Here is a 101,689-nt window from a genome sequence, read left to right as displayed (position 1 = left end):
TGAATTCCTTTATCGTAACAGTACTTCCCGCCACCGCACGATGTCGCTGCTTGCGTGTAATTTACTGAAGCTTGGCGGGTCTTCTATCGTTAAATTTCACAACGTATGCTACAGAAGTACTTCAGTAATAGGGTTAAGGCTGAGATGAAACCTGTTGTATTGGCACTTTTGTGAGATTCAATGTAAACGTTTTTTTGTATTATTATTTATCAGTTATACCTGCATCTGCTATCCTGTTGTGGCACAGGTGGTAACTTGAGAAGAACACTGAAGTTATCTAAAACTTGTCATTTTACCTTTATTTAATTAGGCAAGTCAGTAAAGAACAAATTTGTATTTTCAGTGACGGACTAGGAACAGTGGGTTAACTGGCTTGTTCAAGGGGCAGAATAACAGAATTTTACCTTTACTATTCCAACGATTTTTACCAGGCGACCTTTACTAGGCTACCTGCCGCCGCTGCAATTGGACCTGCCAGCTGTGTGATCTTTGAATAATTGAAATAATAAGAAAAAAAATCCTAATATCATTGTTGTTTTAATAATATGATGTAATAAGCTGAATACAAACATATTTCAAATAAATTTGAGTTGAGGTATATTTGATAATTTATTGTTACACACCAGTGGATGTCGTTGTTCTTTCTTATAGCTCTGCGAGCATCTCCGTATGACCTCAAGCTCTGCTGGATAACAGGGTCTCACTTTTCTGTTCAAACAGTGAGAGCGTCAGAAAGGGAATGGGACAGACAAGAGACAGAGGTAGACAGAGGTGTGACTGAGTGGAAGACAGAGTCAGGGAAGCTAAAGGCGAGCTGGTCCTTCCAATTTATGTCTAGAAACCCAGAAAAAGGCAAACTAGCGGTAGATTTTCGTGCGTAAAAAAGAGAGTAGGCTTCCCTCTAAATTCTTAAGTTTTACAACACTTCTCCTCCAGGCTGAACAGCTATTCCGAGGTAGTGTCCTCTGTGGAGTTTTCTTTGTCTCGTAAGATGATTTCATTCACATACATGTGCATGACTGTTTGTGTTTCATCTGTTTATGTGTGGAGAACAAAACACAGAAATGTATATAGGTTATTGATTTAATATTAACATGTGTGAATAGTATTCTGCTTGTTTGTCTTCACCATGGATCATTTCAGATGTAGGCTAAATAACATTTATATATAGATGGTCACATATATATAGATATATTATAGGCTATTCATTTTGCAATGCATAATATGATAATGTTCCTCTAAATCTATGTAACAAACATCTTAAATATGTCTCTCTTTTTCTACGACTACATTTCAGCGCAAGTGACACTAAAGAGCACGGATTACAATGATAAGGATTTTAGAGGTTTGGATCACCTCGGTGGCCATTTCTCTGCTGGTTAAGGGGGCTCTTGGAGGTTATGGGATGAGTATGTTTGCTGCCCAGTCGTCCCCTCCAGACCCATGCTATGATGAGAACGGCAACCCCCGGAGGTGCATCCCCGATTTCGTGAACTCTGCTTTCGGGAAGGACGTGCGCGTCTCCAGCACCTGTGGAACCCCGGCCTCAAGGTACTGCGTCGTGACCGAGAAGGGTGAGGAGAGGACTAGGGATTGCCACACCTGCGATGCAGGGGACCCAAAGAAGACTCATCCACCCGCGTATTTAACTGATCTCAACAACCCTCATAACCTCACCTGCTGGCAGTCAGAAAACTATGTCCAGTATCCTCAGAACGTCTCGCTCACTTTGTCCTTGGGTAAAAAATTTGAAGTAACCTATGTGAGCTTGCAGTTCTGTTCACCCCGACCCGAATCTATGGCTATCTTCAAGTCAATGGACTATGGCAAATCCTGGGTTCCTTTCCAATTCTACTCTACCCAGTGTAAGAAGATGTATAACAAGCAGAATAAGGCGGCAATTACCAAGCAGAACGAACAAGAGGCGATTTGCACAGACTCTCACACGGACATGCACCCGCTGACAGGTGGGCTCATTGCGTTCAGCACCTTGGATGGCAGACCCTCGGCGCACGACTTCGACAACTCTCCCGTGCTACAGGACTGGGTGACAGCCACCGACATCAAGGTGGCGTTCAGCCGACTGCACACGTTTGGGGATGAGAACGAGGACGACTCGGAGCTGGCTAGAGATTCCTACTTTTACGCGGTATCAGACCTGCAGGTTGGCGGGCGGTGCAAGTGCAACGGCCACGCTTCAAAGTGCGTAAAAGATAGGGAAGGAAACCTGGTATGCGAGTGCAAGCACAACACCGCGGGACCGGAGTGTGACAGGTGCAAACCTTTCCACTATGATCGTCCTTGGCAGCGCGCAACCGCAAGAGAGGCAAACGAATGTGTTGGTAAGTCAACTATTGTTGGTAAGTCAACTATTTACCTTTGTAACTAAATTGCAAGACTCATAATGATCGAAAGTATTTTGTGTGATTGCGCTGGTTTCTTAATAGGCCTCGAAAAACGCATTTTACGCATTGTCTAACGCAGACCTGATTTGTTTATTATTCAGTTCTTAAATTCAAATTCAATTTAAGCATCTCACATTGATCCAATATGAATTAGGCTTTGTAAACCACGGATTGTTTTTGGCGAATTAGTTCTTTTTAAATCGTTTAATTGTGTCAAATAAAACGAATGCACCATGCATTCGTAAATTACACCAGTAAATTCATTACCCTGTTCAAATATGCCCTATTTGATAACGATTCAAAATGGGAAAACCACAGTAATTGTGAGGAGGGTGAAATAATTAAGGTATATCAACCAATTTGAAAAAGTCAGCATAATTTATATCAAATGTTGTAGCCTATAACCAACTTATTGTGTTAATGTAAAAAAAAATAGATTTTGTTGAAAATTATTTAATTGAATGATTTGAATTGAATAAAGTGATGCATGGTCCGTGTTCCAAACGTAGTTTTTATAACTCAAACCACCATACAAAAATGGAATGGCATAGTCAGTTAAATTTACTAACAATTACCCACATAAAATCAAACGCTGATTAGCTACACATTGCAATGATTTATGCACAACGTAAATCAAAACCAAAATACAGATTTTTGGGAAAAATATAACCACAATGTGTTGGCCTAATTACATTAAAAAAAACTTTGTTTTATGATACAATATTTTACACTCATATCAAAATGCATTGTAATTCTCATCAACGTTGGATTAATTAACATTTCAATCACTGATTTAATGAACTTCATCCTCCTTTAAAAATAATGGACAATTTTCAATTCATGAATTGAATAGTATTTCACTCATGAATTGAATGAGTTGACACCAACCATGACAATGACATATTTGTACTGTTTAGAACAACACATCATAGATATTTGTTTGAAGTATGTAACCACATAAGTCATTGGAGAGTAGAATTGTTAGATAATAATATCAACAAATGGAAATACCCCCCCCCCCCCAAAAAAAAACGAACATGTAAAATATAAATACATTTATTAACATGTCATCTTGGCATACTATCCATTTTGGAGGACATGAAATGACTAAACAGATGATTACTGTTTAGTCTAAATGCTTTAACTAGGTTTATATTTTACTCTCAGAAATAATCCCAGAAAGAAAAGGCAGGAAGTTATTTCTCCAAAGGAAGTGCGGGTGCCCAAGTGCCTAATTGCATTTTGAGCAGCGTTTCTGACTGTAGTGGCAGTTCAATAGGAAGGAAACATTGCCGCTGCAGAGATAGACCGCAGAGGCATGTTGTGTTTCTGTAAGCAGGTGCTTTTACCAGATTGCATGGGTGACTAAGGTGGTTTTATTGACATTTTTGGCACATAGAGAATAAATTTCCACTTTGGGCCAAGTCAACTATTCAGAGAGGGACAAGACAAGAGGTACTTTGAAACCAGAACTAAGTTTAATTCCATCAGTAGAGTATATTTTTCAACAGATCTGGGTGCTTGTATCAACAGTACCACAGAGCATATAAACAGTACCACACAGAACAAACCTCATCTACAGTGAACCAAAACCTGGAAAATAAACAAGTTCTGACACTGCCATGGTTTGTTCAATGACACAGAACAAGTGAACAAGTTGTTCCCCTTGCCCTCTGCATTTTGTGGCCTGTGCAAGGCCAGCATGTCAGTGTGTTTTACTGAGAACAAAAGGTTGTCATTTGTGGCATCCATCATGCTGTCAGTATGAGGCCCCTTTCACCACCTCACTTTCTATGTCAGCAGTGTCATTAGATAAAGCGTCAGAACAGGCAGAATAAGCATGCATTCCAAGGGAAGGGAAGGGAATAACAAGGGTGGCTTGACACCTCGTTGTGTGGAATGGGCGAGGGAGGCTGTTATTCACTGGGCTACAGCCCAGCTCAGTGGTCTGGCTAAAGAGGCTCAGAATGGCTGCTGCTAATGATCTTTCTGGGATTCCGGTTGGCCCCTGACTTTGAGTACTATCAGAAAGAGAGAGAGAGCGGTGGAGAGGCAGAGTGAGAGGAGGAGAAACAGAGAGAAGTGGAGAGACAGAGAAGTTGAGAGAGAGAAGTGGAGAGACAGAGAGAGGTGGAGAGAGAAAGAGAGAGAGAGAGAAGTTGAGAGAGCGAGAAGTGGAGAGACAGAGAGAGAGGTGGAGAGAGAGAAGTAGAGAGACAGAGAGAGGTGGAGAGACAGAGAGATGGAAAGACAGAGTGAGAGAAGGAGAAACAGAGAGAAGTGGAGAGACAGAGAAGTTGAGAGAGAGAAGTGGAGAGACAGAGAGAGAGAGAGAGAGAGAGAGAGAGAGAGAGAGAGAGAGAGAGAGAGAGAGAGAGAGAGAGAGAGAGAGAGAGAGAGAGAGAGAGAGAGAGAGAGAGAGAGAGAGAGAGAGAAGTGGAGACAGAGAGAAGTGGAGAGAGCGAGAAGTGGCGAGACAGAGAGAGAGGTGGAGAGAGAGAGGTGGAGAGACAGAGAAGTGTAGAGACAAAGTGAAGTGGAGAGAGAGAAGTGAAGAAACAGAGAGAGGTAGAGAGAGAGAGAGAGAAGTGGAGAGACGGAGAGAGGTGGATAGACAGAGAGAGGTGGAGAGACAGAGAGAGATGGATAGACCCAGAGAGAGGTGGAGAGAGAGAGAGAAGTTGAGAGAGAAAGAAGTGGAAAGACAGAGGTGGAGAGAGAGAGAGGGAGAGAGAGAGAAGAGACAGAGAGAAGTGGAAAGACAGAGAGAAGTTGAGAGAGAGAAGTGGAGAGACATAGAGAGAGAGGTGGGGAGACAGAGGGAAGTGGAGAGAGAGAGAAGTGGAGAGACAGAGAGATAGGTGGAGAGCGAGAGAGAAGTGGAGAGACAGAGAGAAGTGGAGAAACAGAGAGGTGGAGAGAGAAAGAAATGGAGAGAGAGAGAAGTGGAGAGACAGAAAGAGAGGTGGAGAGACAGAGAGAGATGGGGAGACAGAGAGAGGTGGATAGTGAGAGAGAAGTTGAGAGAGAGAGAAGTGGAAAGACAGAGAAAGAGATAGAGAGAGAGAGAGATAGAAAGAAAGACAGATAGTGATGGAGAGACAGAGAGATGGAGAGAGAGAGGTGGAAAGAGAGAAGTGGAAAGAAAGAGAGAGAGATGTGGATATGGGAGAGTAGTGGGCTACATTGCAGGTGCTGCACTGGGGAAGTAAAACAATATCCATTTCCCATCATATTTAGTGGAAATGCATTCTTATTGACAGCCGTTACCCTCTCATTGCATTCCCATCCAATGATGTGGCATGCAAAGCAAGTTAGTTAATTTAAACCAAATTCAAATCTTCCTGATTGGATTTGCCTTTAATTTTGCATCTTAGATGCTATGAGAAAATACATCTCAATGATCAGCTTCATCTGTTGCCACCACACCCCCAAAGGCCAGTGATTGGTCTATCATTGAAAAGATAAATGAAGGAGATAAATACACACAGAGAATTGGCTCCTCCCCTGACCATCAGGTTTTCTCTTCCAGAAGAGGCACATCTCTTAAATTCATCCCAGCTGCTTTGTATTCCAACCATGCACAGCGTAGCATTGACCTTCTCGCGTCAGACCTACTCTCCTCACTTCGTTGACTGATGGGGTGGGAAGGAAATCGTGGGAAAGACTTTTGAGGCAAGTTGAAAATGGTAGCCTTAGTCACTCATACGTGTAATTTTGCACTTTTTCAATTTGAACTTTGTTATGAACAGAGGTTAAATGCAATGCTATTATTTCATTGAGATGGGGCTTTGACCTTACCAGGCTTTTACAGTTGTGGAGCATTTGTGCATCCAAGCCTAGTTATTGATTTCATGTTCTCCTCTTTAATGTACTGTATGTTATAGGCTTTTGGCCCACTGATGTAGAGGGAGAGTTGGAAAGTTCCTGCCAAGGCCTGGTAATTCAGCATGGCCTTCTTTTCTCTCTGAGCTGGGGTTCTCTGGCAGGGGGGTAGTATCAGTCACTGCCACTGGCTCCTCCGCCATGTTTGACCTGATGCCTTACACAGATCTCTGCATGTGTCTAACCCCCCTAAACTATCAACATAACAAAGAGCCTGTCACAAAGAACCAGAGAGAGAAAGCAATTGAAAAGAAACTGTCCAACCCCCTGGTTTATAGTACATATTACAGGAAAGGACAAAAGTGAATTTACATGTAGATTGAAATAGGATACAAACGACGCATGTCATGCACCTGTATTCCCTTTTTGACAAACCTATGAAACAGCTACACTCTCTCACAAGATGCTTTTTCCCCTATAATTGTTATCAGCATGTTTTGTACACTGTTAAAAGTATTTGGCAGCTATCGAACATAAACAGAAGTCATTCTTGGTTTGGACTGACACATCTACCACCTGCAGGGATGTTGAATTGGATGTGATTATATCAATATCCCACAGGCTCTCCTCCCAGGCGGTCCAGCACATACTTGTGTTGGACCAACACTAAAAATAGCGTCAAAGTGTGCTGAATCTCTATGTGAGCTCTTAAATCACCCCGAAAGCCCACTGGATTGCGTTCACTATGTCTCAAAGGGAACAGTTTGGAGAGAGCATTTTTAAAGTAGATGTTCATGTTCTACTGCAGAGGTTGTTCAGTCACAAGACTCTGTTATAGAACACAGAGCTTTGTTTAAACTGTGATATCTTTGGTTGAGCTATCCCACCTGTCTGGTAAAAAGTGAAGACGAGACAGGCTCTAACAAATCCCAGACCTTTGCTTTGACCCCATGTTGACGAGGCCTTCTCTATGTGTGCAGCAGCTCAGTGAGTCTCTCTGCAGGCCTGTTCTTTCTCCATGTGGCTGACTGGGACCATTGACATTGACAGCTCAGTGAGTCTCTCTGCAGGCCTGTTCTTTCTCCATGTGGCTGACTGGGACCATTGACATTGACAGCTCAGTGAGTCTCTCTGCAGGCCTGTTCTTTCTCCATGTGGCTGACTGGGACCATTGACATTGACAGCTCAGTGAGTCTCTCTGCAGGCCTGTTCTTTCTCCATGTGGCTGACTGGGACCATTGACATTGACAGCTCAGTGAGTCTCTCTGCAGGCCTGTTCTTTCTCCATGTGGCTGACTGGGACCATTGACATTGACAGCTCAGTGAGTCTCTCTGCAGGCCTGTTCTTTCTCCATGTGGCTGACTGGGACCATTGACATTGACAGCTCAGTGAGTCTCTCTGCAGGCCTGTTCTTTCTCCATGTGGCTGACTGGGACCATTGACATTGACAGCTCAGTGAGTCTCTCTGCAGGCCTGTTCTTTCTCCATGTGGCTGACTGGGACCATTGACATTGACAGCTCAGTGAGTCTCTCTGCAGGCCTGTTCTTTCTCCATGTGGCTGACTGGGACCAGTGACATTGACAGCTCAGTGAGTCTCTCTGCAGGCCTGTTCTTTCTCCATGTGGCTGACTGGGACCATTGACATTGACAGCTCAGTGAGTCTCTCTGCAGGCCTGTTCTTTCTCCATGTGGCTGACTGGGACCAGTGACATTGACAGCTCAGTGAGTCTCTCTGCAGGCCTGTTCTTTCTCCATGTGGCTGACTGGGACCAGTGACATTGACAGCTCAGTTCTTTCTCCATGTGGCTGACTGGGACCAGTGACATTGACAGCTCAGTTCTTTCTCCATGTGGCTGACTGGGACCATTGACATTGTTTCTGCTGACTCCAGTCCGGCTGCCTTCCCCTGGGCTGCCAGTCTGGGTCGAGGCCGGGGCTGCCCACCATCTGGGTCTCATTCCGCTTCCTTTGTAGCCCATGTGACAGGAAAACTAACTTCTTGAAAAGATGATGTCATAGATGTTCTTGTAGAGGAACTCTTCGGCCCCAAGCAGCCATCATCTACTGCCAGGGGTTAGGTCCATCTGGATTTGGTGACCTGTTTGTAGGTTTTGATTTTTCAAGTTATTAATCCTTATTTTGAATAGTTTTATATGATTGTTATTTCTATTATATTAATAACCTTTATTTTGTCCGTTCAATTATGGGTACCAAGCAACAGGAAATTTGTCATGCAGACCTAAAAATTAATCTCTGTAAAATAAATGTTTTTTGAATGAAAGACAAAAATAACCAACAAAATAAAACACAAAAATGAAAACAAGTACATGCAGCAGGAGAGCTTTTTGAGCAGTTAATCGGAAGCAGGTGGGTTGCAGCCAGGTCAGTATTGGGAGTCTCTCAACAGACAGATGAAAACTCAGACACCTTTAAACAACCCACTGGGAATAGAAGGTCAGTTAGACTGCACTTAGACTAAAATCATATCATTAGGTCCATGTGAAACCATGCGTATAGAGCACAGTGCCAGTAGGGAAATATGTACATTGTTTGGCCTCTTCAAGGAAAAAGTATGGTCTGCGCGTTTGTAGAGACACTTACTGTATATAAAAAACTACGTCAAATTTGCAGTCTTAAGAAAATAAAAGAAGCTGCGGTCAATATCAGGAGTAACAAGGTAATGAATAGCAGTACATTTGGGCTGTTACTCATTCCAAAACATCCCCAGACTAATTCTGTTCCGTAACTGAAGTGGAAACTACAGTGTATCTCCATATGGTGGGTCTGCAGGACAGTCCTTCTGGCACATCAGCCTGTGTGGCTGTGGTGAGCTGGGAGGTTTCACTGTATACAGGGAGACTAAAAAACAAAGACATATATTTTTGACATCTCAAAATCCAAGCTCTGGTGGAATCCAGTGTCCTTTGGGCAAATGCTTCATGTTTTTGTGGATTTTGTTTTGTTGAGCTTATAATTCAAGACAGACATCAACGTAAAGCCAAAAAGGCTTTACTCTGCCTTTTAAGACAATAGAGAAAATATTTTATGGCTATGTTGTGGACGGCGGTTTGGAGAGGTGGCCCTCAACATTTGGAAGGAAATGGTAGCTTTGGTTTAGGATTCATTTTCTCTTGACTCTGACGTCAGAGGAGTATGAGGGGTCATTTCACACTGCTTCAGTGTGTCAGAGGACATACAGGTCCAGTTGCTGTTTATCTGGGTGGGCACTCTCCTCTCTTCAGGACCTGAAACAGTCAATGCATTGTCTAGTGTTACTAATACGTGATAACTGCTGACAAGTGTTGCATTATACATATCACAGGTCATATTATGAATGCTTGAGGTGCTGTATCACAAGCCAAGAGGAAATTGTAGAGACTGTATAATTCAGAGATCTCACAGTGAAAACGGAGACAGGTGGGTCTGGCAACTAAATGGAACAGCCGCACACGTTGCTAATCTGTGACCTCATTGTCTCTATGGGGTAACTATGCTGAGGTACATTAGTGATGCTGGGGGGTGGCTTAAATAAATACAGGCTTAAATATACAAGTGTTCTCAATGGTCAAGAGAGGAGAGGGGGCACACAGGTAGAGCTGGGAGTCTGTCTACTATATATCCATCCTGTGTTGGCATATAAACTGTCCCCCAGAATAAAATCTGCAGTCTGTAATTCCAAAGTAGAGAACAGGGGGATGTGGAGGATGGAGAGGGATTAAATAGTGTGTTACACTGGTTGCTAGATGGTATTATCTTCTAGTGTCTGAAGAGAAGCCAAGGAAGAAGAAATCGCCACTTCTGTCAAAACAAGCAAATATGCAATATTTATATCTGTTGATAACCGTGTGTGATGGAATGAATGTGTATTAGTTTGTTTATCTGTGTGTGTTGTTTGGATGTATCTGTTGACATAGGCATGGGAAGCTGATGTGTGTGTGTGTTTGCGTGTTTAACCTACATGGGTTTAACCTCCGCCACCCTCTGCCCGCCTGGGCTGCCACGGCAGCGGCGACAGGACCACCTAGCTTGAGTGTGAGCGCATGGAGCCCCTACGCGGCGCTGGAGCTGGGGAGTCTGGGAATGATTAATGGCCCAGTGAAATGACACGCTCCGCGCTCCACCGCTCAGCTACAGACCCCCCACCAGCTCCCCCACTGTGCTGCCACCCAACACAGCCAGTACTGGGACGTTATCACCCCCTGCCCACACACGCACGCACGCACGCACGCACGCACGCACGCACGCACGCACGCACGCACGCACGCACGCACACACACACACACACACACACACACACACACACACACACACACACACACACACACACACACACACACACACACACACACACACACACACACACACACACTTCCCTGTGCAATGGCATGGCTGGTTATCGCAATTACCCTATTACATCATGATTGTGAAACTCTCAGTGGAAGCCGAGCTAACGGCCCTTGGCTGATGCCATCCTCCCTGCTGTTATGTGGATACAGGACCTATTAAACAAAAAGACAAAAACAACAAATGGCAACTAGCTCTATTATGGCTGAACGAAGGCTTGACTCATTAGAATCTGAGACAGTCAGCAGGAGGCTTGTCGTTTGCGTCAAAGCTAAGGAGTTTTCCAGCAACTGTTTGCTTTTACACCAACAAACTGGACCAACAAGTCGAAGTAAAAATGTTTGACTGATTGAAGATTTTGACTGATCCATACTGTTTCATGGTAGTGCTGTATCAACACTCAATTCATTTCAGCTGGAAAACGTGTCTTCAGATACAGCAAAGCTCGTGTAGCTTCTAATTGTAAAACTTATCTATGTTCAGTTCACATGTGCAGACTTCAGCAACTCTTCTCGTCCTCCTCATTAAAAACCACTTCTCTCCAGATCGACTTCAGCGACTCTTCTCGTCCTCCTCATTAATAACCACTTCTCTCCAGATCGACTTCAGCAACTCTTCTCGTCCTCCTCATTAAAAATCACTTCTCTCCAGATCGACTTCAGCGACTCTTCTCGTCCTCCTCATTAAAAACCACTTCTCTCCAGATCGACTTCAGCGACTCTTCTCGTCCTCCTCATTAAAAACCACTTCTCTCCAGATCGACTTCAGCGACTCTTCTCGTCCTCCTCATTAAAAACCACTTCTCTCCAGATCGACTTCAGCGACTCTTCTCGTCCTCCTCATTAAAAACCACTTCTCTCCAGATCGACTTCAGCGACTCTTCTCGTCCTCCTCATTAAAAACCACTTCTCTCCAGATCGACTTCAGCGACTCTTCTCGTCCTCCTCATTAAAAACCACTTCTCTCCAGATCGACTTCAGCGACTCTTCTCGTCCTCCTCATTAAAAACCACTTCTCTCCAGATCAACTTCAGCGACTCTTCTCGTCCTCCTCATTAAAAACCACTTCTCTCCAGATCGACTTCAGCGACTCTTTTCGTCCTCCTCATTAAAAACCACTTCTCTCCAGATCGACTTCATCGACTCTTCTCGTCCTCCTCATTAAAAACCACTTCTCTCCAGATCGACTTCAGCAACTCTTCTCGTCCTCCTCATTAAAAACCACTTCTCTCCAGACGACTTCAGCGACCTCTTCTCGTCCTCCTCATTAAAAACCACTTCTCTCCAGATCGACTTCATCGACTCTTCTCGTCCTCCTCATTAAAAACCACTTCTCTCCAGACGACTTCAGCAACTCTTCTCGTCCTCCTCATTAAAAACCACTTCTCTCCAGATCGACTTCATCGACTCTTCTCGTCCTCCTCATTAAAAACCACTTCTCTCCAGACGACTTCAGCGACCTCTTCTCGTCCTCTTCATTAAAAAACACTTCTCTCCAGAACGACTTCAGCGACCTCTTCTAGTCCTCCTCATTAAAAAACACTTCTCAGAACGACTTCAGTGACTCTTCTCGTCCTCCTCATTAAAAAACACTTCTCAGAATGACTTCTCTCCAGAACATTGTAAAACAAACAAACAGCAGACCCAATCACTGCCGTGATAAGGAAATGGAGTTGTTCCCACTTATATTTATTTGTCCAAATAACCTCTGCTTGGGCCTCTCCAAGGGTCTTCAGTACTTTTAAATTGATTTCAGTCACCCCCGACACAACATGTCTTTTTCCCATACCCCAGTGACCAATTCCTTTCTCCGAATAAGGAACCACTTAGTGGATTTAGGGGAAAATCCAGGGGGATAAATAACAGTAGGATATAATCAGTAGGGCTTGAGGACAATGGCTACCAGACCCCCCTCCTTCCCCACAGAACTGTAAATATCCCAGGGTTCCATCTGCTGCAAGAAGTAAAAACCTGGGGATTGATCAATCGCACTCCTCCTCCTCCTCCTGCTGCTGTGCTTTGTGGAGCAGATCTCTGTTCTGTTGGCTCCTGGAGCATGGAACCCTGCACAGGCAGAGGATTACGTAGCCTTTCATAAGTCTTCCAGTCCTGGAGAAGATGGACGAAAACCAGGGAGGCTGTCATATACTCTGGGCAGAGAACAAGCACTTGCCTGGGGTCATGGTCACTCCACACACCCCAAACCCCAAACCCTCAGGCGTTACTTCCTCCCACTCCTGCTGGTCCACACCCACAGGCAGAGATAACATCCTCCCTGCCATGCTGATGTCTTGGGCGATGAACACTGAGTGTACACGTGTGCGTGTTTGTGTGTGCATATAATGTGTGTGCATGGGGTTGGTGAGGTGATGGGGATCATTGGCCCTCTTATCACAAACCTTTTCTTTATGCAAGATGGTTTATTTTCCAAGATACTGAGCTTCGTTTCTTCAGGATAGTGAGTTTGAGATATGGTATCTGGTTTCCTCACAGACGGGTGGGAAATGGAATGAGCTAAGAGGCCCAATAACAAACAGAGACCAAAGCCCAAGTTAGATTACGCTGTGATGTAACAATGGCAGAGTCTGGGCTCTGTAACACAATGTTTTGAACTTTAAGAGTGACATTTCCTCAACACGTATCAAACCCAAAATGGTGGACTTGACCCATCCCATCAACAGATGGAGATGATTGAAAGGAGACACGGCCATTTCAATGATCTTATAGGTCACAGCAACTTCCAGGCCACAACCTCAGTGTCCATGTTCAAATCACAATGAAAACAGTAAATAAAACAGTGGCCAGTAGCTTCAGAAGGGTTTCCACTCCGTGGATCTCAAGGAATTGCATAAATTACAGTAAACCCTTAAAGTTAACATGTCGTATACACACTGCATTCCAGTTTAAATTACCCCCCAAAAGATCATTAACAAGCCCTGGTTGACTTTTAAGCTTATTTTACTGTTTCATTCTAGGTTTGGCTTCTCACCGAAGAGCAGTTTCTTTAATGACTCTAAGTTTGTCTTGGTCTCACAACTGACAGAGAAATCAACATAACAAGCCTGTAGCACATAGTGTTACAATGAAACACATATTGGAACTGTCTGATCTGAATGTCATTGTGAAAAGCCAGATTGTTCTGTGATATCTTATCTGAAGACAAGTTGATAATTCTGACCTAAGTGAAAGTGACAGAAATGAAAGACATCAATGTGATGTAAGTCTATGTAAAATGTATTGGATTAAACTGTATCTGACAGTGATTGGAACCAGACGGTTCAAACGTACAGGTTAGATTGGTGTATTTTCTATCTGGCTCAAGAAGTAGTTACTGTAGGTTCATTGGGTTCCCTAAGATCACAAAACGTTGGCGTGCAGAAGGAGGAACCCTGCCTTTTCCTCTCCAGCCCAATTCCATCTCCTGAAAGCCACCTAGCAACCAGAACAAACTTTGGGACTTTGGTGAAATTAGTATGAAATAACACAACTCACAATGACTTCTCAGTGTTTCCACGAAAACAATCATTAACAATTATTCCATAACATTTTATTTTCTCTCGCCAGAATGGAACTGCTCAGTCCCTTTTCCCAAGGCAAGCTGGGAAAAGGGCTCAAACATTTCCTCATTTATCTCACATTGTGAGCTTTCCACCTGTTTTGATTAATAGAGAAAGCTTAACAAGCCACTATAAGGAAAGCCTCCAACAACACTGGGATATGGACCTTTAATGATCCTCTGATTATTGAGAAATAAAATGGCTGGCCTGACACATTCGAAAACATAAAACATATTTGAGAGAGATTATAACATCGGGAGTTTGCGTGGTTATAAATGAGCCCATGGAGAGAAGGGGAGAAAAGCCCAATAAACATGTCAGGGTTACGATGGATTATCGTTTATGTTTTACAGCACAGCGGATTTCTGCTCGCTCTCTCTCCGCCACGGGGGATAGACAAATAAATCAGAAATGAAGAAGTTGTTGATAAGATGATTGCACCACCTATAATTTATCTAACCTTTATTTAACTAGGCAAGCCAGTTAAGAACAAATTCTAATTTACAATGACGGCCTACCCTGGCCAAACCCTAACCCAGACGACGCTGGGCCAATTGTGCACTGCCCTATGGGACTCCCAATCACAGCCAGTTGCGATACAGCCTGGAATCGAACCAGGGTTTGTAGTGACACCTCTAGCACTGAGATGCCGTGTCTTAGACCACTGTGCCATCACTGAGATATATTTCATGCTGGCGTATTTCCTCACCGGTGCTGTACAGTACATAGGCTAAAGCGGAAATGCTCCCCAGATGACCCGTCCAACCGACACCCCCCCCCCATATACTCTTGTTTATTTTCTCCCACCGCCCGGGAACTCATGACACCACAGGATGCTGTGCCACTAGCACGTCAGCCTGATACTTTAATTGGAAATTTTATAGTCCAATGTTTTCCCACATTGACCGCCCAGGCAGCAGCGGAGTTCACATAAGTCACAATTACCCTTAGTGCCCTTAGTGCGGCCGCTAACATCTAATCCACACGCCAAGTCTTAGCGACCTTTATCATTCATAAGTAGCTCCCCGGAGGTGATGATGACTCCTGACTGTGGGGACCTGGAGTGTTTAAATAGAGCGTGACTCATTCAGACCAGAGGCCATGAGAACAGGTCTGTGGATTGGGAGAGTAGCAGTTTGATTGGGCTCTGTTTGATAGCGAGATCATTTCCACTGAGGTATTCTCCTGCCTGCTCTCGTCCTGTTCCCATCCCTGTGCAGGCAGGATAAATGGACTGAGATATGTTGCTCATTATATATTATTATTCACAAGACATGGTGTATTATCATTTGCACCACAACTAGTTGTTGAGGGGAGGGAGCAGAGCTCTCTGGCTATTACTGATTGCACAATTATATCATTTTGCTGTTCCATAGTGTCAGGTCTTTTTTCTTGTGGTTAAGGGTTGTGATACAGAGCAGTCTCTGTGGGTTCATGTGTAGGTCATGTGTGGTTCCACTTGAGCTATTCTAAAAGGACAAGGCAGCATACCATACAGTAGCTATGCCTTTTTAACTGATAACACAAGCAAAGGAATACTTGGGAAAGATGGCTAACACAAACATTGTCATTGAGATCAACAATGGTTTTTGAGAGGCTTCCAATGAACTCTCAGACAACATGGATCCAACCCCAACTTCTCCATGGTTATGACATCTTGTATGCAGTAGACTGGCATCGTTTAGGCCAATTAACAACTGGTTTTGACAGTGGCACCAGTCAACACCCATCAAACTGGATACATTAGCATTCGCTAATGTTACAATATAATAGCTAATGTTATGCTCAGAACAGGAGAACCACGGTTTAATTCTGCCTTCGTTCTTAGAGCATGGCTTGGCCTGACATTGGGTGGCTGTTTTTGTTGAGACGCCACGTGCCTGTTCGCCAGGCAACCGCTCTGTTTTACGAGGAGTTACTCACACAAAAGCAGGGGAGGCCTGATTGCTCAGCTAATTGATCGCCGCCAGAGATCACAGAGCTGCGCTCGTAAAAAGAGAGCGCTCCCCATGACATCACTGCGTAGCGAGGCGGAGGGGAGATGCCTTCCCAAACTGCCTCTGTGTGAGAGAGAGCCCACAGGGAGAGAGGGGTAGGGTGTCCCACTGAGATGGGGAGCAGGGAGAGAACACACACACTGCTATTAAACCTGCTTTAGTAGTTGGAAATGGGAGCCCATTAGGGAGGCTTTGTTGTTGCTTAACATGGCCACGGGGGTTGGTGGCGTGCAGGAGATCCTATTAGTCCTCAGGCACACAGTGCTGCTCAACATACTTCACTTCTGACATTTTGCTGCCAGGTCAAAGGGCCTTTATAAAGGAGTTTTCTGGAACATAGAAATTACCTGGTCAAAGGGCCTTTATAAAGGAGTTTTCTGGAACATATAAATGACCAGGTCAAAGGGCCTTTATACAGGAGTTTTCTGGAACATAGAAATTGGGGCCACTTGAGCTAGGACACATAGGACAAGTGTTTTTCAGACTTTCAGTAAAACACAATGTACAGTCATTTTAAAAGAAGTACAGTTCCCGCTCAGCCCAGTCAAAACTGTTCGCTGCTCTGGCACCCCAATGGTGGAACAAACTCCCTCACGACGCCAGGTCAGCGGAGTCAATCACCACCTTCCGGAGACACCTGAAACCCCACCTCTTTAAGGAATACCTAGGATAGGATAAAGTAATCCTTCTAACCCCCCCCCCCCCTTAAAAGAGTTAGATGCACTATTGTAAAGTGGTTGTTCCACTGGATATCATAAGGTGAATGCACCAATTTGTAAGTCGCTCTGGATAAGAGCGTCTGCTAAATGACTTAAATGTAATGTAATGTAAATGTAAATTTAGAGTGCACGTTCTTATTATGGTACACTGTCATAGTCAGGGTCTGTCATGGTGTTAGAAAACATTTGTGTTGTGCTATACCTCAGAGTTTAGGCAGTCTTATTCTTTTCATGACCATGTAGCGGCTCCTGAAGTTTACGTTTACCTTCAGTAGCAGGTCTGTAACATTCTTCCTGTTGTATTATCTTGGCAAGAGTGATAGCTTAAAGCTGGAAGGTTATCCTTGGGAGTTTTCCCTATAAGCTTACACTCTGACTTGGTATAAGGCAAGCAGTTACTGATAAAATCAGCATTTACCTTTCTGAAGACTAAAATGGGCTAAGCGTATTGACCCATGCATTGTCCTTTGACATAAGAGGATGGTTGGGTCCTTGGGTTGAATGGAAAAGCATCAGAATCAAACACCATTTCATAACTGTCACGTCCTGACCATAGTTCTAATGTGTGTTGCTTGTTTTAGTGTTGGTCAGAACGTGAGCTGGGTGGGCATTCTATGTTGTGTGTCTAGTTTGTCTGTTTCTGTGTTCGGCCTAATATGGTTCTCAATCAGAGGCAGCTGTCAATCGTTGTCCCTGATTGAGAATCATATATAGGTGGCTTGTTTTGTCTTGGGATTTTGTGGGTGGTTGTTTCCTGTCTCTGTGTTTTCTATGCAGCAGCTAGGACTGTATCGGTAAGCCACATTTGTTATTTTGTATTTGTTTAGTGTTCAGTATTTTCGTAATTAAAATCATGTTGAACACGAGCTACGCTGCGTCTTGGTCCGATCCCTGCTACACCTCCTCTTCTCATGAAGAGAGGGAAGGCTGCCGTTACAATAACACAGAAATCCATTTCATTAGCCTGGCTTATCTCTTCCATCTTCCATCTCAGGGCACAAAGTGCACTCTTGTGTGGTTTGGCAGGTCTTCAAAGGTTAAAGGTGAACTGAGTGATTGATCATCATGTCTCACTCAGTGCTGTCATGGTAACCAAGCACAAGCCATAGCCCCCCAGGGATTAGACATGTTGCCACTAATTGGCCGTCCTAATGACTTTAGTTTGATAACATCTCTGTAGTAAAATCAGGCCACCTGGGCTCATCTGCTTCCATCATCTCTACCCTTTAAGCCAAGCATGTCAAAGTGTGAAAAATAACTGTGTTGGTCAATATGCAGTATTTCCAGCAACTGTCCATTAACTGTCACTGTGGCAGACCCTCTTGTCCAGTTCTTCCATGTTCTTCATGGATGAGCAATATTTCCATCAATGCCTGTGTGCATTCCTTCTAAAGAGAGAGCTACTGAATGCCCAGTGTCAGTGGTATGGTGTGAGGGGCCACTAAGGGGGACAATGCAGATGTAGGACCTTCCAGTGTAGAGAGGTCAGAGTTTCCATTCAGTTCCTATAGCTGAGGAAGGAACTGAGACAGGTGCTGCTTCCACTGCAGATGAACCCCAGCCCCAGGGTCGTTCATCACTGCATCCTGTTAAAACCTCCTCCCTCACCGCCTCCAATGTGTGTCTTAATAAAAACAAATCACGCATGCTAAAAGTCCTCGTGTTCAACCAGTTGTCTGTCTCAACCTGTCAGCTCTGCTCAGACGGATCAAAGTCTTTATACGCTCTTTATCTGCACTCTCGCTTGTTTATTTATTTGTTAGCATTACGCCGAGGTGACGGGTTGCTATGGAAGAACATCATGGCCATTGCCTGAATCAGTCCTCCCAATATGAGATGTTTCTATATTTTTTGGGGGGTGTTTCTGTCTTTTCACCCCAGCTCAAGTCATCAAAAGCATTCCGGAAACTCGTAAAATGATTCATCATCTGGACAGCTCATTCCAAAAGGCCTTTGTTGTTTTTTCTCCCTCTTCAAAATAACAGCTGCTCCAGCAATGTGCAATCGAAATATTTATTGTCGGAAAATGTTGAGTATGTCTGGGGCATGAAGCTAAGAGCTTAAGGGTGACTGATCTAACGGGAGTGCCCCACAGAAGACGTTCAGGGGCGTTTGTATCATTAAAGTCATGCAGTATGTATCAACAGACCAAATGCACAGTTGGATCTTAATTCTGTGACAAATCCCTTGGCCCAAAGAAATGGAGGCATATTACCAATAATGTTTCGAGGCATGTCTGCTGATTTTTGCATGTTTTTGGCACCAAAATGTATAATATATGCGTTTCTCTATTAAACCAGATATTTATGACAATGATGTATTAGAACTTTATAAGAGTAATGTAGGAGTGATTTTCAGTCGGTTGTGAAGGCAACATATTGTATCATCCACTTAAAGCTATTGCTATAATTCTTAATGAGCCAAATAGTGACTTTCATGTCCTGTAATACCACTGTACTGTAATACCATAGGTTCTCATCCTTAATAAAACATAACGATTGATTCATTATGCTTTCATAAGTCAGGCATGCTATTAGTCACTTGTCATTTTTATTGATTTAGTTAAATAGTTACTTGACTTAACTATGACTTCATATATTACAGTTCCATTGCGATTTGGATATTTATGGGGGAATGAGTGGGAACACTTTGATTTCATAAGTGCTTTATGAATGTTAATGAATACTTGTGACTCATTTTCTGAAGCTTCACCCACACGCCACGCATGTGTTATGCAAGTATTATGCAGGCATCATGTAGGCTCTGTAACAAGCACTTTGAATGAAATGTCACAAGTTTTTTCTTCTCTAATTTCAACTAAAACTGTTTATTGGTGTAACTTCACATGATGCCAGGATTTGTTTTACCAGCACATTGAAACAAATGCTGTTTAACAAACTGCATAGCTCATAAAATGTCCTATAAACATGTGCAAAGTATGCACCTATTCTAATTGGGAAATCACTAGGTTCCTGAGGGCGTGGCCAAACAAAACTTCAATAAACAAGATTTCAATCTCTGAGTCTGTAGTCTCTCACAGTTAGACCTGATGCACAGCCACTGCACCGGGAGGTTTACAGTAACCAATGTTGTAGACTCTCACAGTTAGACCTGATGCACAGCCACCGCACTGGGAGGTTTACAGTAACCAATGTTGTAGACTCTCACAGTTAGACCTGATGCACAGCCACCGCACCAGGAGGTTTACAGTAAGCAATGTGGTATAGGAGGAAAACAAACCCAGCGCTCAGAAATATCAACCTATTAAAATCAAGTGTTGTCATGGAAATACGGCATTCCTGGACAAAAGGAACACCTATGTGAGAATGCTGTTCATTGACTACAGCTCAGCGTTCAACACCATAGTGCCCACGAAGCTCATCACTAAGCTAAGGACCCAGGGACTAAACACCTCCCTCTGCAACTGGATCCTGGACTTCCTGACAGGCCGGTAAGGATAGGCAACAACACGTCTGCCGCGCTGATCCTCAACACTGGGGCCCCTCAGGGGTGTGTACTTAGTCCCCTCCTGTACTCCCTGTTCACCCAAGACTGCATGGCCAAACACGACTCCAACACCATCATTAAGTTTGCTGACAACATAACAATGGTAGGCCTGATCACCGACAACTATAAGACAGCCTATAGGGAGGAGGTCAGAGAACTGGCAGTGTGGTGCCAGGACAACAACCTCTCCCTCAATGTGAGCAAGACAAAGGAGCTGATCGTGGACTACAGGAAAAGGCGGGCCGAACAGGCCCATATTAACATCAACAGGGCTGTAGTGGAGCGGGCCAAGAGTTTCAAGTTCCTTGGTGTCCGCGTCACCAACGAACTATCATGGTTCAAACACACCAGGACAGTCGTGAAGAGGGCACGACAAAACCTATTCCCCCTTAGGAGACTGAAAAGATTTGGCATGGGTCCCCAGATCCTCAAAAAGTTCTACAGCTGCACCATCGAGAGCATCCTGACCGGTTGCATCACCGCCTGGTATGGCAACTGCTCGGCATCTAACCGTAAGGCGCTACAGAGGGTAGTGTGTACGGCCCAGTACATCACTGGGGCTAAGCTTCTTTCCATCCAGGACCTGTATAATTGGCGGTGTCAGAGGAAAGCCCATAAAATTGTCAGAAGCTCCAGTCACCCAAGTCATAGACTGTTTTCTCTGCTACCACACGGCAAGCGGTACCGGAGCGCCATATCTAGAACCAAAAGGCTCCTTAACAGCTTCTACCCCCAAGCCATAAGACTGCTGAACAAATCATCAAATGGCCACCGCACTATTTACATTAACACCCCCCCCCCCCCCTCCATTTGTTTTGTACACTGCTGCTACTCGCTGTTTATTATCTATGTATAGTTACTTCACCTCTACCTACATGTACAAATTACCTCAACTAACCTGTACCCCCACACACTGACTCTGTACCCCCTGTATATAGCCTCGTTATTGTTATTGTATTGTTTATTTTTATAATTTTTTACTTTAGATTATTTGTTAAATATTTTCTTAACTCTTTCTTGAACTGCACTGTTGGTTAAGGGCTTGTAAGTGAGCATTTCACGGTAAGGTCTACACTTGTTGTTTTCGGCGCATGTGACAAATATCGTTTGATTTGATTTAGATACCTCGGAGAGAATGTGACAAGTATATTCATCTCCTCAGGGCACTGATGTTGTGTTTTTCTCAGATCACTGACAGGGTGAGGATGAGAGGCTTGTTTGGCTTGGCACACATCATCCTCTCATAATATGGGCCACTATCATTATGGGCCTTCACTGACTGAGGGACTAATTGATCCCGGATAAACAATAATTCACTGGAATTCCTTTCCTCTTCATCCATGAACAAGCGCAGCATTCCTCTCAATACAAATCACACAACTCCTCTGTCTGCGGCCTAGGAACACAGGCAGCCGTGTACACAGAGTGTTTGGTTAACATCAGACACCTGGTGACAGGTAGGTTATGTGTGTCTGTGGCAGGGAGGTGCTGAGTCCCTGCAACAATCCAGAACCTGCTATCAATACAGGGCATGTATGGCCTTGAGATTCTCTCACAGAACACAGAATATTAATCCACCTACAGCAAGCTGTGGGATGATTCATCATGTCAGCGTCTCACACCTACCATGTCCTTCACTATGCAGTATTACAACAATTGAAAATAAATAGATTGAAATGGTGTACCTCTAAGTATGTTCTACAGTGCTTCAAATAACAACAAAAAGGCCTTACGTGTAGGCTACACTGCCAGGTATGTAGCCACTGTTACGATCTCTATTATTGATGTGAAAATACAGAAATCACATTTCCTCCCCAATTGGACAAAATTTAAGCTCTTATTGAACACATATTGAAAACTAGGGAGATTTTGTTTGTTTCTTCACTTGTAGTTTTGTTGTCAGGCTTCCCAGTTGTAAACACAACAATGTGTCTGATAGATGCTGTGAGGGATATTTTGGGCCAGCTGGTCTAAATATAGCTTATCAGTACTTGAGGCCTTGGCACTGAGGGACAATTAGCGGAGTGATTGGAGAGCTGGCCAGGGAAGTGTGTATGAGATAGCACAGCGCTCATTAGGAGAAGCTGGGGAAAGCCAAGGAGATAACGCTTATTAATCACATGATGCAGACATTCTCTCACAGACACATAGACACCACAACGACACCACACACAGTGGGTCACACACAGGCTGAAGCAGTATTGTATACACACAGACCGCACAAAGACATGCTGCTTGTCAAAGTAATAGGAGATTTGGCCTATATTGCATGCAGAATGCATGTGCCCAGATACTTATTTGGTATTTCTTATCTCTCAACTTTCATCTGACTCACTGTGAAGATTAAAGTTACAGTACCAGCATACAGGTAATTGCCAAAATAAAGGAAACACTTGAGTAAATGAGGGATACAAAGTATATTGTAATCAGGTGCTTCCACACAGGTGTGGTTCCTGAGTTAATTAAGCAATTAACGTCTCATGCTTAACGTCCCATGCTCATGTATACAAATGCCCACTTACCCATTATTTTGGTTACCATGGCTAGAAGAAGAAATCTCAGTGACTTTAAAATAGGGGTCTCAAAGGTGCATAGGGGGTTTGAAGGGTGTGTGTGTGTGTGTGTGTGTGTGTGTGTGTGTGTGTGTGTGTGTGTGTGTGTGTGTGTGTGTGTGTGTGTGTGTGTGTGTGTGTGTGTGTGTGTGTGTGTGTGTGTGTGTGTCTCAGTCACCAGATCTCAACCCAATTGAACACTTACGGGCGATTCTGGAGCGGCGCCTGAGATGCGTTTTCCACCACCGTCAACAAAACACCAAAGGATGGAATTTCTGGTGGAAGAATAGTGTAGCATCCCTCCAATAGGGTTCCAGACACTTGTAGAATATCTATCTGTTCTGGCGGCTCAATGCCCTTGACACTTTATGTTGGTGTTTCCTTTATTTGGGCATTTATCTGTAGGATGTTTTCCTCTGGTAAGAAAACTAAGAGCATTCCATACCATTTCCCATTCATAAAAAATCCCATTACATTTGTACTCACACGTCCACCCAAAGTGGAGATAACATCTGGGATAAGAAGGCGGTAAAGACCAAGGGGGAGAGGGAGGGGGGGGGGGCACGCTTCAAAGCTCCGGGGGTCTGGTGTGCTCTGAGTGTGCTGATCGGCCCTGGGGTTTGAGGTGTGATAAGCCCATGACAGCTGCCAAACACCTCGGTTTGTGTGTAACTGTGTGTGTTTAAGCCCCAATTTAGAGGAAGCAGCTCTGAATCCCACCCACCTGGCAACCCTGGTCCCCAATGGCAGGTGTGAGTTGGTTGGTACGTGATTGGGAGCGCTGATGAACGTGTAGCATATGTGCCCTTATCGCTCAGATCTTGTGGCTATAACCTTAAGGCAGGGTGCACTGATGGAGAGATTATCCACAAATAAGAAACCATGTGGGCTTCTCCTCCTCCAGCCCTATCACAGCAGTACGTGCCTGGATGAGACTAAAACAGAAAAGCTCAAATGCAAGACAAAACATTGAAGTTCTTTCACAGTGCTTTGGAAGAGAATATCACTAGAGCAGAGGTGTAATGTCCACCCTGGCTCTAACACACAGAGATAACTGATGAACGAATCACCCGATTTAATTGGGAAGTTATCCCTCATAATGTTATGACAATAAAACAACTAAGAGAGTTAGTAAAGGCTGCGAGATCTGTGGGAAAGGAAATCTCTCTCCTGACGTCACTAGGGGTCAGAGGTCAAATCTATAAGCAGGTGGAGGGGGAAAGGAGAGCGTGGAGTCGGACCACACCATTTACTCTTACAAACTGGATCGCTCACAGCCTGGCCAATCCATCTGTTTTCATAACTCATTGTCTTCAAATGACATGTCTGACCAGAGGACTTTGACCCACTGATGTCATTAAAGTAACAGTAACTTTCTCAGGGTCTCCATACACTACAGTTCACTAGCTGTTATTTGGTTCCCCTCCACTAGACTTTTGGAAATTGGAAAGTAACGTGGTCAACACCCTACCGTGATATACTGTACATGTGAATGAAATTGCTGAGTTTATCAGTTTTCAGTTCCAGCTTATGACGCACTAGACTAGCTGAACTACAAGGTTGCATTGTGGGAGTTGTTTTGTGTTGATTTTTGAGGTTCAGGAGGCCAAAGTCTTCATTAAGTGTACTCAACACCTGTGTAAAAAGCATGCGAACCCACTGACCTCTGTGTTATTCTCCCCCTTGCCTCTCTTTCTCTCCCCCTCTCTCCATCTTTCTGCAGCCTGCCACTGTAACCTGCACGCCCGGCGCTGTCGTTTCAACATGGAGCTGTACAAGCTGTCTGGGCGGAGGAGCGGCGGAGTCTGTCTCAACTGCCGCCACAACACGGCCGGACGCCACTGCCACTACTGCAAGGAGGGCTTCTTCCGGGACATGTCCAAGGCCATCTCCCACAGGAGGGCCTGCAAAGGTACAGTACCTGGGCTGGGCTGGGCATCTGCTGGGTGGGCTGCTCAAAATGGCTACATGACACCCAAACCTCACGCTAGTTGATATTCTGCTTCAGTTTTGGATTTTCTTGACGTAGTTGAATTGTTCTGCCATGATATCTAGAAATTCAACAAATTATCAGCAGGAAACAAGTCTTCCAACAATCTTTTGATAACTTTATTGCGTAGCACTTTCCACTACTTCACTACTATTTATTATTATGTGAGACAGGTGAAAGATAGTTGTAAAGACAAAGCTCCCACCTGTGCCAGTGTGAGTGTTGCTGACCTGTGTGACTCTGGTATTTGGAGTCTAGTGGGATTTCCATGACAACACAAGCAAAACAAACTGAGTGATGTGTGAGCTGATCCGTACAGTTGAGTGGAAACAGATCTCGCTATCATCCCCCACCCCACCCCCACACACACACTCACAGGTGTGAGCACATAAGTCAGGTTTGAGTCCATGCTGTTCAGGATTAGTGTGTGAGGAGAGAAAAGCTTCACTCCCTCTGTCTCCCTGCACCGTGGGGAGAGAAGCCAGGCTCTGAGGCACTGAGCAAACAAGCACCTGTCACTCACTCACTTACGCACACACACTTACACACACACACACACTTACACTTACACACACACACACACACACACACACACACACACACACACACACACACACACACACACACACACACACACACACACACACACACACACACACACACACACACACACACACACACACACACACACACATGCAATCACACAAACACCAGCACAAGCTGGGGCAGGTTTGAGTGAGTGGATGTGGATTAATAAAAAGCATATTTTACCTCAAATGCTTTAACTTCTACCTCTGTTCCTTGTCCAAGTCAAGTTATCTCTCTCAAATAGAGGTTACAGGTTACAGTAATAACAGCATTTCTGTGGACAGAGTCTTTGAAACAATGTAGTTGGAGTACCTTTATCACTAAAGTAGGGGAGGATCCCAACACTCGGGCCCTAGTGACCACATTTTATTAGACTTTATTTGCTTAACTTGGAGAGCTATAATGAATCGCCCTACATTTCTGTGAATTGTAACGGGGGAGGGGGAGAACTCAGAGGATTTCTCTGGGAAAAAAGATGAGTGGCTAACAATAGAAGTGAGGTCTGCCATGGAATTCAGGAGTGCAGGAGTTGATTCAAACAGTCTCTTTGAACAAGCCAACCATTTCACCTCAGCATCAGATCCACCAACATCACACATTACCCTGAACAAGCCAACCATTTCACCTCAGCATCAGATCCACCAACATCCCACATTACCCTGAACAAGCCAACCATTTCACCTCAGCATCAGATCCACCAACATCACACATTACCCTGAACAAGCCAACCATTTCACCTCAGCATCAGATCCACCAACATCACACATTACCCTGAACAAGCCAACCATTTCACCTCAGCATCAGATCCACCAACATCACACATTACCCTGAACAAGCCAACCATTTCACCTCAGCATCAGATCCACCAACATCACACATTACCCTGAACAAGCCAACCATTTCACCTCAGCATCAGATCCACCAACATCACACATTACCCTGAACAAGCCAACCATTTCACCTCAGCATCAGATCCACCAACATCACACATTACCCTGAACAAGCCAACCATTTCACCTCAGCATCAGATCCACCAACATCACACATTACCCTGAACAAGCCAACCATTTCACCTCAGCATCAGATCCACCAACATCACACATTACCCTGAACAAGCCAACCATTTCACCTCAGCATCAGATCCACCAACATCACACATTACCCTGAACAAGCCAACCATTTCACCTCAGCATCAGATCCACCAACATCACACATTACCCTGAACAAGCCAACCATTTCACCTCAGCATCAGATCCACCAACATCACACATTACCCTGAACAAGCCAACCATTTCACCTCAGCATCAGATCCACCAACATCACACATTACCCTGAACAAGCCAACCATTTCACCTCAGCATCAGATCCACCAACATCACACATTACCCTGAACAAGCCAACCATTTCACCTCAGCATCAGATCCACCAACATCACACATTACCCTGAACTGGATGACTTCTAGTCTTTCAAAAGACAGCAATATCCTACACTCTTAGAAAAAAAGAGTTATTCGGCTGTCCCGATAGGAGAACCCTTTTTGGTTACAGGTAGAACCCTCTGCGGAAAGGGTTCTACCTGGAACCGAAAGTGTTCTACGAACCAAAAAGAGTTCTTCAAAGGGTTCTCCTATGGGGACAGCCGAAAAATAGTTTCATGTTCTAGATACAGTAGCACTTTTTTTTCTAAGAGTGTAATATCCTCCTTGTATGAAAGACAGAATATTGTTTCAAGTCGTTTGTTTTCCGGTCCGATTACAACATCTCAATGTGCTGTATTACACTGGGACCAGCTTGCGCTTCAGTGACAAGTGAGTGACTCTGTGCAGACCCGCATATTGTGGTCTCCAACCACAGCCGTGGCTGCATTCCTATTGGCTCAGAGTGGGTTCTCGGAGTACCTATTCTCCAGTGCCCTTCAGCCTGGTACACCACTGGCCAATTAGTCACAGGAACTGCAACATATTACATTTCCTACTGCAGACCACAAGGGACCTCCACTCTTAACTCATACTGACTATTCCAAGTCTCACGGAGTGAAAGTATCAACACAGTCCACCATCATGTATAAAACTCAGCCACTTACCCAGAGTGTTTTGGGGTCGTTTCACAGTGGTGGCTGTCAGAGTTCACACCTAATTGGAGTTCAGGGCAAATGTAGTTCATGTTGTGCTGTTGTTCTTAACACATTTCATGGATCTTTTGCACTTCTCGAAAGTGACTAATGGTTGGGAGCATCATTATTTCACTGCACGCTGCCAGCCCAAACATTTTTACAGTCTATATTTGGGATGCAGTCAAGGGCGGGCAGAGGAGGAAGCTATGGGCAGGTTAGTGTTACAGAGTTTTTCTCCTTCCCTAATGCACTAACCACATACAGCAACCTGTCTTAGGCTTTCTAGAGGGCTGTATCAGTAACCTGAAGGCTTCCAGCTCTGCCCCAACTTTTACTCTGTTCCATACTCTGGGATCAAACCCCAACAGCCTGATTGCTGCGCTCTCCTCAGGTGACAAACTCAGCGCTTTGTGACATCAGTTAGGGCCCATGGTATTTATTGTTCAACTCAGCCAACCATCTCGCTCTGCTGTTTTTGGACAGGAAACACAATTCTGTCCCAACACAGCCAGGAGGAAGTCTGCTTTCATTCTCCAACCTGAACCCCCAAAATGGAGGATCACCACTCTCTGAAAGATGGAGGTTACAAAATTGACCCCTCCGCCTTATAAGCCGAAACAGCGGCGTCTCCAGTGGCAGTGTGGAATGCCTCATGTTTTATTTCCCAGATTAACGACTTCATCCCTCATCAAGCGCAGTGTAAACACGGCTCTCAGAGCACAGCGCGGCCCCCGGCGGCCCCCGGTGGCCCCCAGTTCTAACGGTTTGTTTTATTCCCAGTCCTCTCATCCGCTCCGCCATATAAGCCTTTCACCAGGCCCAGGGAGCCCACAGCAGTGGAGCAGCCACACGGTCCACTGAATTACACTCCCCCTCAACCTCTCAGCAACTCTTTACCTCCACACCGCAGCGAAATTAATTAATGTTTCCAGTGAGTTCCCAGTGTAGCACTCAGAACATTAAGAGCACAATGCAGTGGTTTGAGCTCAGAGGAAGAGGACTAGATGGTGGCGGATGGATTGAGTGGAGATACAGTGGTGCATCTCTATTGTGATGTGTGGTTAGTGGCATCTCTAGAAGTAATATAAAGTAATACAAAAACAAGAGTTATTTTAATGTGGCTTTCAAGTACAATCCCTTATAACCCCTTAAGAAATAGACACACATCTTTAGAATACACATGGATGTTACCCACATGCCATCGGGAGGGACAAGAGTGACCTCATGTTTTATTTTACATTTTTTGGTCCCACCCTGCATTAAAAAGTCATTTGTAAAGGCTATAGAAGATAATGCCCATTAAATCAACAGAAAGCAAGATCAAGCCTACAGTTTCAGTCCATGTACTGTACAATTTAGAATCCTGTTTCTAAATTAATGGGACTATTTACTGTTTCCTGACGTAAGAACCACAATAACATTCTGGCTGGTAAAGATGGAGGACTTGATTAGAAACATGACTTTTCATTCATGCCCTTCTTGTTCTTTTAGTTTTTTTTGGACAGGATTATTTTATGCTGATTTTATTATACCTCGATAAAATGTGTCAAACAAACTTGGCAAAATGTACTTATACTGCAAATTGAGTAGAAAGAGGACAGAAAAGTTTTTGTTTTTTTATTTAACAAGTGACTTCTAATATTCATGAAACCCATTGAATCCCAGCTAATAACACCCAACTCCAGCCTCTGTTGGACCACTTAAAGCTATTTTCAAATGACTCTTCAGCTACATAAAACACATACAACTCTAATGGAAAGAGCTGGGCTTCAACTTCAAACACAGGCTTTATGGTAAACGTTTGGCAGTGCACATGCACAAAACTAAATTCTCACATTTAATGTGCGATCCTCCTGACTAACAACTTAAACAGACGGCTTTGAAGTGTGTTCCACTCACCCATTAATGGGGAACATTATTCAGGATATATTTGCGAGGAGCTCTTTGCCAAAAAGCTTTAGATTGTAAACTCAATCTGAGAGGCGCACAGGCTCTGCTCTGCCCGCCGTGGATCACAACGCTCCACAGAGAGAACACAAAGACTGGTCACACACGGCTTAAACACACCCACGGCTCACACGCACGGCTCACACGCACGCTCACACGCGCGGCTCACACACACACACACACACACACACACACACACACACACACACACACACACACACACACACACACACACACACACACACACACACACACACACACACACACACACACACACACACACACACACACACACACACACACACACACACACACACACACAGGTGTAGTCTCAAAGTGCTAACAGACAGGGAGAGGAACTGTGCAGTGAAATCTAAATGTGATATTATTTGATAATGTAATATACTGTTCCTCAATACTCATGCCTGATGGCAAGGCCTATAATCATTAAGGAAAAAGGGAGTAATTGTAATTTGTTTGAGGTCCCAGTCCCCATCTGTGGTGGCCTGTGAGTCACTTTAAGCTTGTTCAAAGCTTACTTTGAAGTTCAGAGTCAACATTGGAGGAACGAGAAGCACAGGGAATTGAGAACGATGCCTTATGCCTAATTGGTTTTAAACCAATATTAGTGAAGACCGAACAGATTTCATCTCATCTCTGTTTTCTCCTGCTCTTTCCTTCTGACAGCGTGTGATTGTCATCCAGTTGGCGCAGCCGGCAAGACCTGCAACCAAACCACCGGCCAGTGTCCCTGCAAGGACGGCGTGACCGGCATCACCTGCAACCGCTGTGCCAAGGGCTACCAGCAGAGCCGCTCTCCTATCGCCCCCTGCATAAGTATGACTTGCCTCAGTACTAAGAGAAATGTCATCAGACAGACCACACAAGTCAGCCCAACCAAAGCCCAGCTAGTAACAACACTGGCCCCATCAATAGGAGTAGTCGCTGACAAGTACTCTATCGCACCAAAACCCATGCTTGTTATGCAGGAATTCAAGAGTTCATTTCATTTTGTTATTTCCCCCTGTTCCTTTATTACTTTGGATGGATATTTTAGACCAGAGCTTAAGTAAACAGGGCATAATGTCTAGGCTAACATGGCCTTGTGAGCCGCAGCACCGTTAACAGCCCATCTCCCTATAAATCCACCCAGCCAGTCCAGGGTAATGATGACTAATATGTTTATTGGCAGTATCAGCAGCCCACAGATTCCAGCCTCTCGGCGATAAATGACACCTCCATACACAAGATGGGCTAATGGGTGGCTAGCACCGCCAACACAGCTGGCATGACCAGATAAGATAACGCGGATGGCTGGGACACATAGACATTTACAATTGGCCACCATTTATACAGCCGTTTCAATTGGTGACATTTCCGATAAAGTTGTATTTGGAAATTCAACAAAGCCATTGTGGAAAAGGAATCAGTGTGCTTGGCCAGGATCCACAGCGATAAAATCATTCTGTGAACCCACTGGAATAGGATTTCCTTCATTTTGTTGGGAAAGTAACAAATGTAGTGTAAAAAAGATGGAGGAAATGGGGGTCTTGAAAATTGAGCTGAAACTATTTGGTTTCTCGTATATTTTCAAGCTAATATGTTTTAGGTTTAATAGCTTAATATTACATTTTTGTTATATCAAACTTCCTGACAACTTCAATTTTAACAAGGCCAGGGGCACTGGCTCTCTGTACCTTACAATACAGCATGCCACGAATACAAACTCAAATGGGAAACTGGCTATTAATGTGTATTCCAAGCACAATCTCTGTGTTCTAATCAGCAATCAGTAACATGACAACCTCTTAAGGAATACCTGAGAGTATATCACCAATGCTCTGAGGTTCATTTAAGCCCCAAGGAAGGCGAGCAGGAAATTGAACTAAGACGTTCTAACAACTTTGCTCCTTTTTCCACATATGAAGCTGTCAAACTGAGTAGTGATGTGAAATGTCATTATATTTGTGCTGTGGTTTCTCTGTTGCAGAGATTCCAGTTGCATCGCCGACCTCCACCTATACCAGCTCTGAAGAGCCCTTAGGTGAGTTTGTGACACTGCTGAGCCATGTGGTATCCACAGGGTATGGCAATTACTAAAGCATAACATAACAAATGTATTGTATTTTAGTACGAGCACAATTCATATCATTCCACAGTTTCTATTTTTTATGTTTTTCTATTTCTACATCTTATTTGGGTTCAGGGCCACCTTCATAATTGTAGTATTTTAAGGGTCACCTTCATAATTGTAGTATTTTAAGGGTCACCTTCATAATTGTAGTATTTTAAGGGTCACCTTCATAATTCTAGTATTTTAAGGGTCACCTTCATAATTCTAGTATTTTAAGGGCCACCTTCATAATTCTAGTATTTTAAGGGTCACCTTCATAATTCTAGTATTTTAAGGGCCACCTTCATAATTCTAGTATTTTAAGGGTCACCTTCATAATTCTAGTATTTTAAGGGCCACCTTCATAATTGTAGTATTTTAAAGGCCACCTTCCATAATTGCAGTATTTAAGTGGATGTCTATGTGTCAGGAGATGTTCAATCCAGGTTTTTGGTCAGCTCTCTCTCCCGGCCTCCCATTCTGTATTCCCACTCAGCCTCCAGCCCATAATCTGATTGCATGCTTCATTTGCACCAGTTTGTTTTCCAATCATCTCTCGCTGCGCTGAGAGGGAAGAGAACCTTTGCTCACTTATTTACAGCCCTATTGTTGGAATGCACAGCTCTGAGTCTGCGTGCTATAGTGCAACACTGATTTGAAGTGACATACCACTGTAACATTTAGCTCATACTTTCAGTCACTGCTCAGTCCAAGCTTGTGAGGTAGATCCCCTGGCATGCGTGTGAGGAGAAAAAGAGAAACCTGGAGCAAAGTATTGGTCTCTAAAACCTGTTGCCTAAGCCAACTTGTTTTTGGTCCAACTTCTACTTAAATGGATACTAGCATGCCAGCAGATTCCCATAGACTTACAGTCATTGCTCTAATGCTAGTTAGCATTGGCTCGCAAAACTGCCTCTAACTTCCTTCTTACTGGACACAGAGACATTATTTGACTCTGGGGAAGTAGAAAAAGGGCCTCCTTGCCCAAATCCCGAAGTATTCCTTTAAATTGCCATGCATCTAAAACATATAGGTTCTGTCACTTTTGATCATTAACATGGGACTAACAGTGTGGCTCCACATATTTCACTGAGCTGAATGGCCAACCTGCTACATACGTTGGCGACCAGCTGCAATGGGGTTTGGAGTCTTGTCAGGAACCCCACACAGACACCACCCTCCAAATTAAGAGTGGTGTGGTCCCCAGGGACCCTGGAGAATGGTGGTGGCCCCGCTAGAGAGGCCACACAAAGGGGAAGTTTGTCCTCCCAGCGGGGGCCGGGGCCTTAATGAGAGCTGTGGGTGTGATGGCCAGTCCTGGGATTGTGCTGCTGGGCTAATGGGCAATGCCAGCTATCAAAGGGAGGTACGATGAAGGCCTCCAGGGGCCAGGGGGAGACAAATGGGCCCCCGCCCTAGCCACATTTAAATGGAAATCAGGCGTGGTCGATATGGACTCGTCAAATTAATTTACTTTGGGATTTCCCTTCCCTTTTTCATTTCTACACCCCCCCGAAAGCTGCCAGGCGTTTCACAAGAAACGTTTTCTCCACATACGTGCACTTGCTCCCCATCCCCCTGCATCCGCCCCAATCCGCCTTTTTGGGGGGAGTGCGTTTTTTTCTCGCTCCGCTGTTACCTGGGCAACCTCATTCACACAGAGTATAAAGGGAAAGAAAGGGGAGGACTGGACAGAGGGCTGGAAGAAATAATGAAGTTTGTCCATATTCAGGCAAACTGAAAGGTCCCCTCTCTCCTAACTGATCCCCCTTTCCCCCTGGCCGACCCCCCCCCCCCCCCATAAAAAAGCATGGGGCTTATTACACTGGGAGGGGGAGCAAAACCAGGAGATGTTCTGGTTCCAATTTGTGTCAGTCAGTGGGAAAGTGGGAACAAACGATTTCCATTTTCAGTTTGGCCTCTCGTCCCAGCCCCATCTCCCCCATTACAAAAGGTGCCTGGCACCCTGACAACACGACAGTCGGCGGACATCGATAAAGCCTCTTGGCACGCCTGCGAGCCTAGGTCAACACAGCCTGGTGTCAAAGGGATAGCACCAGACCCGAAAGCAATTAATCATAACTATGAGCTCTTTCTGGCCACTGGTTTACAGCAGGCTCCTCTCAGAGGCCACATAGAGATCGGCCACAGAGAGATCGGCCCCGGCCAACGTGAGAGTATTCTCTTTCTCGCCTTAAGTGGAATGGATACTGCTTAGGCCCCTGCTAATTTTTGTTAGGCTACTAGCTAACTTCCTTCAGTGACCTCCTTTTGTGAGTGACCTTCCCAACCCTGAGTGCTGACACAATGGATGCCAGGAATCTGACAGGCTAGAGATTCTGTGTGGAGAGGTTGGAGGAAGAGAGTGGGAGTGAGCTGACAATAGGATCTGTGTAAAGGTGTCCGCATGCTTCCCATCCTAAACTGTTCTGAAAAGTTTGTGCATATATACTGAGTGTACAAAACCATAGGCTGACCAGGTGAATCCAGGTGAAAGTTATGATCCCTTATTGATGTCACCTGTTAAATCCACTTCAATCAGTTTTTGTGCACTCAGTGTATTATGACATTTTGTGACGTTTTTGTTTGTTTTGGTCTTCGGTAAGGTTTTTTTCCCGGCTGTTCATGCACTCCACATTTTTTCTCGAGGCTATTGCAAGTTCGGTAGCCGAAGTCTACGCCCCTTCGTCGGTCATTGGTCAACAGTAGGGATTCTTCAATGAAGTGTTTGTCGACATTCAATGATAGATGACTCATTTTCATGCACATTTTGTTCACTTGAGAAATACTAAACCAAACATCTTAGTTAGATGTAAAATTGTGTGACTAAGATCTCCTCAGCAAAAACGTCTAAATGAATGACAGATTTCTTGAGTTATCTTAGATTTATTCAAACTATTTTTAGGAAGTGTATACTGGCTACGGCGCCACAAGATGGACAAATAGTACTATTGCCGCTTTTTCTAATTTTTCAAGCGAAGGTCTTATAAGGGAGTATGTGAGCACACTCGTTCGGTTCGCCTACTAGGCGCCAGCCGAACCGAAGCATGCGGAAGCCTTAAGCCTCCACCAGCTCCACAGGGACACCATAACACCATAACAAGAGACAGTGTACCATAAGTACACTAAAATGGCCTGGCAATAGATGTAAGCTTTCAATCCCTTACAGTGGGGGTAGAGTGTAGACCCTTGGATGTACCTAAAAGGCATTTATTAGATAACATAATTGAGGTCAGTCCGTAAACCATGGGAGAGAGAGAATAATTCAAATCTAGATGTTTGTGATATGTTGGCTGTGCTGTAACCTAATCCACCCATTATTTCACTCGCTTCCACAGACTGTGATTCTCACTGCAAGGCATCCAAGGGCAAGCTGAAGATCAACATGAAGAAGTACTGCAAGAAAGACTATGGTGAGTCCACTGTGCAGGAATTATATGCCCAGGCGTCGGCCAGCGGTCGAGGGTCAGATGTATTTATTAATCACAGGCATGCCCACTCCCAAGCCCCTCTCTGTGGCTTATTCAAGCTCCGAGGATTAGAGTCATTGCATCAAAGGGAAATGGTCTCGGAACTGAGCCCAGGGGACCCCGCTGATGGACAGGCCAACCAGTATTAGACTGAGGAGTGCTGCTTTCTGGGAAATAAGACATGATGGAATGATGGAATTCAAAAAATATATGTATTTCTTGAAGGTTGTGTTCAAAACCAGACAGCTTTAGACTGTGTTTGGGCAATGACGGTGTAAAGCACTAACAGATGTATCCAGTCTACTTAAACTTTGATTAGTTAGCATGGAAAACATATACATATTATTATCTATCATCTGTAAGCTAGCCACACCAAACCTATGTCTAACATATCCTAACATCCCTGCACTGACATACACTCATTACTATGTGAGATTCACTGGAGGTGGGGGGAGCTGGACAGAGAGAAGAGTGTTTGCTGGGGGCATCCTCACCGCAGGGCCTCTTCTTTTATCACCAAATATAGAGATCAGTGGCATCAGTGTCTGGGCAGAGAAACAAAGGGATTATTCAACTCTTACCTCTACATCTTGAGCTTATATCAGTTCCTCCACTCCAGCTGAAACTGTCCTCAGAGAGAGCTTGTGGCACGAGCCAGCCCCCCTGTTGGTTTGGAGAGCTGCAAAGCTCTGCTCTGCCAGGCTTTAGCTGGAACTATTTGGATTTGTTGTCCCACCTTGACGGATGTGTGTGTGTGTGTGTGTCTTAGGGGAGTTGTACCTCATAAAGAGAGGGCTCTGAGCTTCAGAGGGCCGCAGAACAAGCTCCCACTGCGTCCTCTCACAGTCCCTTTCAATTACAGCTAACGGACAATTTCCTCTCCCCTTCCACCTCCCTCTAAGCCCTGTGGATCTGCTCACCCTGGCCCCTGTCCATGGTCTAGGGCAATCCCTGCTCTCAGCCGCCAGCCTCAGTAGGGTCCAGTTTTATTGCTCCATGGTGAAAGGCTGGTGCACCCTGGGAGCATGAGGCTCTGGCGGGGATCTGGCCATTAGGAATTTTCAGCAAGACCCATATTAATAAAATTTGCCAAATCACACAACAAATATACTCTGTCATCAATGACTCCACAGGAGTTCATCTGCATCTGAAATACTTGTGATCAAATGTGCCATTACATGCACTGTAGATATCACAGCGTTACAGTAAGTGAATAATATGAAAACATTCACGTTCAAGCCAAATACAGGTATTTACATAGCTTGCTTTTTTAGAACGGTTTCACAAATGAAATAACTTCTGTAACTTGAAGCTAAAAGGACATTTGAGTTTGATGATTGATGATGCTGGACTTGTATCATTATATTCTGAATCAGCACCAAAAAACAGCACCACTAGATCTAAAAACAGAGCAGAAAGAATGAGAAGGGTGGGGGGTAATGTAAGAGAGACAGTAGTAGCAGTAGGAACAGTCCATGGATCATATCATAGGCCTCCTATATAGTGTTTCATTGTGCTGTCCCACCGTGTAGCCTCCATATCTCCATATGGAGAATGATTCCCTCGCCTCTGAGGGTTTTCCATTCCATTAATCACAGTAGTATTATGATGCAGATCTCCTATCAGCAGATTCATGTCTGCTAACCACCGTACAAATCTCCCCAACCGCAGCAGCAGCACAAACCCTGAGGCACGTCCAGCACTCTGCCAGCATTTGAGAACAGATCGTACTCCCTATAGCCAAATACCCACATACGTTTCCTTTATGAAAGACAATGCAAGATCTCTTAGACTCCTGGCATGAGACCTAACTGTACAGTAGGCCTATATCATATTGAATATTTTGGTCACCAATTCCTCTGTAGTTATAGCCATTATATTGGTGTTCAAATTGTTAAGCCTTTGATTGTTAGAATAGATTTGTTCATTCAAGACCGTATCGGCTATAATCAGGGTTTGGGGATAGTTCACCCATATTACAAAATGACACATTGGTTTCCTTACCCTGTAAGCAGTCTATTGACAAGGAATGACTACAATCCATACTTTGATGTAGTTTCCCTGGCACTGATTTTGACTTTCACTGTTCACATGATAATGTTTTAGCGTTTGTGGCACAAATCCCATTCAAGTCAAGTCAACTAAACCAAAGCATGGATTGCTGTGATACCTTGTCCATAGACTGCTTACAGGGTAAGGAAACCACTGTCATTTTTTTTATTTGGGTGAACTATCCTTTTAAGACTTAGTTCAGTGTTCTCTCTAATGAAACACATCCAGCTGCATTGGCCACACTGTTCCCCTTCATATCTGTCACATGTCCAAAAGCCAGATCATCAATCATAGTTCATCAATCAAACAGAGCGATACATCAGAGACTTTTAACAAAGTTTCAATGCATAAATGGCCAAATGTTCTTCTTTTCTCAATCAATATTGTGCAACACAGAGAGAGACAATAATGTGAGCTCCTTGTTTCAGTTCACCAGAAAACTGAACAGCCATCAGAATCCATATTTTAATTAATTTAATCTTGCTAGTCATCCATGAAAAGAACAGACAAATCTATAAATCACAAGACTGATTCATGAAAAGCAGAAGGTTGGTTTTTCAAGAGTTCATCAAAACAGCTGAGTGCAGATGATTCTCCTGTGGCTGAGCTGGGGCTGTATGAAGAGACCATTCCTCAGGAGGCTTTTCCTCTGCCTCAATCTAATTCATTTCTCAGGGCTGTCCCTGGGCCTTTGTGGGGTTCACAGTGTCTCTGTTCTTTGGGGCCACGACCCCCCTGTGTGAGTGGCGCTGCGGGCCTCCCGGGGTCGCGGGAAGAGGCCCCCTGTTTAAACACAGTGGTGCACTCTGCCGGCTCGGAGCATTCCACAGGGCGCAAACAGGTGGTAAATTAGGCTGACGCTGACGGATTGCCACCCCGGAGAGAAAGAAATATGTTGTGTTTATTCATTTTTGTTTTCCATCGCGGCCGTAGCTACGGCGACGGCAGCCACAAAGGGTTATATTCTGGGCTGACACCCCTCCAGCGGGGAGGACAATGAATCAAAGAGCTTTTGCAGACGTTCAGGGCCAGCGGTGAAAGGAAGGGTCACACAGCCCCGTCACCCAACGGTCCCTGTGAGCTCACCCTGGGGGCAGCAGGGTCCAGATCAGTCACTCAGTTGATAACCAGATGGGACAGGGGCCTCAGTATTGAAATTAAACACGCTCTAATTTGATTATAGCCCCCTTGTCGGCGGGTCAATCCCCAGCACACTGCTCAGAGAGGGAACCCAGCGGGAGGCTTGGCTGCCATTGTGTTATTAAACCCCTCTCTTTCTCCCTCTTCCTCCCTCTCTCTCTCTCTCCCTCTTCCTCTCATTCCCTCCCTCTGTGCTACCCTGCTAAGATGGTCCAAGTAGTACTGATGTACCATATTGTCTGCTAACAGAAAAACAGAAGTTTAGTTTCCTAGATCTCCATTCATGAGCTCAATTCAACACCAGCCCCATGGGCGCTTTGAACTTCATTGGGTGAGAAGCAGGACTGAAGCAATGTGCAGAGGTGTGAGAACTGAGCTGCTTGGTCTTTCCAGCTAACATCCATGATTAGTACTGCATACTTTGGTCCCCTCATGGACTGGAATCTCAGTCCAGTATAACAGTATTTTACTATCTGCTTAGAGAACTACCAATTTCCTGAGCGGCCCATAGAGTGACAGAGGGTTCTGCATTGGTGTCAGACAGCAGAGAGCTGAGTCTGGTCCATTCACCCGGGGAGCTCGCTAGCCAGTCGGTCAGTAAGAGCGACCCAGAGAGAAGAGGGCTATCTCTGCTGGATTCTCACGCTGCTCTTGGATGGGGCTCTGGGAGCAGAACCCGGATAGCTCATGAGGTCGGAACACATTCCGATTCTTCTGGAAGCCTCTCTGTGGCTGGGAAGATAAATAGTGGCCCACTCCACCCCCCCACACACCCTTTATGTGTTTGGATGAAGGAGTAGGCTCCAGCCCAGAGACACATTGTTAATGAATGGCAGGACTGTGAGAGCGTGCTCTACTCAGCCCAACAGGCCTCCTTTCTTCTGAAATTGTGTACAATTTGCTCACACTAGCAGGGCCCCCCTTCCTGTTCTCTTAGAACGTTCCAGGCTGTTATGGGGGACAATCGATGCGGCTCGCAATAGAGAGCGTTGGCATTCAGAGAGAGAGAGACAAGGAGAAAGAAAATACTTCCTGTGCTATTTTCAGCCACCTATATTTTTCTAACATTAGTCCACACACAAGTACGTGTGTGTATGTGTGTATGTGTCTGCGTGTGCATGTATGCATTTGTGTATGTGTGTGTATTTATTTGTGTGTTTGAAACATTTCACACCATCCACACACTGTTTCCCAAATTGGGTCAATTCAAACAATTGTGAGTGGAAACTATTCAGGTTGGTTCATTTCCCCCCTACTTTAGTCCAATCGTTAATAGCACATTCCCAGCTAAACCACTTCACCTCAAGCACAGATTAGCTCCTACCCCAGTGAGTTCAGTTGTTTTCCCCCTTGTTGCGATGACTGAGGCGTTTTTGCAATCAGAGTGATGAAGTAATGGTAGATTTATGTGACAGAGAAATCCATGCAGGGGAGAAAGGTTCAATGGCTACCAGGTCCAGGTTGCTCTAGCCCCGGGTTCTTAAGATGTGCAGCGTCCTGCTTAACAGCTGAAAGGCCATTCTATCAAAAGCACAGGAATGGCTTTGCTTCAGAGCTTCTACCTCAAACAGATGTGGTATTTCTTTAGTAAAGGTTGAATGCTGCACTTTCACTGTTGGACTTTCTGAGTTGAACCCAGTATACCCGCCACTTATTTTTCTCCAGGCTTGTCAGTTGAGGAAAGGAAAGCGTTTCTAAGGATACGTCCACAGCAGTCAAACATTACAGCCAGTCTCAGGGAGGTGCTCATTCAAATGTACTCAGCAGGCACCCATTGTCTTTACCCTGGGGAGCACTATGGCAACTGTTGCTGTAATACGGAGCATGCTAGCCAACACAACAAGGAGAGGTCAGGGGTCATGCCTGAGGGGAGGGACCAGGGGAACAATTCACACACACTGGGTCAGCAATTCCTGAATCATACTCAAACATTGGAGCAGTTATTGGAGCTATAGTAAAACAGGACATTTACAGCTGAGGGGTCACGCCCAGGCTAGTCTGGACCCCAGGAACAGAAACCCACAGGCTGCTATGGATTCCCTGCTTAGTTACCCTGTGTGTTATTAGGAGGATCTATGTTTTACTGTACATTCACTTTTAACTGGATCTCTTATACTCTTATAAGAGTTGCTTGCTTTATTGTGACATTTTCTTATTCCCCCTTCACTCCTTCTTCTCATTGGTCATCCAGCTGTCCAAGTGCACGTCCTCAAAGGAGACAAGGCAGGGGAGTGGTGGAAGTTTACCGTGAACATCATCTCTGTCTACAAGCAAGGTGAACAACGCATCCGGCGCGGTGACCAGCTCCTGTGGGTGCGTGCCAAGGACGTGGCCTGCAAGTGCCCCAAGATCAAGCTTGGCAGGAAGTACCTGCTGCTGGGCACGGATGATGACTCCCTCGGGCAGAGTGGCGTGGTGGCGGACAAGGGCAGCCTGCTCATCCCATGGAAGGACCTATGGGGCCGGAGACTGAGGAAGTTCCAACAGCGCGACAAGAGGGGCAAGTGTTAAGAGGAGCCAGAGAGGAGAGAAAGAGAGGGGGCTCACCTCCAGTCTGAGGAACACAGGAGGAGGAGAAAGAGAGGGGGCTCACCTCCAGTCTGAGGAACACAGGAGGAGGAGAAAGAAAGAGGAAACACCAGAGGGAGAGAGGAAAGAGGGAGAGGTGAAGTGAACAGAGAGAGAGGGAGAGAAAGTGACTGAGTGCTGCTGCTTTGAGTGGAAGCAAAAAGAGAATATTAGTTTTAGAAACATTTGTGTGAAGGAGCTCTTTTTACAGTTGTTGTTCTGTTTGTCCTTCAAGGTTTGTTTCATTGTGGAATTGCAGAGTTTGCACCTAATATTTCAGATAAGTTACTTATTTTTTGTTTTATTCGTGATACCATTATTTTTATATTTCCAGTTCATTTCTACAGAACATCAGAAAAAAATCTACTGTATCACATATGTGTTTAAAGAGGCTCTTTATATATATATATATATTGTGTAAAGTTGTTTCTAGCAAGCTGAGGTGGCACGGCATGGCTTAAGGGGAATCTCTCTCATGTTTAATGAGTGGCTCCTGCTTGCCAGGCCTTGTCAAGATAAACTGTGTAAACTGCTAAGAGTGTTAACACGTTAAATTGATAATTTAAACTAGGTTTTACTGTGGTTTCAGCGTATACTTGTAAAAACAAGCCAGCTATTGCCAGTTACCTTTCTTCTTTAAGAGCTCCTCATGTGGTTGTTACCTCATTATTACTGCTAACTATGTAATCAAAATGAAAGTGCCATGAAGAAGTTGCTCCTCAGATACTAGCATAGGGAAAGAGTCTGTTAAATGATACATTTCCTTGCCATCCTGACAGTGTGGTTGTGACCTCAGCAAAATAAAAGTACCAGTAGGCATGATATAATTATACAATATTTTTGTATTTAGACAGCACTCTGTTCTCAACTAGAAGAACTAAAATAGATGAGTTGACCGTGCACTTAATGTTTAGTCCTTTATTATTCAACAGTATTCAGAACATATAAGATATGTTCAGTGTTTAATGGCACCTTGCAGGATACAAACTAACATACTGTATGGTTTCAGAAAAATCAAAGAACTAATGTATGTCCATTCATGATTGTTCAAACTGAGATCACACATTTGACTGATTATGTGCTGCCTTTGGCCTTTGGTCCCGGAACCTAATGTCCACTGACTCTGTGTCATTGATTGATGCAATTGGTTTGCTATCCGGTTCACGTTTGTTAAAATACGAAGTACTGCTTGAACATTCCTTTGAGCATTGACCTGTTTCTGCTGGTAAAGGACTGATCGTGGGGTGGGGGGGACATTCTGATGTCTTCAACAGTGAATCACCTCATGTGGTTTGATAAGACCTATCAAAATGAACCTACGTTTTGTTAAAATAATAGATGCATGCTGACTACTTAGCTGACTAAGCTAACCAAATTGTGGATGACAATATGTACAGTATGTATATGCTGTATAAAGATAAAATGCATTATGTTGTAAAATAAACCTGTGGAGTGATGAAATATCACAGGAGTCAAGCTGTGTGATCAACACACTGTGTCCGCATCTGATTCTCACTTCACACCTTGCAGACATTCCATTTTCAAGACGTTACTTGGTTCTCAACAAAAGGGGTGACCGGCTGTTTAAATGTTATATAGCTGTATAGTTTGTTACTATTTTTTGTTAAACATTTACTAGATTTATGTCCATGTTTTATTAACCAGAGTTTTAAATACCATAGACTTAATAAATGGGTAGACAAATAAATGAAAAAGAGGCAGATTTCTCTTGTTTACAAGTTATGCATACCCAGGAGTGTATTTCAGCAGAGAGAAGCTTATCTACAACCTGTAATAAACATTCTCAAAAATAGTTGGGAAATACATAAACACACATAAATGCAAGGAGATGCACACCTGCACACACACATCCACACACCTTTTTTTACATATTTGTATTGACATTTTTATTGCAATCCATTTCAACTGTTCTTGTGCCAGTGCATCCATCTCTGGATCTACACATATCAAAGCTGTCAGTGGGTCCCCTCTGTAAAGTTAGACCAGTTTTCCACCCATTTGGAGAATGGTACTCAGTCATGACCAGATATCTGCTACAAAAATATATCTGAATGTTTCTTGTGTTCATACTTGGGCTTGTAAATGTTTAGCTTTGTCCATTGCAAAAGTTTGTGTAATGTCCTGTAATGCATACTAATATATTATGTTTATCACAAATGAATATATTTAATGACACATGAAACAATGTGGCTTTTGTTTTTGCCTGTTTTTATTTTTGGTTACTCTTTGCTTTGGATAATAGACGGCTGTAATGAAAAAGTAAAAGTCTGTAGCTATTGAACAGCCTAGTAAATCTGAAATAAAGCTCTGTAAAAGTACTTCTGGACTTTCTACTGTTTCTCATCATCTCATCTGTGTCTCATTGGTAGTTCTGTACTTCAGTGAGTCATTTGTGATTGACATGGGCTAAATGGTGTGGCCCAATAAGACCACAGTCTGTCATTACCCTATGAGACTGCATCAGCCTTTGTCTGTTTTCCTCCTGCAATAACAGTGAATTACAGTTGGGGAAATTAAATTAAACGTCAAGAGTGGTGCAGCGGTCTAAGGCACTGCAGACACCCTGGTTCGAATCCAGGCTGTATCACAACCGGCCGTGATTGGGAGTCCTATAGGGCAGCGCACAATTGGCCCAGCGTCGTCCGGGTTTGGCCGGTGTAGGCCGACATTGTAAACAAGATTTTGTTCTTAACTGACCGACCTAGTTAAATAATGGTTGAAAAAAATATATATAATAATAATCTAAACAGCACCAAGTTCCTAGTTAAAGGTCATTTCAGTACAGTCAGCACAGAGGGTGACTTCAGAAAACAGCAACACTAAGAGTTGTTCATTGAGTAAATGTATTCAACATTTATTAGACATTACCGCCCAAGAGCTCCAGTCATTTACAACAACACAAAGAAGTTAACTCAGCAATTCCTTATCATCATTGGTCTTAGATCCCTGAACTCTATAATATTCACAGACAATAAGTACTCGATATTAAGCTGATTATATCACTAAGCTTTTAGTTAATGCGCAGCACAGATGGAACTATGAGGTGGAGGCATTGTAGTCATTGGATGACATCCTAAACTCCATTCTCAACAATGTGTTCATGGCCAAAAGTAGCCCTGCTTTAACCATCATACAAATTACCCATCCCCAACTCAAGTCCTTAGTTAGTTTTTTGTCTGTTATGGGAGTTTGTAGCAACACTACAGTAGGATTGATTGGTCATAGGCTAGGCCTACTCAAGGGAAACACAATCCAAAATACTCCCAAGGATCCAACCAACCGCCCCTTTATAAAAGGCTGTGCTCTTCATTAGTGAAAGGGACCACAACCAATAACATGACTGGCCGACATGGCCATAAAACGATCCCAACTAACAAGCCTTAAAGATGGAGGAGAGAAAGACAGAGGATGAGGTCACTATGGATGAGTGTAAACTCATAATGCTCATTCAGACATAAGATGTGGTGTGTCTGGAGTTGCACAACAAGCCTCTTGCTCCTTTCTCTATGTGCTGCTATTGGTTTCTATTGGTTTTGCTGGCTGCCAGGATGACTGTTCTTACTATCCAAGCTCCAGGCCTCCTCCACAAAAACACAGTTCAGTCCTGAACACCCAAAACAACTCTTTCACTTCAGACTAAAACGTTCAGACTGTTTTATGATGTGCTCTCCCTCTATTCACTGTGTAATAGGGAGGGATGGGAAATGAGGTGAAAAGGGATCTGGGTGTGTGTGAGTCTCACTCTCAGTGTGAGAACAGGAGGATCTGGAGCAACACATGGCTCTACTCCAGGATGCAGAGAGAGAGGGCTGTGGAGTGACATTGGGAGGAGGAATGATTTCAACTCGCATGCAGGCAGTCTCCAGTAGACTGCAGCAGGGTGGGATTCCCACCTTTAGCCCTGTACATTCCATAAACATCCAGCCCAGGGCCAGGCACACTCCTGCCATTGTTTCCCTGTTAACAGGCTGCAGACTCCTCCGAAAACAAAGGCTTCCGCCAGCACGTCTGAGAGGGACCGAACTAACAGCATGACAGGACAGGGCTGGACAGTGTCCCTATGCCCCCCACTGGTCTACAACAGCCACTGACAGTAAATGGGGGAGCCTCCCATCACATGACCATCCATGTTTTCAGTTCCCAGTCGGTTGTTTTAGTGCCAGAGGACCGTGTTTTTAAGACCATATATTTTGTCACAATCAGACCTTCAAATGCTTCAAACACTGAAATCTCTATTTCGCTCCTTGCTCCCTTGCTTCACTTTGAAACTTTTGAGGGGCATAGAATTACCATCTGCTTCCCCTTTCTCTGTTACTGTGGAGACAGTGATGTCCGAAGGTAAAATGAGCACATCGCTGTTGAACTTTTCACATCATATCCAGGAATAGATTCCCACCCCCATTCTCCTGGTTCACACCTCTTGTGAAGTACCACTTCACTGTTATGATTAACTACCACACAACTCTGACTCACATACACACTCCAGCCTCCCACCTACACCACCCAACCCCATTGCACACCATTCGGAGGCTGTTTGAGATGCAAACCATAGACGGGAATACTATGGGGTTGGGTGGATGGTGAAGGGCTGAGGGGAGGTCTGAGGCTTGGAGAGTGGATTAGCCTGGAGAGAAGAGGTGCCGTGAGAAACTCTCAGACCCAATACAACCAGGGCCCTCAACAGGCAGTAGGGCCTCAAGCGCCACCATGGTTAATCTGACACTAGTAAAGCCCTTCCTTCTCCCCCTCCGCTCCACTCCTCTCTTGAGGGGAAGTGACTCTGTGAGGGGAAGTGACTCTGTGAAACAGAGACTTCATTTAACTTTTTAGAAGAGTGCCTCCACATTTTCTTCGAGGGAAAGCTTTAGGGTGTGTTTAAATCACGTAGAACCAGAGCCATGGGGTTCTGATCCCCTTCTCTCTGAAAAGTAGATACAATCAGTGCCTTTGTTTCTAGAAACTCACTACCCTTTGTAGCGCCTTGCGGTCGGATGCCAATCAGTTGCCATACCAAACGGGGATGTAGTCAGTCAAGATGCTCTCAATGGTGTAGCTGTAGAACTTTTTGAGGATCTAAGGGCACATGAAAAATCTTTTCAACCTCCTGAGGGGGAAGAAGCGTTGTAGTGGCTTCTTCACAACTGTGTTGATGTTTGTGGACAAATGTTCCCTCCGCAAAAAATTGTCATCTGAGCAAATTCCAGGTCTGCTGAGCGCAAACTTGAACGTTGTGGAAATTCAGTGCAACTTCTAGCGCACATTTATTGTGAGCACTGAGGCTGAACCTGCTTAAAGTTACAGTTAGAACATTGGTCAAGTAGGCTACTATGGCTATTTGATCATAATGTAGGCCTATCAGAGCGGCCTACCATCAAAAACAATGGAGAAAAGGCATACCATAATATTTTAACATGGAAATAGCTGTTCTATCATTCAGCCTACTGTAGCAGCCAATGTGTGGTGTTCAATGTAGGCCTACATTCCGTGAGACTTTTGGAAAAAATATGCAGGGCTTGACATTAACCTGTTTATCCACTTGTCCTTCTGACAAGGAGGTGACTGAAAATGTTTTGTTTGATGCAAGAAAACACTTTACAAAATAAAGTTTATTATTCCCATACCACTATTACAGAGAATCAGACAAATTATGCTACCCTCTGCCTATTGGCTACTTAGCTTATTTAAGCCTGTTTCAAAATACAACACTGCCCCTTTAAGACAGAAAGGCTTTTCAAAGATGACTAGAAATGCACATGCTTTGTGCTCTTTTTGGAACCAACCACTCCCCATTGCTGACTATAAATTAGCTATAACTGGGCTCATAACTCACTTATTAGCAAATAATATGAACAAATGAGCACAAATGGCTACATGCAGCTCTCGCCTTGATCTCAAAACATCTACTCGCGACCACTCATTCTGTAAAAACGGTCCAGTTCAAAATGAATGGCACAGATCAATATATGGCAATGTTCTATTTGCATATAGGGATACTGCAGCTGATTGGTTATGGCGCACCGGTCTGTAGAGTAGGAGTTGTGCCTGTCAATGCAATAGAATCCTACTCTGGTGCGTTCCGCCTACAAGAACATCTCTTTCATAGTTAGTTTTGCATACTAAGTCTTTGTCACGCCCTGGCCTTAGTTATCTTTGTTTTCTTTATTATTTTAGTTAGGTCAGGGTGTGACATGGGGGATGTATGTGTTTTGTATTGTCTAGGGGTTTTGTATGTTTATGGGGCAGTGTCTAGTCTAGGTGTTTGTATGTCTATGGCTGCCTAGATTGGTTCTCAATTAGAGGCAGCTGTTGATCATTGTCTCTGATTGGGAACCATATTTAGGCAGCCATATTCATTGGGTAGTTCGTGGGTTATTGTCTATGTCTATGTGTAGTGTTTGTGTCAGCACTATTTGTTTATAGTGTCACGTTCGTCTTTTTGTTGTTTTGTATAGTTTGTATAGTGTTCTTCGTTTCGCTTAATTAAAAGAAGAATGTATTGTTATCACGCTGCGCCTTGGTCCTCCTCTCTTCCACCATATAACGATCGTGACAGTCTTGCATAGTTCGTTTTGTTTCGGTATGTATTGGTATGCATTGAAAGTGGCTAATAATTCCCACAGTAGAGGGAAAGTTGATAGTATTAACTAAAGGGGAAACTAGAAAGTTAAGAGAAGAATCTCGTGCTTCTCTGCATGGGCTGATAATTATTCTGAACGGCAGTCCCAGGGGAGCTGTGTGCCCACGCACAGCTTAGAGGGAACATTGGTGTGGACCATGTTCATTCTTTAGTGAAGTGGACACAGAGGAACTCGAAGCTCTTAACCTGCTCCACTACAAACCGGTGGATGTGGATGGGGGAATGCTCGGCCATCCATTTTCTGTAGTCCACGATCAGCTCCTTTGTCTTGCTGACTTTGAGGGAAAGGCTGTTGTCCTGGCGCCACACTGCCAGGTCACTGAAATCCTGGGATGACGGTGTTGATGTGAGTCATGACCAGCCTTTCAAAGAATTTCATGGCTACAGATGTGAGTGCTACGGGGCAATAGTCATTTAGACAGGTTACCTTGGCATTCAGGGACTATGGTGGTCTGGTTGAAACATATAGGTATTAAAGACATGGTCAGGGAGAGGTTGAAAATGTCAGTAAAGACATTTGCCAGCTGATCAGCGCATGCTCTGAGTATGCGTTCCTGCAGCCTTGTGAATGTTAACCTGTTTAAAGGTCTTACTCACATCAGCTACGGAGAGCGAAATCACACAGTTGTCCGGAACAGCTGGTACCACTCAGGCATGGTTCAGTGTTGCTTCCCTCGAAGTGAGCATATAAGGCATTTAGCTCATCTGGTAGGCTCGCATCAATGGCTGGGTTTCCCTTTGTAATCTGTGATAGTTTGCAAGACCTGCCATATCCAATGAGCGTTTGAGCAGACGTAGTAGGATTCGATCTTAGTCCTGTATTGATGCTTTGCCTGTTTGATGGCTCATCAGAGGTCGTAGCGGGATTAGTGTTCTTGCCTATAATCCATGGCTTCTATTTGGGATATGTACTTATTAATGAATCCTGTGACTGATGTGGTAAACTCCTCAATGTTATCGGATGGAAACATATTCCAGTCTGTGTGCTAGAGAAACAGTCCTGTAGCTTAGAATCCTCTTCCTCGGACCACTTCCGTATTGAGCGCATCGCTGGTACGTCCTGTTTAACTTTTTACTTGTAAGCAGAAATCAGGTGGATATATATGGTCAGATTTGCCAAAGGCAGGGTGAGGAAAAGCCTTGTATGTGTCTCTGTGTGTGGAGTAAAGGTGATCTAGAGTTGTGTCGCCTCTAGTTGCACAGGTGACATGCTGGTAGAATATAGGGAAGACGTATTTCAGTTGTCATTAAAATCACCGGCCACGAAACAAGCCGCCTCTGGATGTGAATTTTCTTGTTTGCTTATGGCTCTATACAGCTCATTGAGTGCAATCTTAGTGCCGGCATCGGTTTGTGCTATTAAATAGACAGCTATGAAAAATATATACGGTAAATAGTATGGTCTGCAACTTATCATGAGCTATTCTAACTCACACGAGCAAAAACTCAAGACTTCCTTAACATTACAGATCTCGCACCAGCTGCTGTTAACAAAGGAACACAACCCTCCCCCTAGCCTTACCCGGAGCTGCCGTCCTGTTTAGACGACGCATGGAAAAACCCGCAAGATATATATATTATCCATGTCCTTATTCAGCCAAGACTCAGAGAAACATATGATATTACAGTTCTTCAGGTCCTGTTGTATGTGACCAATTGTATTGTAGTGACATATTTAGCAGATGTTATTGCGGGTGTAGCGAAATACTTGTGTTCCTAGCTCCAACAGTGCAGTAGTATCTAACAATTCACAGCAATATACACAAATCTAAAAGTAAAAGAATGAAATTAAGAAATATATAAATGTAATTAAGAAATATATAAATATTAGGACGAGAACACTCCATACACTGGAGTTTGTTCTCCAGTGACTGTACATTCGTGAACAGAACAGAGGCTAATGGCGATCAATTTGTTTGGCGACGTAATCTCGTCAGGAGGCTGCCTCGCCTGCCTCTCTTTCTCCACCACTTCCTCTTTCGAGTCCCGGGGATTAGTGCCTGGTAAGCAGAATGTTTAGAGCTGCCGACTCATTGAAGTAGAAATCTTCATCCAAATCGAGGTTAGTGACCGCTGTGCTGATGTCCAGAAGACGTTTTCGGTCATAGGAAAGGATGGCAGAGAAAGTTAAGATCAGCATAAAAAAAACGAAATAGTCGGAATTGGTCGGGAATGTAAAACGGCTTCTATCCACTGTAACGCCATCACAAATACATTACTGTATTAATTTTACACAAATGTTTTATAGATATCAACTCACAGACATTAAATAAGACTGGCTAGTCTTGTCTCCTTGATGAACTTCTGCACACCAGGTCACGTACATATACAGTAACATGGTTAAGATGCTGCGACACAGTCTAGCCTCCAATTCTACAATACAGTAATACGAGTCTAATCACCAGTCAATAGTTTACAAATAATACACATACACAACCTTTCCGGTTTCTATTTTCCAGGCCCTCTTCCATCCCTCAATCGTTCACACCCTTCATTCACAGTGAGGCTTAAGCATGGGAGAATGGGACTCCGTGAAACAGAGAACGAAGCACCTTAATGGAGTCTAAATCGAGGGAGGCCTCAAAGAAGCACTTGATGTCATCCCTCACACACACACACAAACACGCACACACACATAGCTTCTTGGATTCCAAACGTGTTACACCCTCAACAATTGACACTAACACCCTCAGACCCCCCTTCACTCACTTAATTACTCTCTCCCCATCTCCCTCTCTATTTCTCTCTTTCTTTCAACGCCTATGGTTCAAAAGCTGTATTTCTGGCTTACTAGATTGGAGCACAAAGGCTTTTCTTATGCATCTTGGAGAAGCCCCACTAGAGGCCTACATTCCTGCCTGGGTACCCAAGAGCACATAGAGAGGGTTGATTTTCTTTCTTCTCATGACCATTTCCATACAGGATTAAGCCACTTTGCTTTTGGATGGTGCATACTATATTTTTCAGCAACCCCCTCACCATTCTCAGAGGCCTGGGGTGAATTATGGTTAAGACAATCAGCTCATAAACTAGCTCTTTTAATGTCTATTCACACACACTGTCAGGGCCAAAGTAGGTATGAGTGGAATACCATCTCAATGGTAGTGAAAGGATCTGCTCAACTAGGAAAGCCTTTTAGCTGCCTCACAGTAAACCACTGTTCTTCTCCACTGTTTAAATAGACTATCCAAGAGGAGACCAAACAAAGCTAGGAAGAAATTATCCCCCAACAATTGCCACTATTTCGGACACTTGATTGCTGTGAAAATTTCATTCAGACTTTTCTAAGCTTTTCTGCTGTGAGCATTCAGAAATAAAACAGGGAATAGGGTCAGAAAATGGTGGGTGAAATTGGAATGTTCCCGGCCCAGAATCCCCCTCTTTCCTCCTCTTCATCAGAATATATTAATATCCGCAAGTGTTGGCTCAGGCGAAAAATACTCATGGACTAAACAAAGTGCACAGTGACTTTGGGGTCTGGGATCTTCAAATAAACCCTCACTTGGTGTCATGGGGACCAGGAAGTGGAATTAACTGCTATATTAGCTGACCTTCATCTTGTTGTTTCTCCAGACCTGCCTTGCTGGGCCCCATGGTGGCCTGTAACCACGGTCTCCAGGCCCAACAATGTGGGCATTTCCCTCAGCAAAACACAGGCCTGGGGTTTACTGAGCAAACAAGCCGAGCCCTGCCAAATACACTCGCTCCCACATTTCACAATCACTTTTCCCCTTGCCTTTTTTCCCTTTTGCTGTTGCACCACCAAGGAGCCAAAAGAAACCACTGTACAACTCTGGGCATATATGGTGTGAAAGGCCTAAAGATGATACTGAGGTTGATTCATGGCGTACATTTAGTGACAGTGAGGCAGACAACCTTATATTCTCAGGGTGACTTGGTATGTTCAGCGCTTCTAGCATGCTTGTAAGCCTCCAAAAGTGCTGCCCTACGATTTCCATAAAGTAAATGTGCCACAATACATATTGTTGAGACACTGCTGAAGATATCAGTCTCAGCATCTGGAAAGATGGTCTGTGTGGAGAATTAACTTGTACACATTGAATCACTTTGCAATGAAAATGAAACTGTACCAAGAAAACTCTTACCATGTTGCAGTATGTTTAGGGGCATGGGTCTGGTTTTTCCATTACTGTCTGCCTGTAGTTCCTTCCTACTAAAAGCACAGTCAAAGCAAAGTGCTCATAGGATACTAATAAATCAGGCCTTTTGGTTGTCGGATTAATACAGGAAGACATCAAACAGTCACAAAGGAACATAACTGTAACTGCAGAACACTGGGGAGAACTAGGAAATCGGTCTCCTTTACTACTTGACTGCCTCATGGTCCCTGTAACGAATAGAGCATCAGGTACTGCATTAATTCTTCATGTAAGAGAAAGATTTATCTTAGAAATAGAGTAAAGAGTGCAGAGCTCTGTGGTGACGGTAGGCCTTAAACCTTTTAGCTGAAGAGTCAGCTTGGTGACAAACCAGCAGTCAGGATCAAAGAGGAACAGACACCTCCACTTTGGACATCAGCTCCAATGCAGCTACTCCAAGAACACGGGGTGATGTTCCAATACAAGTTCAGCATCGGCATTAAAGCAGCACTGACATCAAAAGCTAAACATCAATACAACATCAAAAACACCTCTGATGGCAATCTGACGGGGTCAGATAAGGAAGGCTTGGGTCAGACAGGAGGCTTAGCCACGGGGAAGGCCAATTCCAGCCCCCTGCCCTTACTGAGTGCACAACAAACACGTCTCTGGAAAATGACCTTAGACTACCAGGACATCAGAAACTTTGATCTGCCTGGTTGCGAAACGAAACAACTGTCACGCTGTATAATGATAGGAGACAGGCGCAGGAATACATAATAGTTTTTTTTATTTCTCCACCCAAAATAAAGTACGTCATGACAACGACGGGGACAAAGCCCAAAACAAACACGTGTGTGTGTATATATATATATATATATATATATATATATAACAATAGAGCGAGGTGTAAACCTCTAAATAATACACGGGGACGAGACCTGTAATAACAAGTGCGCAATAACACGTAGCGCGAAAGCCGATACAACAGCGCACAGGTACCAACGGACATGGGACAATAATCGACAAAGACAATGGGGAACAGAGGGCACATGTATACACATACTAATCAGGGGGAATAGGAACCAGGTGTGCGTAATGAGACAAGACAGTCCGGGGTTGGTGGTAATGAATCCAGTTCAGTGACCCATAGAAGACCGGTGACTTAGACGTCAGGAGCTGGTGAATGGAATGAGCAGGAATGAGCAGCAGGACCGGGGGATCCGTGACAGCAACAACTTGTTTTATATAGGCTATGTCACACTTACAGGCACCATAGTTTCTCCCCCCATAGTTTCTCCCCATGGGCATATAATGTTAAAACATTGCAGAATATGGATGGTTTACGTACATCCAAACTTTTCACAGTAGCTGGACAAAGACCCAATATAAATAGAAACGGAGAATGTCCACTCACCGTTATACTGCTCCCAAATAGGCCTATGTTTTATGAACATAATCGGAACCATTTTGCAGATCAGATCGCATTCACACATCTCCAGAAGTTGCATTGCAAGCGAGCCACGGATATTGTCACCATAATACCAGGAAAGTGAATAAAATGTAATGATATCATAAAATCGGTAGTTTAAAAAATACACGCATTGCTATTGAACCAGCCTTCTTTATAGTAGGTCTAGGGGACGTCTTGGGTTTTGAACATATGAAACGGAAAACAATATTTTTTTTTACAGGTTACAGATCAAATCAAATCAAATCAAATGTATTTATATAGCTCTTCTTACATCAGCTGATATCTCAAAGTGCTGTACAGAAACCCAGCCTAAAACCCCAAACAGCAAGCAATGCAGGTGTAGAAGCACGGTGGCTAGGAAAAACTCCCTAGAAAGGCCAAAACCTAGGAAGAAACCTAGAGAGGAACCAGGCTATGAGGGGTGGCCAGTCCTCTTCTGGCTGTGCCGGGTGGAGATTATAACAGAGCATGGCCAAGATGTTCAAATGTTCATAAATGACCAGCATGGTCAAATAATAATAATCACAGTAGTTGTCGAGGGTGCAGCAAGTCAGCACCTCAGGAGTAAATGTCAGTTGGATTTTCATAGCCGATCATTGAGAGTATCTCTACCGCTCCTGCTGTCTCTAGAGAGTTGAAAACAGCAGGTCTGGGACAGGTAGCACGTCCGGTGAACAGGTCAGGGTTCCATAGCCGCAGGCAGAACAGTTGAAACTGGAGCAGCAGCACGGCCAGGTGGACTGGGGACAGCAAGGAGTCATCAGGCCAGGTAGTCCTGAGGCATGGTCCTAGTGCTCAGGTCCTCCGAGAGAGAGAAAGAAAGAGAGAAAGAGAGAATTAGAGAGAGCATACTTAAATTCACACAGGACACCGGATAAGACAGGAGAAGTACTCCAGATATAACAAACTGACCCTAGCCCCCCGACACATAAACTACTACAGCATAAATACTGGAGGCTGAGACAGGAGGGGTCAGGAGACACTGTGGCCCCATCCGATGATACCCCCGGACAGGGCCAAACAGGAAGGATATAACCCCACCCACTTTGCCAAAGCACAGCCCCCACACCACTAGAGGGATATCTTCAATCACCAACTTACCATCCTGAGACAAGGCTGAGTATAGCCCACAAAGATCTCCTCCACGGCACAACCCAATGGGGGGCGCCAACCCAGACAGGAAGATCACGTCAGTGACTCAACCCACTCAAGTGACGCACCCCTCCTAGGGACGGCATGAAAGAGCACCAGTAAGCCAGTGACTCAGCCCCTGTAATAGGGTTAGAGGCAGAGAATCCCAGTGGAGAGAGGGGAACCGGCCAGGCAGAGACAGCAAGGGCGGTTCGTTGCTCCAGAGTCTTTCCGTTCACCTTCACACTCCTGGGCCAGACTACACTCAATCATATGACCCACTGAAGAGATGAGTCTTCAGTAAAGACTTAAAAGTTGAGACCGAGTCTGCGTCTCTCACATGGGTAGGCAGACCATTCCATAAAAATGGAGCTCTATAGGAGAAAGCCCTGCCTCCAGCTGTTTGCTTAGAAATTCTAGGGACAATTAGGAAGCCTGCGTCTTGTGACTGTAGCGTACGTGTAGGTATGTTCGGCAGGACCAAATCGGAAAGATAGGTAGGAGCAAGCCCATGTAATGCTTTGTAGGTTAACAGTAAAATCTTGAAATCAGCCCTTGCCTTAACAGGAAGCCAGTGTAGGGAGGCTAGCACTGGAGTAATATGATACATTTTTTGGGGTTCTAGTCAGTATTCTAGCAGCCGTATTTAGTACTAACTGAAGTTTATTTTGTGCTTTATCCGGGTAGCCGGAAAGTAGAGCATTGCAGTAGTCTAACCTAGAAGTAACAAAAGCATGGATTAATTTTTCTGCATCATTTTTGGACAGAAAGTTTCTGATTTTTGCAATGTTACGTAGATGGAAAAAAGCTGTCCTTGAAACAGTCTTGATATGTTCGTCAAAAGAGAGATCAGGGTCCAGAGTAACGCCAAGGTCCTTCACAGTTTTATTTGAGACGACTTTACAACCATCAAGATTAATTGTCAGATTCAACAGAAGATCTCTTTGTTTCTTGGGACCTAGAACAAGCATCTCTGTTTTGTCCGAGTTTAAAAGTAGAAAGTTTGCAGCCATCCACTTCCTTATGTCTGAAACACAGGCTTCAAGCGAGGGCAATTTTGGGGCTTCACCATGTTTCATTGAAATGTACAGCTGTGTGTCATCCGCATAGCAGTGAAAGTTAACATTATGTTTTCGAATGACATCCCCAAGAGGTAAAATATATAGTGAAAACAGTAGTGGTCCTAAAACGGAACCTTGAGGAACACCGAAATGTACAGTTGATTTGTCAGGACAAACCATTCACAGATAAATTCTTAATACCGGTATTCACCGACGGTTTTTACATTTTTTAGAATGTAATTTTTATTTAAGAACAAATTCGTATTTACAATGACGGCCTACCGGTTCTTGGGTTAACTGCCTTGTTCAGAACACAGAATTGTATCTAGTCAGCTCTGGGATTTGGTGTGGTCACCAGCAGCATTAAGTACTGCAGTGCATCTCCTCCTCGTGGACTGCAGTCGATTTGCCAGTTCTTGCTGTGAGATGTTACCCAACTCTTCCACCAAGGCACCTGCAAGTTCCCAGACATTTCTGGGGGAATGGCCCTAGCCCTCACCCTCCAATCCAACAGGTCCCAGACGTGCTCAATGGGATTGAGATCCGGGCTCTTCGCTGGCCATGGCAGAACACTGACATTCCTGTCTTGCACGAAATCACGCACAGAATGAGCAGTATGGCTGGTGGCATTGTCATGCTGGAGGGTCATGTCAGGATGAGCCTGCAGGAAGGGTACCACATGAGGGAGGAGGATGTCTTCCCTGTAACGCACAGCGTTGAGATTGCCTGCAATGACAACAAGCTCAGTCCGATGATGCTGTGACCCACCACCCCAGACCATGACAGACCCTCCACCTCCAAATCGATCCCGCTCCAGAGTACAGGCCTCAGAGTACAGGCCTCGGCTAATTCCTTCGACGATAAACGCAAATCAGACCATCACCCCTGGTGAGACAAAACCACGACTCGTCAGTGAAGAGCACTTTTTGCCAGTCCTGTCTGGTCCAGCGACGGTGGGTTTGTGCCCATAGGCGACGTTGTTGTCGGTGATGTCTGGTGAGGACCTGCCTCAAAACAGGCGTACAAGCCCTCAGTCCAGCCTTTCTCGGCCTATTGCGGACAGTCTGAGAACTGATGCAGGGATTGTGCGTTCCTGGTGTAACTCGGGCAATTATTGCCATCCTGTACCTGTCTCGCATGTGTGATATTCGGATGTACCGATCCTGTGCAGGTGTTGCTACACGTGGTCTGCCACTGCGAGGACGATCAGCTGTCCGTCCTGTCTCCCTGTAGCGCTGTCTTAGGCGTCTCACAGTACGGACATTGCAATTTATTGCCCTGGCCACATCTGCAGTCCTCATGCCTCATTGCAGCATGCCTAAGGCACGTTCACGCAGATGAGCAGGGACCCTGAGCATCTTTCTTTTGGTGTTTTTCAGAGTCAGTAGAAAGGCCTCTTTAGTGTCCTAAGTTTTCATAACTGTGACCTTAATTGCCTACCGTCTATAAGCTGTTAGTATCTTAACGACCGTTCCACAGGTGCATGTTCATTAATTGTTTATGGTTCATTGAACAAGCATGGGAAACAGTGTTTAAACCCTTTACAATGAAGATCTGTGAAGTTATTTAGATTTTTACGAATTATCTTTGAAAGACAGGGTCCTGAAAAAGAGACGTTTCATTTTTTGCTGAGCTTACAATAGTTAAAAGTTATGGAATCTTTACAAATGGCTCAAATGCCTATTGCCTTGCTCCAATGATCGCCAGCATCCCTTCTCATGCAGGGAAAGGCCTGTGGTGCCAACTGTGGTCGGGGCAATCCCTGTCATTACAATGCTATGGGAGGGTCGGGAAACCAACACAATGATTCCTGGTCCCACCCAGTGCTGGACATGTCATGTTTGAGATGCCTGACAGAGAGCGGGATGTAGACTGATGGCTCCCATCTGGACACAGCTCCTTCTTTCCATTGTGATGGAGGACAGAGTGTGATATACATGCCTGGGAAATGGCTGCCTTTGTCGGCCCAAAGATACCAGCTCGTCCATCCTCGTGAAAGACCACAGCTCTGAAACCCTTTCAGTTCAATGGTTCTGCATGGGGTGACACTGTGCGACACCTGCTACACGCACATGCCAGCCCACACACAAACAATGGAGAAAGCCATGCGGTATATTTTCTGTTTACTGTACACTGCACGTAAATCAACAGGTATCCTATTTGTTTTGTTGAGAAAATAACAAGCACTCAACATCCAGAACATTTGAATTTAGAGGCAAACTGATGAACTGAATCTCTCTGATGGCACGGTTCCACTAACGGAGTGTGGCAGTGCATCTCAGCCCAATATACTGCTAATCACACAGAGGGTGGCGTGAATCTTTCAGCATCTTAATAAGCTGTGTCTAGTTGTCTCCACCTGAGTCAATGCACCATATTATTACCTGTGTCTGGTAAAACAACTCCCGCTAAATGGAAAAATACTTTTGATCATATCATTGAGATTGAAATGACAGTCTAAAGGGAAAGTTCACCCATTTTTACGTGGCCTTATTTTCATTCTTTCTGTGCAAACGTTTTTTTATATACATTTTTGTTTTGTTTCGTTACATAGACAATTGATTGTCACATTTTGCTGACTTCCCATTCATTATAATGGGATATGCAAATATGTCTAACACATTAGAAAACACTCCACACCAACTCATATTACACTCTTTTTTTTTAAGTTTCCAAAAGGGTTCTTCGGCTGTCCCCATAGGAGAACCCTTTTTGGTTTGAGGTAAAACCCTTCTGGGTTCCATGTAGAACCCTCTGTAGAAAGGGATCTACATGGAACCCTAGAGGGTTCGACTTGGAACCAAAAGGGTTATTCAATGAGTTCTCCGATGAGGACATCTGAAGAACCCTTTAAAATTCTACAATTCTCCTTTTTTTCTAAGAGTGTACATCAGAATCCCATTCTGAATAAAGACTCTGCACTAACTTTTTGAAAACATTTTCCACTGTGCCATAAATCCATGTTTGAATGATACTGTTTACAACAACAAAAATATGCAAATAAGGGCATGTAAAAAATAAAAACTTTAGTGCAGAGACATGATTCAGAATGGGATTGTGATGTAATAGGAGTTGGTTTGGAGTGTATTAGAGCGTTTTCTAACATGCTTTAGACACATTTTCATACTGCATTATAGTGAGGGCAAGAGATGACAAGAGATGACGGTGTGCATATTTTGCTGGGTTGCATGTGTTTCAGGGTCAGTCTCCTGGGCTGTTCCTGACTCATTCTCACCCCATTGTTAGTAACTAAGTGATAACCATTAAAGCCTAGTTTTGCTCTTAGATCACTTACACTCTTTTTCCCTTTAAGTCTGTGATTACATCCAGCAGCCAGCTATCCTTTCTGACTCAGAGAATTCATTAGTGCTCACCAGTGGAGACTCCTCAGAGGAGGAAGGGGAGGACCATCCTCCTCAGTGAAATTTAATATAAATACAAATTGTGAAACATTAAGTCATCCTTTTTAGATAAAACTATACTAAATATATTAATATGTCACCAAATAATTGATTAAAACACACTGTTTTGCAATGAAGGTCTATTGTAACTTCAACAGCACTCTCTGGGGTAGCATCATTTTGTAGCCGGAGGACAGCTAGCTTCTGTCCTCCTTTGGGTACATTGACTTCAACACAAAATCTAGGAGGCTCGTAGGCCTCACGCCCTTCCACAGACCTACATGGTAATTATGACGACCTCTAACCAATCAACGCTTTTGCAGTATGAACTCACATGTTGTCCATCCAATCATAGGATTAGGATCAGAGAATTAACCTAGTATGTTGTATTGGGGTTGTGCCGCAGAGCATTATGGGGGGGGGTTCTATGTGTGAGAAGCTTGGTGAGTTGGGCAAATTATTGGATAGAGATTGAAAAGTGATAGTTGAGCATTTTTTGGGATATTACTCAATTCAAATTAGTTTCTTGAAATTACAGGAGACGGAGGAGGTAGATTATAAATTGTTTTCTGATTTTAGAACTTAATTTTTGTGTCCAGTTAGTGTAATTTATTTCAATTTGCCTTGCTAACTTCAGTAGCAAGTATCAGAGCTACCAGCTCGAGTGTGCAGTTTTCGCCGCCAACACTACCGACAATTTTGTTGACGAACCCCTTTCATTCTCTGGGGTACACGGAAAAGGTGCGAATTAAAACCAAGGGTCGACCTCTGCCTGAGATCAGTTTCACGAAGGATGAAAAGGTGAGGACGTTCAATACCAATTGGGATCAAAAGTACAAGCAGCCTGTATTGCTGGCCTTGCCTGCTTTATGGAAAGTCTGAGCCTTGTGTGAAAGGGCGATACAGTAGCCTCCAGAACATCTATCGTTCAGCTAAACCGCTAAACAAAAGCAGGGAGCATACAAAAGCCCACATCAGATTTAAGCTTCTGGGAAAAAGCCGCATCGATCTTGACGAAGGTCTGCATATTCAAACAGCGCAACACAACGAGAAAGTAACAAGAAACAGGGATGTTCTCAAGCGGCTTATCAACACCGCTGCGTTTTTGGGCATGCAAGTATAGGCTTTTAGAGGATACGAGGGCAACTACAAGGAGCTTGCAGTGGCAATTGCACGTTACGATGCTTTTCTGGGATGTCGAAATCAATTCAGAATGATTTGATAGCTTCCATCGCATCATCCATTAAAAGTTAGATGAAAGAGAGAGGTAGACGCAGCGCATAATTTCACGCGCCCTCAAGTAGGCTTTCCACTCTCCTCCGGTATTTATTTAGCAAAGAAAACACAATCACTCCAGACAGACACAAGCAAAAACTACTTACATAAATGTTGCAGCAGCCTAGGCTACACCTAAACATTAGAGATCTGATATGCTGTATGGGATGAAAACGAGACAATTTTTCATTCTGATCAACTGTAGGCTACTAATAAGAGCAGCTGCATACAGCCTACAGTATGTGCACTGTCCATTTGGTCAGGGTAAAATAATTGGTAACATTATGTATTTATGTCCCATTTAAGGGCTTGTAAGTAAGCATTTCACTGTAAGGTCTACTACACCTGTTGTATTCGGCGAATGTGACACATAACATTTGATTTGAAATCATTCTTAGCATTTTTGTCTAACTGTGTAGTGTGTTGTTATTGTTTTTTGTCTTCCCAGTCAAATCCTGTCCTGCACTGAAGTCAAGCCTCTGAACACCTCAACTCATGCCTCATACCCTCATTCAATCCCTGCTGTGATCCCTTTCCAGCACGATATGTAGCCCTCTCATTCCCATTCCCCATAACATTGTACTATAAATGTCTTTATTAAATGCTTTAGGTTAAAATAATTAGTCTTTGACGATTTTTGAAACACTCCTTGTCGTCTCCGTGCGTTCCGCGCCTATACCGTGGGTCCTCCTCAATTTTCAAGTCACCAGCCTCCACTGATGCTCACCCCCTTCCTACATCTTTGAGGTGGCCAGGCTCCAATGAGAATCACCCTCTTGGGCTGACTGAGGATGTATGTGATACCTCTCCTCTTTGATCCTTACAGAACCAGGATGTAATACAGAGAAAAGGAAAGTGTGGTGTCACTCTATCTGTGTTCTCTGGCCTCTGCCAGCCTTCCGGTCTGGATTGGAGTTACATGGGGATTACTGACAGTCACATTCCAACTCTGTGTGCTGTGGTCACTCACAAAGGCATTCTCACAACATCACCACATACTGCATCACTGCTGAATGCCTATCAGGAAGCAATTGTCTCAAAGGAAGAGGTTGGACTCCTTCATTGGCCTTCCAGGCACGACACCTTGTTTTCCCCCATCGTTTATATTTTAGTGTCTGTAACAGTGTGACCAAACCCAGTGCTTAAAGACTGAGTGTTATTCACGCTACTGTTTAGAGTTTACAAGGTTTCTATTAACACGCATTTCTCGTAAGCCGCCGCTTATTGGACACAAAGCCCCAAATAACAACATTCAACTAAAGGCTAATATGTGAAAAACTGGCCTTGTTTGAAATTAATAGGCAATGGAATTTGTGGACAAAGAACTGCATGAAAGCAGAATTAATACTTCACACCCAAGAAATACATCACAGTGCTGTGAGACCCATTATTGGCCATCTATCTGGTTTGGGCATTCATTAAAGCTGCATGTTTCGAATTATATCTAAGCCATCACAACACCTCACAAGCACCCAGCCCAGGTATTATGATATTTCCAACAGCCAAAGACCAAATTGAGTAGATCATTGAGTCACTGTTTACTCCTATATCAAGGAGAAGTCATGCATTATTTTGATAATATTGACCACTTTCAATGGACTTTGCTCAAGAGAATCATAGGTCAAAGTGTCCAGACATTTACTTCCCTTGGAGCGATCCTTCCAATGGGCGATTACCGGTATGACAGCTGTAACACACTGAAAGATAGGAATCATTAACCACTTTAAATAAGATGTCAGATCCTTGAGGTCAGGACAGCATCAATAAGACTGCAGACCACGAGCACCGGAACCTGTACGTGACTTTTACTGGGACAGGCAGATCATATCGAATAGATAGATGTGGGCCAGAATCCTATTTATTAGAGTACATTCCACATCAATGAAAAACTGTCTGGAAACCGTGGAAACACTCTCCTCATAGACGCAACAAAGGATCGGTCTGAATGTGTATGTGTGTTGTGTGCGTGAGAGTGTGTGCGTGTGTGTCCATGGGTGTGTGTGTGTGTATACACTGATTTGTATGTGACTGCAGTGTGTGCATGTGAGAGGCTTGACCACGCCCCCTCTCCTCTCTGGGGGACGTGGTGTGAAAACTCCAGGGTGTCTCTTCTCCCCCTCCCAGCATCTGGCTCTCTGAAGTGTCTGTGAACACATGAAGTCATTAGTTCCACCTCCGGCTGGACCCCTGCCTGCCTGATCCACACTGATGTGATCTCACAAAGACCAGGGCGGCAGGGCGAGCCCTCCCTGGAGACCCATAACCACACGGGCACCAGAACAAATAGCTCAGTGCTTACTCATGTCTCTGGACCTCTTTATGGCAGGTGATTTCTACCCTTTTCAGAGAACGCCGAACTTCAAAGTACCGCCAGTCACCCCATTCCTTCTCTCGCCTTTCTCTCTCTTCCCTCCTCACGGCACCACGTAGCTGATTCCTACTCATAACCGAGTAGTGAGACATAAAAACAATAACAGCAGGAATCATTGAGCTATGTGTTAGTATGGCCACTTTGAAGCTGAGGGTGGTCTTCAGCATTGGACCACAAGGTGACTTGGGACATCTGGAGGATACTGTATAGTGTTGGTCTTAGATATACTACCAGTCTTATTCATATGAGAGACATATAGCATATTCTATTGTCAATGCAAACAAAAGTCAATCAGTTTTGATCCATTTGATCAGTTGATCAAGGCGTTTTGAGGAAAACTGGGATAATTAAGCTGTCATTCTTGTCAGCCTTGGAACATGGAGCCAGGAGTTGATCAGTGACCTGATACTATTGAAGCAGAATAAAAGCTGAGAGATGACTGTACTGATACAGATATCCCTTTGAATAGTCAGCTCCCATTCAGTTCGAGTAAATCAACATCTAGCTGCCTATATGATAAGTTGTCAGAAGTGGGTGGTAGATAAACCTGCTGTACAGATGTGAGCCACTCTATCGTTAGCAGTAAAGAACACATGACCTCACCCCTCTAAGGTCAGACCTGTCTTTAACTATTCGCCACAGGACAAATCCAACATTCTAAGCCCATACTATATACAAGTCAGGTGACTGTCGGTTGATCTTGTTCAATATGCCACGTACTGTATCTATTAAAGTGTATCTATTTTTTTTTTTAAATAACATGCAATAAATAAATTACTGGTACCTAATTTGTCCTTAACTCCACTATTTGTTGATTTGTAACAAATGCATACATATAATTGGAGGCTGCTGTTGACGTTACTATACCCTAAGCTTTGCATGTCTTAATGTAATCTAGCACTTTCTGGATCAAAGTTCAAATATCAATTTGCTTGATGTGCTTGATTAGGTAGGAATGCCTTTAATTTCATATTAATTTAATTTCCTTCAGCCTGGGATCATGGAACAGAGTCAGCCAGCGTATAGGATGTTGGCCATCTTTTGAAGTGTTGAAAGGGGGGAAAGGAGGAGATGGAGAGCGGGAAATGGATGGCAGAGAAGAGATGCGTGAGGCATTGGAGGTTATCCACCAGCTGAGGAAACACCGGGGCTGGCTGGGAGAGGTTGTTTGTGGTGAACACAAGCTCTGCAGCCAATGAAGATGTTTTGGTAGAAAGCACTTGAAACAACTTCCCATCAGCACAGGAAGAGAGATCCCTCTTCAGTGATAGGAAACACTCGTACTTACACACACAGACAGACATAACTGACATAACTCATGTCATCTTCTTGGCTTGGTGGGTATGATTCATTTGGACCAGAAATAATCTGCACCATATGAAAATAACTCACTACTCAAGAATTGCACTATGGAGCAACTTTTTGCACACATTTCTCCAGTAACTTCCCCACTATGTCTGAACAATCCCCTAGATCACAGGTTAATAATCCCCATTGCTCCTGGGGGACAACGGGAGCTCCTGTGGTGCTATTGGATAGTGTTTAATAGGCTTCCTGCTGTGACCTACTGCCTCAGCCTCTCCTCCCTCTTCCCAGTCAAACAGGGGAACACGCTTCCTTCACTCTGCCGTGAAATCAGGGACACTGTCCCCTCGCTGAGCCAGCACACAGCCTGCTGCGGCCATGCCAACAACTGCCTTACGCTGACTTACTGATGGCCACTGGCACCCACAAGAAGACAAGCCAAGCAGCCACTGGTGTATCTCTTCTCCTCTTAAACTTTTAAGGGTGAAAATGTATTCAGATGGAAAGGTATTTCAAGGCAGGACATACATATAGTGCCCATTTTACTATTCATATATTAAACTTCTTAATCTATCCCTGAAAACTGTGAAAATGACTCAATGGCTAAACCAGTCACACAATTCATAACTTAGCAATTCTTTACTTTAAATGAATGGGCATTAAAAAATGATTGAAAATGAATGTATTGTCATCACTTGATTATTGAAATGCCTGTGCCTTACAATGGTCCAAACCTTGCACCCTATGACACCTAACAGATGTTCTGGCAGTGGTCGGGAGAGGGCATTGAAACCTCCAACAGACACACTGGACATGCTCTGTCTCCCAGAATGATAGATGGACCGATGATCCCTTTTCCCTGTCCATCTCTTTTCCAACAACGTTTTCGCTTCCTCCGTAACCTCTGACCTCAGCCGCTGTGATGGAGACCCTGGTCCATTCACTATCTGGGCCACAGCCCTCCCAGAGCCCCTGGCTACTACTGAAGGCCCCTCCACTGAGCCTAACCTGCCAATAATGGATGCAGTCAAGAAGAGGAGCGAGAGGAGGTGAGAGCCTGGTGGTGCACACATCTGCTATCCTCAGTGGCTGCCATCCTCAGTGGCTGCCATTCAACTGGGGGAAAGTTTCAAAATCCTCATCCATCAGACCTGTCTATGACTGATCAGGATAGAGGTACGATTCAATCTCCAACTAGTAAAACATCATCCTGTCCGATCATGTCTTATAGGTTGAGGAAAAACAAAAGAGATTGTTCTCAATGACAGAGGAACAGTTGGACAAGGAGCAAGAGAAAAAGCCAAAGGACGAGCCCAAATCTGTTCTGTTGAAACTCCACACAATGGAGGTGAGAAAGACAGAGACTGTGGACCTGTGGATGACATCACTGGTCCAGGCTCTGTTGCCAGACAATCAGTATATGAGAGATTTCTGCCAAAGCTTGGCAAGAGGGATATGTTACACGCAAGCCTTTTTCATTGCTCTGCCAAACCTTGTCGAAAGCACATAGTTGGAGAAGATGGATAAATGTGAAACCGAGACGAGACTCCCAGTACAGTACTCTTGCCTCTACAATCACTCAGCCCTCTCTCTGTTAAATCATGAAAATGTCTCTGTCTTGCTGACAGGGACCCAGCGTTTATCATGTAGATACTGTATTTCCCTCCTAAGAGACCACAGAGAGTTGTGCTGTTACAGTACAGTAGTATCTCATCATGCGGCCAGTAGAGGTGCCGAGGGACTGCAGCATCCCACCACTGAGACTGACCCACAACCCGACACTGTTCCGCCACCCCACACTTTTCTAAATATGTACACGAGTGCCGTGGAGAGGGGAGCGGGCCCGGAGGAGATTGGGCCGCCGCTCACCACTCCACCCGCAGGTCATAAATCCATTGTCAGACAGGCAGGCTGAAGCCAGAAAGGTTTAGGCACTGTGAGTCAGGTGATTTATGGATCGATATAACCTCTGGAGTTTAAAAATAATGAGAGCAAATCTCACAGAGAATGAAGTACTTCTGAACTGATATAACCACTTTGGAGAGTTTATCCACTGTAAAGTTGAGATATGTGAGACAAATAGTGATGTTTTAAAATGGCTTCAAGCTTACATTACAATGAAATGGTGGTGTGGAATCAGAATAGCACAGTTGACTTACTCTTCGACTCAGCTAGACACAGAGGCAATTAATAAAAGCCAGATAACAGAATAATTGGACCTTACAGTTAACAGCTCTGTTGCTCACCAGTTCAGCCAAACCAATTTCCTTAGATACTTCAGTGTTTCAGTTTATTTCTCCAGTACCTCCAGTCCAGCATAACTCATTCCTACCAAGACCACCTTCCCACCCTGAAGGCAGGACCTGCAGGACACGGGGACTGAGTGTAACTCACGTTGTGGCAGGTCCCAGGGTCAGGGTCCGGCTGTGTGAAGATCTTCTCCTGCCCAGCATTTATTCTAAATTACATATCCTGTTCTTCCCTGTGTCCTGCTCTTCAGGGGCCCAGCCTCCCCTCCATATTTCTCCAGGCCAAATGCAGCTAAACCTACAGCCTGAGCCCAGAGGTCTTATTTCATCAACAGAGCTTCTAAATGCTTCTCTAAAAGCTACTGTTGTAAAAGTTGTCTGGTATTCACAGACTAGGTAGACAATCAAATTGTGTAAATCAAAAGAAGTATTTAATGATGACCAACCTAAGTATTCCAGAGTATAATGGTCCACTTGTAGGATGACATATCATTTTGGAAACTAGTTTTAAATCCCTGTCCATACTAGTGCAACACACAAATGTTTTGGGATTGTGTTATGTTCACTCTGCAGCTTCTTTTTTTATAATGACATTCTTTATTCTCAGTAACAGCCTGTTCATCGTCTATGGTAAATTCCTAGTATTGCTGGAACAGCCTGTTTTCTTTCCTTATGTAAAAAAAAAGCAAAGAAAAACATGAAGCAATGTTGAAATTATCCACTTTCTACGAAAGGTAAGAGAAGTGCAAACAACAGTAAAGTGAACAATGCCAGATGCTGTTATCACAGCCTAGTCATACCAGGATTACACATTTTATTTTTGGTATCCTGAGGCTTTGTAAATCAGGAATGTAATATGAAAGAATAGGCCTACAAGACTAAAGGAATACAGAGCACTGTTGTTCTACTCAGCACTCAGATAGCACACTGTGGTAGGTGGTGTGTACCTGTTATGTTAAAACTTACAGAAAAGCCCTGTTCCATCTTCATTGGCAAAGTCTAGATCAGCAGAAAAACACTACTCATATCATTACTGTAACACATAGGGAAGAAAGGCCCTATTTAGTGTCATAGAAGCTAATTACTCTGTCGGCAGGGAGCTGATGAACCTGGGACTTACATCTTAAATCCTTTCAGCATGCTCTACCACACCAGGCTGCTGTCGTGTCCTGAATGATGCTCTACCACACCAGGCTGCTGTCGTGTCCTGAATGATGGTCTACCACACCAGGCTGCTGTCGTGTCCTAAATGATGCTCTACCACACCAGGCTGCTGTCGTGTCCTGAATGATGCTCTACCACACCAGGCTGCTGTCGTGTCCTAAATGATGCTCTACTACTCCAGGCTGCTGTCATGTCCTAAATTATGCTCTACCACACCAGGCTGCTGTCATGTCCTAAATGATGGTCTACTACTCCAGGCTGCTGTTGTGTCCTAAATGATGCTCTACCACACTAGGCTGTTGTCGTGTCCTAAATGATGGTCTACCACACCAGGCTGCTGTCGTGTCCTGAATGATGCTCTACCACACCAGGCTGCTGTCGTGTCCTAAATGATGCTCTACCACACCAGGCTGCTGTCGTGTCCTGAATGATGCTCTACCACACCAGGCTGCTGTCGTGTCCTAAATTATGCTCTACCACACCAGGCTGCTGTCGTGTCCTGAATGATGCTCTACCACACCAGGCTGCTGTCGTGTCCTAAATGATGCTCTACCACACCAGGCTGCTGTCGTGTCCTAAATGATGCTCTACCACACCAGGCTGCTGTCGTGTCCTGAATGATGCTCTACCACACCAGGCTGCTGTCGTGTCCTAAATGATGCTCTACCACACCAGGCTGCTGTCGTGTCCTGAATGATGCTCTACCACACCAGGCTGCTGTCGTGTCCTAAATGATGCTCTACCACACTAGGCTGCTGTCGTGTCCTAAATGATGGTCTACTACTCCAGGTTGCTGTCGTGTCCTAAATTATGCTCTACCACACTAGGCTGCTGTCATGTCCTAAATGATGGTCTCTGGTGATGCTCACTGTTGACAAGTTGATGGTCGTACAACAGAAGACCTCTAGACACACACTAACTCATTCAGACGCACACAGACGTATACACATTCACAAAGACATCTCCACCATCTGGAGAAGTTGAACATGTGGTTCAAACAGCTGGCAACAAACCACCACCCCAACGGGAACCCATAGATACCCCCTGTGTCCTCTTCCCTGGTATATGCCATGCCTTAGCCAACATGTTCAGCCACCACTGTGTAACATTGATAGTTTAACATTCATCAGTAATGCATGGTTGTATGCTATGTGTGATAGGCTATGTGTGAATGGACTCCAGATTCATATGGAAACATCTGTACAACGTATGGCTATAGTAACTGGAGAGGGCTGTTTGGAAATGCATTTACAGGACGTAAGAATAAAAAGATTACAACTCGCTCGCGTTTGAATGATCAATTACTCTATTTTGGCCTGTGTGGGTATTTTGGCCTGTGTGGGTATTTTGGCCTGTGTGGGTATTTTGGCCTGTGTGGGTATTTTGGCCTGTGTGGGTATACTTTATAAACGCTTCTGTGGTGTGTAATAGAAGCCTGCTGGAATGACAGTCTACAGGCAGTGCAGGGCCATTGAGGCCAGATGAGAGAGAGTTTATTTGTGATTTGGTAAAAACAACTATGTCACAGTATGTGGACTTTATGTAAATTGAGGCAATCCAAGTAGCATAACAGAGACTTCAACACTTGTCTACATTGTCCTTTCAGATAATTTTTTTAAATCTCTTAATTTAATGTTATTTGAATTGTCTGATTCCAATCGAAACATTGATAAAAAAAATATGCTTACATGAGGTCAAAATGCCAGTATAGTATGTTGGTTTTTAACCCCCCCCCCCCACATACCTCACAGTCCCCAAATTGGATGAAATTATAATCATCTGAATGCATCCTGTTAGTTATCTTTAGGTAGTCATGTTTCTGTTGTCCATGAGGTTATTGTGAATATTACACTCCTGAAATGTTTACAAAGTATTTTACCAAAAGACTGATCTCTGCCTCCCAGTGCCTCTGATCCAGCAGGGCGGCGATAGTGTGAAGATTAAAAGCTTATCCAATTAGCCACTTGCTGAGAGCTGCTGAGCCAATCAGGCCCATCTAAAGCCTGTGGTCACACTGGAGTGCTGCCGGACAGGCCCAGATCAGCAGGGTCAAACAGAGGAGAATGTCTCAGGGCTGCCCGTGCAAGGGGAACTACAATGTCTTAGAATGGGGGGAGCCCTGTCTCCTCTCTTTCCTGGCTAATGTTCAATGAACACGCTGTTCCTCAAATAGTTCCTGAACAACGATATCAGAGGGGGAAAAAGCTTGGATTACTCGAGCGTGAGTAACGTCACCACTGCACACAGAGACCTCACACTGTGCTTTTTAGACCACTGTTTAGGCTGACTTAAAACTGAGGGGTTCTGTGTGACGGATTTGTCTGTTCACTTTCAATTCTATGGGGATCAGTTTAAGATCCGGCTATGTTTTGTTGATCTAGATATTTCAGTGACGACATGGTGTCCTATTGTCCTACACCTCTTCTGTCTTTTTACACGTCCATCTGCAGGAATTGCTGTGTTCTGACTGTCCTCCGGTTTTATCTCCTGGACTGAAATGTCATTGTTGCATTCAACAATATGACTCAACAATATCAAACCTGTCTTCATCCAAATAAAGACAGGATAAATATAAGAGGATGAGTCAATGGGCACTAAAATTGACACTCACAAAATCACAGTGAGACCCATTGTGAGAAGGTCCCTGACACATTACTACCAATCATACGTGTCTCTACCTAGTCCTCTTCGTCCTGGGTGGGACATAAAGCCGCAACAATCTTCTTCTGTCTTTGGCCACAGTCCCATGTCAGTCATAACAAGCAGGGAGCTCATTCATCAGGATTTGTGCTGACACTGGTCACAAAATCTGCAGAATGAAAAACAATTCAGTGAACCCATCGTTTCCTTCAAAACACTGCCCTCTGCAGGAAATGAGGGGTAAACAGAAATCATGACAGTTTGGCATTTGGCATAAAAGATCTTTCACGCTATTATATATAAAGAGGTCTGTATTAGGCTATACCAAATACTTAATCTTTGGTGTGAGACATTCTAAAGAGGGAGTGAGTCTTGTATCTTCGATGTTCTTCGTATTTCTCTTGACGATGCGAGTCTAGAGGTCAAATGCAGCTTTTCACTAAATACGCTCTTTCATTAGGGTGCCAAAGGTCATAGGATTATGACTTTTTTCCCTCATTTGTCATCATGGCAAAGACAAGCCTGCGCTCCAGCTCACATGGTCATGAATGGGTGTCTTCAACACAGCTGGGTGGTCTGAGCCGGATGTGACCCCAATAAAGACCCCTACACTGAACGGTGGCTGCCCTTGCATGACCCTCACTTTTGTTGAGGCCTCAAGGGGCACTGAGTCAAAACACATTATGCAAAAAAGGACAGCTATGAAGTCAGCCAATGTACCCACCTGCGTCCTTCTTGTTCTTGGAGGAGCCATGGAAGGAGAAGCAGAGGAGAGTGTGCATGCCTGGACGGTGGAGCGTAATCTAAAGCACTATAGAAATTAAATATAATATTATTAGAGGTTCTGTCAAACGTATCACACAATTCACGTTGCAGCATGAGTCATTGGACAAAATCATGAGAGAAAATTGAGTCCATTGAAAGGTTTGAAACATTGTAATCTCTCCCTCAACGGGGTCAAATATGGTCCAAACGTTTTGTCTGCGCATGCACAGAGGCTCCTGGGCCAACCATTGCTACCTCGATGGCTATGAAAAAAGTTAAGTTGGCAATCAGTGTTGAAGCTAAAAAGTGAGAGTGCTTCGTAAATGTTTACCAGTAGGCTGGAGATACACAAGATGTTTCACTTCTTGAGCTTGATGCTGTTTATATTGGTACACCATTGCTAGCTAACTAGACTTTAGTCATCTCTTCTGAACTGATTACTGTGTTCATAAAATCGATCAGAAAAAAATCCAGATTAATATCACTTAGCTAGTGGACCCTACAAAAATTCCATTAATTTTCCCATAGGCTTTGTTCAATGAACCATGGTGGAGGTAGTGCCAACAACAAGACGCCATTATTGCATTATTACATTTTCTAAACCCAGAGGTCCAACATAACAAGACTTCCAGGAACACTTGCCAAGCAGACTCTGCAGACCAGACCAGGGTTTGAGAAGTCAATGAGAGAAGTGAACATGTATTCCTAGTTGTTCATTTTTTAAGTCTAAAGGCACAACCTAGACTTGAGGCCAATGTCTTAAAGGAAAATTCCACCCAAAACTAACTTTTTGTATTTGTTTCATTGCTGGTATACAATGGCAAGAAAAAGTATGTGAACCCTTTGGGATTACCTGGACTTTTGCATAAATTGGTCATAAAAATTTATCTGATCTTCATTTAGGTCACAACAATAGACAAACATAGTCTGCTTAAACTAATAACACACAAACAATTATAAATGTTCATGTCTTTATTGAACACATTGTGTAAACATTCACAGTGCAGGGTGGGGAAAGTATGTGAAACCTTGGATTTAATAACTGGTTGACCCTCCTTTGGCAGCAATAACCTCAACCAAACGTTTTTTGTAGTTGCGGATCAGACCTGCACAAAGGTCAGGAGGAATTTTGGACCGTTCCTCTTTACAAAACAGTTTCAGCTCAGCAATATTCTTGGGATGTCTGGTGTGAATTGCTCTCTTGAGGTCATGCCACAGCATCTCAATCGGGTTGAGGTCAGGACTCTGACTGGGCCACTCCAGAAGGTGTATTTTCTTCTGGTGAATCTGTTGTTGATTTACTGCTGTGTTTTGGGTCGTTGTCCTGTTGCATCACCCAACTTCTGTTGAGATTCAATTGGCGGACAGATAGCCTAACATTCTCCTGCAAAATGTCTTGATAAACGTGGGAATTCCTTTTTCCGTTGATGATAGCAAGCTGTCCAGGCCCTGAGGCAGCAAAGCAGCTCCAAACCATGGTGCTCCCTCCACCATACTTTTCAGTTGGGATGAGGTTTTGATGTTGGTGTGCTATGCTTTTTTTTCTCCACACAGTGTTCCTTCCAAACAACTCAACTTTAGTTTAATCTGTATTTTGCCAGTAGCGCTGTGGAACATCCAGATGCTCTTTTGCAAACTTCAGATGTGCAGCAATGTTTTTTTTGGACAGCAGTGGCTTCTTCCGTGGTGTCCTCCCATGAACACCATTCTTGTTTAGTGTTTTACGTATCACAGACTCGTCAGCGGAGATGTTTGCATGTTCCAGAGATATCTGTACGTTTTTAGCTGACACTCTAGGATTCTTCTTAACCTCATTGAGCATTCTGCGCTGTGCTCTTGCAGTCATCTTTGCAGGACGGCCACTCCCAGGGAGAGTAGCAACAGTGCTGAACTTTCTCCATTTATAGACAATTTGTCTTACCGTGGACTGATGAACATCAAGGCTTTTAGAGATATTTTTGTAACCCTTTCCAGCTTTATGCAAGTCAACAATTCTTAATCTTAGGTCTAGTGAGATCTCTTTTGTTTGAGGCATGGTTCACATCAGGCAATGCTTCTTGTGAATAGCAAACTCAAATTTTGAGTGTTTTTATAGGGCAAGGCAGCTCTAATCTCATCTCATTGATTGGACTCCAGGTTAGCTGACTCCTAACTCCAATTAGCATTTGGAGATGTTATTAGCCTAGGGGTTCACATGCTTTTTCCAACCTACATTGTGAATGTTTAAATGATGTATTCAATATAGACAAGAAAAATACAATAATTTGTGTGTTATTAGTTTAAGCAGACTGTGTTTGTCTGTTGTGACTTAGATGAAGATCTAATTTTATGACCAATTTATGCAGAAATCCAGATAATTCCAAAGGTTTCACGTACTTTTTCTTGCCACTGTCATCCCAAACGTTTGATGCAAAATGCATCATATGGGCCAGATTTCTGTATTTTGAAAGCTACATATTTTGAAACCTTGATAGCTGACAAGCAAAACACTTGGGACTAAATCAACAACAGACTAATGAAACAAATACCAAAAGACAGTTTTTGGGTGGAGTTTTCCTTTAAGTAGATCAACATATTATTACTCCATCCTTGTGAAAGTAACAAACTGTTTTCATTTTTGACAAAAAACACTTTATATCAAAGGAGTGCCTTTTATTTGACGGATGCACATGCACAGTTCGGAGAGAGATTGCCATTAGACCCAATGATATGTATAAACCCTGGATTGCTGATGCTACGTATTGCCCATTGAGAGGCTTTGAAGCCACCGGTCAGCCACATTGAGCTCCACAGTGGATACATCATAATACCCATAAAACCTAGCGGTCAAACACGAAAATGGTTCCAATTGTTTTTCCACCATTCATTATTCGCATAGGAGATTTTAGAAACACTTCAAATGAAGTATGTGTTTGGTGTAGGCTTACCCTGGCGTGACGTTTTGATAACCGGGTAGGCTGTCATTGTAAATAAGAATTTGTTCTTAACTGACTTGCCTAGTTAAATAAAGGTTAAATAAATAAAAAATAATCATTAAAAAAACATGTAATTCTGTCTCGGACAAGGTGAGTTTCATCAATATTTGCCTCAATTTACTCTCAAAAATGTGAAATACTATTTAACAACAGAGAAGACCTCATGCAAGACTTCCTGCAGGAAGCTCCTGCATGTCATCTCTAGCCGACCCTGTCAGCTACCATTCACCAGCGCGATCAGAGGCCTTCTGTGCCCAATCCATGTGGAATCCATGTGCTATATTGAAATTAATTGAATAAAGTGTTGAACTTCTTGTCCCCTTTCTGTCTTAGCTAGCCACTGACTACACTTTAGCTAGCTAGCTAGTTAGCAAAGCAGTAGATAAACAATATGTTTGTTTTTTCTTAGCCTAGATAATTGTTTGTACAGTATGTCAACTATTTCAGACCTTATGGTATTTTGCAAGGATGAGGATGAGCATGAGCATTAGAAGGGGAGAAGACCACTATAAATCTGGCCATGTGGAGGAGGGCAGCTATAATGAGGGGCAACTTACCGGTTTGGTCAGGGCCAGCATGAGGAATAAAGTGTATCCTGTGTAGCTTTTAAGTAAAGATTGAGCATCTTAGCAGTGTTCTACACAACTGTCAACACTTTCCTGTCAACAGGAAAGAGCCACATAATCAACGTTATATAATCATTAACCAGATTACCCTGGATACCAGACTTAGATGAGTCGTAACTCAGTTCTAGAATGTTGTCATTGACGAGAATGAATATGTAAAAACACATTTTTATTGTAACCCTGGACAAGCACACCTGATTCAATTTGTCAACTAATCATCAAACCCTCAATGAGTTGAATGAGGTGTGTTTGTCCAGAGCTACAATGAAAATGTGTTCTGTTGGGGTACTGGAGGACCAGGGTTGGTGTACTGTTGGGGTACTGGAAGACCAGGGTTGATGTACTGTTGGGGTACTGGAGGACCAGGGTTGGTGTACTGTTGGGGTACTGGAGGACCAGGTTGGTGTACTGTTGAGTACTGGAGGACCAGGGTTGATGTACTGTTGGGGTACTGGAGGACCAGGGTTGGTGTACTGTTGGGGGTACTGGAGGACCAGCGTTGGTGTACTGTTGGGGTACTGGAGGACCAGGTTGGTGTACTGTTGGGGGCTGGAGGACCAGGGTTGGTGTACTGTTGGGGTACTGGAGGACCAGGTTGGTGTACTGTTGGGGTACTGGAGGACCAGGGTTGATGTACTGTTGGGGGTACTGGAGGACCAGGTTGGTGTACTGTTGGGGTACTGGAGGACCAGGGTTGGTGTACTGTTGGGGGTACTGGAGGACCAGGTTGGTGTACTGTTGGGGGTACTGGAGGACCAGGGTTGGTGTACTGTTGGGGGTACTGGAGGACCAGGGTTGGTGTACTGTTGGGGGTACTGGAGGACCAGGGTTGGTGTACTGTTGGGGTACTGGAGGACCAGGGTTGGTGTACTGTTGGGGGTACTGGAGGACCAGCGTTGGTGTACTGTTGGGGGTACTGGAGGACCAGGGTTGGTGTACTGTTGGGGTACTGGAGGACCAGGTTGGTGTACTGTTGGGGTACTGGAAGACCAGGGTTGATGTACTGTTGGGGTACTGGAGGACCAGGGTTGGTGTACTGTTGGGGTACTGGAGGACCAGGTTGGTGTACTGTTGAGTACTGGAGGACCAGGGTTGATGTACTGTTGGGGTACTGGAGGACCAGGGTTGGTGTACTGTTGGGGGTACTGGAGGACCAGCGTTGGTGTACTGTTGGGGTACTGGAGGACCAGGTTGGTGTACTGTTGGGGGCTGGAGGACCAGGGTTGGTGTACTGTTGGGGTACTGGAGGACCAGGTTGGTGTACTGTTGGGGTACTGGAGGACCAGGGTTGATGTACTGTTGGGGGTACTGGAGGACCAGGTTGGTGTACTGTTGGGGTACTGGAGGACCAGGGTTGGTGTACTGTTGGGGGTACTGGAGGACCAGGTTGGTGTACTGTTGGGGGTACTGGAGGACCAGGGTTGGTGTACTGTTGGGGGTACTGGAGGACCAGGGTTGGTGTACTGTTGGGGGTACTGGAGGACCAGGGTTGGTGTACTGTTGGGGTACTGGAGGACCAGGGTTGGTGTACTGTTGGGGGTACTGGAGGACCAGCGTTGGTGTACTGTTGGGGGTACTGGAGGACCAGGGTTGGTGTACTGTTGGGGTACTGGAGGACCAGGTTGGTGTACTGTTGGGGGTACTGGAGGACCAGGGTTGGTGTACTGTTGGGGTACTGGAGGACCAGGTTGGTGTACTGTTGGGGTACTGGAGGACCAGGGTTGGGAAACACTGACCTGGAAACACATGGAGGAGAGATGTACAGGAAGAAATGACTGAGAATGGCATGAACTGGCCTATGCTACTTATAGGAGCCATGGGCTTAAGTCAAGTCAGTCATTTGATTAGTCATGCTCAACAGGTGCAGTCATTGGAACAAAACTGTTTTTGCTGTTTGCGTGGCAAAAATGTTGAGCCCATCCCCAACAGCCTGAAGAAACACCTGGAGGGAATAATAAGGACCTTCTAGTGGAAGTGAACCACAACTAGGCTACTAACTAAACACTATGCAGCCAACCCTCACTCACTGGACAACGAGTTGACTCACTCCATGTTCTTACAACACAGAGAACATCACTTGTGGCAAATGTTTCCCTAAGAATGCTGAGCTGAAAAATCATATGAGTATTTATGTAACAGTATAACTTTAGACCGTCCTCTCACCCCGACCCGGGCGCGAACCAGGGACCCTCTGCACACATCAACAACGGTCGCCCACGAAGCATCGTTACCCATCGCTCCACAAAGATCTGCAGAGCAAGGGGAAACCCTACTTCACGGTCTCAGAGCAAGTGACATAACCAATTGAAAGGCTATTAGCGTGCACCACCGACTAGCTAGCAATTTCACATCCGTTACATTTAGCATTATGTGGATGGGACATTCCTGCTGGGATGGAGGATTTATCTGGAATGCTCAACTAGATGATCAGGACAGTCTAGGGTACTACTTGCCCGAAAGAGTTGAAGTCTTGCGACGACTGTACTTCTGATTCTGATTGTCAAGAGGAAAGTTAATTAGCTGTGAGATCACTAAGGAGGACCAACAGTGGTTGAGGGATCATCTGAAAGGGACTGACATGTCTAACTGACTTCACAGGTCATTTGATTAGTCATGTACAACAGATGCATTCATGGAACAAAACAGTTTCTGTGGTTTGTATGGAAAAAACATTGAGCCCACAACATGCACCTCAGTGAGAATATTCTGTAACTGTGTCATGGTGGACGTGCCTGAAACGTCAATGTTTCCATTGAGCTCCAAATAAGAAGTAGAATTCGATAGGACTAACCCTAAGAAAATCCTCTGGACTGCTTAACTAGAGAGACAGCGAGAGAGAGAGAGAGAGAGAGAGAGAGAGAGTACATCTAAGGATCGGAGAACCATCACTTCCGGAAGATCTCCTTGCCGAGGATGGCGTTGAACATCATGCACTGTTTCTCATAGGGGGTGCCTGAAGATGTTCTGCATGTCACACCTTATGTCTAAAACATGGGAAAAAGGGGAGACAAAATCTCAAAATTCAATGTTTTATCACATTTGACGAGTTACTAACTTGTCCGTCCACATTCTCGATCTGCTGTAGTCCCTACACCTGGACTCTCGCACTCGGATCACACTGGCACAGGAGGTCCATGCATCAGATGGCCTCAGGGATACACTCCTGTTGGACTGGAAAACAAAAATATTTGGTCAGTGGTGGGTCTTTTTCAAAGCTGTATCACTATCTTATCTGGACAGAAAATGCATTGTTTACCACAACACAAACACACCTTGGACACTTATACAAGTGGTCCCTCAACACCCAATCCTAAATCATGAGAACCATACACAAACATACATTTCAGCCACACCCATTGCTGACAGGTGTAGAAAATCGAGCACAAAGCCATGCAATCTCCATAGACAAACATTAACAGTAGAATGGCCTTACTGAAGAGCTCAGTGACTTTCAACGTGGCACCATCACAGGATAGCACCTTTCCAACAAGTCAGTTCATCAAATTTCTGCCCTGCTGTTATTTTGAAGTGAAAACATCTAGGAGCAACAATGGCTCAGCCACAAAGTGGTAGGCCACACAAGCTCACAGAACGGGACTGCCAAATGCTGAAGCATGTAGCCCATAAAAATAGTCTGTCCTCGGTTGCAACACTCACTACCGAGTTCCAAACTGCCTCTGGAAGCAACGATAGCACAAGAACTGTTCGTCGGGAGCTTCATGAAATGGGTTTCCATGGCCGAGCAGCCACGCACACAAGCCTAAGATCTCCATGCGCAATGCCAAGCGTCGGCTGGAGTGGTGTAAAGCTTCTCACCATTGGACTCTGGAACAGTGAAAACGCGTTATCTGGAGTGATGAATCACGCTTCAGCATCTTGGAGTCCGATGGACGAATCTGGGTTTGGTGGATGCCACGAGAATGCTACCTGCCCGAATGCATAGTGCCAACTGTAAAGTTTGGGGGAGGAGGAATAATGGTTTGGGCTAGGCCCCTTAGTTCCAGTGAAGGGAAATCTTAACGCCACAGCATACAATTACATTCTAGACGATTCTGTGCTTCCAACTCTGTGGCAACAGTTTTGGGAAGGCCCTTTCCTGTTTCAGCATGACAATGCCCCGTGCACAAAGCGAGGTTCATATAGAAATGGTTTGTCGAGATCGGTGTGGAAGAACTTGACTGGCCTGAAATTTAACGGACCTCAAAATGATACATTATTTTTAAAGGATTAATGACCTTAGATTTCAGCATTTGTGGCATCCATTTCAGGAAAATCCTAATTTACCTTAAATGTCTCATTGCTCTTACCATCATTGGTGTTTACTACTCCTAGTGGTTGCATAAAGTAAAAATAATGGTAAAAAAAAGATTTAAAGTCATAAAGCTACCACATTAGTTGATTTAGAATGGGAAGATCTCGTCTAAAAAAGTGATGTTTTCCCAAAACGACATGCCCAAATGCCAACATAAAACAAGTCAGCAGCTAGCCATCAACACAATTTCAGTTGATGCAATAATTTTCTCAGTCAAACACATTACCCAAAATGCACTGTGTGTCTTTTGTTTACCAGGTCATGTAATCTTTGGTGTAAAAGTCAACTCTAACAGAGAGCACCTTATCTATCCACTGGGCTGCAATATCATCCTCAAAAGCCTGACAAAAAAGAAACAGGAGTTTATGCATGGCCACACCAACAACGTCTCCTGTGTCACAAAGGTGGAAAGTATATTGCCTCATGGTCAGGTCACTTTCATGGGCTTCAAGGTAATGGACTAATGCAAAAATGAAAGAAAAATGTACGGGCAGAAAACTGTGATAAAAGATAATTAGCTGGTCTTTATCATTCTTTGAACAGGATGATGTTATAATATGGGACTTTGCCAAGAGAGGAATATATGCTCACCTGCAGCTCCACAAAGTCTAAGTGGAAGGATTGGCCTTCTCCCCTCAATGTCAAGTACCTGGTGACCCTTGGGGTCCAGGATGATGGCAGGTTGTGCCAAACTTTGTGAAATACTGACATTTGACTCAGATCCTCTTATAATATAGTAGTTACAAATAGGTGTCATACATTTTAACTGAATAACTGTGTGTGTCGATCATTTCCATATAGTGGTGTGTAAAATAGAAAACAGAGAAGAAATTTGTGGAAGCCCGGCCTCAGCCCACAGTGGTGGTCACTGCCTTAAATCAAATCAAATGTATTTATATAGCCCTTCTTACATCAGCTGATATATCAAAGTGCTGTACAGAAACCCAGCCTAAAACCCCAAACAGCAAGCAATGCAGGTGTAGAAGCCTTACTCTGCAATACTCCAACACAAGTGACAGCATCTTCGTATAGGCAGAACAGCATGTATATCTAAATAGAGCTATTTTTGTATAATTTTGGCTTGGCACACCTTCTAATGAAATGTCACAGCTAAAGGCCTATAAGGATATTGATCATCTCTTGTAGCGACACTCTCCCCGTTTGGGAACTTGATCTTTCACACACTGAATGTCAAACAGGGCAGCCGAAAACACTTTTGAAATGCATTTGGGTAATTATAATATCAGAACACATGGCTATACACAGGGCTCTATGCTGACCTTTCATACAAGGAGTACGTGTGCACCTATGTTGAAAAATGTAGGCACACACAAAGAAATGAAGTCGCACTGTAGAGCCCTGAAACATTAAAACACGTGAATAGTATGACCCTTTGTGAGAGCGTCATTTCCTCAGCACACTGCAGTATGTCTTGCAGCCCGAATAACTTGTTACTTCTTGGTACAGATCCCAGAGGAAGGCAGCTATTTCTACTGTGGCACCAGTGGAGATATCCTGAAAGTCAATCTCAAGACCAAGCTTCTTAATGGGCCGTGGCCCAGTGAAACAGAAGTTCAGCAAGGTGGCTTCAAAAAGGTTACAGGGTAAGAGGAGTTAAATATCTGGCTTAGTTAGACTGCAGTACAGAACTCAGCATGCATTTCTGCTTGTTGTCTACATGGGGTGAACACAATCTGTGATGAAGACAGGCAACATATTGTCGGCTCAGGAGATGGCACGTTCACTCTGTTCAGGATCCTCATCCAACTTCAAACACATCAAGTGAGTCAAGTGTCTGGAATGGAGGTCTTTATTCACTTTTATAGTTATTCTCTCACTTCAGTAATCCTGTGTGCATCTTCCAAAAGCATCTAATACACCACTGTACTACTCAATGAATACTACCTGTACATGTAGTCTTTGGTTTCTACTCTTTGGCAGGAAGGTTCAGCTGGAAAGGGGTGACATCCATAGCGCCCCGTGGGGATGGTCACCAGTTCTGTGTGGGCACAGAGGCAACACAGATCTACTGTTTCAACAATACTGACTTCAAAGAGGAGCTCATCACCTGATCACCACCAGCCATAACAGTGCTGTGAACAATGTGGACTTTCATTGGCAAATGATACAACAGGCTAAAAGGTCACATCATTTAAAGCATCACATTCCAGGCTCAGTCCCCTATTGAATGCAAATAGTAAACTGTTTCTGCTTGACTGGCTGTTCATTTTGAAGCCAATTGACACCAGTAGAGGGGGCTACACAATCATTTAGTAACCTGGTATATTTATGTTAAGTATTATGTTTTCCAATAGATGGAAGTATTGACTCAATACAGGTTTTGCCTTATGCTATCCGTTCAAATGTATGCCATGTAACCATGCTCAGAAAAGCCTCCGGTAATATACACCAGGTGCATTCCGGTAATGTTATTCTACATGACAATTAAATTCTAAAACGTACTTACGTGTCCAGTGCCAACAATCTAAGAAGCAAGATAATACATCCTCCAAAGTTTATCAGAGTCATTGTCAATAGCTGGATCAATTCATTATGGGCTGATAAGTGCTTTAATTTAACATATATATCTTGATGTATATCTCACAGTGGCTCATCTAAGCTCTTTGCCACGTTCTGAGAATGACATCTGGAGGTGGCATACGGAGACCTCTAAAGAAGTGCTACATATCACTGTGCCCAACATGACCTGGCTGCAACGTCGTGGAATTCATGATTGACGGCAGGGAGCATCATCAGTGGCGGATTTCCCATTCCATTTCTTAGCAGCAGAAACTCAGGGGCTTTCTATTATAAGCCGTGTCTGCTGTCTGGAAATGCAAATGCATTCCTCTGGTGGTGATTTAGTTGGGCAACAACAGTTGTGCCATTTTTAACTCGGATGAAAGAAAAACAATACTTTGTCACGCATTCATGTTTGTATTTCTCCCAGTCATTGACTTTTGTGCTATTTTCTTTCAGCCTGGAATGATGGGAAGATCCGTGGCTTCACTCCTGAGACTAGCAGGCTGATGATGACTGTGCACAACGCCCACAGCATGGGTGTGAGTGACAGCCATCGCCACCACCAGAGGCTGCAAGAGGATTGCCAGCGGGGAGGGGAGGGACAGGTAAAGATCAAGAAGATAAAGCACCATAGAGATAAAGATAAACAACAATGATGGAGATAAAGAACCATGAGCATTACAAAGTACAAATAGGGTCGCCGTTGATAATGGCAGACCCTGGCCGTGACACCACTTTCCGAGGGTGTCTCAAGGAGAGTTGGGATATGCAAAAATACACATTTCCAATTCACACATGCATATTAATACACACTTTTACATGCATGAAATAGGACAAATATAAGCACCCACCAAATTATGTTATTATAGATACCTATAGTTAGTGGGCATGACACCACTGCACTGTGTTAGGGCTACCAGATAAACGTTTTCAAAAACCACAAGCCTTGCACACCTTGGCTCATGTTTATTCATAACATAATCTGGTTACAATGCTATTGATATGAAGAAAGGACTAATAGTTTAACAAATAGAATCAAACACTAACAGTGAAACAGTGAAACTGATAGTGAAACAAATAGAAGCAGCAGATACTGTATACTCTGGTTAGAAGTGTCTGCTACCACCCTGAGGAGTACCAGATCATCACTAGTAGCACAGACAGAAAGGTACATCCACCACCACAGTAGGATATATAGAAGAGCATTTACTGACAGAGAATTCAATTCATTCCAGATTGGGTTAATGACTACCATAGTATTTATTTACAGTTATTACCATGGAAGCACAATGGATGATTGATCGCACAGTGAGATGTGTGTGAGCGCCAGATGTCATAGTAGCGTAATGCGGTGACAACGACAGTGCATTGTATTCTCTGCTAAGGGATTGTTTGTTCCTAAAGCAGACGGCATAGCTATGACTCAGGCGACCAGATGGTCTCTGTGGGCCACATCTAGGATGATGTTTACTTCTTCACAGAAAACCACATTGGAAAATTCTCTCTCCATGTTCAGCTTCAAAAAAATGAATTTCACTGCTTTACCAGAGCAAGCCATAGAGTAGCACACTAACTTAATCTCTTTTTGTTATTTGAGGCTTTCGACAGAGATTACTTCCCTTGGGGGTTGAAAATCAGAGTTCTTCATGAATACAGTCCATAATGTATTGATGACATTGGGAACATAATGCTAGTTTAGCAGAAACCTATAGTGAAAGTATCAAAGCTGACCTTACAGTACCAGTAAATCAAACTGCAACACTTTTAAAGAAACGCTTTGCCCTGTCTTTTTAACTGAGGGGGAGAGTTCTGTGTATACATAGAATGTACTTTTTGCTAGCATCACTTCTTTACATCAAAGGACTAGGTATCTCTAAACTATACAGTACAGCATGTGTTTTTTCATGAAAAGTTGAGGCACAATCACATAGGATATACAATCTAAACTCTTCCCTCTTCCTGAGCACGTTCTGTGTAACTTTGCAATGACAGAAAAAATGGAAAGGCACCTGCGTTTTAAAAGGGACATGTGGTATTTGTGGTCTAAATCTAACTTAAAGAAACAAGTTGCAACGGGAAGCCAAAGCTGGAAGGAGACAGCTGCCAACCCCAGAGATGATTATTGCTTACTCACACACAAATATATGTTTTAACAACTGCATGTTGCTATTTGATAGACGGTAGTGGCGACCATTTGCATACTGTGAAGGACTCATTAGGATAAAGTCAAGGCCTTAGGTCAAAATGCCCCCAAATGATTTACCAGCCAATAAATGATGGTGTGCACGATACATCTGCTTATAATGTTAAAAACAGGAGGAGAGATTGACACAAATTTGTATTAATTAAAAAGTTTGAATAATGAATACTGGTCATTGTCTTATTTCATAGTGTCACTTTTCTATATAAATGTTACCATATTTTATGTCCTAATGACACATTGTGTTTCCCAACTGATTTTTTCATTATAACATTTATCACTTCATTAATGGCGCTGTATCACATGATCTATTTCCAAATTTCATGGCCTTTTTCATAATTTCATGGTCTTATTCAATATAAAGGGATATGTCAATCAATGTAAGTGGGTGGCCTTTAGCCACTGATTGGCTAATCCTTTACAATCAATTACTTTACCATGTGAATTTGACCTAACATTATAACGGAAAGCGCAAGACATTTATTTACATTGTAGTAGCATCAGCAACTAATGATAGCATTTCAGTGAACAACTATCCCAGAATATAAGTATTTCACACAAATAACAAGTAACAGAATCTCTACCCTCAGTACCTGTTAGTGTTTGTGAATTAAGATGACACCTACCTAGGGTTGCAAAGGGTTGGAAATTTTACATGGGAAGTTAAGCCCGGGAATTTTGCTTAAATTCATCAAAAAAGTTAGCTTATAACAGTGAACCTTTTTTGTGGGATACACAAAAGGCAATTCTAGGTCTTTTGGCATATTTAGGTTAAACTATACCCAATTCAATGGAATTGCAGCTCTGCATGCACAGTGCATTCTTCCATTACATGTACAGCTGATTCTCAAGATCTTACACACTTCTAAACAGCTGTATGTACATTTGCAAATACTGTGCCAAATCATATGTGATGAATGGAACAAATATGCAGAATCATCTGGCCAGGTGCATAAAGTTCCCTCAGCGCTCACAACAAGCAACCTCTGACAAAAGACCCGCTACTTCTATTCGAGGTGAAAATGATGAATCAGATACCTTATCGATAGCAACAGCTCATGGTCCTCCTGGAATCAGAAGTTTTTTTGACTCAATGGAAGAACGTAGTCAGAGAAACGCTGATGAATGTCTTGCTCAAGCTGTGTATGCAACTGGTTCACCTCTGATGCTCATAGGCAATGTGTATTGGAAGATATTTCTGAATGTTCTTCGCCCAGCATACAGTGGGGCAAAAAAGTATTTAGTCAGTCACCAATTGTGCAAGTTCTCCCACTTTAAAAGATGAGAGAGGCCTGTAATTTTCATCATAGGTACACTTCAACTATAACAGACAAAATGAGAAAAAAAAATCCAGAAAATCACATTGTAGGATTTTTTATGAATTTGTTTGCAAATTATGGTGGAAAATAAGTATTTGGTCAATAACAAAAGTTTATCTCAATACTTTGTTATATACCCTTTGTTGGCAATGACAGAGGTCAAACGTTTTCTGTAAGTCTTCACAAGGTTTTCACACACTGTTGCTGGTATTTTGGCCCATTCCTCCATGCAGATCTCCTCTAGAGCAGTGATGTTTTGGGGCTGTTGCTGGGCAACACGGACTTTCAACTCCCTCCAAAGATTTTCTATGGGGTTGAGATCTGGAGACTGGCTAGGCCACTCCAGGACCTTGAAATGCTTCTTACGAAGCCACTCCTTCGTTGCCCAGGTGGTGTGTTTGGGATCATTGTCATCCTGAAAGACCCAGCCACGTTTCATCTTCAATGCCCTTGCTGATGGAAGGAGGTTTTCACTCAAAATCTCACGATACATGGCCCCATTCATTCTTTCCTTTACACGGATCAGTCGTCCTGGTCCCTTTGCAGAAAAACAGCCCCAAAGCATGATGTTTCCACCCCCATGCTTCACAGTAGGTATGGTGTTCTTTGGATGCAACTCAGCATTCTTTGTCCTCCAAACACGACGAGTTGAGTTTTTACCAAAAAGTTATATTTTGGTTTCATCTGACCATATGACATTCTCCCAATCTTCTTATGGATTATCCAAATGCTCTCTAGCAAACTTCAGACGGGCCTGGACATGTACTGGCTTAAGCAGGGGGACACGTCTGGCACTGCAGGATTTGAGTCCCTGGCGGCGTAGTGTGTTACTGATGGTAGGCTTTGTTACTTTGGTCCCAGCTCTCTGCAGGTCATTCACTAGGTCCCCCCGTGTGGTTCTGGGATTTTTGCTCACCGTTCTTGTGATCATTTTGACCCCACGGGGTGAGATCTTGCGTGGGGCCCCAGATCGAGGGAGATTATCAGTGGTCTTGTATGTCTTCCATTTCCTAATAATTGCTCCCACAGTTGATTTCTTCAAACCAAGCTGCTTACCTATTGCAGATTCAGTCTTCCCAGCCTGGTGCAGGTCTACAATTTTGTTTCTGGTGTCCTTTGACAGCTCTTTGGTCTTGGCCATAGTGGAGTTTGGAGTGTGACTGTTTGAGGTTGTGGACAGGTGTCTTTTATACTGATAACAAGTTCAAACAGGTGCCATTAATACAGGTAACGAGTGGAGGACAGGGGAGCCTCTTAAAGAAGAAGTTACAGGTCTGTGAGAGCCAGAAATCTTGCTTGTTTGTAGGTGATCAAATACTTATTTTCCACCATAATTTGCAAATAAATTCATAAAAAATCCTACAATGTGATTTTCTGGATTTTTTTTTCTCATTTTGTCTGTCATAGTTGAAGTGTACCTATGATGAAAATTACAGGCCTTTCTCATCTTTTTAAGTGTTAGAACTTGCACAATTGGTGGCTGACTAAATACTTTTTTGCCCCACTGTATACCCCTCCAACCAGACATGCTTTATCTACTAATTTGCTGGATGCAGAGTTCAACAGAGTTCAAGTGAAGGTCAAGCAAATCATAGAGAAAGCAGACTGTATTACAATCATCTCTGATGGGTGGTCGAATGTTCGTGGGAAATAAATAATTAACTACATCTCCACCCCTCAACCAGTATTCTGCAAGAGCACAGACACACGGGACAACAGACACACCGGTCTCTACATTGCAGATGAGCTGAAGGCAGTCATCAATGACCTTGGACCACAGACGGTATTTGAACTGGTGACAGACAATGCTGCGAACATGAAGGCTGCTTGGTCTAAAGTGGAGTAGTCCTACCCCCAACATCACACCCATTGGCTGTGCTGCTCATGCATTGAATCTGCTCCTCAAGGATGTCATGGCACTGAAAACAATGGATAAACTCTACAAGAGAGCCAAGGAAATGGTTAGGTATGTGAAGGGTCATCAAGTTATAGCAGCAATCTACCTCACCAAGCAAAGTGAGAAGAATAAGAGCACCACATTGAAGCTGCAATGCAACACCCGTTGGGGTGGTGTTGTCATCATGATTGACAGTCTCCTGGAGGGGAAGCAGTCTCTCCAAGAAATGGCCATATCACAGTCTGCCAATATGGACAGCCCCATCAAGAGGATCCTCCTGGATGATGTATTTTGGGAGAGAGTGGTAAGCAGCCTGAAACTCCTGAAACATATAGCAGTAGCCATTGCACGGATTGAGGGAGACAATGCCATCCTGTCTGATGTTCAGACTCTGCTTGCAAATGTAAGAGAAGAAATCCATACTGCCCTGCCCACTTCACTGTTGCTCCAAGCAGAGGAAATTGCAGTTCTGCCTGAAGCCCACACATGCCGCAGCGTACATGTTGGACCCCAAGTATGCTGGCAAGAGCATCCTGTCTGGTGCAGAGATCAACAAGGCCCATGGTGTCATCACTATTGTGTCTCGCCACCTTTTCCTGGATAAGGCCAAGGTTCTTGGCAGTCTGGCGAAGTGCACTTCCAAGCAAGGGCTTTGGGATGGAGATGAGATATGTTGGCACAACTGTCATATTGCATCAGCCACCTGGTGGAAGGGACTTTGTGGATCTGAGGCCCTGTTGCCTCTGTAACAGTATAACTTTAGTACGTCCCCTCGCCCCGACCTTGGGCGCGAACCAGGGACCCTCTGCACACATCAACAACTGACAGCCACGAAGCGTCGTTACCCATCGCTCCACAAAAGCCGCGGCCCTTGCACAGCAAGGGGAAACCCTACTTCAAGTCTCAGAGCAAGTGACGTAACCGATTGAAACGCTATTAGCGTGTACCCGCTAACTAGCTAGCCATTTCACATCCGTTACACTCACCCCCCTTTCGACCTCCTCCTTTTCCGCAGCAACCAGTGATCCGGGTCAACAGCATCAATGTAACAGTATAACTTTAGTACGTCCCCTCGCCCCGACCTCGGGCGCGAACCAGGGACCCTCTGCACACATCAACAACTGACAGCCACGAAGCGTCGTTACCCATCGCTCCACAAAAGCCGCAGCCCTTGCACAGCAAGGGGAAACCCTACTTCAAGTCTCAGAGCAAGTGACGTAACCGATTGAAACGCTATTAGCGCGTACCCGCTAACTAGCTAGCCATTTCACATCCGTTACACCTCCATCATCCTCCAAATCCCACCAACATCAGCCGCCTCAGAGCGCAACTGGTCCTTGTTTGGGATAACATGCACCAAAGCACACAACAGGCTGACCAATGCAAGGATTGAAAAATTGGTGGCCATCTGGGCAAATTTTAGGCTTTTTGAGCCTGACAACGAGCCATCCTCAACATGGTTGGAAAGTGACAGTGAAGATGAGCCCTCAGAGTCTGATGTTCAAGAGGTGGACATTGAGGAGGTCCAGGGAGAAGATATGGAAGCATGAGAGGAAGACAACAAAAGCTTTAGTTTCTAGACTATCATTTTACAGATTTTTTTTTTAGGAGATGCTATGGATCATTCAATATTCCCTTTCTTTTGTTGTTCAGTGAAATCATTCCATGTGAAGAGTCAACTCATTTAATTAAAGTTCAATTCGTAACTAAATCGTTTTTAAAAATTTCTATTGGAAGGTAAAAAGGTTTGTTCCTAGCAGAACTCGGCTAAGCAAAGTGAACGTCTGTGCCTCGCATACTCCCTTAAAATAAACTAGAAAAAAACTGCAATATTACTGTTTATCCCTCTTGAGAAGCGGTAACAAAAACATCTAATTAATTTTGACGCCCACGGATCAATTTCCAAAACAGATTCCCAGAATCAGGAGGGAATAAGCAGGAAATCCGGAATCCTCCAACCAGGATAACTGTAAAACCAGGGATTTTTTATTTAAAGTTCCCAGAATTTTGTAACCCTCAGTAAAATACACAAGGTGCAATTTTCAAATTTGGTTGTGCATCAGCAGTTTTAATTTTGATATGTCAGTCACTCAACTAGCCATGTTAGCTAACAATTTTTAGATTGGTAAGTTAGTCTCTATGTAAACTTGTAGTAACCATGGCTGAATACCATAGGGTTCCATTGATTTTGTTAGTCACTAGCAGGGACAGATTACCGAACGGGCATAGCATATGATAGCAATTTGTGTAGAATTGCAGGAAATTAGCGTTAAAACTGCAACATTTTCTTTTAGCCTCCTGACAAAATGTGTAGAATAGCATTATTAAAAAAACTGCACGTTTTTCTCTCAACACCATGGCAGAATGTAGTGCCCCTGGGCCCCAAACGCGGTAGTCCGGCCCTGCTCAATAGTGCTGAGCGATTAACCAATTTTTCCCTATCCTTCTTCGGTCATTAAGTAAAATGAAAGTTAGAGGGGAAAAGAAGTATGTCTACAGTGAAAAGCTTACAAGGGGAATGTCCTCTGTGTGACCAAGTTTTAATATTGTAGTAGACAAAGATTAGAAGAACATTGGCAGGTCCAAATGCAGGCTCCTGCGCAACTCGCTATCTCGGAACTTGTATTTATTTTCACATTTATAATAATTTGTTTTATCATTACCCTATTATTGTATATGGCTATTATTGTAGGCCTATTTATTAATCTAAACCAGTTCTTGAAATATTTAAAACGTGTTGCATAATTCTGTTGAGACATTTTCGTTTTAAGTCCAATCTGTGTGTGCTTCGTATTTAGTTTAAAATAGGTTAAAAAGTGGGCCTGTTGTAAAATAAATATTATTAGCCTATTGCTGTCATTTGTTGGGTACGGTAGGCACTAGCGTTTGTTGGTAATTGCTTCACAAGGGTGTTGTTTAATTCTGTAAAAAAAAAAAAAATAATCAATGGCCAAATTATATAACTGTATAATGGTGTGATTACCGCAAAATAATAGCCTGCTCATATTTTCTCTATAAACAATGACTTGACTTCTGATATTTCCCTAATAAAGTGTAGAACATTTTGTGAAAGTTTGTTGTGGCTATTAGGCCAATTAAACTTTGGCTGCTGCAGGACTATGAAGGCAGTGCGCACCGACGCTCCAACCGACTGACAGGTGAAGTTTATGTGAGGAAGAAAGTTTTAGGCCTACCAGAGTTACTCCTATAAACAATATAATGATTATCTTTATAAAAAATATTCTGATTGAAAATGAATGAATAAGCCTCCTTCTGTCCACCTATATCTTGCAGACGCTGTAACCATCTGACAACTGCATGGCGGTGTCGTAGCATGCCACTGGCATATCTCCTCTCTCCGTCTCTGGGGCAAGGAACAAGTTTCTCTTATTTTACATGTATTTTTTAAATATTAATATCATACAGTGGACGTCTAAGCCTATAGGCATATGCATGCAATGCCCTGATGCATTCAGTGCTCAAATCTCCGACGGATGAACCGCGAGGTGGACAATTGTTTTAGGAAAGTAAAAACCAATATAACAATAGGCCATACATGTTTGCTTATGCTACACATCTAAAACACTGAACTGTTTTTGTAATTTGTTATAGGCTGTTAAGGACAATTAAAATGTGGCTCATTTGTCCAATAGGCTATCCCTCGTTTATTGATGGCACTGGCCTCGCCAGGTCAGCAGTTTCTTTCCCTCTCTCTTTGTAGTCGGATCTGAATGCATACGGATGTCCAGTACATTTCTCAATGTCTGGTCAATTAAAATCTTCCCGGTTATGTTGTCCGGTGCCAAATGTTCCTGACGGAAACACTGGTCTTACCCTCTAGTATATAACATAGCTTTCTGGGCAGTGTTGTTCCTGTTCAGGTGTTTCCTGAAGAACTCCTGGACCCTCCTCCACAGGTCCAGCTGAGCCTGATGGTGGGCTTTAGCCTCTCCCCCAAACACCACCACTTGACCAACCGTGGAATGGAAGCCTGGGGCATGTAGGGTACTTCCAGAAAATGCCCCGCCCTGGGGTACATCAACACCTGGTGGTGAAAGGAAAAGAGGACAGAACATATTTGCAAAAATAATGTGTTTTTTACTTTGTCATTATGGGGTAGTATGTAGATTGATGAGCGGGAAACAATTTTGAATCCATTTTAGAATAAGGCTGTAATGTAACAAAATGTGGAAAAAGTCATGGGGTCTGAATACATTCCGAATGCACTGTATGTATATTCGTCTCCATTTCAGCACCAACTGGTAGATTTAAAAATACTCTGATTTTGTAGATTATTAAGGTACATTTTAGTGTTAGAAAAGTTTGTATGAATAAAAATCCAAACTTGTTTGGAGAGTCTTTACGCACGAAATATATTGATTAATAAAAAAATTGTGGTTTGATCCATCCTGAAAGTTGTCATATTCAAGTTCAATCTATAAAATATTGGAAGGTGATTTTTTTTAAAATAGGTGTTGAACAATAATTCTACCCCAATTCTCACAAATCACAGACCTGTATGACAACGGTCCAGTCTCACGAACCGTGCCCCACGCTCCAGGTTTAACCTGCTACATGTGGTCCATAATGATTAACATTTATTGGATGCATTTGCTGTTTGTTTTGGTTGTGTTCCAGATGATGTTGTGCCCTATTTAAACAAAATGGTAAATAATGTAGTGTCATTTTGGAGTAACTTCTTGTAAATAAGAACAGTATATGTTTCAAAACACTTTTGCATGAATTAATTTTTCTAATAAATAGGGGCGTGGATCCCTACTGCCTCTGATCTGGCAGACTCACTAAACACACATGCTTAATTTGTAAATTATATCTGAGTGTTGGAGTGTGCCCCTGGCTATCCGTAAATTAAAAAAAACAAAAAAATTGTGCCGTATGGTTTGCTTAATATAAGAAATTAGAAATTATTTATACTTTTACTTTTGATTCTTAAGTATATTTTAGTAATTGATTAACTTTTGATACTCAAGTATATTTAAAAACCAAATACTTTTACTGAAGTCGTATTTTACTGGGGGACTTTCACTTGAGTCATTTTCTATTTAGGTATCTTTACTTTTACTCAAGTATGACAATTGGGTACTTTTCCCACCACTGTGTTTCCATTTTGAACCATTTCAAGTGTCTGAAGGTACAAACCGGACAGTAAATCAAGTGCACCTATAGGCCTACCGCTAGCCAATCGGATTGCTCAGATCACCATGTCTGCTGCTTCCTTGAGTGCACAGCAAAGTGATAATGTATTGGGCCTATAGCATACTGCATAAATAACTGTTTTTAATAGGTTAATGTTGCATAGGTTTATGTTTAAGTCATGATTCAAAAAAAATATGAACGGTAGATCTCAGCCTGTATTTTGAAAGTGATCTCGGCTCAAAAAAGGTTGGTGACCACTGTTCTAACATGTATTAACTCAGAGGTGAGAATAATTATGTAAATGAGATATCTGTATCTCACTTTCAATAAATTTGCAAAAGTTTTTTTTTAAAGTGTGTAAATGGGTGAGGGAAAAAAATCCATTTAATCCATTTTGAATTCAGGCTCTGACAAAGGCAGTGATACTAGCAGGAGTAGTGTGCAGGTCTCCTTTTTCTCAGGTTTTAACACAACAAAATGTGGAATAAGGCAAGGGGTATAAATACTTTCTGAAGGCATTGTATGTATGGAAGGTTTCGTTCAAATCAAAGGGGTGTCTCTGCCTTTCAGTGTCTGCCTGCCAGCTAGTTTTCTAGGCTAGTTAAGAATACTATAGTTATCACGGCATTTAACAACTCTGACGCTCAAAGTTCGTCCATATTAGCCGCTCCTCCATAAGCATCTAGCTAGTATATAATTCAGTGAACTAATTATAAGCCTACTACAAATATCCTAGACACATTACAATGCAAGTCATACTATGACGCACAGTCGCTCAAGCCTCCTCCATGTCCACCGCTCTCTCTCGCTCTCCCCCTACGCAGCAAAATTTCAGTCGCATCTCACACTCATCACTTGTCTGTCATCAAGCATGCAAACAACTAGCTTGCCCGGTCCATAGAAAGCTGCTCTAGTTGCAGATTCTGCACTGATTGGTGTGGTAATTTAATAAGCTAAATGTAGTTAAAAGGAACCAGAAGGAATTCTATAAACCAGTCATTTTTTCTGGGTCGAACCGGTTCAGAACTTTATTATGCTGGTCGAAACAATGGAACGTAACAAAATAAATAGAGGTTCTGTTCAGAACGAAACTATTGGAAGAATAATTTCAGTTTCAACCCCTGCTATTGAGTAAAGGCAATTTAGGCTTAAACATCATGTGATTATCTAGTAGTACTTGATTAAACTTTTTGCTATCAAAATGTTTGTGTTCAGGTTTATTTCCTTACCTCAAAGTTCTCTTTCCCATGATGCCTCAGCCGGGCGGCGGCCTGTTGGGCGAAGAGACAGCTGTTCCAGTTCCTGTCATCCTCAGAGGCGGCGAAGAGGAACCTAGAATTGGAACGTTCTATTGGGATCACAGAACCGCGGTTCCCCTCAGTCTCTGGGTCCGGTAAGGCGTCTCGGATGTCGAGGATGCCGGACGGTGAGAAGGTGACGTTCTCAACGATAGGCGTGATGGAAGGGATGATGAGGTCTTTGTAGTGCAGTGGCGCCACCATATTAGCGTTGCTGCCGTTGATCCAGGCTGTGGCTGAGATGCCAGAGAGAAAAGAGGCCATGGACAGAGCCAGGTGCCCACTCTTCGAGATGGACAGGATTCCTATTCCTGGACCCTGTACCTATAAAAACAATAAAACATTACTTTTTTTGTCACAGGGGTTAAAGCAACAGAAAAAAAACCAGATCGATTGTCTGGGGCCAAGTTAACCTCCCCTTTAATGTAGAACGTCCCCAGGGCCCCAATTATTCCGATTGATTCTCTCCCTGTCCGAGTCTATAATACCAACATGTTTTAAGCAGACCACCATAGTCCCTGTGCCCAAGAACACTAAGGTAACCTGCCTAAATGACTACCGACCAGTAGCACTCACATCTGTAGCCATGAAGTGCTTTTAAAGGCTGGTCATGGCTCACATCAACACCATTGTCCCAGAAACCCTGGATCCTGGACTTCCTGACGGGCAGCCCCAGGTGGTAAGGGTAGGTAACAACACATCCGCCACGCTGATCCTCAATACAGGGGCCTCTCAGGGGTGCATGCTCAGTCCCCTCCTGTACTCCCTGTGCACTCATGACTGCACGGCCAGGCACTACTCCAACACCATCATTAAATTTGCCAATGACACAACAGTGATCACCAACAACGACGAGACAGCCTATAGGGAGGAGGTCAGAGACCTGGGCGTGTGGTGCCAGGACAACAACCTCTATCTCAACGTGATCAAGACAAAGGAGATGATTGTGGACTACAGGAAAAGGAGGACCGAGCACACACTCATTCTCATAGACGGGGCTGCAATGGAGCAGTTTGAGAGATTCAAGTTCCTTGGTGTCCACATCACCAACAAACTAACATGGTCCAAGCACACCAAGACAGTCGTGAAGAGGGCACGACAAAACCTATTCCCCCTCAGGAGACTGAAAAGATTTGGCATGGGTCCTCAGATCTTCAAAAGGTTCTACAGCTGCACCATTGAGATCATCCTGACTGGTTTTATCACTGCCTGGTATGGCAACTGCTTGGCATCTGACTGTAAGGTGCTACAGAGAGTAGTGCGTATGGCCCAGTACATTACTGGGGCCAAGCTTCCTGACATCCAAGACCTATATATTAGGTGTGTCAGAGGAAGGCCCCAAAAATGGTCAAAGACTCCAGTCACCCTAGTCATAGACTGTTCTCTCTGGTACGGCACGGCAAGTGGTACCGGAGGGCCAAGTCTAGGACCAAAAGGCTCCTTAACAGCTTCAACCCCCAAGCCATAAGACTGCTTAACAGTTACTCAAATGGCTACCCGGACTATTTGCATTGTGCAACCACCACCCCCATTTTTACACTGCTGCCACTCCTTGTTAATTATCCATGCATAATCACTTTACCTCTACCTACATGCACATATTACCTCAATTACCACGACTAACCTGTGCCCCGCACATTGACTCTGTACCGGTACACCCTGTATATAGCCTCGCTACTGTTATTTTATTGCTGCTCCTTAATTATTAGTTTTTTTTCTTTTTCTTATATTTATTTATTTGTTACTTCAGTTTATTTTTAGTAAATACTTTTTGAACACTTATTTTCTTAACTGCATTGTTGGTTAAGGGCTTGTAAGTATGCACTCCACTGTAAGGTCAACACCTGTTGTATTCGGCGCATGTGACAAATCAAATTTGATTTGAAACACACACTAACTCATTCAAACGCACACAGACACACACACATTCACAAAGACATCTCCACCATCTGGAGAAGTTGAACATGCGGTTCAAACAGCTGGCAACAAACCACCACCCCAACGGGAACCCATAGATACCCCCTGTGTCCTCTTCTCTGGTATATGCCATGCCTTAGCCAACATGTTCAGCCACCACTGTGTAACATTGATAGTTTAACATTCATCAGTAATGCATGGTTGTATGCTATGTGTGATAGGCTATGTGTGAATGGACTCCAGATTCATATGGAAACATCTGTACAACGTATGGCTATAGTAACTGGAGAGGGCTGTTTGGAAATGCATTTACAGGACGTAAGAATAAAAAGATTACAACTCGCTCCCGTTTGAATGATCAATTACTCTATTTTGGCCTGTGTGGGTATTTTGGCCTGTGTGGGTATTTTGGCCTGTGTGGGTATTTTGGCCTGTGTGGGTATTTTGGCCTGTGTGGGTATACTTTATAAACACTTCTGTGCTGTGTAATAGAAGCCTGCTGGAATGACAGTCTACAGGCAGTGCAGGGCCATTGAGGCCAGATGAGATTTTATTTGTGGTTTGGTAAAAACATAAATTGATGAAATCCAAGTAGAATAACAGAGACTCCAACACTTGTCTACATTGTCCTTTAAGAAAAAAATAAAGTTTAATCTCTTAATTTAATGTTATTTTAATTATGTCTGATTCCAATCGAAACATTGATTAAAAAAATATGCTTACATGAGGTCAAAATGCCAGTATAGTATGTTGGTTTTTAACCCCCCCCCCCACATACCTCACAGTCCCCAAATCAGATAAAATTATTATCATCTGAATGCATCCTGTTAGTTATCTTTGGGTAGTCATGTTTCTGTAGTCCATAAGGTTATTGTGAATATTACACCCCTGAAATGTTTACTAAGTATTTTACCAAAAGATTGATCTCTGCCTCCCTGTGCCTCTGATCCAGCAGGGCGGCGATAGTGTGAAGATTAAAAGCTTATTCAATTAGCCACCTGCCGAGACCTGCTGAGCCAATCAGGCGCATGTAAGGCCTGTGGTCGTTCACATTGGAGTGCTGCCAGGAGAGGGTCTCAGGGCTGCCCATGCAGGGGGAACAACAATGTCTTAGAATGGGGAGCCCCGTCTCCTCTCTTTCCTGGCTATTCTTCAATGAACATGCTGTTCCTCAAATAGTTATTGAACAACGGTACCAGAGAGGGAAAAAGCTTGGATTACTAGAGCGTAAGTACTGTAACATCACCACTGCACACGGAGACCCAACACTGGGATTTTTAGACCACTGTTTTTAAGTTTCAACATTCATTTTGAAGGGTTCTATATGACGGATTTGTCTGTTCACTTTCAATTCTATGGGGATCAGTTTAAGATCCGGCTATGTTTTGTTGATCTAGATATTTCAGTGACGACATGGTGTCCTATTGTCCTACACCTCTTCTGTCTTTTTCCACATCCATCTGCAGGAATTGCTGTGTTCTGACTGTCCTCAGGTTTTATCTCCTGGACTGAAATGTCATTGTTGCAACAAAAAAATGACATGGTTTGGCATTTGGCACAAAAGGTCTGCATAAAGAGGTGTGTATTAGGCTATACCAAATACTTGGACAGAGGAAGTTAATCTTTGGTGTGAGACATTTTAAAGAGAGAGTGAGTCTTGTATCTTCGATGTTCTTCGTATTTCTCCTGACAATGCAATTCTAGAGGTCAACTGCAGCTTTTCACTAAATACGCTCTTTCATTAAGGTTCCTAAGGTCATACATGACCATGACAGGATAATTACTTTGTTCCCTCATTTGTCATCATGGCAAAGACAAGCCTGCGATCCAGCTCACATGGTCATGAATGGGTGTCTTCCACACAGATGAGTGATCTGAGACGGATGTGACCCCAATAAAGACCCCTACACTGAACAGTGGCTGCCCTTGCATGACCACTTTTATTGAGGTGTCAAGGGGCACTGAGTCACAACACATTATGCAAAACTCCAACAGAGAAGAGCATTCCGCGGGTGATATAAGAATAGGTATGAACTCAGCCATAAGGATAAGTTATTATATAATGTCACTACCTGCTTCATTCTGAGTCTTGGAGGAGCCATAGAAGGAGAAGCAGAGGAGAGTGTGCTTGCCTGGATGGTGGAGCGTAATGAAAGCTCTATATAAATTAAATATATTATTTTCAGAGTTTCTGTCAAACTTATCACACATTTCACGCTGCTGCATGAGTTATTGGCCAAAATCATGAGAGAAAATTGAGTCCACTGAAAGGTTTGAAACATTGTAATCTCTCCTTCAATATGGGTCAAACGTTTAGTCTGCGCATGCACAGAAGTGCTCCTGGGCCAAGCTTTGCTACCTGGAGGGCTGTGTAAAAAGTTTTGTTGGCAGTCGGTGTCGAAGCTAAAAAGTGAGTGCTTCGTAAACGTTTACCAGTAGGTTGGATATACACAAAATATTTCACTTATTGATCTTGATGCAGTTATTGGTTATACTGGTACGTCCTTGCTAGCTAGCTAGACATTAGTCATCTCTTCTGAACTGATTACTGTCTTCATCAATCGATCAGAAAAAAATCCTGAATAATATCACATAGCTAGTGGACCCTACAAAAACTCCATTCATTTTCCCAAGACTTCCGGGAACGCTTGTGAAGCAGGCTCCGCAGACCAGACCGTGGTTTGAGCAGTCAATGAGAGATGTAAACAATTCTTCCTATTTGTTAATTGTCTCGAAATCTAAAGGCACAACCTAGATTTGAGACAATGTCTTGTGTAGGTGAACATGTTATTACTCCAACCTCGCCAAAGTGACACGTTTTCATTTTCGTCAAAAACAACTTTATATCGAAAGAGTGCCTTTTGATCTGACGCACATGCTTAGTTCTGCGCGAGATGACTGTTAGACCCAATGATGTGTGTATAAATATTTGTTAATTGTCTCGAAATCTAAAGGCACAACCTAGATTTGAGACAATGTCTTGTGTAGGTGAACATGTTATTACTCCAACCTCGCCAAAGTGACACGTTTTCATTTTCGTCAAAAACAACTTTATATCGAAAGAGTGCCTTTTGATCTACGCACATGCGTAGTTCTGCGCGAGATGACTGTTAGACCCAATGATGTGTGTATAAACCCTGGATTGCTAATGCTATGTATTGCCCATTGAGAGGCTTTGAAGCCACCGTCGGCCACATTGGCATTACCCAGTAGGAGCAGTCCACCATAGGAATGAATGGAATTATATAGTATTTCAATTAAATGTTTAAAGGACAAAGTTACATGTATTTAAGTATTGTCTTGTTGTAGTGGGGACAGTAACATTAGTACAAAAAAAGTACTTTAAGGAAAATGTTGTTATATTTATTTTTTATTTGGTAGTTTTATGTTTATCTAACATAATATCATTTTAAAGTATGCATTGAGGTGTCTGTAATAGAATACATGTGTCAAACCTAATGTAGTCATTAAACAATGAATTTCTATAGCTTCCAAAATATTTGTTATAATGGAGGAGTAAGCGCCCCCCCTGTAAGTCATCCAGAGTTTATATACATCATTCGTTAGACCCGATAACGTGATCAAAGATTTCTATTGGAGAGGCAGTTTCTACATATCTTCATAGGTAACCAGTTTTGCTTTTAGTATGTCATACATTTAAGGATTTAATATATCATTTGGTGTTAGCAAAGGTGGAAGGATTGGCCTTCCACCCCCAATGTCAAGTACCTGGTGACCCTTGGTGGTCACGATGATGGCAGGTACTAGCCATAGCAATAGTGTGTCAAATTTAGTGAAATACTGACATTTGACTCGGATCCTCTGTTATAATATAATAGTTACAAATAGTCGTATTCATACATTTTAACTGAATAACTGTGTGTGTCTGTAATTTCCATATAGTGGTATGGAATATAGAAAACAGAGAATCCTTTTGTGGAAGCCCAGCCTCAGCCCACAGTGGTGGTCACTGCCTTACTCTGCAATACTCCAACACAAGTGACAACATCTTTCTATAGGCAGAACAGTACGTATATTTAAATAGCTATTTTTGTATAATTTTGGCTTGGCACACCTTCTAATGAAATGTCACAACTAAAGGCCTATAAGGATCATCTCTTGTAGCGACACTCTCCCCGTTTGGGAATGTAACCTTCCCCACAAGATTAGGTCCACTGAATGTCAGACAGGGCAGCTGAAAACAATTTGTGAAATGCATTTGGGTAATTACAATATCAGAAGAGTTTGTGGTCATACCACATCCTTAAAAACATAGGTGCTGGGCTAATAAAGAATACTAGTATAGAACAAGAAGGCCCGCACACTGTTAAAGCTCCCAGTTCACCGATTTATTGACGTTTTGATCCGAAACGGATCTTCGTTAGGTCATAAATCGGCTAAGATCCGCTTCAGATCGAAACGTTGTCAATAAATCTGTGAATTGGGAGCGTTAACTGAGTGCGGGCCTTCTTGTTCTATACTAATTATAATATCAGAACATAGAGTGCACTAACACATGGCTATACACAGGGCTCTATGCTGACCTTTCATACAAGGAGCACGTGTGCACCTATGTTGAAAAATGTAGGCTGTAGAGCCCTGATACATTTGTGAGAGTGCTATTTCCTCAGCATACTGCAGTTTGCAGCCTGAATAACTTGCTATTGCTTCATGGTACAGATCCCTGAGGAAGGCTGGGATCAGCTATACTATTTCTACTGTGTCACCAGTGGGGATATCCTGAAAGTCAATCTCAAGACCAAGATTCTTAATGGGCCGTGGCCCTGTGAAACAGAAGTTCAGCAAGGTGGCTTCAAAAAAGTTACACGGTAAGAGGAGTTAAATATCTGGCTTAGTTAGACTGCAGTACAGAACTCAGCATGCATTTCTGCTTGTTGTCTACATGGGGTGAACACAATCTGTGATGAAGACAGGCAACATATTGTCGGCTCAGGAGATGGCATGTTCACTCTGTTCAGGACCCTCATCCAACTTCAAACACATCAAGTGAGTCAAGTGTCTGGAATGGAGGTCTTTATTCACTTTTATAGTTATTCTCTCACTTCAGTAATCCTGTGTGCATCTTCTAAAAGCATCTAATACACCACTGTACTACTCAATGAATACTACCTGTACATGTAGTCTTTGGTTTCTACTCTTTGGCAGGAAGGTTCAGCTGGAAAGGGGTGACATCCATAGCGCCCCGTGGTGATGGTCACCAGTTGTTTGTGGGCACAGAAGTGACACAGATCTGCCATTTCAGCTACACTGACTTCAAAGAGGAGCTCAACACCTGATCACCACCAGCCATAACAGCGCCGTGAATGATGTGAGTGACACAACAGGCTAAAAGGTCACATAATATACGCCATCACATTCCATTTGTGTGCAGGCTCAGTCCCCTACTGAATACAAATAGGGAACTGATTCTGCTTGACTGGCTGTTCATTTTGAAGCCCATTTGCCTTTTTAAATGACACCAGTAGAGGGGGCTATACTATCATTTACTGTAAATTATGTCCTTTGTCCTCCAAAGTAGATATTGTTAAGCATGATATTTATATTAGTCATTGTCAATAGCTAGATCGATTCATTATGCGCTGTTAATAAGTGCTTTAATTTAACATATATATCTTGATGTATATCTCACAGTGGCTCATCTGAGCTCTTTGCCACGTTCTGAGAATGACATCTGGAGGTGGCATACGGAGACCTCTAAAGAAGTGCTACATATCACTGTGCCCAACATGACCTGGCTGCAACGTTGTGGAATTCATGATTGACGGCAGGAGCATCATCAGTGGCGGATTTCCCATTCCATTTCTTAGCAGCAGAAACTCAGGGACTTTCTATTGTAAGCCGTGTCTGCTGTCTGGAAATGCAAATGCATTCCTCTGGTGGTGATTTAGTTGGGCAACAACAGTTGTGCCATTTTTAACTCGGATGAAAGAAAAACAATACTTTGTCACGCATTCATGTTTGTATTTCTCCCAGTCATTGACTTTTGTGCTGTTTTCTTTCAGCCTGGAATGATGGGAAGATCCGTGGCTTCACTCCTGAGACTAGCAGGCTGATGATGACTGTGCACAACGCCCACAGCATGGGTGTGAGTGACAGCCATCGCCACCACCAGAGGCTGCAAGAGGATTGCCAGCGGGGAGGGGAGGGACAGGTAAAGATCAAGAAGATAAAGCACCATGGAGATAAAGATAAACAACAATGATGGAGATAAAGCACCATAGAGATAAAGATAAACAACAATGATGGAGATAAAGAACCATGGAGATAAAGATAAACAACAATGATGGAGATAAAGAACCATGAGCATTACAAAGTACAAATAGGGTCGCCGTTGATAATGGCAGACCCTGGCCGTGACACCACTTTCCGAGGGTGTCTCAAGGAGAGTTGGGATATGCAAAAATACACCTTTCCAATTCACACATGCATATTAATACACGCTTGTACATGCATGAAATAGGACAAATATAAGCACCCACCAAATTATATTATTATAGATACCTATAGTTAGTGGGCATGACACCACTGCACTGTGTTAGGGCTACCAGATAAACAACGTTTTCAAAAACCACAAGCCTTGGCTCATGTTTATTCATAACAGAATCTGCTTAAAATGCTATTGATATGAAGAAAGGACTAATAGTTTAACAAATAGAATCAAATACTAACAGTGAAACTGTGAAACAAGTTGAAGCAGCAGATATACTTTTCTAACCAGTGTCTGCTACCACCCTGAGGAGTACCAGATCATCACTAGTGACACAGACAGAAAGGTACATCCACCACAGTAGGATATATAGAAGAGCATTTACTGAGGTCAGACTCATTTGTACAACAGACTAAAGTATTGAGGGAGAATTCAACTCTGATTGGGTAAATGACTACCATAGTATTTATTTACAGTTATTACCATGGAATTTGAAACACAATGGATGATTGATCGCACAGTGAGTCGTGTGTGA

General features: G+C 43.6%; 2 protein-coding genes and 1 pseudogene across 3 annotated transcripts; 2 read left to right on the top strand and 1 right to left on the bottom strand.

The window, feature by feature from the left end:
• Positions 1-695: 695 nt before the first annotated feature.
• On the top strand, positions 696-43,227 carry LOC139576003 (netrin-1-like). Of its 2 annotated transcripts, none has more exons than XM_071401566.1 (7): positions 696-955; positions 1,298-2,342; positions 24,631-24,819; positions 30,233-30,382; positions 31,536-31,589; positions 34,997-35,071; positions 40,512-43,227. In XM_071401566.1, the coding sequence occupies exons 2-7, from the start codon at positions 1,328-1,330 to the stop codon at positions 40,829-40,831; spliced, it is 1,803 nt and encodes a 600-aa protein (XP_071257667.1). In that variant the 5' UTR covers positions 696-955; positions 1,298-1,327; the 3' UTR covers positions 40,832-43,227. The 2 variants fall into 2 exon arrangements, with proteins under 2 accessions (XP_071257667.1, XP_071257659.1); XM_071401558.1 differs by having other exon boundaries at positions 696-986.
• Positions 43,228-64,925: 21,698 nt separating this feature from the next.
• Positions 64,926-101,244, top strand: LOC139560592 (cilia- and flagella-associated protein 52-like; annotated as a pseudogene).
• On the bottom strand, positions 90,165-95,796 carry LOC139539953 (acyl-coenzyme A thioesterase 6-like). Its single transcript, XM_071343398.1, has 3 exons — positions 95,758-95,796; positions 92,721-93,113; positions 90,165-90,362 (listed from the first exon to the last, which is right to left on the bottom strand). The coding sequence occupies exons 1-3, from the start codon at positions 95,794-95,796 to the stop codon at positions 90,165-90,167; spliced, it is 630 nt and encodes a 209-aa protein (XP_071199499.1).
• Positions 101,245-101,689: the final 445 nt, after the last annotated feature.

This window comes from Salvelinus alpinus, chromosome 1, assembly GCF_045679555.1.
Source record: "Salvelinus alpinus chromosome 1, SLU_Salpinus.1, whole genome shotgun sequence".
Taxonomy (NCBI): Eukaryota; Metazoa; Chordata; class Actinopteri; order Salmoniformes; family Salmonidae; genus Salvelinus; species Salvelinus alpinus.
Note: the sequence above shows the minus strand (reverse complement) of the source record. Positions and strands in the feature narration are given on the sequence as shown.

Bases quoted from the DNA above. Each gene is read 5' to 3' on its own strand.
- LOC139576003 (XM_071401566.1), top strand. From the start codon at position 1,328: ATGATAAGGATTTTAGAGGTTTGGATCACCTCGGTGGCCATTTCTCTG. The intron at 2,343-24,630 runs GTAAGTCAACTA...ATCTTTCTGCAG, and splicing joins AGAGGCAAACGAATGTGTTG to CCTGCCACTGTAACCTGCAC. The intron at 24,820-30,232 runs GTACAGTACCTG...TCCTTCTGACAG, and splicing joins CCACAGGAGGGCCTGCAAAG to CGTGTGATTGTCATCCAGTT.
- LOC139539953 (XM_071343398.1), bottom strand. From the start codon at position 95,796: ATGGGCAGCCCTGAGACCCTCTCCTGGCAGCACTCCAAT. The intron at 93,114-95,757 runs GTGAACGACCAC...TTGTTTTTATAG, and splicing joins TCTCCTGGCAGCACTCCAAT to GTACAGGGTCCAGGAATAGG. The intron at 90,363-92,720 runs GTAAGGAAATAA...GATGTACCCCAG, and splicing joins ATGGGAAAGAGAACTTTGAG to GGCGGGGCATTTTCTGGAAG.